Source organism: Parasteatoda tepidariorum, chromosome 10, assembly GCF_982258835.1.
Source record: "Parasteatoda tepidariorum strain Cologne lab strain chromosome 10, Ptep-v5.0, whole genome shotgun sequence".
NCBI classification, from domain to species: domain Eukaryota; kingdom Metazoa; phylum Arthropoda; class Arachnida; order Araneae; family Theridiidae; genus Parasteatoda; species Parasteatoda tepidariorum.
In genome coordinates, this window is record NC_141764.1 from 77,769,516 (window position 1) to 77,891,411 (window position 121,896).

At 28.2% G+C, this 121,896-nt stretch overlaps 3 protein-coding genes and 2 long non-coding RNA genes across 7 annotated transcripts; 2 read left to right on the forward strand and 3 right to left on the reverse strand.

Annotated features, from left to right (window-relative positions):
• Window positions 1–28,271: 28,271 nt before the first annotated feature.
• LOC107436322 (dehydrogenase/reductase SDR family member 7) lies at window positions 28,272–41,791 on the reverse strand. Its single transcript, XM_016047984.5, has 8 exons — window positions 41,451–41,791; window positions 40,235–40,381; window positions 38,378–38,484; window positions 35,786–35,978; window positions 34,654–34,700; window positions 33,449–33,568; window positions 29,939–30,105; window positions 28,272–28,515 (listed from the first exon to the last, which is right to left on the reverse strand). The coding sequence occupies exons 1-8, from the start codon at window positions 41,563–41,565 to the stop codon at window positions 28,455–28,457; spliced, it is 957 nt and encodes a 318-aa protein (XP_015903470.1). The 5' UTR covers window positions 41,566–41,791; the 3' UTR covers window positions 28,272–28,454.
• Window positions 41,792–48,731: 6,940 nt separating this feature from the next.
• LOC107436323 (dehydrogenase/reductase SDR family member 7) lies at window positions 48,732–64,452 on the reverse strand. The gene is made up of 8 exons (XM_087153084.1): window positions 63,960–64,452; window positions 60,064–60,210; window positions 57,811–57,917; window positions 55,326–55,518; window positions 53,353–53,399; window positions 52,273–52,392; window positions 50,578–50,744; window positions 48,732–49,000 (listed from the first exon to the last, which is right to left on the reverse strand). The coding sequence occupies exons 1-8, from the start codon at window positions 64,072–64,074 to the stop codon at window positions 48,940–48,942; spliced, it is 957 nt and encodes a 318-aa protein (XP_087009210.1). The 5' UTR covers window positions 64,075–64,452; the 3' UTR covers window positions 48,732–48,939.
• Window positions 64,453–72,092: 7,640 nt separating this feature from the next.
• Window positions 72,093–100,711, reverse strand: LOC107436316 (26S proteasome regulatory subunit 8). Of its 2 annotated transcripts, none has more exons than XM_043047022.3 (11): window positions 100,362–100,711; window positions 98,436–98,507; window positions 98,289–98,358; window positions 97,329–97,426; window positions 89,162–89,287; window positions 87,547–87,708; window positions 86,405–86,568; window positions 84,479–84,632; window positions 77,485–77,583; window positions 75,607–75,804; window positions 72,093–72,422 (listed from the first exon to the last, which is right to left on the reverse strand). In XM_043047022.3, the coding sequence occupies exons 1-11, from the start codon at window positions 100,422–100,424 to the stop codon at window positions 72,369–72,371; spliced, it is 1,260 nt and encodes a 419-aa protein (XP_042902956.1). In that variant the 5' UTR covers window positions 100,425–100,711; the 3' UTR covers window positions 72,093–72,368. The 2 variants fall into 2 exon arrangements, with proteins under 2 accessions (XP_042902956.1, XP_042902959.1); XM_043047025.3 differs by having other exon boundaries at window positions 100,163–100,443.
• Window positions 100,712–100,835: 124 nt separating this feature from the next.
• Window positions 100,836–105,161, forward strand: LOC147803037 (uncharacterized). Its single transcript, XR_015429660.1, has 2 exons — window positions 100,836–100,951; window positions 102,410–105,161. It is a non-coding gene; the product is annotated as an uncharacterized LOC147803037 (long non-coding RNA).
• A 5,822-nt stretch (window positions 105,162–110,983) lies between these two features.
• On the forward strand, window positions 110,984–116,584 carry LOC147803038 (uncharacterized). Of its 2 annotated transcripts, none has more exons than XR_015429663.1 (3): window positions 110,984–111,118; window positions 112,029–112,173; window positions 114,873–116,584. It is a non-coding gene; the product is annotated as an uncharacterized LOC147803038 (long non-coding RNA). The 2 variants fall into 2 exon arrangements; XR_015429664.1 differs by lacking the exon at window positions 110,984–111,118 and adding an exon at window positions 111,226–111,438 and having other exon boundaries at window positions 114,873–115,073.
• The last annotated feature ends 5,312 nt before the right edge of the window (window positions 116,585–121,896 follow it).

Here is a 121,896-nt window from a genome sequence, read left to right on the forward strand (position 1 = left end):
TTTTATCTTTAAAGCTAAGTATTTATTTTTTATTTCTTATATAAGAATTTGATTAGATTATTGTAAAGATTGAATACTTTCATATTTTACGTAATCATAGCATATAGTAGAATACATAAATATTTCCAAAGAGAAATGGCATGACTTTTGCTTTCTTTTTGTCTAATAATGGACCTAAACGAATTTCAATGTTGAGATGAACCCTTCTTTCTGATTTTTAAACTTTTCATTAAAGTACATTTTTCAATACATGGAAATAATTTTAATAGAAATAATTTTTTTTTTTAATTTAAAAACATGTGCATGAACATTTTACAAATAAATGCATTGTTTCAATATAATAAATCTAAGTATTAAGAATAAATGAAAACAATCAAAAACTAAGGCGCACTTGCTTTGATTTTATTCTATAAAAAAATACTTTCCCTAATCTAATTGAATCAAATCATTTTGATCAAAAAGTAATTTTTGTTATGTGTACTAGTCACAAATTAAACTTTTGGAAGTAAGATATTAATCATTGAACAACAAACATATAAGAACACAATAAAACTGTTAAAGTATATACTATTACATGTTATGAGTCAAAATAAATTTTCATTTGAACGTAGTTTAATTTTCAAAAATAAATAAGTTAATTTAAAAATGAAGAATACATAAAATTTCGTCAAACTGTTTCGATTATAAATCAAACAATGCTCTTATGGACATTCAGTTGAAGCTTAATATGAAAACCAATAATTTACATTCATGTTTTTGAATTAAATTTAATACATAAAAACGGAAACAAAAAACAATTATATTACCATTTTTCTTTGTCGAATAGAGGACCAATCGGATACTATGTTTAAGAAAATTCAATCAAGAGCATCCTATGTATTTAACATTTTGTTTTTTACTTTCTTGCTATGCACGCAATCTATTTTGTTTAAAACACAGTAACAATAATTTTACTATTATTATTATTTCTTTTTTTTTTTTTTTTTTTGAAAAAAAGAAGAAAAAAGACCTTGACTTTAAAGAAGTTTACTAAAATTTAAATCTAAACTTACTTAAAAATAGCATCCAAAGCACGCACAAAAAAAAGTTTTTTGAAAAAAGAGAATTTCAAAACTTTGGAAAAAAACCACAAGTTCGAAGTCTATGAACTCAAATTTTCGGATTGAAAAAATTGACTTGTTTATTTATGCTGCGATTTTATTTTTCTCAAATTTATTTACGGCTCACGATCTCTTAGAATTTATAAATTACACATAAATTTAAGCGCAAGTCACAATAATAAGACTTCCTAGAATGTCAAGCCTGTTCGCTCATCACCTCGTAAACATTACTTAAGCGGATGGATACACCGGAAATTTTCTATATTTCTTCCTGTTTTAAGAAGCTTATTACTGTCAATATTCAGTCACCCATCCATTTGAATGTATTAAAATAATGCGCAAATCCAATTGTTTCTCATTCCTAAGTAAAAAATAAGCAAATCCTATGTTAGTGCGCCAGATCTTGTTGGTAACTTACTGCTTTCTAAATAGAAGATATGACCAGCGGATATCTTTTAACATTTTTTTCAGACACAGTTTTCATTCACTTTAATGCAGTCAAATCAATTCTTTGGTTTTTCAGATTTATGTAATAATTTATCTATTATTTTTCCACTCCCAAGAGAATAAAAGATATTTTTAAAATTTCAAACACAATAAAGTTTCAAACATAATTAAATTAAATAAAAAGTTACTAAAACATATGATTATCTTTTTTAAAAGTACAGTAGAGTCCCGATAATCCGAGCCCCGGTTATCCGAGTTTCCGCTTTAACCGAGCTATCAAATGTTTTAAGGTTTTTTTTTGCTCTAGTTTATTTTTTATTTTTAAAAATACCGCCGAAAAATAAATCTGAATTTTATCTTCCAAACACTCGGGAAAACAAAATCTAACAACTTGATCCCATGAAATGATCATTAAAATCGTCAATAATGAAAATTAACCTAGCGAAGATGATGAAGACAGTGATGATGAAAATCAACATATAAAAATCTCTCACACAGATGAACTTAAAGCTGTCGAAAATGCTACTGAATACATAGAACAACAAAAAGAGGCGACACCAGCCTTCCCGTTATCCCGAAAAAATGGCGAAACATTGCTACAGAAAAGCACCAAAGTTATGTAAAACAAAAAACGATTAAGGACTTTTTTTAAATAATAACTCTTTAATTCTCGCAAAGTATACTTTTTAAGTTTTTTCAGGTAAGCTTTTTAATAATAATAGGAATTGTATGTGGTATACTCGTATAAATTTTATATTTCTTAAATATATTACATTTATACCAACTCTTTCTCTTTCTTTTTTTATACTCTTCGTTTTAACCGAGTTTTTCAGTTATCCGAGTTAGTCGTGGTCCACATTAACTCGGATAATCGGGACTCTACTGTATTATTTAAATTGAGACGTATGACACAGAATAAATTAATATATTCTTAGTACATAAAAAATGAAGTCTGGATTAATTTAATTTAATTTATGAGAAATTAAATGATATCAAAAATCTTTATTTGACCAGAGTATGCCTCAAAATTTATTTTTATGACTTCTAACAGTCACCATTTTAAAAAATATATATTTTAAGCATAACTTTATTACGTATTCTGAATAAAAAATTATCTAATTTACCTCTGACGTAATTAATTCTTATCTTGTTTAAAGTTTTGCAGTTCATTAAAAATTTTAAATTTCATACTCTGTACTCATGCATGCATTTCTTTAACATAAAAATACATTTTGGTTTATCCATTCAAGGAAATTAGTCTCAAATTTATGTAATATCAGGAAAATTATAACAGAAAATTATGCAAAAATTATCTAAGTTTTCTAAAAAAATTTCAATTTATCCACTTCCTTCAATCAAACATTGTTTTAAATACTCTTTATTACTCAATAAATTAATCATGATTAAATACAATTGATTTCTACTAAATATTTAGGAAAAATTCAATTGAATTTCAATTTAATTAAATTAGCAGCTCACAAAAGTTTTTAAAAGCATTATTTACTTAAAAAAATGTACTAAAACATAGGAAGGTTTTATTAATTTAATAACGGATTAATGGATAAACAGACTAACTTTTGAGTAACCAATAAAATTTAATGATTCTTTCTTAATAAAAGCAAATTTGAATATGAAAAGTACACTATAAGAATTTACATTTTGAAATTACGGTAAAATAACCGGCAGCAGTCTGTCCATCCGATTAGTCATAAACTTTATGATTAGGACCATTTCTTTACCTGGCACGGTTAGAAAACCGTGAATACAAAACTATACTGTTCTGTAATCATTTACAACTAGCATAGTTTCAGAATCTTAAAAATGAAATTTAAACGGACATAGGAGTGCTGTGGTGCTGCGTTATTTATGCATGACTGATAGTTTAGTATTCTAATAAACCGAGGTCTCCAATTAAAAAGTGCATGATACTTTATAACCCTTCAGGTGTTTAAGGAATGGATGAAATATTGTGGTATCAACGCTGGGATTCGAACCCCTGTTCAGCTGGTCATAATATTGACAGAATAGCCCTCTTGGCTACAGTTTAAGCCCAGACGCGCGAAACTAAATGGCTTCATAAGGTGGACCTAGTTGGTGTGGATAGAAAACTGGTTGTTAAACCAGTCTTATCATCTTTTTTATGTTTATTTGTCTGTTTTGAATATGGTAAAATAACAATTATATAATTTGCTATTTATCCATTTTTACCAACAGCGTAAATTACCATTAGTATGAGGGGAATTTATAATTTTAAAAAAAGCATCCAGTTATTTATTAAAATATTTCGAGTAATTTAAGTTTAATTGAAAATAAATGCTCCTATTGTAACGAAATATAATTCAATTTCCCTTTTATTTTACCGGAAATCGCATGTTTAATTGAATTTATTTTCATTAGTTTAGCAAAACGTAATTGTTCATACGAAAAAACTTCAATCTCATTCGAAATCAAATTTCAGTTTTCATTTGATTAAATATTTACTGTTTGAGCGAATCAAAAATTTATATATCATGAAAACTGAAAAGAATGAGATTTAGTTCGTAATATTAAAATTATGTTCTAAGCATTGAATCTTTTGCATTTTAAATAAATAGGATGCAATATGTAAACATGTATTCCTAAATCACAAATAATGTTTTTTAAATCATGTTTATTTTATTTTTTTAATCTAAACTTCTATGTAAAACATGAATTGCAATTTTACATATATTATCAACAAATCAACATCCAAATACAAATATGTTTACTTTAAATGATGCATCAGATATGAAAAGAAAATAATTATTTCAAAAATTTTCATCTAAAATTGAAACTATGACATGATGAATAATGAATTTTATTATACTTAAACATATATTTATTTAATAATATTTACTTTACGAAGATAAATTAAGTTTAGATGATTTTATCATTGTTATACCGAAGGAGCAACGATAAACAGTGTGTTTTTGTAAATGTTCACAAAACTTAAAAGAGATAGAAATTGTGAATTCTTAATCAAGTATTGTTTCCTTATTCAACTAAGTTATCTAAATAATTAACAGATAGTAAATTAACCAGATGTATGCAAGATTCTACTCTTCTTTATTTATCAACATTCAAGAATTGATTAATTTTTAGTTCTAATTTAAACTTCTTAACCTCTGGGTTAATTTTTTTTCTTTTATCTAAAAATTAATAATTATTATACTTTCAAAATGCTCTGCCTATAGAAACTAATTTTCATTGTTGTTTAACAAGTGCCACCAATAAAAGCTGATTCAAATTGCTGTTCAAAATGTGATACCTACAGAAGATAATTTTTATTGCTGTTCAAGATGTGCCACCAATAGAAGAAGTTATTTTATATTGCGGTTCAAGATATGCCAATTTTAAATGGCGGTGTTCATTGCTATTCAAGATCTGTCCACTATAAAAATTATGCTGCATTTTTCAAATTGCATACCCTATAAAAAAAATTCATCATGATTCAGGATACGATTCCCCTTTATACTAATTTGCACTTAATATTAAGAGTCTCATATATTTGCAGTTGCAGAAGTGACGGCGATAAAACTTTATTTTCTTCGCAGACCTCAACGAATCACTTAATTTATGAAAAGTTTTTAATTTTTCGTTGTATAATAAATAAGTACAATACAAGTGCTTTCATCCCTTTCAAAACAATTTAACAAAAATTTTAAAAATTATATCACATTAACTGTAATTCATATGATATTGTTAATTTTTCCCTTAACTAAGTAGACTAACAAAAGTTGATGCAAAAGATATGACTAGTATAAATGTTCTTAAATGCTAATTTTATGACATGATGCTAATTTTGCGCTACTTTTCTTTAGAAATGCAAATTTCATTTAAATACTATTGAGACCTATCATTTATTTAACTTTCATGATAAAAGACCATTTAAGTTAAGTTTACTTTAGCACAATTTAAAGTTAAATTTTCATTAATTTTGCACGAGACTTTGTAATTGTTTTTTGCAACTTAAAATTTCAATAACATTTCGAAAATAAAATATAAGAAAAAGTGCATTGTCAATTATTGTATAGTACATAGTCATATAATAGGTATTATACTTGGGTATTATAATAAGTATTATAATAGGTATTTAATAGGTATTATAATAGATATCTAATAGGTATCTAATAGGTATTATACATTGTCATCCATTATAGATTGATATATAATCATGCAGTGAACAAAGGATTTATCTTCAGTGTGCTTCAAGACATTCCACTTAATTTATAATTAATATTATGCTTTTCATTATCGTAATTTATATCTTGTCATATAATGAAGAGATAACTTTTAATTCTTTTCACGAAAATACAACCAATAAAACGTTTATCTTCAGTGGGAGTCAAGACATCATCTTTCACTCTCTATAGATTATACTAGATATTATACTCTTCATTGCTCTCCATTATATACTAATATATAATAAAGAGATAACTTTTACTTCTATACAAGACGTAAAACGGCCAATCGGATATCCTCATTGCGCTACAATGAATTTTACTTCACTTATAACAGATATTATACTATCATTGTCGTCTACTCTATGCTGAAATATAATGTAAACAATTCAACATTTACTTATAGAGTTCAGACACCTCACGTGTTATGCCAAAACACGCTACCTTGAATACAATCTAAAGAGAAATCAGAACAGAAAAGCATAGCAACAGGAAGAAAAGGAAAAAATGCAAACAAATCATTATATGTGCTAAAAGCATTCAACTTGTCTAATATAATTTTTCTGATTCCATTCAGGGTGAGACTCTTGTAAGAATTTTACCATTCAAACAATGTTATCTATATAGAAGGCGTTACGATCAGTAAAAAGCAATTTTCATTACACTTAAAAAAGTGTCATCTAACTTATGGAAGGATAATTTATATTGCCCTTGATATCTAAGTCTCCTGTGAAAAAATCTTTCCTTTTCACTATTTTAAACATTAACCACGTAAATTTGCTGTTTAAGAAGGGCTAATAAAAAAAACACTCTCGTCATTGCTGTTTAAGGTATATTACGCATTTTAAATTATTTTTATTGCCGTTCGATATGCATGTTACCATATTTTACATAATCTTAAAAATTCGATAAAATCAGACACCATGCCAATAAAAAATATTAATTATTAACACACTTTATCATAACAATAAATGAAATAAATGCATACAAATGTTTGGCATCCAAAAAATGAATGACATATATTCTAAAACTTGTAATATGGTAATTTATAGGCATGGCCTTTTATGGAAAGTTTTTTCTTACTATGGACACAATATGGAAGTCTTTAAAGAAAAGACGCACTTAACGCTGTGCAAAGAGAGATTGAAGTCCTACTGCTTTCTTTTATGCTTTACTTTATACGTTATACACATTATAATCCAGGAAATTGTGTTAATTATCAACAAACCTAATCTCGCAAAACATACAATTACTTCAGCCTTAGTGATCTATATAACATATATGTTATGGTTCATTATGCGAAAAAGAGTGAATAAAATTAAAGCTATTTTGCGCATCATTTATGTTAGGTACGGTTTAATTAAGCCTAGAAAATTCAAAAGATGTTGCAGTGTTAATGTCAAGCTGCTTCTTCTTGGCGTTTCAAGTATTTGTACTATATTAGGAATTTTAATATTTAGCTACTTTGAAAGAAGGAGAGTTTTTGTAATGAGTTCCGTAAGTTCACTAACCTCCAAGAATGAATATCAGACTTTAATTCATTTTGGAATAGGTTTCTTACACATTTATGTACTAGGATATCCGTGTATAGTTAGCCTAGTTTTGTGTGAACTATATAATGATTGCAGCGAAATGCTGAAACAATATCGAAATCATTTGCGTAATATCGAGCACAATAAGCCAAGTATTAAATTTTTAAATATATTTTTCTCTATGTTAAAGATTTTAAACAATGTGAATGATATACTATCAGTACCATCTCTTATAATTAGTACCATATTTTTCACTAATATTTGTAATCGTTTGGCTTTAGTACTACTGTTTTCTAAAACTATTATGCCTCCCTTTTTACTTCACGTTGCATTCCATATATCAGTTTCAATTTTTTCTCTTATTTTCTTATTTTTAAGGGCATCGGAAATTCAACTCACAATGCAAAAGCTACAAGGTGACTTTGAAACAATTTATGAAAGTTTAATGCAAGAGAGAAATGCAAACAATAGTTACTTAAGATGCTTAAACAGAGCAATGAAGAAAAAATGCCCCCACATGACAGCAGGGAATATTTTCTATTTTAAAAGGGGACAGTTATTAACTATGTTTGCGGGGTTTTCGACTTACAGCTTGTTTCTTCTAAATTTTTAAATACTAGAGACTAAAAATTAGGAGAAAAAAAATATTCAAAAATTAAGTTTCAGTTTTCAATATATATTTAGTGATTTATTCTGAAAGCTGCTATTACCCGTGCAATTAGCTTGTACAGTGAGCCAAAAAAACGAACCAATCTGAATAACTTTTGATCTAATGATCGGATCTTCACGCTCTAGAAAGCAATCTTAATGATTCTAGAACTCAACCTTAATGGCTTAAATATGCTAATTAATTAGCATAATTGAGGTCGAGAAGTGATCGCAAATATGCTAATTAATAAGTGCAAAGATATTTTAAGATTATTAGATTACGAAATCATATACAAAAGCGTACTTTCTCTGAATAAACATACCATTTGTTCGACGAATTTGGATTTCCTGACTCCCAATAGAAAGGGGACTCTTACCCATGATCGATTTATCTATGGGTATATTTTATGTCAACACTGTGGTTGGTGCGAGCCGGAAGCAGAATTCAAATAGTTCAGCCTCTGCTGGGATTCAAACCTGGGCCACCTCATTAGGAGGTAAACGGTCTAACCCCTGAATCTAAGTGGCTTTACGATTTGACTTCAACTTTTCTATATTTTTCGTGTTCCTGAATTTAGTTTAATGCTAGATGTAAAACTGACGTACAAAATTTGACATGCACTTGCAATTTTTCACACTTATTGAAAAATAAATTTAGATAAGCTTTATTTCTCATAGTTACTACTTACTGTTTTTTTAAAAAATCAGTATGGTTTATTGTTGCTTTTTTGCACATAGTAGAATGTATCATAAAATAGAATTAAGTTATTAAATTGAAATAAATAATCAGGTTCAATAAAAATAAATAAGGAAGACAAAACTGTAAGTTATCTCGTGTTTGCTCTTCAAAAACTTTTTTTTAAATTATAAATAGGGCATACTGTTCTACTGTAACAACAGCGAGAAGTAGAAACGTTGGAAAATTTGTTGCTATGACATCGCAATGAATTGTTAAGTATTATTCGTGTACAGCTCTGGTCTTGTTTCTCCAAATGCATCATTTTAATCCATGCATTAATTTATCACTTCCTAGACCTATATCCATTATGCTTTTCTATTAAATTGCAAAATAAATTATAATTAATGTGATTGATGTAATTAATTTGATTGATGTAATTAATGTCATTGGTGTAATTAATGTGATTGATGTAATAAATGTGATTGATGTAATTAATGTATTATCAAATGATTTTACCTTCTCGATCTTGTGGAATATGTTAGAAGTTTGATCGCACTCAAATATTAATGTATAAAAAAAATTTATAATAAAAATAGTACTCTACGATGTTCAGAGTATATTTCTATTGCAACAATGATCAACAATGCAACATATATATATATTGCAACAATGAAAGATTATTAACAACCACGAGAAAAATCTGGCTTATGCATGGAAAATTACCAAACTCTTCTCATTTTCAAAGCAATTTGATAAAAATTTTCTTGAACAATATTGTTGACAAAATTTCCCTTAACACCATGAGATGTTCCTTTGTAAGTAAATATGTTTATAAAATTTAAAAATTATTTAAAATGCTAGGAAAAAGCCTAAATGCAAAAAAAAAACTAAATCTTGATAGAAACTTCATTTTATAGAAGTTGAGTGGGAGTGTTGTGAAGCATTTGAAAGCTAATTTTCGTATACCACTTACCTGTATATAATATGTTAAGTTTAACATTCATATAAGAAAGTGGCAACAGATTATATATAGAAATAGAATGCTACGCTCGTTGTTTACTATTGTTTATTAAAATGTTTTTTTAGTAACTTCTCGCTTCTTAATTATTTTTCAGTCAATCTAAATTCCTTGTATTTCAACCTTATTTAATATAGCTCAGCTGTTTTTTTTAAAAGAACCTTTCAATTTGTTCATCTTTAAACATCATCATATAGTCATTGTTAAATGAAGGATTGTCAAAGCAGCTATTGTTGAATTAAGAAAAACTAAAGGAAATTTTGCCAGTGAAACATTGAAAATTCATTTTGTGATTAGAGGAACTGAGACTTCCTACCATAAAACCGAAGGAAAATATAACCAAATCATCATTAAAACATCACTCAAATTAAAGACGCTAATCTTTATCTGTCATCGTTATCATTTCCTACTATCCCACTGATTGTAAAGAAACTATTAATTAGTTCTTTTTCCGGTTCTTCGTATTTTAGAACACTTGGAGTAGTAACATATACTTCGAGCAGTCCACTACGAAATTGAGAAATTAATAAGAAATAATTGTTAACTAATAACAAACAGCGGCGTATCTACCACTACGAAAATTAAACATCAATTCACTGGTATATAAGACATGCTAACTTGATTCATTCGTGAGGTACCTTTTGATAAATGTAGGTAGGCATGGTCGATAACACCGCCCCCACATTGGTGACCTCCGGACGTGACTTGAACACGCAGTAACGCCTATTTCGTTGGATGATCCACATTGAACAGTTGACTTGCTAGTTGTGACTGCGAAATAATCAACCTCCTCACGCTGTTGCTACTCAATCTGGTCTCGATTAAACGCAACGTCTGCCTGCATACACTCGACTGCTAATGGCAACTACGACTGTGAAGTTAATACACCTCTCACATTCAGCACTCAAAAACCAGGTGACCTTAAAACCAGCTCTCCCGGTCTTTCACAAGTACAGCACCTAGTGGTATCCGCTCATCGAATTTTATCCCTGATAAAATTCTGGTGGGAAAGTATTGTGGCGTAACTACCATTACGAAAGTCAAACATCAATTCACTGATTTATAAGACATGCTAACTTAATTCAATCACGAGGTACATTTTGATAGATGATGGTTGGCATGGTCGATAACTCCACCCCCATAAAAAAATGTATTGAATAACAAATTTTAATTAGTTTTCAGTTCCAAACCATTTCAATACTGATTTTCCATTCCAAAATTAAGAAGAAAAAAGTTAAAGTCAAAAATGCTCCTCACATATTCAGTATTATCCCTCCTCTCTAAATAAAAGATATTACCCGTTATAGTTCACGAACGTTTTTTTTTAAACTGCAACTTCCAAGCATTTAGCAGCAATCTTATCTGCAATAATGTCTTGAATAGCTTTTTTATAAATGTTTAATAATCGATAGCGAATTTTTACAAATTTTAACCAATCGATAGCAATTTTTCATACATTTTTAGCGATCAATTTTCAGAATCAATAACGAGATTCAAAAATTAACGTAACGAAGCTAATAGTATGACATGAATAAATCAAACGAATGATAACCAAATGTAAATTTTTTTAACTAAAATATTTAAGAAATGTCACAATTGAAAGACATGATGTAAAAAACAAAGCAATAATTAGTAATCAGTGGTAAACAATATTTTGAATAACATATTCGAATTAATTTTCAGCAAGATGATGGATTTTCCATTGCAAAATTAAGAAGAAAAAAACTGTTAGTTAAAAATTCACCACACATAGTCAGTATCCCCCCCCCCTATTCGAAATAAAAGATAGTTCCGCTGTAATTCGAGGGGCATTCTGTTCTTGCAGCAACTTCCGAGCATTTAACAGCGATCTTATCGACATTAATGTCTTGAGTATCTTTTTCATAAATTTTCTCTAAATATATTTTCAATTTTGCCACTCGTAAACGGATTTCTGAAACTGTAAAAATAAAGAAAAATAGGGGAAAACCTGAGGTCACAAAGCAAATAACCTGCCATAAAACCAACTTTTGCCAAAAAAAAACCACATAGCCCAAGTCAAAATAAGATAGATATTTGTGAAAAATATTATGCAAAACAAAATCCAGGGCACAGATAATGCATCATTGACATTTTCTAAGGTTTCAATGATGTTATAAAAAGTTAACATCTTTTTTTTTTGGGGGGGGGGGTATATGGCATTTTAAATCATTCAGCGCAGTCCTGTTTTGTACAAGTATTTCAACACATTTACTGTATAATACATAGAGAGCTAAATTTAACATCGAAGGATATACTGCTGTTATCAATCTACGCCAGAAAAACGGAAAAATCCTATACAAATATGTACGACAATATAATCATCTTTATTATTAGATTCTTTGAGTGAGTATTTTTTAACGAAGATTCTAGGTTTTACCCAAATAAGGACAATGTTTTCCATAATATTCCATGCCGAAATAATAACTTTAATTAAATTTTCCTTGAGAATATTACCGTTTGTTCTTTTTTAAAAAACTTCAATGTTTGTCTCCATATTTAAAATGCTAAATAAGATTTGCTGATTCTGTCTCCTTTTTGTTTTTATTTGAAAACGGAGTTTTATTAGCTTTGTCTTACATAAAACTCTCTTTTTTTATTGATTTGTATTGAAAATTAATTATAGTTTTGGTAGTTTGCGAAATAAAGTCTTTCCTTTCTTTCTACAATTGAAACAGCTATTTTCGATATTTTATCTTTGAGCCAAAGTAGTGCTTATACTTTATTTCTTATACAAGAATTTGATTAACGTAAATATTGAATACTTTCATATTTTACAGGAATATAACACATTGCAAAATAGATAAATTTTTACAATAGAATGATGGCATGACTTTTAATTCTTTTATGTCTAATAATAGACTTGAACGAAATTTAAAGTTGAGATGAACCTTTCTCTCTGATTTTTAAACTTTTCATTTTCGTAAATTTAGCAGCACACGGAAATAATTTTTAATTCTTAATTTTAAAACACATTTGACAAAGAAATGCATCGTTTCAACAAAAATAAATCTCCAAGTTTTGAGAATAAATGAAAACAATCAAGAGTTAAAACACACACGTTTTGACCATGTAATATATTCTAAAAAGCAATAAATTTATCCTAGTTTAATTGAATCGAACTATTTTGTTCAAAAAGTAATTTATGTCATGCAAACTGTACACAAATTCAATTTTTAGAAGCAAAATATTAATCATTAAACTACAACATAAAAGAACACAACAAAACTATCCTTAAATTTTAAAGTATATATTATTACATGTTATGCGTTGAAATAAACTTTTCATTTGAACGTAGTTTAATTTTCAAAAATTAATAGGCTAATTTAAAAATGAAGAATATATGAAATTTTGTCAAACTGTTGCGTTTACAAATCAAACATTGTTTTTACGGACATTCAGTTGAAGTTTAACATGAAAACCAATAATTTACATTCATGTTTTTGAATTAAATTTATTACATAAAAACGGAAACAAAAAACAATTATCTTATCATTTTCATTTACCGAATACAAGACAAAGCGGATACTAATTTTTCTAAAAATCAATCAACAGCATCCTATGCATTTTACATTTTGTTTTTTACTTTCTTGCTATGCACGCAATCTATTTTGTTTAAAATACAGTCTTAATGATTTTTTTTCTAATTAAAAAAAAGACCTTGACTTTAAAGAAGTTTACTAAAATTTAAATCTAAACTTACTTAAAAATATCATGCAAAACACGCACAAAAAATTTTGAAAAAAGAGAATTTTAAAACTTGAAAAAAATTAGAAGTTTGAAGTAGATTGCTTCTGAACTCAAATTTTCTGATTGAAAAATTGACTTCGATAAATAAAAAAAACACTTATCACTCATTGTTCTGCTGTTATCTGTAAAACTCAACTAGAAGAAACGCAAACTAAATGTCTTGTCTTAAATAATGAATGTATTTTAATCAATATATATATATATATATATATATATATATATATATATATATATATATATATATATATATATATATATATATATATATATATATATATATATATATATATATATATATATATATATATATATATATATATATATATATATATATATATATATATACAGTGGGTGATCGGTTAACGAACATAATCCGTTCCAAGATTATGTTCGCTATCCGAATTGTTCGTAAACCGATCATCGATTCACCATAGACTTCTATGTCAAATCGATTAATTCGTTCTGGAAAGCCAAAAAAATTATAATTTCTTAGTAAGTTTTTTAAAAAATAATACATATATATATAGTCTTGCATATTGGTCAGTCCTTTTCATTTTATGCTTATGGGGCGTTGAAGAACATGTCCAATGTCGATTGCTTTTCTCTTTTTTTCAGGATTTTCCGGAAGTAATTAATAGCATTGTCGTTGTAAAGATCCCCAACCCTACTGATATCAGCTTGGTTTGGGTGCCATTCTAAGATCATTGCTCTGACATCCTCCCTCTTTTTCAAAAGATCTTTAATGGCAGATGTCGGCATTGGTCCTCTTTCGTCTTCCTCTTGTTCAGAAGGAGACACATTTCGCTGTGTTTCTTGGTGTTCTTCATTCAAAATTTCTTGGAGTTCTTCTGTCGTCAGTTCATGTCCCATTATGAGCTCTTCCATGTCATCCTCGTTCACCTCCAATTTCAGATCTCTAGCAGTTGTTAAAATTTCAGAGGTGTCTCCCCAATCACCTCCGTGTCCTTGAACGAAGGATGGACACAGCTTCCGCCAAGCAGAAATCAACTGTCGCTGTGTGACTTCTGACCACGCCTTTTGAATGATACGAATAGCTTCAAGAATGTCAAATTTTTCTTTCCGAAACTTTTTTAAAGTCATTGTTGAGGAGAATTGGCTTGCTTCGAAACAGTGCGCGAGTGTACAATTTCTTGAAAACCGTAATAACCTCCTGATCCATCGGCTGAATCAGCGAAGTCGTATTCGGAGGTAAAAACTGAACTGTCAGCCAGGGAAAGTCTGCCAACAAATTATCTTCAAGATCCTTTGGGTGTCCTGGTGCATTGTCCAATAGCAGCAGTGCTTTCAACGGCAAGTCATTGGTATCAAGGTAGTTCTTGATGCTCGGGGCATAAACTAGCCATTCTTTGAAAAGATACTGCGTGACCCATGCCCTCTGATTCGATCTCCACATTACTGGCAGTTTGCTCTTAATTATGGAATTTTTTTTAATGCTCTGGGATTCTGAGAGTGGTAAACGAGAAGTGGTTTAAGCTTCATATCACCACTAGCGTTAGTTCTTAAAAGTAACGTCAATCGGTCTTTCATGCCCAGGAACACTTTTCTCAACTTTCGTGATGTAGGTACAATTCGGCATGCGGTTCCAAAACAAACCAGTTTCATCACAATTAAATATTTGTTGCGGACAATACCCTTCTGTTTCAATGAATTCTTGAAATTTGAGACAGTACTTCTCAGCTGCTTCTTTATCTGCACTAGCAGACTCACCATGCATTAATACATGTCTAATTCCAGACATTCTTTTAAACTTTGTAAACCAGCCAGTGGTAGCCTTGAATTCTAACTCCTCGGATGACGAACCTGGAGTTTGTTCTTTCAATTTCTCAAAAATTTTTCTAGCCTTCTCTTGAATGATAGGCATACTAGTTACATCTCGTTTCATTTCCCGTTCATTTATCCAAACTAAAAGCAACCTTTTCATTTTATCATGGGTGGCACTTCTTTGCTTCGCAGATGTGATTTTTGTTACTCCTTCATTGTACTCCTTCATAATTCATCAATTCTCCATAATTCAAGTTTCATTTTGTAATTATCAATACTAAGCATGCTTTAAACATTTCTCCTTTCAGTGATCTTATTTTGTATGCAAAATGATAACAAATGTTTAATATAAATTTTTTTTCAGGCCAAGAAGTGTTTGTTCGAATTCGTTTTGTTCATTAACCGAATATGTGTTCGTTGTCCGAAAGCAAAAAATCTTTCTTGAAAGTGTTCGTTATCCGAATATGTGTTCGTTATCCGAACACAAAAATCTTTCGTGAAAGTGTTCGTTAACCGATTTGTTCGTTAACCGATCTGTTCGTTAACCGATCACCCACTGTATATATATATATATATATATATATATATATATATATATATATATATATATTATTTAAACATGTTAACTCTTCAACATAGAAACTCAGAATAATTTTTTTTTATTTCACATATATAACAGTTTACATAAATAAAAATTCGAAACAAGACAATTCACAGTGCTATCCCATTATGCGATCAATCTATGTGATAGACACTTATTTTTTTAATAGTTGAGGTTTTTTTTCAGTTTTGCTCTTTTAGTGCCACTTTCCGGTATACATTTGTCCGATATATCCTGCTCTGGTGTAAGGTTAAGTGCCAAGTTTCTTTTGCTTTTTTTTATTTATTTGAGTAAATTCCAAACAGAAAGGAGAATCGTTAAACTGCTAGATTTTAAAATCAGGTGCGGTATACCCTGCACTGAGGTGTTTCTTTTTAATTATTATTATTTTTTTAAAAAAAAGTTTAAGTGTCATTGCCCAGTTTACTCTACCACACTAAACTTAGTAGCACCACCTATTGATCTGTAAAGTAACAGCAAAGTTAGATTGCTATGATGCTACCCAAAAAATAACAAACGATTACCAATATATCCAAATTTTAACTGTCCGGTATGCTGATTTGCAATCCAACGACAATGAACGATTCGCTCTCTTTTTCGGAGATTTTCCACTTGGCTGTAGTTGTTCGCAATTGTAATGCAAGCTTTTATTTATTTTAAAATTTGTTACCTGAACTAAAAAAAAAAGGCAATATTCAAGTTTGTTTGTTTTGTTTTTTATTTATTTGAGAAAACAGAAGAACGGATCGTTTAAAGCTGCTGGATTGTAAAATCACGTCCGGTATAAATTACACTGATGTTTTTTTTTTTTTTAATTGTAAGTGCTAATACTCAATATACTCTACCACACTACACTTAGTAGCACCGCCTATTGATCCATTAAGTAACAACACAGTTAGATCACACATAAGGAAAATACCCAATTCACTCCAAAAACAAATTTTAATGTAAACGTTCTACTACAAAATTTATCATATAGATAGATAACCATACAAAGCTATGCACAGTAGCCGCCGCTATGGGCATGGGCGAAAGCCCTTATATAGCAAGACGGAAAAGAGAAAAACCTGGTACGTAAAACATTTCATTCCAGCATTTTTTTCGAAAAAAATGAAATATCTGTAACTATCAAGATTTCTTTTATAATTCTGGCATACATATAAAACTGCTTCTTTTCCAAGATAAAGTAGATATTGTTGAAAAATTTAAAAAAAGAATAAGTAAACTCCTCCCCAAAACTAGCTATAACTGAAATGATTTTACTACCAGCCTTTCCTCTTTTCCGACTCGCTTTCACCCCTGGCTATGGGTTAAAATTCTTTGTAAAACTTTTTCCAAGTTATTACATCTGATTTATTTTTACGCCTAAGCTTGAAAAAAATGCCATAAAATATTATAATGGTTGCAGTATTTTTACAATATAACGCGTTCTTTCGACTTAACTTTCAACGAAACAAACAACAAACGAATTCGGAAGACTCCGCAACCATGCTACCCAAAAAATAACAAACGGTTATATTTTGCTCAAATATAGCCAAATTTTCACACATAACACTCAAAACATAGCAAATCCTATGCTTTATTTATGCTGTGATTTTAATTTTCTCAAATTTATTTACTGTTCACGATCTTTTAGAATTTATAAATTACCCATAAATTTAAGCGCAAGTCACAGTAATAAAACTTCCTAGAAATTACGGTAAAATAACCGGCAGCAGTCTGCCCATCCGATTAATCATAAAAATTATGGTTAGGAACATTTTTACATTCACGGTTTTGAAAACGTTTACAAATAGTACGGTTTAAAAACCGTGAATACAAAACTAAAAAATTATGTAACCGTTTACAACCAGCATAGTTTCTTAATCATAAAAAAGAAATTTAAGCGGGCATTAGGACACTGTGGAGCTACGCGATTTATGCATGACTGATAGTTTAATATTCTAATAGATCTAATGCGTGACTCTAATGCGTGCAGGTCACTGGTGTTTCACGTGTCACTTCACGTCACTTCAGGTCACTTCACATGTTTAGGGCAAAGAATATATAATGTGAGTATACACTGGTGGACAAAATTAAGAGATTGAAAGCATTGTTCGCACATTCATTCGCCCATGCAAGATACCCGCATACTGCTCCATGTGTTTGACAATGGTTCCGTGAATGCCCAGAGGTACAGGCAGGAGGTCCTAGAGCCCTATGTGTTTCTTTTCAGGGGCGCTGTTGGCCCTAAGTTCATTTTTATGGACGACAATGCGCGACCACATAGAGCTCTCATGATTGATGAGTATCTGGAAAGTGAGGCTATTCAACGAATGGATTGGCCAGCCAAATCCCCTGACCTGAATCCTATTGAACATGCTCGGGATGCTCTTGGGAGAGCTATTGCGATGCGCCAACCTCCGCCCCGAACCATTCTGCAGTTAAAAATTGCTCTGGTGGAAGAATGGAAGGGTCTTCCACAAGTCCTCCTTAACTCCCTTATTAACAGCATGCATTGTCGTTGTGCATGCTGTCTGTCTTTCAGGGTTGACCATACACCATACTAGAGGCAACACACACTGTACAAGCCTCACTTTTATTGTCATCTTTTATCCTTAAGTTCAGACTACATTGGATTTATTGGCAATAGGTCTTTCATTTTTGTTTTGCATACTTTATTATCATGGAATAAGGTGTATCCATACCAAATTTCATTTATTTATATTCAGTATTTTTTGAGATATTTGGGAAAATGTCTTCAATCTCTTAATTTTGTCCACCAGTGTATATTCTTTGTTTAAGGAATAGAAAAAAAGTTGTGAAATCAACGCTGTGATTCGAACCCCTGTTCAGCTGCTCATTGATTGCTCGTTTATTTTCCTCGAGCTTAACAGCTTGAATATCATCTTTTTTATTATTATTTGACTGTTTTGATTGAATATGGTAAAATAACAATTAAAAAATTTGCTATGCAATCATTTTTACCGAGAAACTTTTAACAGTGTAAATTATCGTCACTGTAAAAGGGAGTTTTTGATGGGGGAAAAAATAAAATAAGAAAAGCATCTTGTAATTTATTAAATTATTTATAGTAATTTTAATCTGATTCAGAGTAAATATTCCTGTTGTTACGAAATTCAATTTAATTTCATTTTTTATTTTACCGTAAATCGCATGTTCAGTAGTATTTTATTTTCATTAGTTTTGCGAAACGTAATTGTACACACCAAAAAAGCTACTATCCTATTCGAAATTAAATTTCAGTTTTCATTTGATTAAATATTCATTGTTTGAGCGAATCAAAAATTTATACATCATAAATACTTTTTAAACAATAAATTGAAAAAGAACCAAGATTTAATTTGTAATATTAAAATTGTGTTTTTTGGAAATTTAATCTTTTTCATTTTAAATAAATGGATGCAATATGTAATGTTCCTAAATCAGTAATAATGTTTCTTAAATCATTTTTATTTCGTTTTATTTAATCTCAATTTCTTTGTAAAAAAAGAAGAAAAAAAAGAAAAACTTGTAATTCTACATATTTTATTAACAAACCGTATCCAGTTACAAATATTTCTAATTTAAAAGATACATCAGATATGGAAAGAAAATAATTCTAACAAAAATTTTCATTTAAAAGGGAAACTTTCATATGATATCATGTTTTATACTTTGTAGGCATAACAGAAGAAACAGATATTTCTTTTATAATATTTTTTATCACTTCATGAAGTTAAATTAAGTTTTAGATTATTTTTATCATTGTTCTACCGAAGGAGCAACGATGAACACTGTGCTTTTATAAATTTTTGCAAAACTCAAAAGAGAAAGAAATTTCGAATGTTTAATCAAGTATTGTTTTCTTATTCAAGTAAGGTTTCTTAATTAATAGATAGTAAATTAACAAGAAGTATGCAATTTCTATTCCTCTTTATTTATTGACGTTCAAAAAACGATTAATTTTTAGTTCTAATTTAAGCTTCTTAACCTCTGGGTTAATTTTTTTTCTTTTATCTAAAAATTTATACTTATTATACTTTCCAAACGCACCACTTAACGAAGCTAGTTTTCTCTGCTGTTCAAAATGTGAAAGTAATAAAATCTAAATTTTATTGTTGTTCAAAATCTGCCACCTATAAAAGCTAAATATTATTGCTGTTCAAAATGTGCCATCTATAAAAGATGATTTTCATTACTGTTCAAAATATGCCGCCAATAGAAGTTATTTTACATTGTTAATCAAGATATGCCATTTGTAAATGCTGATTTTCATTGCTATTCAAAATCTATCCACTATAAAAAATTATGCTTCATTGCTATTGAAATTGCACACCCATTAAAAAATTCATCATAATTCAAGTTACCATTAAATCTGATTGCCACTTAAAATTTATGAAGAGTCTTATATAATTGATTTGTTGGCAGTTGCAGAAGTGACGGTGATAAAAGTTTATTTTCTTCGTAGACTTCAACGAAACATTTTATATATGAAAAGTTTTTAACTTTTCGTTGACCTGAAATAAGTGATATTAAAATACAATAATCTCTAGACAATTTAACAAAAACGTTGAAGTTATGGCAGATTATGTAATTTCATATGAGGTTGACACTTTTTCCCATTAAAATAAAAAAAGTTGGTGCAAGAAGTTTGCAGACGATGACGAAAATGAATGTTCTTAAATGCTAATTTTATTTAAAAGCTTTTGAGACTCATCATTTATTTAACTTTCATAATAAAGGACCTTTCAAATTAAGTTTACTTTAGGATAATTTAAAGTTAAAATTTTCCTTTATTTTGCATGGGAGCAGACTTAGTCATTAATTTTTACAATTTAAAACCTGAATGGCATTTTGAAAATAAAATATTAAAAAAAGTTCACGAGCAATTAAACTAGCATGAAACATGTTTCCAAATCTATGAGAAAATAACATTTCTTTTAAACAAAAAATTCTGAATCGTAAGCACATGAGATGAAAATGGCCTACTTGACTGTTATTAAGTACTTCTAAGAAGAGGTAAAAGAAAGTCCTTAAATAAGATGTTTTCAGAGTAAAACTCAATTTTTAAAAATATTTGTTGAACACAAAATGAATATAAAGATTTCAGATTAAAAGAGTACTTTTCTTGAAACCAATTCATTTGTCTCTTAATAACGAATAAACCTTTTAAAAAAATTTAAACATATGATTAACGGAAAACTAAACATTCGCGCATACAACTTATTAAAAGAAGCAATTGACTACCTTCATAAGGAAAGTTAAACTAAACACAAATGGAGTTTTTCATTTCTAACTACAAATAAACTGAATCATCGTTTGTGCTAATTTTAGACTTTCAAGGCATTTTCATTTCTTAATTAAATTCAGTATTCCGGATATCTAATCAGGCATAAACAATTTCTTTGAAATTAATGAATAAAAAATTTAAATAAAGACTTAAAGTAGAAAACAGAAAATTCTTTTATGTGTTGTATTGTGTGCTTTTGTTGGTCAAGACACAATAGATTCATTTCATTGTCTTCAAAGACATGATTTTTAAAAAAAAAATTATTTTATATTTGTTCTTAAAGTAGTGACATGCATAAAAGATAAGATTAATTTCTGTACAAGACGTTACGTTCAATAAAATATTATCTTCAGTGTGCTTTAAGCCATTCCACTACACTTATAATAGGTATTATACTTTTCATTGTCATCCATTATAAGCTTACGTATAAGGAAGAGATTACTTTTATATCTGCTCAAGACGTTACAACCAATAAAGGGCTTATCTTCAGTGTGCTTCAAGACATTCCACTTAACTTATGATTGATGTCATACGTTTCATTACCACCGATTATATCTTATGTAATGAAGAGATAACTTTTATTCCAGTTCATTTTTATTTCTGTTAATGACGTTACAGCCACTAAAATGTTTATCTTCAGTGTACTTCAAGACATCCACCTTCGCTCCTTATAGATAATACTAGATATTATACTTTTCATTGCCTTCTATTATATACTAATATATAATGACAAAAAGCATATCTTCATTGTGTTGCAGAGAATTTCCCTTCACTTATAATAGATATTATACATCGTTGTCGTCCACTCTATGCTGAAATAAAATTTAAGCAATTCAGCATACACTTATTGAGACACTTGACGTGTTATGCCAAAACATACTACCGTGAATACAGCCTAAAGAGACACCAGAAAAGAAAATCATAACAACTGGAATCTGTGGAGAAAATACAAAAAAAAATATTATTTGCTATTCAAAGGTACACTAATGGGAAACATTATTTTCCCATAACTGCGTAAAACATTCAACCTGTGGAATATAATTTTTCTGGTTCCATTCAAGGCGAGACTCTTGTAAGAAATTTGCCATTCAAACAATTTAATTTATATAGAAGGCGTTACGATCAGTAAAAAGCCATCTTCATCACGCTTCAAAAAAATGTCACTTAACTTATAGAAGGATATTTATTATCGCCGTTGATATCTAAGTCACCAGTAAAATAGTCCGTTTCGCTAATTTGTCGTTTAAGTAGGGTTAGTAAAAAAAAACTCTCGCCATTGCTATTTGAGGTATAACAAGCATTTTAAACTTTTTCCATTGCCGTTCTATTTACCTGTTACCATTCTTTACATAATCTAAAAAATTCGATAAAATTAGACAATATTCGATATTAACACCATGTCAATAAAACATATTAATTATTAACACACTTTATCATAACAATAAATAAAATAAATGCATAAAAATGTTTGACATCCGAAAAATGAATGACATATATTCTGAAACTCGTATTATGGTTATTTATAGGCATGGCCTTTTATGGAAAGTTTTTTCTTACTTCGGACACAATATGGAAACCTATAAAGAAAAGAGGTGCTTAACGCTGTGCAAAGAAAGATTGAAGTCCTACTGCTTTCTTTCATGCTTTACTTTATACGTTATACACGTTATAATACTGCAAATTGCGTTAATTATCAAAATGCCTGATCACACAAAATATACAATTACTTCAACCTTAGTGGTCTCTATAACATATATGTTATGGTTTACTATGCGAAAAAGGGTGAATAAAATTAAAGCCATTTTGTATATCATGTACATTCGGTACGGATTAAATAAACCTAGAAAATTAAAAAGATGTTGCAGTGTTAATGTCAAGCTGCTTCTTCTTGGCATTTCAAGTTTTTGTACTATAATAGGAATTCTAATATTTAGCTACTTTGAAAGAAGCAGAGCTTTTGTAGTAAATTTCGTAATTTCATTAACCTCCAAGAAGGAATATCAGATTTTAATTCATTTTGGAATAGGTTTCTTACACATTTATGTAGAGTTTCTATCTGTACTGGGATATCCATGTATAGTTAGAATAGTTTTGTGTGAACTATATAAAGATTGCAGCGAAATGCTTAAAGAATATCGAAGTCAATTACGTAATACCGAACACAATAATCCAAGTATTAAATTTTTAAATATATTTTTCTCTATGTTAAAGATTTTAAACGATGTGAATGAGGTACTATCAGTGCCATCTCTTATAATTAGTACCATATTTTTCACTAATATTTGTAATCGTTTGGCTTTAGTATTACTGCTTTCCAAAACTGCTGGGCCTACATTTATACTTCATAGTGTGTTCCATATATCAGTTTCAGTTTTTTCTCTTATTTTCTTATTTTTAAGTGCATCAGAAATTCAGTTTAAAATGCAAGAACTGCAAGGTGACTTTGAAACAATTTATGAAAGTTTCATGCAAGAGAGAAATGTAAACAATAGTTACTTAAGATGCTTAAACAGAGCAATGAAGAAAAAATGTCCCCACATGACAGCAGGAAATATTTTCTATTTTAAAAGGGGACAATTATTAACCATGTTTGCGGGATTTTCGACTTACAGCTTGTTTCTTCTAAATTTTTAAATACTAGAGACTAAAAATTAGGAAAGAAAATATTCAAAAATTAAGTTTCAGTTTTCGATATACATTTAGTGGTTTATTCTAAAAGCTGCTATTACTGGTGCAATTACCTGGTACAGTGCGTCAAAAAAAAGAACCTCCTTGAATAACTTTCCATCTAATGACTGGATCTTCACGTTCTAGGATTCAATCTTAATGGCTTGAGGGTGTGACCTCAAATTTGTTAACTAATAAGTGCAAATGATGTTTGAATCATTTTAATCATTCAATTCATTGAAGTCAGAGACAAAAACATACTTTCTCTGAATAAACATACCTTTTTTCCGACTTATTCGGTTTTCAGACTCGCGAAATATAGGGGGTAGCCGCAATCTGGGAAATATAGTCCCAATAGTTTGGTCAGAAGTCAGAACATCGATGCAAAGTCTAGACCCCTTAGTGTTAATTTTACTTTTTGAGTATTCGCTATTTTCCACACAATTATAAAATCACGCATTTTGCTATGTAAAATTACATTTTTTAATTGTAAGTCGGTAGGACAAATACCAGTATTGCTAAAACTTACCTTTTTCTATGTACCTTTTTCACTGAAAATATAATATACATGTTTACACTGTGATAACTGTGAATACATAGCTTTGGTATAAATTTTTGAAGAAAAAAAAAACTATGAGCTGAGAACTTTCAATTTTTTTCATCAAATCTTTCCTAGTTCAAAAAGTATTCCTGTTAACACAAAAACATTATCACAGCATACAACTGATATAATCTCAAATGCTATAAGCTGGAATCTGTATCATTTTATTTTAAAAAGCAAACGATAATAAATCTAAATAAAATTGCTATGTTCTATTATCTAAATAAAATATGTTCTCACTTCTATTTTACGTTTAATTTTTTCTTGAAAATATGTCTATCAATATTTTGAATCAAGAATTAAAAGATCATTTAATTAATAGCGATATTTCTCGAGAAGACGCTGTTTTATTTTTAGGTAAGCAAATATACTTGATTGTTCTTATTTTCAAAACACTATTGTTTAGAATACACTTTCCAGTTAAATTAGATATTTTTTAGCGTTTTTAAATAAAATGCTAATCATTTAAATTATTTTTCAAGAGAAATTTAGTAAAATTGAACGTATATAAAGTGGATGATAAAGGAATATTAAAAAAATCTGATTCCCTGCTAGAATCTTTGTCAAAGTATGTGGTAATATATTAAACTAAACTAAACTCAGCAGCGCGACAGCCCAAGAGGGCCAAGGCCTACTGTGCCCATCTCAGTTTTCATGACCTTGGGCTCTGGGGTGCAGGAGCAGATGTTCCGGTCAGGTGGTCAGCCGAACGCGGAACCCCCAGTGTTTAGTTCCCAAGCATGCTTGGTGCTTGGTAATATATTAGATCTGTAAAATTTTTAGAATTTTTTTAGACCTCATACTAAAATTTCAACTTTTTATTTTAATATAATGGATTTATATCTATGTTTCAGTTTTCTTGGTTGTATTAATGTATTTTGGTACAAGAGTTTTTTGGATTATTAATTTCATATCATTCTATACTTTTTTCATGAAAGCTATTTTAGAAATAATCTATAGTTCATATAATCTATACTTGCTGTTTTTTATATTACTTTCCATTAATAAAGTTGACTATCTTTAATTTATGAAAGTTTACATTTGAAAGATTCATCCATTCAAATCTGTATTTTAAGATATTCTATTCTAAATATTTAAAAGCTAATTTTCTTATACCTCTTATCAGCATACAATGTGTTATATATCTGACCAGTTATTTTATTATTAATAATAGGTTCTTTGTACATATATGTGTATATCTGTGGTTTCTATTGAATATGTGGTCCCTGACAGTTCCTTCGAAATTCATCTATGGTCAAACTTGATCTAACATGTATTTCCATATGATAAAATTGATTATTGATCCACTTTAAAAGTGAAAAATGAAGTAACCGAAATACCTAAATGAATACAAAAATAAAGTTTTTCACAATTTCAAATTTTGTTTTATTGCATATTTTAAAATATTAGTTTCTTTATTGTTTAAAAATACTTTCTTTTTATTGAAATGGAACATTTATTGTCGTTTGTCGAAGTTAAAAATTGAAACGTAGCAGTTTAAAATTCATTTTAATTCGTTGAAGTTGACCGAGTGCAAATAAGAAATTTAATGTCATTAAGTAATTTAAAATTGATTGTCTATTTATCCTTTTGGGCGAATTTTTAATTACCAGCACTTTATAATGACTACGGATGTAAACTTCTAGTATGCAACCGGGAAAATAGCAGATCCAATTTTTTATTAATTGTACTCAATTTCCTTTTATTTCATCTGGATCTTAAAACTTCTGGCAAGAAAATATTGGGTTGGCAACTAAGTATTGTCTTTTTTATTTTATTTTAACATTCCGCATGTCATTAAATGTTTTGATGCTTTTTGCGCAATGTTATGGATTTTCATTTTATTTTATAACCGGCGTTGAAACAGTCGATCCAATTTCCGAACAAATTTCGAGTTCTAAGTTCAGGACTAGCAATGCTTAACTCCGTAGCCTTGTGATTCTGAATCTAACCCAGGAGACAAGGGAACTCCTGGATAAAGTATTGGGAGAAACTTGTCTACGTGGAAGGCATTTTGATGGAACTAATCCCGCTTTTGCCTCACATGGAGTAAAAAACTATGAAAACCTCGAACTGTCAACCCGACGGCAAAAGGATTCTAACCTATGATCCGTCTACCACGGAGGGTATTTTATGTCAGCACTGTGGTCGATGCGAACCGGGAACAGAAGTCGTACCAAGCAGCCTCCGCTAATATTCGAACCTTGATCACTTCAGTGGAAGGATAAAGATCTATCCCCTGAGCCACCATGACTCAATGTTTCAGATTGCATTTTATAACCAGCGTTGAACATCTGGGCCGATTCGGAGTTTACGACTATCACTGTAGCGTTGTAATTTTAAAGCCATGCCATCAGACAAGGAAGCTCCTGGATCAAGCATTGGGACAAACTAGCCTAAAATTACGAAAATATAAAAAGTACATTTGTTATGCTTATGATGAAGCCTTGTATATTTTCTTAGCTGATGCTGATCGCTTAAAAATTAAGCAAAGCGAACGATATAGTTCACTCTTTTTTACACTTTGTAAACAGTTAGGTGAAAGAGACGTTATACACCTACAAAGGCTCGCATAATGAGGAATATTTTTTATCTCTTTGTTATGGTGGGTAAAAAAGGTCTATTTTGGAAGCAAAGTCTTAATAATGATCATCTAAACAATGTCTAACGGCATAGCTTTTTGTTTCAATCATCTAAAGTATTTTTAAAGATATTCTAATATTTATTTTATTTTCTAAAATAATTAAAGAGAAAAAAAAATATATTGCTTGCATCAGTAATATTGTTGCAGTATTCAAAAAACGAAATTCACACTGAATTAAATAATTTTTAATGAATTATAAGTTAAATTTTTAGTAATTATGTTGACATTTTAAATAATAAAATAAACAGAGTCACAATGTGAGAAACAAATCTGTAAAATATAAATAAATAATTATAAATTATTTATTTATAAATAAATAAAAATAATTTGACTGTCTCGAAAAAAAAACTAAGAAAAATATATATGCCATATTAGTTTCCCAAAAGAGGCCCTTGAATAAAACATTTTTAATTTTCAAATGATTCTGAACACTCAAGTAAAGTAAGCCCAGGGATTGTTTCAGCTGCAATTCTCTGAATTACAATCCTTGTTTCTGTTCTGTACTGTTATCTACGAATGGAAAAAGAAAAATTCTGGATCTAAAATTTTAACTATAATAAAAAAAAGAAATCTGTATCATATTAGTGTCCCACGAAACAGGCTTTTAAATGAAACATTTTTAATTTTTAAATGGTTCTAAACGCTAAACTGAAACGAATATAACAAATAAGCTCTGAAATTATTGCTTCAGCTGCAATACTTTGAATTACATACCTTATATTTTGTGTTCTGTTCTTATCTACGAATGGATTAAAAAAAACTTGTATCTTAAGATAAAACTATAAAAAAAATCTGGTCCATATTAGATCCCCCAGAAAAGTTCTTAAAAAAAGAATTTTTAATTTCTAAAACTATTCTAAACACTAGAGAAGAATATCACAAGTAAACTTTGAGATCATTATTTCAGCTGCAACACTTTGAGTTATAAAAACTGTTTTTGATCTGTGTTCTTATCTACTAATGGATAGAAAAACTGGATCTAATAATAAAATTATTAAAAAAACCTGCATCCTTATTTTTCCCAGTAAGGCCCTTAAAATGATGATATATGAATTTTTGAAATAAATGAATTTTTTAATGAGTTTAAAAGCTAAATAAGAATATCTTCAATAAGCCCTGAGATTATTGTTTCAGCTACAATTCTCGCTTTTGCTCCTTGTTTTTACTTACGAATGGATAGGGAAAAAAACTTGGATTTAAACATAAAACTATAAAAAAATATGTTTGTATCAGATAAGTTCTATCAAAAAATTCCTTAAATAAAATATTTTTAACTTTTAAATGATTCTGCCTTGAAATGATTCACAAAGAAATTTTTACAGAAAATATATTTATTTAAAAAGAGTGAGAAAGTACAAAAAGATATGTTATAACAAGAGCCAATAGCACCATTAATGAAAAGTATATTAAGAAAAGATTAAAGCATATAAAAATTAATATCAGCAATAACAAAATTCAGCAACTTGATCCATTAACTCAATAGTCAATTCCAAGATTTAACGACCTTGACGCATTTTCATAACACGTTCTTTGCTGAATGCCCTTTTCAAAATGAAACTATAAAAAAAAGAATATTTTATTAATATAGTTTAATTTGCTATAATACATACATTTTATCATTTTGCAGTTATAGGCCTAATGAAGACTAGACTTAAGAAGATAATAAAAGACTAAAATTATAGGATTTTCCTTTTTTCTTGAAAAAGAAACATTTTCAAAATCTGTTTTCAAACATATTCATTTACAAAATGAATTAACCAGTTTTTTTTATGTAAATTGTGAATTTTCAACTTTAAACAGATGATTTCATACAAAGGTTATATTGAATTATACTTTGCAGTGACAAACTCTCGAACCAGGAAAATTATCTAAAATCAATAGTCTCAATATTACTTCATAAATGGAATATTATTGACTAATAACAGCCACGATGGCTCAGTGGTTAAGGCACTGCGAGATCATTGAAAAGAACTGGGATTTGATCCCAATCAATCAGAATTTTCAAGAAAAAAAATCAGAGAAGAATCTGCTTGGTGAAACAAAGCGAATTTAAGATAGAGGGTGCGTTTCTTGTTTTTAAGTGGCACTATTTATGGCAAGAATATATCTTCAGCCACTCACATGTCCCAGCCATTTTAAAGGATGGACCCATTTATTCCGCCATTCATTCATCCTTGGGTTGTAATTTTGAATGAACCCGGTAACAATCAATCTCCAATTCAGTGCCCCCAGAGGTATTGATTTGTTACAGAAACAAGGTAACTTTGTGACTTGACAGATTCAATGTGAATCAATCACCATTAACTACACGGGAGTCTTCGGTTGATGGGGATCAAACGCCCTACCAACCAGGCTATCCCGAACTTCAAGTTTTCTTCCTACATTTATTAAAAAACTTGCCAAATATGACTTAATGCATAATCACATAAATTACAAAAGAGTGCACAAATTTGAAGCAATAATTATTTTCACTCACAATAATTAAAAACTGAATAACTAAGTTCTTTTTTTAAATAAATATTATTTTATACTATATCTTCTGATATCAAAATAAATCATGATGAATTGAAATTTTCTTCTTAAGTTATTCATGCAATAACATCTGATAAGTTTGATTGTATACATCTCAGAAATCAAAATAATTTTTTACTGAAAAATATGCCAAAAAAATATCATGTGCTAAAAACATTTACAAGTAACATGACTTTCTTGAAATTTTCTTCTTAAGTTTTCATGCAATAACACCTGATAAATTTGATTGTATACATCTCAGAAATCAAAATAATTTTTTACTGAAAAATATGCCAAAAAAATATTATGTGCTAAAAACATTTACAAGTAACATGACTTTCTTTAAGTGTTATTATATAACAAAATTAGAAAAATAATTCTTACAAACTATGCATAAAGAGCAAAATTTTATGTGCAATTGATGAATATGTCAAAGCAATGTTTACTGAATTACAGGTCAGCCACCTACTTTCTATAAAAGGACGGAATGTATTGAGCCAAATAGAGCACTACTAACAGAGGTTGAAAAGTAATCCAACATTCATCTAATTTGTTTGCAATTGCTGTGACCATCAACTCACTACAACGTTCCGTTTTCATTTTCTTGTCAGAAGACTGTTGTACATGACCATATACCTAAAATGAGAATATAAATTAAATATTTATGACAAATTTTTTATAAACATTGAATTTAAATAATAAAAAATTGCTTAGTAAATTAAAGATCACCAACATAATAAATAAAATAAATACTGCTTCATAAAAAATAATTAAATAATCATTAGTTTAATAAATCAATTATGCCTCATTGAATAGCATGAGTATTATAGAATAATAAAAAACTTATCCATGTTGTTTATTCTCAAAAATTTAAAATAGAGAATAATTTACATGGTAAATGAATAAATCTTTTAAAATAAATTAAGATAATAAAATATAAAATAAAATAAATAATAAAAATATAAAATAAAATAATTATGGAATAATGACTATTTTATAATATTTTAAAAATTACTTACTAACTAGTTACACTTAGTAAATAATTATAACTTTAGCAATTAAAAACTATTCAATAATTAAAATATTAATTCAGTATTCAATATATAAATTCAGGGCATATTATTCTCCACAGATTAACATGGAAGTAAAGTCAGTTTTTTCTCTTTCATAAACATATTACTTCTATAACATTTTTTGTATAGTTTCATTAATTATATTTTCGTATTAATTAATTAAAGATTGTTAATGAACCAATTTAGAAAAAAGACTTTGCAAGTTCTAAGTTGTTCATCTCTGCTATAAGGATTCTATCTACGCCAAGGCAAAATAAATTGATTTAGCTCATTATAACTTCTAACACAAATAACTAATATCATCTAACTAAAATCATTACACTTTTACAAAAAACTTAAAGAAAATTTATGACATCATAATTAACCTGGGAGTAGATTTTACAGAGTGAATCTGCAGCATTATCTTCACAAATCCAAATTTACATGTGACCTCAATGCAATCAGACAGAAATAATCACTGTAAAAATTTAGCTAAATCTAACAAACATGCAACAAAATTATGCAAATATAAGGTCTTTATAAATTATACAAAAAATAAGGAGTAAAGCCCCCTGCTTGCAGCAGCCCACCAACCCCCCATGATTGCTTTGCAATAATTGTTTTGTTTAGCATAAAACTGTTTTTTCAATGAAAGTTCAAATATTTCGTTTGCAATATATGTAATATCAAGAATTCTGTTTGCTTGTAAACCACTTTCCTCATCCAACATTCATTTCTTTAAATTAAATGTTCATTTTTAGTTAAATTTGACATATAAATAGTATAAAAGATCTTGTATGATTCCCTAACGATCCTATTACAACCTATTAGTGGACATAAATAATTTGGCTTAATAAGCGTTTTTCTTATAAATAACATTCAAAATTAAAGATATATTATTATAACAAATTTGGTGAGTTTCTAAAGGTAATTTAATACTTTCGTTTATCAAACAGGCAGATATATTATATGTTATTTGTGCATATAATACATTGAGCATGAAGCTGATCATTAAGTTCTAAATCATTTAACAAATCTCTTTAACGGTAATTTATAATAGCATATTAATGTAATTTACACCAAAATATAGTAATTATAAAGCGGTTCACAAGTTTAGACATTGATTCAAATAAGTTTGTAGCATAATAAGTTAATATTATAGAAATAGGTTATAATAATAAAGAAGCAACTCTTTTAGTTTTATACTCTAAATTTAGAAATCAATCAAAATCAAAGCACAGTAACAGCAGAGTAAAATAATAAAAAAAATATTACAGGAAAGTATCTTTAAATTTAGGATATAAAAATATTTCACAGAAAAACAATACCTTTATGATTTTAATTAATTTAACGCTGATGACCACCAAAAAAATATGGAACTTAATATGGGAAAAACTGGAATCCACCTATGGGTATAGTGGATGTTGTATGCAGCAATGGCTTTGATTATCGAAGGTATGGTATCATTAACTATTTCTAGATGAATGCTGTGATGTACTTTCTTTTCCAATTTTTCTGGATGACAAATAACTCTGATTTCTAACCATTTACATAGAATTTCCATTTTAAACACCAGTTTTCATTGCTGTATATTTTTTCGCAAAGTTTGGATCCATATTCTCAATTACCCTTTTTAAATTAAATGGAAAAAAAACTTACATTTAAAATGGTTAAATAAGTTAAGCAAGTTCCCTAAATTTTTCATTTAAAATTTAGAAGATTTTAAATCTATTACAGTTTGAGACAAAAAAATTCTGTAACATTTCTACTTGTTATTTCTTTTTTAAATGTAGATAAAATATTGGGATTTTTAGAACTCTGATCCTACCATGTGATGTTTTGACCAATAAAAATTTACCGACAACAGTGGAAAATTCTGATATAATCATTAGATAATTCTATGTAGTTAGAAATTATATGTTGTTTAAATTAATGTTGAATTTCATACAAAAATACTAAAAAATAGAATAAATTCCTATACATTGAAACCTGTAAATGAGAAATAGAAAACATTCATTACGTTTTATTCTTTCGAACCAGATTTTTAATTTTTATTAAAAACAGTTAAGAGATGTTTTAAAAAAGCAGTCTTAGAAATTTTCAATAATTTTTTGCTGTTTTTTTAAAAATAAAAACAAAAACTAAAATGAATAATAATCTGCAGATGCTGTAACAATCTGCATAGCTGCAGTAATATGCACAGCTGCAATAATCTGCACATCAATAATAATCACCATACTCAAAAATATTAGCAAGCTGTTAAAAAAAATCAAAATCTTTAAGTGCATAACATGAAACATACAAATATTAATTTTAAAAATTTATTTATAAAAATTTGAATAAACCTAACATTTAAAACATGGTATATTATTTTTTTAAAAAAAGTGTTTTTCATAGTTATTTGTTTTAATGAAATATGCTTACTGAAACATTAAATGATTAAGCTTGATATTTTTTGAGTATAGCACAATCAAACATATTCCTGTAGAGAAAAACTCAGTAAACATTTATAAAAGAATGTTTTAATCTGCTTTAAAAATTGGTAACATCAACTCTAAAAAAAAAAGTTATACATGTTTCACAAAAAAATGTCATATCCAAAAATATAAATAACCAATGAAAATAAAGTAATAACCATAATTGCTAATTGTATATAATGCAGTTTAATGAATTTTTTTTAAAAAAAAAGCATCTTTAGTTTAATTAAAATAGCTTTTCCCTATTTTAATTATAAATAATAATAAATTTCAAAATTTTGGAACATGTTTCAGCATTGGCGTTTAAATTGCAGATTATCTAGATAAAAAAAAATCTAATCAAAGTCTGTAAAACTAATACAAATTTTATTTATGCATTGTTTATATGTTCCTCAAGAAACATTGCTAAGAACGGAGCAAAAAAGTTTTTTCAAAAGAATCTATTCCTACTTCTCCTACTTTCCCGGTAACACATCTGTCAGTTATACGTGAAAATACAGGCCCAGGACAAGCTATAGTAACCTGTATATTTTCATGAATCAGTTCAGTCCTCAAACATTCAAAATAGCCCTGAAATTATTGAAAAAGAATTTATCAGACATTATAATATATATATAGTTAACATAAATTTAACTTTTCATAATTAAATTTCATATTTCATACTCAGTTTCATTACAATGAAGGAAAACAGAATTAAGATTCAATTTCACTAATTTTCAAACATAATCATTTAACTACAGTAGAACTAAATTATCCAATACCTTCAAGACCCTAGTATGTCACAGAAAATTGAAATAATTGGAGGACCTTTCAATTCAAAATTTAAGTTTATAAGCATTAAATGTGAATGAAGTTACTTGAAATAAGTAGTAGCTGTAATAAAGTTTAAAAAGAAACAACTGAGTTTTATTTTTCTATCATTAAACAAATTAACATAGATATATCCATAAATAAATTGTTAACTGTCATTCATGTAGAAATAAAAATCATTGATACATTTTTGTTTTTCTGAAGCCAATTCCCCAATTCGCCGTTACAAAAGTAAATGGTTAACAACATCTGTAATATCGATGAAACATAGGTCAGAACCCTTTTAATGCAATTCTGAAGGGATATCAGATAACCAGGTGTAGGATGATCAGATTTCAATGGTACTTCATACATTTTACAGGTTTAAAATTTAGAATAAAATACAATACAGTTGAATATCATACTTTTAAAACACTCTGTAAGCATGAATAAATATATTCAGTTTTATGAAAAGATATGTTAAAATCAGGTTCAAATTGAAGCAATAAAATGATTTCATTTTTCCATTAAGTGTATTGATTAAAGATGTACCTCATTTCATTTTAGAAAGGATTTTGAAATGCACATTCATTGCTAAAATATAGTTTTTAAGTTATTCTATAATGTGGAAAAGTTTAAAAAAAAGCTAATATGCATTAAGAAAAGAAACAGAATTTTTTAATACTTTAGCACTAAGGAACAATAGCTTTAAATTTGAAACAAGAATTATATTTACAAAGAAAACTTCTTCAATTAGTTAATAAAATTATTAGTAAACTATAAAGTGTCATTTATAGGCAAAGAAACATAACATGTTCTGATGAATAAATAACACAATTCAAAAACTAAAGTAGAACAATACTTACATGCATTGCATGTTTTGACCCAGTATAAGCAGAAGAATATGGTGCTCCTAAAAAATAAAATTTGTATTTTAATGAAATGGCTTTACACTTTTCAAGATAGACAAAAAAATTTATTATGTAAAGTTACTGTTTTCTAATAAAAACTTTAAATAACATGTATGTTACTTATAAGCTACTGTTGTAAGTCACAGTATATTATTATGAAATATAATACTGAAAACAATTTAAATACATAATATTTCATTCAAAGACCTATAATTAATAATGAGAAAAGAAATGTGAGAACATAAAAAGCTTTATAGAATTTTTTTCTGTAAAAAATCATTTTGTTTGAAAATAAAAATCTCATCTTCACTTTTAAATACTGGTATGTGTAAAACATATTGAAAATTTTTCCTGAATATAAGTAATCTAAAAACAAGAATGTGAATCTCGTAAAAATTTGTTGTTGTTGCTAAACTCGGAATCGTCTAGCAGCACTAGATGACTCCCATGAATCCGAACACCTCCAAAAAGTCCATAAAAAGACTGGAGTCTCGCAGGACCTCATCTTTACCGAACCCCAAACAAGTCAGAATATGTAAAATTTAAAAAATCATTTTAACACATTCCTTAAAAAATATCTAAATGTATAATATTTAAATAAAACATTGCTTTGCAACACTCATCATGTAGCAATATATTTAGCTTCAAAATAATCTTTAAAGATATTTCCCACATTGGTATAGTCTATTTGCTATAACTTGAATTATAATTTACTTGAAGTTCAAGCTGCTTCCTCAGAATACTTTTAATGTTCATCCAGTATTCAATGTAGCAGTATTCAAATTCATCATCCTTCATTAATATTCAGAATAAAAGCAAAAATTGCATATAAAGAGCAAACATGCTAGTCATATGTTAGATTTGCGCTATTTCAGTAAAAAAAAAACTTACAATCATAAAATAGGGTTGGATAATTAAATTAAGTGTTTGATTTTATGATGCCTAACACTGACATAAACAACTTATAAAAAACACTGTCTTTTATTTAAAAGTCACAAATAGTCATGCAAAATGTACAGCTTTTATTTAAATTCGTTTCATAATAAATTAATGTATGGAAACAAAATAAAAAGAAAAATTATCCTACCAATTTTTCCAGCCATACTACTGGTAGCTACTATGTGACCTTTTTTCCGCTCTAAAAAGTGTTTCAGCACTTTTCTTGTGAGATTAACAGCTCCAAAAACATTAACATTGAACAAATTTATATCAACTTCAATGTCAGTAGTTCCAAAGTCTGCTCTTTGAGAAACCCCAGCATTATTAATTAAAATATCAATCTGTAATTAATAAGATTTTAATGTATATTAATAAGTTATTAAATTTGCTACAGAATATATTGAAATTCAACAATTGAACTCTAATGACTTTTAAATAGTCTAATATTTTGAAGTAATTTTTATGAACAACTAGTTCTATATTCTCTTTCAAAACTTATTACACAAATAAAAACAATTGATATTTAATAGATATATATCACAAACAAGGCTATAAAATGGAGAGAATAGTTTATTATTGTCTAAAATTGGGAAAGGACACATAAAAATTGACATAGATGCAGTTTAAAAATCCTAATTAATGTAAGATATTTGCACATATTTATGTCTCATTTAATTTCTATGTTTTCCTAATATTTTCAAATAAGACATGAAATTAGGCATACGATTCCAAGGTTTATGCCACATGCAGCTCAAAAAAGTATATGGATCATTACATAATATTTAACTAGTTATTTCTTGAACATAACTAAACTCTAATAATATTTTTTTTTAAAAAATGCTAGTTTAATTTCAGAATGTAGAGTAGTAAGAATGGAGAATGATAGCTGAGGGAATACATAATGCAATACAAGCGAATTTTTTTTTTTTTTTCCTTGAAAATACAAAATAAAAGGTATAATAGACTGAAAAAAGTACAAACATGTAAAAATTTAACTGCGAAATAATGAGAAATGAGTACTGTGAAATGGCACAGAGCTGAAATATATAGCAAAACAATAATTTCATTATTAACGACCAACTTAAACAACAGGCATTTTCTTATAACATACAAAGCCGGTTTGCCATACTTTAAAAAGATTATAAGTAAAGAATTTTTTTATGAAATCTGGTGCATAATTAATATTTTGGAAAATAAAAATGGAAAGAATATTTTTTCTTGGTCAATAAATCTTTATGTATTTAATATACTTTATATACTTAATAAAACTGAAATTAACTAAATATTATTAAAAAATTATATAATTTGGTAAATTATAAAGAGAAACAAATATATTAAAATTTATTTTGATTAACAAATGAAAGAAATGCTAATATTGTTTACACAAAAAGAATTTTTTTAAAAATGAAATGGTAATTTGCTTTGTACAGATCCTTCAAATAAACAGATACAAGCATAATAGAATAATTAGTACATACAGTTTTAATGGACAAGAATGACATGAAAACTGTATATTTGAAGCTTTAAATAGTAGTAGATTTAAATTATTTGTACATAAAATTATACTAAGATAAGCAAATAGCTATTCATATCAGCATGCTTATTGGATTAACTGTAAAATGATTGAATTTCAGAAAATATGTTACATACAGTGTAACATTTTTTATTACATTAATACATAATAATACAAAGGTCCTTTTTTTTATAATAAATTTGCCTTTGAAAACAGCAAGTACAAATTGGTACGGAAATTAAACAAATTAAAATTGCGTTTTTAAATGATAAAGTAAACTGTTTTAGTGCATGAATTTAACGTGAACATGAATTTAGATTAGATTTCTATAAATTAAATGACACTGATATAAATTAAAAGCATATTTGATATAAATTTTAAAAAAAATTTTAAAAGATCTATTAAAAAAAGGCATACATTTTGCTTATAAAATGTCAACTCACACTAAAACGAGAAAAAAGCACATAAAAATAATCAAAAAAGTACCCTGCAACATTTAAAATTATTATTAATAACCAAATAACAAGTTTTATATGTTATATATTTCAATATCCATATTTATGGTATCCTATATGGTAACATTTCTGGTATTTATCTCATATATCATATACTAATAGTATTTACCACTATTGCCTCATAATTACCATGTGTCAACTTTAATTCCTATTTACATACAACATTCTGTTAAACCAATAAATTTCTCTAATTGATTTGACTTTCATAGGTGCATATTGTCAAAATTCAACAAGTCATAAAAATAAAAAAAATTTCATGCCAGTTACTACTCAATAATGCAAGTTTTAACAAATAGATTTAAACAACAAATACTCTTATGTTTAATCATCTGAGCACATCACCCAAGTTACAAGATTGGTTTTTTAAGAGGATTTCATTTCTGATAAGAAAGTCTGTATAGTATTAAAAAAAAGATATATCAGAATACAATTATAGCTCCAATAAAAATTGTCAAAAAATAAAAAAGAATTTAAACTTTTTAGGGTCTAAAATTTATACATCAATTACCTCCCATTTTCTACTGTGATACTTCTAAAAAATATTAAAAAATGAAATCTACAATAGATTTCCCAGAGAATTTCCAAACTTCCTAAAAATTTAAAGTTAAAATTTCAAATGGCAGAATTGCAAGCCAGTGAGAAATAAATATTGCTCCAAACTTTGAATAGTTTTAGCATTTAACTATAAAATAGTTGGTAAATTATAACTCACTTGACCAAAATGTTCTAGTACTTTTGAAACGCATTCTTCATGTTGTGCAAAATCTTGAATTGAAAATGGAACTAATAAAACATCATCTTCTGAACATTTGGAAAATTCTGAAATGTAACAAACATAAAGAACTGTAAAAAAAATATAAATATGTTGTTTATATATTTCCAATATACTATTTGCTTTATGGTATATAAAGTACTTCTTTACAGTTTGTAAAAAGGTGTTAGATTCCATTTTTTGTTGTATACAGTTTCAAAACAGTACATATAAATAAACATTCCCCAATGGTAGAAACTGTTTAAGATGAAAAATTTATTTAAATCTATTTATTAAATAAATATAATTCATATTATTCAAAACACAATGCATATATATAAATAAAAGTAAGCAATTTCTAATTGTAATATATTGCTTTCTAACAATCAGCAACCATTAATTAACATTCTGCTTCACAATAAACCTTTTGATTAATATGTTTCAGGTATATCCCTTGATTCATTAAAATTGTATCTAAATTCAAGAATATCTAATTAAAGTCATTCAGCACATTTACTCATGACAAAAATAAGCTATTCAGCTCTGTTTTTGTTTGCCAACTGTAGAATATCATAGCATTCTACAGTTGGCAAACAAAAACAAAGCATATTTATTGAAATTTTTTTCTCACTCTAAGAAATTTCTTTTATTAATTTTGACTTCCTGTACAGTTTATAGAGAAGGCGCCTCGTTGTTTCATTTTAAAAAAACTCAGCGAAAAAAAAAGCTTGCATTGATATGGCGTAAGCGACATGTTAGGTTTACCACATTGCATTATCCAACCAAACACTTTCTACTTTTTCTTAAAAGACAGCTGGCAGAAAAGCTCCTCTTTTCCATAGATTGCAACGAGAACCGGGTTTGCATGAGAACTTACTTTTTTAAAAGTATTTTGTGAAACTACCGTTTTCCTAAAGTTGAATTTGTGAAGGTTAGCTGAATTTGTGAAACGGTAGTAAATTTACCCTGGATAGAACCCAGATAACCCACACAAAGATGATTGTGCCTAAATTTTAATTCTCTAATCTAGATCATTCTTTTAAATTTAAAGGACTGTTAGTTTCCAATAACACTGAAAACTATCATTACTATCTAGTAGAACAAGAAAAAAATATGTGTATTATTTGGTGCAAATTAGTCTGAGTACTACCTAAATGCTGAAAACTATAATTGTCAAACAAATTCAGTAGGGAGAAAATTAATGGTTGCAAAAAAAAGGTAATTGAAAAGATTACAATCAAGCTCCGGGGACATTTTAGAAAAAAATTGAGTCTGTTGACAAACTCTTCACGGAATTTATTATCATGAAAAAGAACTCTTCATGAAGTAATTTATCATTAAAACAAAAATTTTATAACAAAAACGGTTCCTTTTACTAAACGGTACTCTACTAATAACAGCTCTAACTCATATTTTTTAAACAAAAACTCTTTGAAAGACATACTTTTTTCCCCAAAACCAAAACCTTATTTTCACTTATTCGCAAAATTATGAATACATTTTTCACAATACGGACCTTTCACAAAATGTTTGAACCCATCACTTGCTTCTAAAATTTTTTTTAAAAATCTGGTTCATATTTTAACAAATTCACAAAAATCATGAGAAGATTTTTCCCAACTTCACGAAAATCGACCGTTCACAAAAGTCTGGAATAAACCCTTAAGTTATTAAGTTATAAAAACTTTTAAGTTTTAACTTTTATGGCAGTTTTAAACTTTTCCATCGTGTTTGATTTTGTCTGAAAGTACAGAAAACTAAAAGATATAACTGTCAATCAATTAATTATAGAAAAAACTATTAAATTATGATATTAACCAAGACAATGTTTTTTCACATTTTGCAGTCTTTCAACATTAACACCAGATAATGCAAGCCTAGCATTTCTCTTCACAAGGCTGTAAGCTAAATACTCCCCTATGCCACTTGAAGCTCCAGTTATCCAGACAACATCCTTCCCAAAATCTAAAAATGACAATTAAATCAAATTTTGTTATAAATTTAACAATTAAGAAAAAAGAAAAACATGATCATAACATAAAGAAACATAGCAACCAGAAACTGTGAATATAAAAGCTAATTTAGGAATAAGTTAGAAGTTACGAATCAGGCAATCAAATAAGATCTGTTGACATTCTAATTTTAAAAAATTTAATTTAAAACGATTCTATGACTATTATGTGATTCAGTACAACTGAATTTCAAAATATAAATGAAATTCTACGCACAAACAGAAAGCTAGTAAAATTATAGCAATTTTCATAAATTTTCAAATGTTAATGAATTACTGGATAGATTATTCCCATTCACTTTAGATAATTTAGGTCAGTAATAATTAATTCATTTTAATAAAACAATTTTATCCTACAGTGAGATTTAGGGGCAAATCATAAAAAATAAGAAGTCTGCAGCTTCTACATGTCTACATTCAGTAGTGTGAAAATTTTTGAACCAAACCTGTATATTAATTAATTTAACCTAAATTTTTAAAGAAAGAAAAAAGTAATTTTGTAATTAAACTTAATTGATACAAAAAAATATGTTAAATGTGTTTCAATGCATCAAAAATTTGGTAAAACATGAACATTTGAAGAAATATATTAAAACTGTGTATGAATAAAAATGTTCAAAAATTCAGTTTTCTATAATTTGATAGGTATGGACATCATAAAATTTAAGAAAAAAAATTCTAGTATGAACATCATAAGAATTTAATAAAGTATTTTTCGAATATTTTCAAAGAGTAACTGAAAAAATGGAATTTCAAAAACTCTTATTTTGCATCATAAAACAAGATGTGCTAAAACTTTTTATTCGATGCATTTAATTCATTAGCGCAATGGACTCTTTCTAATGATGATTACATTACTGTGGTACGTTAGTCAGCATTATTAATGCGTTATTTGTCACGTCTACAGCAAAAAATTATAACCGTACTTTAATAGTAAAATAGTAGCATACTTGTATCAAAAAGAAAACGATATCTTTACTATTAAATTTCTCGTATTAAGGTATAATTTAAAAATGAACAAACCTTTTGGCGAATAAAATGTATGGTAAAATAAAAGAGTTAAATCAGCATCGGCAAAAAGCATAAAAAATGCAAAAAGTAAAATAAATATACAAATTATAATTAATATGATATCCATTTGGCTAACGTTGGAAGTTTCCAAAACCGTTTAAAAAAAAACAGGGTAATTAAAAAAGCCAAGTAAACCTATCATGCTACTAATTAACTGACTGATAAAGTCTATTGTTTATTCACTTCCTGCTACAGGTTATCTTGACAAAATAAATGCTTCAGGCAGACCAAACAAGCAAAGAAAAAAATCATACAACAGCAATTTTATAAACCATTTTGTTGCGACAGGTTTCTAAAATACCACTTTTTTACGCTTAAACCTAAACAGTAAGGACTATTCTTACTGACAGCAATTTTTCACATGTGAAAATATCACATTTGATAATTGAACCAGATTGGTCGAAATTATTTACCCACGAAAAACTTGCCAATCACGTTTTTGTTCGCACGAAAAAAATTTTATTTTTATTTCTCTAATTAGTTTGGTTTTTGGTGAAGTCTCATTTTCTTCGTCAGTTTGTAAGAGCATTCTCAATGCTCATTACATTATTGAAGTGAATTATTTCTCGATATTTTTTACATTTAGGTTCACAATGCTTGAATACGCCCTCTAGCGGGAAAGATATTTTCAGGCTTCTATTTATTAAATTTTCATTTAGTTCTATCAGAATCATAGGTAGAGCAGGACGCTTTTTTTTCAGCAGCAAATAAGAAGCAAAATTTCAATAAGGAAAAGGCAGAAAAAATTTAAAAAAACGACCTTAAACTTTGGTAAATCATTTGAAAACAGAACGCGTATAACATTTGAAGAACAATTTCTCAATAATTTTCTCCTTCATTTTATCAACAAACTTGCAACCGATAACTTTCGATTTCATGAACGCATTTGTTACATATTGAAATTGATAGTGAGATCTTACAGTTACAAAATTTTTTATACTGCATTTCATCTTAAAGTAATGAAGGGATAATCTATGCACACATTATTTTAGAACCAAATTTTCAAACTAAGAACATTTTACTTTGGAATTCTCCCGATTAAACAGGTAAGTGTTAAGATTTTGATAGTAAAAAATTTACTTGTAAATAATTTTTTTTTAATTTGATGATAGTTCTCTACAGAATGATTTTCTACGTCTGATTAAGAACTTTAAGACCAAAAAAACTAGGAAAATTTTTTATTTCAAAATAAGTTATTTTAGGATAGTTTTTTTTTTGTAAGCATTCTTTATTTTACGTTTTTATTTTATAAATAATTATTTCGTATTGAAACTTTAAATTTTTCGAAAAAAAATTTTAATTTTTCGAATTTTTTTTTGCAAAATTAAATGACGTAACATGTTGAGTCTGTGTATATTTTTTGTAATGTTTGAAGTTCTTTGATTCAGAAAAGTATGGAATATTAAGTTTAAATAGACCTTTCATATTAGATCATTTAATTTAGTAGAGCGATTTCACAGGTATTAGGTTTTAACTGTAATACGAAGATAAGATACATATTTTTCCAATGTGTTTGGGATGTACCTTCTCTTTAAAAAAAAGAGATTCCATTTTGTTTCCGCTTGCATAAGAAAGAATACCAAATATTTTTCTTTTTTAAATTTAATAAGTCACAATAGCGATGGAACGTTACCATGCTACACTGAAGAAATTTCTAGTGCAACTGATGTTATTCTGCTAGCAGTCATTTGTCTCAAATAACAATGCCCCCTATAGGTCGCAGCATTCACGAATCGTCAAAAATCTATTTTTAAATTTCCACTGTCGTTAATTTAAGCATTACATTTCATGCGCTTTTGAATTCCATACATAGTCAGTTGAAGACAGAAACTAGCGGTCTTGCAACTCCTATGACTATCCACACACTATTGGTTCTGTTAAAGAGTTCTGCTATGCATCACCTATAGCCCATTTCGATCGCAATATTTTAGAGAATTTTAAACAAAATACAGTGAAAATTAAAAACTTCTGTAACATTTTTACTTGTTATTTTTAAAAAAAATTACGAGAAATGTGAAAATTTTTCTTGTTTCTCTCATCCAATAAACAATTTACCACTACTACTGTTATTGATCATTTTTAATTCAAAACAAAAAGAGGGAAATATCAAACTAACCTTTTAATTTTGATTACCATATAAATTAATAATCAGGTTAAATAATTAGTAATTTCAGAAAAGATGAATTGAAGATAAATGCATCTTAAATATGTTAAGTATATAGGAATTCATTAGTTTTTGAATTTCTAGTTTGTATTTAACGGTCATACATGAACTTAATAATTACTTATTCATAGATATTTTAGGAAAATTCAACGTTATGTACATGCATTTTTGAGATCAGATTATTTAAAATGTTTAGTTAATGTTTTTTTTATAAATTAAGATAACTGTAAAAGCAAAGAAATAATTAAAGTTAATATATAATAGTTGAAAATGATTACAACAAAAATATAATCAGAAAAAGCTTTAATTAAAAACTATTCAAATTCCCCTTTTGATTATTTTTAGAATTTCTTCCTCAAAAGCTTTTATTTCAAAAAACAATTTCAATGAATAATTCCAACTATTGCGGAGAGTTAATGCTCAGGAGGAGAGAAATAAAATCTAAAATAAACAAGAAAACGTTATTTTTGAGTTATCTTATTACTAAGTATAAAAAAAATTCTGAGCGTTATTATTAGTTTAGTGAAAACCATCATCAGTAGAATTATGATATTTAGCAGAATTGAAGATGAATAACATCTTAAATATATTTACGTTTCAGAGGAATCTTGGAGCAATTAAATTGTCAAGTCACACTTTTCCTGAACAAATATCAATCCACTTCAATATCTTGATCTTTTGCGGCTAATTTCTACTCCATCATAGATTGGGAAGTGATGTAAAAAAAATAAGCAGGTAATTCAGATATTAGTAAAAGACTGCAAGCAGAAGGCATAGCTTCAAATATAATTAATATAGATTATAAAAGATATTAAAGTGCAAAATCTGAGGCCAAAAACTAGACCAATCAGAAAGAGTTCAAATCGTTAATTGATCTGTAGTGAACTGGAAAAGAAGTTTTGGGGGTTGTCAAGCAAAAGCAAGCAGGAAGTAAAACCTGTTAATTTTATTAAATTATGCTTTACTTATGTTTGTTTCTAAGTTTTCACTTTCCGGTAAAAATTTATCCAAAACTGCACTTCAAATAATTTTATTTTGTTAAAGATTGACTTATTTGCTGGCTATATGTTAATTTTTTCCTAAATTAACATTTCTCATTACAGGACAAAAACATAAATTCTTTTATTACTTATACATAAATTTGAGCATAAAATTAACAGTAATTATTATGAATATCATATAATACACCTCTCAAAAATATGTGCCTGGATCCAGTGGCGTACGCAGAATTTTTTCAAGGGGGGGGGGGCTCATAATTTTCAGAAATTACTAAAAGAAATTCGAGTATGTAATAAAGCACTATTATTTCTCTAATTTAGACAGCTAGACAATTTTGACTTTTTATTTCGACAACATTGTTTAGTTAAATTTTGTTTTCAGTTTTTAAGTTTAAAAATATAATTTTTTTATAATAAGAGGTAAAATATTTTATTTTTATTAAAAAGTAGGAATAAATTAAGCCAGAAAAAACTACTCATACTGTAACAGCTACCTAAATAATAACCGTATAAATGTGAATATTCCATAGAAAACCAATGAATTTAACCAAAAAATAACTTACCAACAAATAGGGAATTAAACCAGTATACAAACAAGCTAAAAATTTATTGATTTATACAGTAATATCCAAACGACGGGGGTTTTTTGCAAGTTCGTTTAAAATGTCTTCGACAGCTGGGGTAAATTTTCTATGATTGCTTAAGAGCGCCAATCCATTCATTCTATTATTTCCCGTTGAGTTGCGTAAATAAGTCATGAAACAGCGTAAAGTCGAAAAGGATCTTTCGTTTGCACTCGTTGAAACAGGTAGAACGACCAATATTTCTAGGAGTTTGAAAATGTTTGGTGTTATATCTTTATTGCACATTCCAAGAGCATCCGCCACAGTTTTTGGAACACTACCTCCGTCTTCACTAATCCTTTTTAATCTTTTATACCAGAGTTTTAGTTCAGACTTAAGGCTTTCTTTACAGGTATCCAAATCTTGAGCGTAAAATTCCACTTATGCTTCAAAAGCCTTTATGTTTGAAGGTTGGCAAATGAAAGGATCGGCAGGTAGAAGACACTGAAATCCTTTCAAAATATCAAGATGCGATACAAATCTTAAGTCTAATTGTGTTATAAAATTTTCTATAAATGGAATAAAAACACTAACTCTGAAATATGTTTCCGGTGTCGATGAGGGAAAATTATCGCGATTTTTCTGTCTTCCCGTTATTCTAGGGATTTGCATGGAAGTGGAAGATCCAATGCTTGTTAGCATAAGAGAAGAAGAGCTGAATATTTCAGAGAATGTTTCAGTGGCATTTTCACGCATTAATTTTAGATCTTTAATGACATCTTCTGTAAGACTCACTGCTTCTATCAAATCTATGCTTGTTTTTTGTAGGTATCTACAGAGATGGATTGTTATGGTGAAAACTTTGTAAATGCACAAAAGAGATATTACGAACTGGCAATTAGATACTGTGCACAGTAAAGAACTAGCCTGAGTAGCTGATTCCTTATCCTTCCATTCTGATATTTTTTGTGTTGTTTCGGCGATAGGCTCGAAAAGTTCCACCACAGCGGTTACCGAGTCGTATCTTTCTATTCAACGGGTTGCACATAGCTGTTTAATATTCTCCCCCTTAGAGCTGGTTTCCATCTCCTCTATTGCTGAAGATAGGACATGCTGTTTTTTTGACGTATTTAAAAAGTCGTATAATGTTTTAATTGTCCCTAAGCAATTTCTAATGCCAGTTATTTCGCATGCATTTGATACAGCCAAATTGAGGCTATGAGCAGAACAATGTACATAAAGTGCTGATGGGACAATACTTCTTACGTGGGCTTGTACACCATTAATTTTTCCACTCATTGATGCAGCACCATCGTACCCCTGTCCACGTAACTTTTTTATATCAACTTTCATAGACTGTAATTGGTCTAATATTGTTGTTGCTATTGCTTTTCCGGTTAAGTCATGCACCGGAATGAATTGCAAAAACTGTTCGGTGATGTTAAAATTTTCTTTATCGACATGTCGAACGCATAACGATAATTGCTCTATACCTGCAATATCAGTTGTTTCATCTGCAAGAATGGAAAAGCAAGTTGCATCATTAATCTTGCTGACTAGTTTTTGCATGATTAAAATATTGCAAACCTCAATAACTTCGTTTTGAAATCGAGGGCTGGTATACTGAGCATTTTTTCTGCTTGACTCTAAAATGTTCTTAAGAGTCGAATAGTTCTTACTCCGGAAACGAAGCAATGCCCGAAAATTTCCGTCGTTTTCTTCACCTGGTTGCTCAGCAATTATTCCCGAATCCTTATGTCCTCTTAGAGCGAGACCTTGATTTCCACAAAATAGGATGGTTTCAATGATTGGAGTAATGTTTTTTCTATTTTCTAATTTTCTTCTGTTTGCTGCACTGTCAACTTGTTCATCCACAGGTTTCATCTTTCCAAGTAAAATATCATTTAATGTCCCAGCAGTTTCGATCGACTTTTTGTGATAAAGACATTTCTCGTGTTCAGAAAATCGCTCTACAGCATTTTTCCAGTTGTCAAATTTTACATTGCACAGTTGGCCTAAAGGTTGCTTTCCAGAACCGGCACCACTTGGGGCGAAAAGTACACAAAATTATTTGCAAAAAGCACCACCCTTAACCTCTGAATATGCAAGCCATTTCCAGCGATAAAGCCATTTGCACTGAAATTTCAATTTCCTTTTTCAGGAAAAACAAATGCTGGATTAGGTTCCCAAACATTTTTAAGTATATCCAGTTTTTTATCCTCGCATGTATTATCTTCTGAAAAAAGTCCAATGTCGTATGGGTGGGAAGTAACATTTTAAGGGTCGCTTTCACATTCATCAGATTCTGTTACGCTAGAAACATTTTCTTCAACGGAAGTATCACATTTTTGTTCAACAGAAAAACTTACATTGGTACTAGATGCTGTCACCTCACTAATTTCAGGTCGTGATTTTTTCTCAAAGTAATTAAAAATTGTTAAATTCTTGCGTTTTGACATCCTAAAGATCCAAGAACAGCAAAAATATATACATATATATTGGCGCAGAAATATCCGCTAAGCTACTATCTCAAAGTTTCGAGCTGGAATGAATAACTTCAACGAGCACAGTGTCTCCAAAACAAAACCGATTTAGAAACAGGCTCCAAAAGACAAGCAGCAGAGATAACTCTCAGTCTGACTAACTAACTCCACTGTACTCCGTTCCCCCTTTCATATAAATTTTTTTACCGCGTCTACAAAATTCTCGAATTGTCTCAAAGACGACAGAACGTCTAGGATTCCAGACCTCGCGAATACCAGCCAGTCTCGAAAACTACCGCGACTGGCAGGACAGAAAGGAAATAGCGATCAGGGCTCACCCGTAACAGTATCACGTGAATTTGATTTCAAAAGTACAACCCTATTATAGTAAATGTCTTTTCAGTATTCTGAGAAATACCGTGAGAAAAAAAAGTAGGCATAAGGCAAATAAAAATATATAGTCTTAAAAAATAATAAGCCAGCATAATTTCTACTGAAATTTTTGTTTCTGTTTGTATTATTTTGTAAATTCACTTTGTCTGGGCTCAAGGGGGATGTTTAAACCCCTAAACCCCCCCCCCTTGCGTACGCCCCTGCCTGGATCAAACTTCAAATTCATTATATTTGCTAAAGATGAGCATACTGGTCAGTGTATTTTTTTTTTTAAAAAATGCAGTTGATTTTCTACTGCTAAGATGAAAATTTGATGACTCAAGAAAAATTAATACGACTAATAGAGAGCCTCCATAACAGAAAAAAATTAAAAACTAGTTAAAAACTTTAACAGGATTATTGAAAATTTTAAAATTAACCTTCGATCAGCTTTTTTGACAATTAATAAAACTATATCTCTAACCAAAATTCCTAAAATAAAACAATTATAAAGAAAATTAAAATAGTTTATGGGAAAATACAATAAATATCTTGATTCACTCTCTTTTTCGATGCACATTTTTAAAGTTAAAAATTAATAAATATTGAGTCAAAAACAATTATCTTAAATATAGACAAAAATAACTAAGAAATTTTAACATAAAATTTTTTTTTATTCAAAAATAATAACATTTTATTCGTGTGAATAAGTAATATCACATAAAAACAACAAGATTTCACAGGTATATTCTTGGTGGATGGGAAATTAAGTAATCGATTTCAAATGTATAAAAATAAATTGATGTCCAAAAATGAATTAAAATGTTCCCTTTAAGTAAGCTCAACAGTCAGATGCAAAGATTAACGACCTTGAAGAGCTTTCTTAGCTCGTTCTTTAGTCATTACCTTTTTCACTACGATACTAAAATAAAAAATAATAAGAGGAATGAGAATAAAGGAACAATAAAACTGAAAAATTCATCATTTTTGTATAATAAAATTTGTTAATATTAAATTATTTATTTTACATCAAAATAGCTTTAATGATACATATCATTCAAAAAATAAGAAATCTAATTACAAAAATAAAATATGCTTAAAAAACTGTATTTTTAAAGTAGAATAAGAAGGAAAAAAATTGATTCTTGTCTCAATTTGAAAGAAAAATGTAGGACACCTTTCTAATCTGAAACATGGGAGAATTATAAGGGGTAATTGAAGTTTGTCAATAAAGTGTTGAGCCCCACGTGTTTCATTTTAGGTGTGAAAAAATATTTTCTACAATTTAGCTTACTTGAAAAAGGTAAAATTTAAATTAGTTTTTTATTTTATCAATTTCTTAATTTCAATTTTGTGCCTGTTTGAATAACAGAGAAAAGCTGAAAATTTAGAGACGACAAATTATTTAGTGATAAACTCTGCTAAAAGCAATCATGTAATGATTGAAACTTGATTCATCAGAGAGATCCAGTAAAAGTTTGAGCACTCTATCTAGTCAAAATGTGAACAAAATTTCGATTCTAAGATTTGACAAAAGTAAACACAAAAAATTAATTGCTAAAGCTACATAAAAACATTTTTATCCTATTATTTTTACTATAATTTATCTTTTTAAACAAATTTTTAATTTAAAAAAAAAGTACATTTGACAACCAAATTGATACTGAAAAATCTGAAGGAAAAAAAAGAATGAATTGCCCTAAAAAAGATAAAACAGACATATATGACAGAAACTAAAGTATAGCCTTTCTTGATAAAAACAACATTTTATACAAAAAGATATTCAAATTTCTACAAGGATGATTCTTACTAGAATTAGTAAAAGCACTGGTCTGCCTTCAGATAAAAAATAAAAAAAAACAATTTATTAAAAATAATCATTGCATCAATTTAGTAGCAAGATAATATTTTTAAGAAAAATTCTTCAAGTATGTTTCATATGGAGAGATGACAACCTTTTAAATCTACAAACATTCAACACTTTTTTTCTTCAGTGTTATTTCACAATAAGAAAACCTCTGGATGAATAAACTGTTTTGAGTTGTATTTTTCTCTGCATAAAAAAAAACTAGCCTCCCCCATGTTATTAGGTAAGAAAATAGTTTCATAACAGAGAAAAATTATCCCAAATTAGCCTATTTAGAAAAACACCAGATTAAGCTCGTTTGACTGAATTGTACCAAAAAAGGAAATAATTATTCCTTGATCAATGATTTTACAGAGATAACAATCTTATAAATATTAGAAAATTCAGTTTAGCACATTTTCAATCAACTATTGTCTTTGGGACAAATTATGACCCAAAAAGAAAAAAAATCAGAACTTAAGTACTGTGACCTTATTGTAGAAAACTCAGAAAAATCATATTTAAAAAATGTTTGGTTTGCTATATTTTACAAAGCGTTTGTAACTAAATTTAATTATCCTACAAAAAAACTATTTCTAATATTTTATAACAAAAATAGCAAAGTTCGAAATATTATGTATAAATCAACCTACTTTCTGTAAAAGGATGGTATATATTGTGCAATGTAGAGGGATGTTAAAAAAGGTTGGTAGGTTATCCAACATTCATCCACTTTGTTTGCAATTGCTGTAAGCATAAGCTCACTGCAGCGCTCTGTGTCCATTTTTTTGTCGGTAGGCTTTCGCACCTCATGATGTACCTAGAAAAAATAACGCTCAATCACAATCTGAATCAATTCAAAATTTATTTTTGTGAATATGAGTAAAATCAACAAATAACAAAAAGAAAACATACATTTTTACTAAGTATCAGTTCAGAGAGATAATTCAAAACATTTTTTAGCACTGTGATATTAGTTTGATATTAGATCTTGAAGTATTATCAACAATAGGGGAGGAACTAATGAAGGTATACCAAATTGATTAAACAAAATATATTTTCAATTTTAAATGAATTATTAAAATATAAAAACAATAGAATTTCAAAAAAATTACAATTTTCCATGGCAATGTAAAATCTGTCCTTTATGGATTAGAAACATGGCACTGCAATAAAAATAATGTCAAATAACATAACATCAAAAACTTTTGATGGAGGATCTTGAGTGTAAAGAGGTTCAATATAATAAATAACAAAGAAATTCTTAAAACTGCAAAGTAGAAACCAACTTAACCTAAAATTAAGAAATGGAAAAAGATTATTCATGTTCTCCATACATCCGAAAAGTTTAAAGTAAAACAAGTTTAGAATTAGAACACTCCAGGAGGAAAGAAAAAGAGGAAGGCTAAAAATGACTTTGCTACTAATTAGTAAAAGAATTCAAAATATTAAATTCGAAATTGACAAAACTATCTTTGAAAGAAATGTGCCCAAAAGCAGCAGAATTTTCAAAAGAAAGAATAGTTAAAGCAATAAAGAAAACAATGGAAATAAAAATATGACCACCAAATCCGACGTCTTCAGGGGGTACCGACCTCAGAAGCCCTAAAACAAAACCTTTTCTATTGAGAGAGAGGACATATGCCAAAATTAACTCTCTCAGTACCCCGAAGGTTTTGTAGAAGTCCAAGAAAAAATACATGAAATACATAAAACCAAATCAGAAAAGAAATTTCAACAAAATCTTGAGAAAATAAAAACTCACATTAAACCGGTCAAACAGCGATTTCGCAAACAAACTAAATGTAAAGGAAACTCTAAAACAAAAGAAAAGAATAGTAAAAGAAAAGATTACTTTCTTTTCTGATTTGGTTTTATGTATTTCATGTATTTTTTCTTGGACTTCTACAAAACCTTCGGGGTACTGAGAGTTAATTTTGGCATTTGTCCTCTCTCTCTCAAAAGAAAAGGTTTTGTTTTATGGCTTCCGAGGCCAGTACCCCCTGAAGAAGTCTGTTTCGATGGTCATATTTTAATTTCCATTATCTTCTTTATTGCTTTAATTTGAAACTAATAGTACAGTTGCTAACTTTCTATGCTTTTTGAGAAAAATTTCTTTAGTTGTAAAGTTAATGTTTGAATGTATGATTTTTTTGTTTCGTAATTTTGATTTAAAGCTATTTTTCACACCCCCTACATACATGATTTGAAAGTTATAAAAAAATTTAATACATTTTTCACAAAATGAAACATTTCTTACCTTTCCTACTTTTTCAGTAACACATCTCTCAGTCAAACGATATAAAAAAAAATTTATCACACTTTTCACAAAATGAAACATTTCTTACCTTTCCCACTTCTTCAGTAACACGTCTCTCAGCCAGACGTGAAAACACAGGACCGGGACAAGCTAAAGTGACATCTATGTTGTCCTCATGTACTTCTGTCCTTAAAGATTCAAAATATCCCTAAAAATTTATAAATTGCTTTGAATTTATTTCAGATTTCAATCACATTTGCAAAAAAAGAACAATAAATAACACAAATATAAATTCATTATCAGTCAAAAAAGTCAAATTTTATTCGAAAAAAAAGCTATTAAATAATAAAACTATTTAAATCAAGATCTAGAAAAAGCAGTGAAAATTATCATTTTACCATTGTTTTTGGTTATTACTGCTTTTTTTGAAAATAAAAATAATTAATCATGAAAAAATAAATAAAAAACATAAGAAAAAGAATAGGTTTTATTTTACTCCCTTTTTTACATTGAATTGTCTTGTATCAAATTAGTTATTCAATTTTGTGCATTTATATTCTACATACAATAAAATTAAGAGTTTGTGTTTATTCAAACAATTTTGGGGTTCAAAGAAGGATTTTACAAGTATAAAATGCAACATAAGGTAGGTGGTGATCTTAATGACCTAATTATCAGATATTGCCTTCAAATCAGTTCTTGTATCAAAATAGTTATTCAATTTTGTGCATTTATATTCTACATACAATAAAATTAAGAGTTTGTGTTTATTCAAACAATTTTGGGGTTCAAAGAAGGATTTTACAAGTATAAAATGCAACATAAGGTAGGTGGTGATCTTAATGACCTAATCATCAGATATTACCTTCACATCAGTGATGAATTCAATTTAACTAAGGTTTATACCAATATGTAGAGAAGGATTAAGAGGATAGCAAATTCAAAATTATTTTAGCAATTCATTAATTTAAATTGGTATTACTGCATCATTATATGTTACATTAATTTTTATCAGGAACAATGACACTCACATCACTGATGTGTCTACCAAACTAGTTTATTTATTTAAAGAAAAATTGCTGTAAACTTGGCAAAATTTACTTCACCTAAATAATATTATAAAAAATAAACAAAGAAAAATGTCTTTTAATAATAAAAATAAACTTACATGCACTGCATGTTTTGATCCATTGTATGTAGAAGTAAATGGTGTCCCTATTAAGTAAAGTATCAATTTTAATGGCAATGTTTTTCAATTTAAATAAAAATAATAATAATAAAAGAATAAAATTTAAATCCTTAAATGAAAAACCACTTTTGTTAAGTAATTCCAAAAAGAGTTCTGTACAATAGTTTTCAAACAATAATCGAAATATAAATGATGCAGCATTTCAATCAATAAAAACTATTGTACATACTTGAAAATAAGAACTAGTTTTTAAACGAAAGAATGAATTTATTTAAAATAAATAAAAATACATATCACTTATCAAGGCTTATTCATAAGTTTGTTTGTTTTTTACACTTGTTAGAGCTTACACTGCTAAGCTTAATACATAAAACAGTAAAGAAAGTAATAAAAAAAAATTTATCAAGATTTTAAACTTTAAACAAAAATTTCCAATCGATGTTTTATTTTTATAAACTGATATAAAATATTTTCTATTACATGAATAACAATAACTTTATTTATATTGCTTCTTAATAAATGATTATTGATTAAAATCCTCCAATAATAAAACTTGCACTTTTGTTTAATATTTGAATCTAAAATATTTTAATATAAGAAATATTTAACTAAAGAGACATACAAGGGGAAACAAGTGTAAAATTTTTAAAAAACACACTGTCCTATTTTTACAAAATTAGATAATTACTACTACAAATGAAAACTTTATTATAAAAATTTAAGTGTAAAAAAAAAACATCATTGATGCAAGAAAAAAAAAGCTATCATAAAGTTCACATTGATGCAAGAAAAAAAAAGCTATCATAAAGTTCTAAATAAATTTTCTCAAAGCATCATTTTCCTGCTTTCAGATATAATTCAACTAATTCATGTACACATTTCATGTGCTTCCCATTGAACATAGTTTTTTTTAATTGCATTTTAAGATTTTGAAACGTTAAAACTGTAAGTTTAAGGCTTTAGTTTCATTCAATATACTCTCATTTTATAATAAAGTATTACAAAAAAAATAAAAAATTTCAAATTAAATAGAAACTACTTACTAGTTATTTAAGTTGCTTTGTTCAACGAGAATAATTTGGTGTTAAGAATTTTACTGTAATTTTTTGTTGCTAAATATTATAGACATTTTTGCTTTGAAAACATTTTGACACATAAATGGTTTTAAAAGCATGTTTGAAATTATTACTACAATATTATTATAACTAATTTACTACAATATTATTATAACTATCTGTATTAGAATTGACAAAGCCTGAATATGTAGAGCAAAAAAAATTAATAAATTTAAAAATACTTTTTTTAAAAAAAAAATTTAATGATTTATAATTTTTTCAACTTATTCTTTTACACATGTACTTGTAATTACTGAAACATAAAATTAAAAATTTGGGAACTAATATGCAGCCAGAATACCCAGAAAAAAAATCATTTCTAATTTTTTAACAAATCTTTTTGCCCGTGTACTTTACTAAACTAAACTCAGTGGTGTGACAGCCCATAGAGGGTCAAAGCTTACTGTGCCCATCTCAGTTTTCTTGACCTTTGAGCTCCAACGTGCAAGAGCAGATGTTTCGGTTGAGTGGTCAGCCCAACGTGGAACCCCCAGTGTTTAGTTCCCAAGCATGCTTGGTATTAATTTTATCGACAAACTGAAGGGATGAAGTCAACCATGCCCGGCCCATGGATCAAACCAAGGTACTGTGGCACGACAGAGCAAAGCACTACCACTGAGCCACCGGGTGTCCATGTACTTCACTACTGAAATATAAAATTAACATTTTGAAAACGAAACATTTTAAACTTCACTTATTTAAAAAAATCTACAATACTGCTTGTAAAAATTTTAACATATATGCACATAAAATTAATGTTCTTTAAATTATTTTTATAGATATTTAGTACAAATCAAGTAATAAATTACTAGACATAGAAAACAATTATTATCATACCAATTTTACCAGCCATACTACTAGTGTATACTACATGTCCTTTCTTTCGCTCCAAAAAGTGTTTAAGAACCTTTCTTGTGAGATTGACAGTTCCAAATACATTGACATTAAACAAATTCATGTCAACTTTGATGTCAATATCAGCATAACCAGCACTTGAAGAAATCCCAGCATTATTAACTAAGATATCAATCTGAAAAAATTAACATTTATATTAAAATTAACACAATTAATGTGATCTTTAACTGTTTGAGTCCCAAGCAGTGTGGTCACCCCGTTGAGATTTTATGTATAAAAAAAAAAGAAGTACATTTCGAGCATTGTGGACAACTGACGGTAAGTTGCCAATTGTTGAAGTCGCACACTCAGATTTACTGAAGCAAGTGCACCACACAACTCGTTTTAATGTAAATAGTAGATTTTACAATAGGTAGAATAATACTATAACAATGCAATAATACATTACAAAATAAAAATTTCACTGCTAGCACTATCACTATTCACTGAAATACTCGAAATGAGTGTCTTTTGCACTTTACAGGAACAATGTAGTCGTCAATAATATGATCATATGGGTTTGTAATTATGCTCATAGATTTTCCTTTTGATTCATTCCACTTTTTTTGGGGATACACCAAATTTAAAAAAGTTAAACAGTAAATCTAGATTAATTTTTTACTTACTTTTTGAGTTGCTTCATCTAATCATTTTGAAACACACAATTATTAACAATGAGAAATACTTATGCAATAATACATCCGATAACTTTGCAAACTGCAATAAATGTGCAAAATGAGATGAGAAAAAGGCGTGTTACCTATCAAATACAAGAGGCGCTATTGTTCAAATTGGGATTCATCGATGCAAAATAAACAAAGCGCTATCACGCTGCTTGGTATTTCTTGACATAAAAATAAAACAAGTTCTGCCCCGAGGCTTGGTATTTCTCGACATAAAATACAACAAGCGCTATTTGTTATGATTTAGAGAAAGAGCGGTTGCGCAGTTTGGGATTCTTCGACAGTGTTTTCTCAATACTCAAACAGTTAAATGAGTGGTGAAATTATGCAAGCATATCTCTTTAGTTTAAAATCATTAGACCAAGAATTCATATTAAAATAATCAAGAAGTGCTCTCCTAAGGCTTACAGGAACTATTTGTTCTAAATATATGTAATACATTATAATTTGCAAATTTTATAAAACAATTTTTTTATGAAATTATAACATTTTTTTAAGTGTATCATAATTTGTACATTTTATAAAATATCTATAACATTAAAATTTTCTTAGAAATATGTTAATTTTCTTTTTAAAATATTTAATCATCTTTTTTTACATTTTTTTTTTTAAAGTAAGTTGAAATAGTACATGAGCAACATATTCCTAATCCATGTATATAATGAAAAAATATACAAGTTTCCTTTTCTTTACTGAAATCTAGTAGATTTAGAATTAGTAATGATCAAAGAAAAACAGTAAAAACAAAATGATTGCAAAAATAAATCAGATTAAGTAATACTTGAATAATTTATCTAATTTAAAGAAGGAGTTACTTAAAATCACAAGAACTTTTTCAAACTTATTATTTTAAGTAAAAAAAATTGAGTTTCATGCATCAATAAAACATTTTAGGTTTTCGAATCACCTAACATATAATTTTTACATAAAAAAGCACACAAATCTTTTAAAACTACCACGCTTTTTATCACCATTTTTTTATTAAATTACAGTTTCTTATTGCTATATCCAAAGTTTTTTTTTAATGCTAATATTTACAAAAAAAAAGTATATATTTTTTTTAAATTACCATACTTTTTTAACACCAATTTTTAACTAAATTGCTGTTTCCAATAACTCCTACCCAATAACTCCTGTAAGTTGAATTGTATACGTTCCAATTCAACTGTTATTTTAATGTTAATTTAAAAACACATAATTAAAAAAATTTAAACAATTAAACACAATTTAAAAAAAACATAATAAAAAAATACATAAAGAGTACATAATTCTTTTAAAATTACAATACTTTTTTATTACAGATTTTTAATTAAATAACAGTTTCTTATTCCTAAATCCAATGTTGCAAAGAATTTTTTTTCTTCAATTGCTGAATTTTCATTTGCTAAAAATTTTTTTATTTACTTCTTTTTGCTTTAATAATTTACAGATAAAACTAATAAGATGAACATTAGTTAAGTACAACAAAATAATTATAAATTAAAGCAAGAATATTATTTATTTCTGTCATGAAAGTCTTTCTACTTTCTTCAGTGTTATACAATATTGAAACATAACAAGTAATTATAAATTTAGGATCCTTCAGATAAATAAATTAATAAAACCGGATTGGGAAAAAGCTAAAAGTGTCACCTAAAAGTTCGAGCAGCTGAAGAGTACATTATGAGATAAATAATTATCATCACACACTCATGAATAATTTACATAATTAAAAAGTTATAACTTTTAAATAACTAGGCTCTGACCTTCCCAAAATGATCCAGTACTTTTTTAACACATTCATCATGTTCATCAAATTTATCAATTGAAAATGGCACTAACAAAATATCATCTTCAGCACATTTGGACAGTTCTGAAATGTAAATAAGTGCAAATGAATAGATATGTGGAAAATAAAATAGGAAGTTAATTTTTCATAACAGTTAAATTTTTAATCATAGAAGGTTAACTTCCTAAATCTGTTTTCAAATGGAATTGTGGTCATAAAATTTAATTTTAACAGCTGCTAATTTTCAATCATCAACTATTGACTACATAATTTTCTTTATAAGTAAAAATATAATCATTTTTTAATGTGTTATTTAATTTTGGAAGTAATGAGTAAGGAATCCTCCAGTTAAGCAAAATATAATGTAAAACAGTTTTAGCTGCAGTTCAATTAAAAAAAACAATATTAATTTAAATAAATTTAAAAAAATATCAAATTATAATACTAAATACCAAAACGTAGAGAAATTAAATCAAAAATTTAAATACTTTGATAGGTTATTTTTTTTTCCCCTCAAAAGATTTTGCTCAAGCAAAATATGTTTGAAACAAATGTAGTTTAAGGATTTCCTTAACATTTATAGATGTTAGCACATATACAGTTAAATAAGCAATAATACATATTATAAAATTGATTTTTCAACAAAGGAACATGTTTTAATTTTACATTAGTAACATGTTTTAATTTAATTAAATAAAAATAAAATGTGCGATAGTTGAAATGTTTTTTAATTCAAAACTATTAAACACATATTCTTTGTATTAATTTTTAAGAAAAATTGACATTGTTCTGATTATACTAAAGAAAATCATTACATTATCAAGTGAAATAGATGCTAAAATATGGCCCTTTTTCAAGAAAGATTGTGCACCACTAGACTAGATAAAATAGGGAATTCTTTATTTTCAAATCAAATCACTCTTACTAATTTTGCAGTGAGGGCTTAAAAATTTTAAACACTTGTTTTGGATTGGAAATTTAATCTAGATTGAATTATAAATTTGGACATTATTCCTAATAGGTATTAAAATAGTATTGCCCATTAAGAAAAACAAAGAGACTTTATTTGGTTATTAATAAGGTTCACACCAGCAATAAAACTTTTGGGGTCCAATAGGACTACCTATGTATTTACTTTAGAAGTCCAAGAACTAAATATGGAAGACAAACTAGAGAAATAAAATCGAACTTCATAATTACATAATTCATGTTATGGTACACATCAAAAATTATTAATTACCACCTATAACACCTTACAAATAATTAGGTTCATTATCCCATAATGATAAGAGATTACTATTTATCAAAATTAAGTAAAATGATATCAGTAAATAAATTTAACATAAATATTAAAATGCTGAGACCAAATAAATAAATAAGGAAAACAAAAAAAGTAAGAGCTCACAAAATATTATAGTACACGAGTGCTGTCAGTACGCCAATGCAAAGCGTAGCATAACATGGCAATTTGAAATATAAACATTTCAATTTTAAAAAAAATTTCTCAATTATTCCATTTGAATAATATGCATTTGAATTCTGTACCACGAGTAGAATAACAAAATTAGAGCAACAATTTTTTTAAAAATGCCTGGAATTAGATGCAAAAGAAAATGAAACTTTATTTCCTTACTATTTTGTTACTTCTAATAATTAAAAATTTCTTACAAATTTGTTGCTTACGCAGATGATTTTAGCGACATTAGTAGAACAATTGCTGACAATTGTCGCCATAGTGGCGTGAATCCTATTCATTCATTATTATGATAGGAAGCCAGTGTAATGAAGGGTTGATAAATTTTAGCCAAGCCAAAAATTAAGCCAAACTTTTTTTACAACCACTTTAATAAGACCACCAAAATAAAAAAAGCAGACTTTTATAGAATAAAATTTTAAAATCTGCGATAAAATTCCACATATTATTCCACAATAATGCATAATATTCCACAATAACAACAATAGTGTGATAGGATGTTTATAGTAACAATTTTGTCCTTTTAAAACAGTTTGAAACATCAGCCTTTAACTTTAAAATTATTAATAATTTTTTTTTTCAAAATTAAAATGCAATGAAAATTTTATAAACTTTAGTGCTTTCAAAATATTTTTTCAGATATTCTTCCTCATAGTTCTCTAATTACTAAACTGTTATGTTATGACTAATAAAAGAAATGACCTTTTAGAAAATTTTATAGATCAATAAAGATTTATTTGAAGTTTATATATTTACCAAGGCAATGTTTTTTCACATTCTGTAGTCGTTCAACATTTACCCCAGATAAAGCAAGCCTTGCATTTCTTTTAATAAAACCATATGCTAAATATTCTCCTATGCCACTAGAAGCTCCTGTTATCCAGACAACTTCTTTTTTGAAGTCTAAAACATTTGGTGCAATGTGAATAATTAGGAAAAAAAATTACAAACATGAAATAAAAAATTTAATTGTAATTTAATGATGTGACTGCTTTTTAAAGGCAACAACAGTTCATAATATTAAAAATAAATACTTTGAGTGAACAAAAAATTTTCAGCAAGCTAATAATTTAATAATTCTTCAATTTTTGTTTGTAATTTACAATTTTTTTTTTTAAAGCTTGATTAACTGTAATTCTGGGTTAGGGGTGTGATCGAATTTTTCAGCTCTGATATCCATTACAAATTTAGTCGCCCAGTTTATGAAAAGATTATAAACAACACAAAAATTAGTCACTCATTCGTAACTGCAATAAAAAAATCACAACATTATTGTTATAATGATAAAATCAGAGACATTTATTGCTGTAATTATTTCTTCACCATAAATTTAGGGTTAATAATTGTAAAATAACAGAATAAAAATAATTAGCAAGTCATAGTTACAGATTATAAAATTTAAAATATTTATTAATGTACCTTATTATTTACTTCAATTAAATATTGATATTCAGGGATAAGAGTAGTCAGAAAGTAAAAAGAAGGAAATCCAAGAATGAATATACAGTCAAACCCCGCTATAGTGAACCTTCAAGGGACCGAAGTGTCGGTTCACTATAACCGGGAGTTCATTATATCCGTTACGCAGGCAATTTAACTAATGGTTCCTTAACTCCTCCCTTTTATTACACATTATTCAAATAAATGACTGAAAAATATTATGTAGCGGCAAAAATGTGTTATTTTTCATTACTCTTCGTCTTGCATACAAAAAAATTAGTAATCTTTAGCTGATGAGCAATCCTCAACGTCAGATATGGAAACACTTCCCAACTCTCAGATAATTTTTCCTGATTTTCTATTATTCCGGTTTTTAAACCTGTCTAACCTGCCATTCGAGCACATAAAAGAAGTCTCATAAAATCGCTTAGCAAATTCATTGACATTTGCCAGATACTGGAAGATTGCGGCTTCTTCGATTGGTGAACCACTTCAGCAATGTTTCTTCATTATCCTTGTGATCTGCTTTTCTCAACTTTTTTCCACCATCTAAATTTTTTAATGAGCAGAAATTATTCATGGCCTATTTTTCCATAGGGTACAAACAGCAGATTTGGATAGTTTATATTCCCTGCAAATATCAGCTTGATTGTATCCACTTTAAATTTTTCTGATTATGCCTATTTTATCATCAGTGGAGAACGTTTTACGTTTACTGCTAGCCATAGTTAAATTTGAGACTCTTGTCTGCAGGATTTAATTTAACTGAACTGAGAGCAAAAAGGAGTTGAAATGAGGGCCTTATCAACACACATTTGTGTCCAACTCTTTGACCAATAATAAATAATTACTCATTCCCTCTGAAAAAATGCATATTGATTACGCTGACACCTTACAGGTGCATCGTCTGCCTCGGTTGGAAACATCTGCTTGGTTTGTTTAAGGATGGGAAATTGAGAGAAAGGAGCAAACACAAAAAAATGCTTTTAGCTACATTCCCCTCTAGAGATGGTTTTGAAAATCGGTATGTGTACTTAATTTGAATTATTACAAAAAAAATTTTTAAAAAATCAGTCGAAGACAGAAAAAAGTTCACTATATCCAACTTCCTCACTTTTTTGGTTCACTATATCCACAAAAAATAACAATATCCGTGTATAGCAAGGCACGGCACCGAACATTTCGTTCACTATATCCGGGAGTTCACTATAAACCATGTTCACTATAGCGGGGTTTGACTGTATATATATATATATATATATACATACAAATTTGACAAAAAAAGTGCAATTTTTGAAGTTGTAAGCCATGTGATAATAAATCCCGATGATTAATTTTAAAATTGTATGAATATGAATCACATGCATGATTTTAAATTGAGAGAATATGAATCCCGAGATGAAGCTTTTAAATCACGTGAATATGAAACTCTATACAGGGGCGGATCCAGAAATTTTTCCTGGGGGGGGGGGTCATAGACTGATTCCCCCTTATATAAATTTTAAAATATTTTATTTCTTTTGTAAACTATTAAAAAAATTATTATTTTCATTTTATTTTTTTCAATTTGGGGGGGGGGGTCATGAACCCTACGACCCCCCCCCGCTTGCTCCGCCCACTGACTATATCGAATTTTAAAAAATGCGAAAATGCAAATCGTAATGCGTAATTTTTAGATCGCGTAAATACGAATCACGATGCATAATTTTTAAATCACGCGAATACAAATCACAATGTCTATTTTTTAAAGCACTTATAAATACGAAAATCGATGTTTGTTATTACAACCGCGAAAATTTTAAACCCGCTTGAAATTTTAAACTTGGATTTTAAACTCGCGTGAATACGAATCGCGATATTGGATTTTTAAATCTCGTAAATAAGAATCAGAATGTACGATATTTAAATCGCCTGAATAAGAATCGCAACGTTCAACTTTTAAATCAGGTAAATACGAAAATCGATGTTTGATAATAAAATCGTGATTTTAAAAATGCATAAATACAAAACGCGATATTGGATTTTTAAATCTCGTAAATAGGAATCATAATGTATGATGTTTAAATAGCGTAAATAAGAATCACAATCCGCAACTTTTAAATCAGGTAAATACGAAAGTCGATGATTGATATTAAAATCGCGTGAATAAGAATCGAGATATTTGCAGAGTCTGGACTTGGGATTTCTTAAAGGCTTGTCTGTATGGCTTTTGTCTAAACATAATAAATAAAAATTTACAAGATTAATTGAATGAGCAAATAAATATTTTCACTGCGAATCCCCCTCCATTTTTTTATTATTTTTCTTTTCGTTTGCTTTCACGCCAAACAACAGGGTCACGACGTTTGAATTGCGAAAATACGAGCTATCGGGCAGACAAATAAAAATACGGAATATCTTATTTTCTGTGTGTAAAAGCGGAGAAAATAGCTAAAATAAGTAAAAATACGGAAGGGTTAGCAGCTAGGACGTAGTTTGAATTTTCTGTTTATCTTAAGTCGTAAATAAATATAATTATTTCATTTCAACGGCTGAATTTTTTTTAAAGAAAAAGAAAATGCGGGATATTTATAAAAAAACTTAACTTTTAGAGAATCGGAGTTTTTGATAAAAAGGCTGAAATTCGAGTAGCAAAAGCGGAAAAATCTCATCCCTGTATAAAGGTCAATCAGTTTAATCCCAAGGAAATGATTTTTAGAAAAACTTCAAAGGGAGGAATGAGGGCTTCAATACTTTCGCTCGGCGGAAAATTAAATTCCTCATAAAATATTTTAACTTGCTCAAAAAAAAAATTTCCGCGGAAAATAGCGGGAAAAATGGAAAAATCTGAAAAAAAGCGGAAATCCGCGAAAGAATCACATCCCTGGATATTGCAACCCATCTTCTAAAAAATTTATCTAATAAAAATATCATGATACCATTATTTTTCTATTTATTTGAGAAAACTACCATTTTTCACACTTTTTTGTTTAATAATTATAAACAGAAATACATAACATATTACACAATATGCAACAAATTATATCGAACATATTATATAATATGAAATAGAAATAAATATTATATGTTTATAAACAGAAATATATAATATTTTGAAAATTAAAATACACTCAAGTTGTCAGTTAAATTAATCTATTGCTTAAATCGAATTAATTATAACTACCGAAACCTCTCGCCAATGCATAATAAGAATGAATCAATGTTAAACTTACCTTTTGGTGGGTAGAACGCATGATAGAATAATAAAGTTAAATCAGCATCCGCAAAGAAAAAAAATATTGTCAAAAATAGAAGGAAAATACCAATTAAAATCGTTATTAAGTCCATCTCGCAAATTACAAAGAATTACAATAACGTAAAATGAAGATGACTTTTGAAGGCTAAGTACTGAAGAAAAAACAAAATTTTTAATTAATAAGCTGTGAAATATGCGTAATCAAACAGGATTTGAGTGGGAGTGGTTACTGATTATCATAATCAGACCGCCCAAACCTGACTCAGCGGATCGCAGAAAAGTCGCTAAAAATGACCAAAACACAACAAAAACGAAATTTTCCATTTGTTACATCTTTGTTTCTACGCATAATAATTTTTCTCGCTTAACCTACACAACATAAATTAAGAGATATTCCTACTGGCAGGTAAAATTTTCTCGCATGCGAATGAGAGCTTGATTGATGAAATACTTTTACTCGCGAAAAACTCACCAATCAGATTCTCATTCGCATGCCTCTGATCGCATCTCTGGATCACCGTTTAGGAAGAATGCGAAGCTAATTGGTGATATATATTCCGCACAGAAAAACTCACCAATCAAATTCTCCTTCTTTTTTGACGATGATCGTAGTTTGTGAGTCGCATGCAGAGTGAATGGCCCTTAAAATCATAGAGTTTTATTGACATAAAATAAATAAAAATTATTAAAGAAATTCATTTTTATTTCGGGTTCTTTTACTAGCTGTTCCCGACATTTCACACCATTGCACTCCGTGGTCTCAGCAGCAAATGATTGTATCCTGCAACCAATATTGGCGATCGAAGTGGGCTGCTGGTGGCGTAGAGCAGAACTCTTTTCCTATGGAAAGTCATAGAGGAAGGAAGTACGTTAATTTCTCTCTTGATTTTCACATAGATTAAAATTTTTTAACTTGAAAAACTATGTGGAACTGAAAACTACATTAAACATATAGTTCTAAAGAAAAGTATCATAGAAATTTTAAAAAATATTTTTATTAAATAAAAAGGAAAAATATTAAGAAAAGGGAAATTATCGTAGTACATTCCTATACAACTGAAAAGAGGAGGAGAGGGAAGGGAGAAGGGCTAAAGGCATGAAACCGGTCTCTCCCCAGATGGCGTATTCGAGTGTTGCGATCACGAATTGATCTAATTTCTAATCTGTACCAATGATAGAATTAAAGCAACTGAGTTCAGTAATCGCTTCATGAGCCTAGAACCTATGTTAAGGTCTTACTTAATCATATCCCGTAATAATCATCTTGCAAATGCATGTTTTTTTCTAAATTTCGTGAAAGAAAGGGAAAAAATATACATTGTCTTCAAATAATAAATTATAGGAATCGAATCATAAGTAGTATAGTATTAGGGAGAAAAAAACCGTTATTGAAATCAAGCGCTGTTGAAATAATCGAATATTTTATCAATATAGCTAATAAAAATAATCAAATAAGTTTATGCATAAGAGGAAAATAAAACCCCCCCCCCCTTTCGTTGAAAAAATAAACCAATACCATCCTTTATAGGATTGACCTCTAAAGCAATTCATTAGACTTTAGCAGTTTTTTTTTCGAGTTCTCGTAAGGATAAAAATGGGAGTTTATCAAGATTTCGCTACATGGAAATTAAGCAAACCATTTCTGATATTATAGAATGTGTTACTATAACAATCAAATTAAAAACTATGTTTTTAGTAGTTAATGTCCATTTTTTTTAAAAATGTACACTGTAATTCTTACATAATTACGATTTTGGATTTTAAAACGGCATAGTTACTTATACGAGTTCAGTTTCCGCTTGTATAATAGTGGTATATTGATACAAACCTGACTGACAAATGTTGACCGACAAAAAATGACCTGACTGATACAAACCTGACTTCCTAACATTACTCAAGGAGTTTAAGCAACTGTACAAATAAAATAAAAATTATTTTTTTCTCGAATTACTATTTGCAACAACAACAAAAAATTTGGATCGTCAAGCCTCTGACCCAAGGAACAATTCAAGAATGTGCTACACTCTGTGTTATTAGTCAAAATGCCATCCTAAAAAATTAATCAGTTGAGAGAATCTCAGGCCATGACCCTTAAAATTGGAAAAACATCAGTGTTGGGAATAGCGGGTCTGTCTACCAGGTAAATGTCCATACATCCCACCAAGTCCTTATTCCAGTTATTGTTAATAATAATAACCACATTGTTTGGCAAAGGTGAAAAAAAATATATCAATGACATTGTCTAGTATTCCCTGCACTGGTATTCAGTTAAAGTTTTTTTCTCCACTGATTCCCTATGTATTTATATATATAGCACAATAAATAAATACAAAAAGGATAAAAAAAAGAAGAAAATTAATAAATATTATATATATATATATAGGGGAGAGGGGGGCACATGTGAACATGGTATGTTTTACCAGTATGATTTGAAATAAAAATTCTCGAAAAATTTTCAATTGATGGCAGTACTAGTCCTACCTCTCTGAAAAACTTTCAGAACAATGAGACATTTTGTTGATCTATTCTGACAATTTCTTTGTATCAGCTGGTGTTGCATATATTATAATCGCTCGCTTCTTCAAGTGAAAGCATAATATAAATCAACTAATAAACTAAAATTAACTATTGCAGATCATTATATGAACATTCAGGTAAGTTTATGACAATTATTCTTCTTTTTTACTCAATTAAAAGTTCTTTATTTTTCAAGTTAGGTTTAAGAAGGATGATGGGGGCACTTGTGAACAAAACATCTGGGGCAGATATGAACAGTTCACAAGTGCCCCTATATAGTATTAAGATTATTATCCTCATGATATTATAAGTTTAAAAAATATGCATGCATTTAAAATTATCATTATTTAATTTTCCATAATTAATTTATTAATTTTTCCTTCAAAAAAAATTTATTTTTTTTATTAAATGGTTGATCGCGCATCACGCATATTAACTGAGAAGATAGAATTGCTAAAGCTAAAAATGAAAAGATAGAAAAAATGAAAAAAAAAGCATGAAAGAGTATTAGAGAAGAAAGAAAAAGGCCCATTACAACACCCGTGGAACATAAAGTTGCAAAAAACCCAATTACGGAAAAATTATTGTACAGCTGAAAAATTATTTTCTTATTGACAGTACTGTTGTACAATTTAAATTCACATAGTAAGCGACAACCCCCTGAGTATAATGCGTATCTATATCTGTTATATTAAAGATTTATTTTCTTTGAAATATGATGATTGCTTTGTGTTTTTAATCTTGTTCATATGTGCCCCCAATAGGGGCACATGTGAACAATTGAAGTCATTTTTCTAAAATATTATAAAGTAAAGAAATATTTTATTGAAAAATCTCAAAAAATTCCACGAGACAAAGAAAAGACTATTTAAACATATGGACTTTTTTACTATGAAAAATTGATGATATTTTTCGAAAAGTGAAGAAATAAAAAAATTTGTTCACATGTGCCCCCCTCTCCCCTACATAAATTCCCAATGTGGGCAAGAAAAGCTTAAAGAGAAGGGTGTTCTAGCTTTTTAGATGATCAGTAATAATTCATTAACTAATAAGTACTCTTTAAAATAAAAATTTAATTTAGTATTGCAAAGATGTTTATCAATTTTCAAGTAAAAACACTTTTTTTTTTTTGTCAAAAAAATATTCACACTTGAAAGTTAAAGGCGATTTTTTGCTACGTTTTTCAAAATTCTAATTACTCATTTAGTTTTTATAAAATTTTGAAACTTTTAACTCTCTATTCACCATGGACAAAATGTTACAATCAAGGAAGACAAGATTCTTTCACAGTGAAATAAAAAATGGAATCTTTATTTCAAAAATAAATTTAACAGTTTAAAAAATTTTTTTTTTAAATAGTTATTTTAATTTACATCCAACTCAAAATAATTTCTTTTCCTCTGACTTTTTAGTAGGCAATTCTCGGACATTTCTAGATTGATAAAATTTTCTGTTCCATAGCCTCCCTGTGTTAATTAGACTGTAGGGCATTCAAAAAAGATTTAAAATAATTTTAGGTTCGCAATATAATTAACACGCTGCGGCACACTTCAAATTTGATGATCATGCTCAGAAACACATTTTTTTCCTATTGTTTTCACTACCATATAAAATTTAATGTCACTCGTACGTTTGGAAGCGAAAATTATCTCATTTTGTCAGTTTTCCATGAAAACTTTTGATGACTGTAACCATCATTTACTCATCATGGTATTTTGATCCCATACCAAAAAAAAAAAAAAAAAAAAACTACTTATATGCTGTCTTTAATATTACATCTTTTGGTTGATGTATTACTATATAATTAACAAATGAATGAATAAGTATACTTCATACTAATGATATTCATTTTTTTATTACCTAATTCAAAAGTGCAGGATGGTTATAGCTGTTATTTGTCGACATATTAACAAAATTTGATGGCTATAGCCGCTATTTGCGGTAACATGTTAATAAGGTTAGATTACATAAAAATTAAATTAATATGTTCCATTAGCAAATATAAATTATGTGTAATTAGTAAATACATGTTTAATTAGCAAAATTGAAGGAAAAAAATGGGATAGACAGTTTATATTAATATAATATTGAATAAGTTTTCTGGCTAGTTGTCTATAATAACATGCTTAGATTCTAGATATGGGTGTACAACCTTTTTGATTAAAAGGTCCCTTTCCCAGCCTCATGCGTACTGTTGTTCTTGTCGTAAGCCATTTAGGCAATGAATGTGATTGTTCTTGTTTTCCAGTGGTGCCACATTTGCAGGGTTCATACAGAGATCAGAAATCCAAGGAGTCCAAAATTTAAAAATGTTGCGTAAAAGATAACCAGACAGTTTTTTCTTTAAAATCAAAAAGCAGTTACTATAAAGAACTTGCAAAAATGTATATTTTGCATAAGATATTTTTTTCTAGCCTTTCTGAAATAAATTTTGACTTTGTCAAACTTCATCAAGAAAAATAAATAAAGTTATCACTTTCACACATAAATACATTTTCCAGCTTCAAATATTTCAATAAATCTTGTTAAAGCACATAGTACAGATGTTAGAGATTAACATAAAAACCTACCAATCTTATATTTTAAAATTTGAATACATAAAATCTAAGGCATTTATACAAAGAAAAAGAAACAGTAAATCATTAATTAAGTTTGCTTGTAACATGTAAAATTATTTGCTGTTATTTTTTTCTTCTAACTCTTCCAATTCAATTTTTTTTTCTTAAACTATTAGATTTTGACAACTAAGTCATCATTTCATTCCATTGCTTGGACAGCAAATTAATCAGCGTACTTAGTAAGTTCATCTATGCAACACAATAATCTAAGGAATTTCAAAGGACTAATTTGGAAATCTAAGTAGTTCCTAGTACTCCTTGGAGACCTTTTTATTTCCAAGGAGTATAAGGAGTCTGTACGAGCCTTGCACATTTGTTTACAGATCGAATTTTGACCTGAACCAGAGAACGATCAATCTCCAATCCAATACCCCCGAGGTATAATTTGTTATGGGAACACGGATGACTATGTTGAAACTCAAATCATAATTTGCAAAATAAGTTTTGTCTTACTGTTGTAAGCAACTTAAAAATACTATCATTAACATATGCATGGTGCATTGTTTGTAATATGGACAAATAGAAATAAAAAAGCGAGTTCTTTCTAAAGCAACCATGTTGCCTTTTTTCACAATACATCTATAAATAACTAAAACAAATTTTCACTTCAAACTAACCAGAATCAATATCTTAGAAAATGCAGCAGATTTAAGATCAGAAATTATATTATTTATTTCCTTTAATGAAATCAAAACTATCTGTTTGAAAAGCTCGCTTCGCATTTAGTAAGCAGCTGTCTAACCGGAAGTGATGAAGGTAAGGAACTCTAGATTTGTTTTTTCTACATTTGTATTGAAAACACAATCCATATGTATTTGAAACTTGGAGATGAAAACACTCCTGCAAAGCAAGTTCTTTAATGTTAAAGTGAAATGTTTTTTTTCTTCATGATTTTTAAAATTCGTTTTGTGAATCAAATCAGTTATGATTAGGACTGGGCTATAAATCGATATATCGCGACATATCGATTTAACGCCTATATCGGCAAACCGATACAGCAACTTTCATTCCAAGCGATACATGAGAAATCTGATTCAAGCCGTCGAGTGAAGAAGACGATATAACGATATAGCGATACACGCAAGGACTTTCTCTTACGTTCCGATGCCAACTCGCGCTGTGGAAGACGATATTGTTTCGTTATGTTGAGACGGCCTTGACTGATGAGCGGTAGAATCAGAATCACTTTTGAGACCTTATATCGTTATATCACATGTTCGTTTTCGCACCTTCGCGATTTGAAATCGTTTCTTGTAGATTATTTTCAATGGGATTAACTTCGTGATCGCCGTCGTAACCTTGTTCTGAACGCAATTGAAAAGAATTTATAAAGAAAAGTTTCTTCATTAATTAGGTAAGTTTTTTATTTATTTTCTGACAAAGCTTTTTTTATATTTTTAAATGTGAAAATTATCGGAAATCTAATTTAAGGCACCCATAAGGAATTAAATTACAAAGTAAATAAATTTGTTAGGTTATTTTTTTACTTTCTTTTAATTTATTAAAAACCTTTCGGATAAAACTTCTAATAATTTAATGGGCTTCTATTACTGATTTTAAATTTATAAATCTTGAGTTGTTTTTATTTTTAGAAATAAAGTTAAAACAAAACTTATTTTTTGGACATAAGTCAATAAACTTTATTTGTTCAAAAGAATTTGAAAAGTTTGCGAATTTTATTCGTTTCTTTTTTTTTTTTATCAATTACTACTTCGTTTTATTAGAGAGTAAAATCATTATTTTTTTTTAATTTTCGTTTTATATTATTAGTTAATTAGCTAAATATATTACCGAATATCACAATTCTTTTGTTTTTATTTTTAAGAATTTAATTAAGAAACTTTGCCTTACTTTATTTTTCGTTCATAATTCGGTCATTATTTAATTTAATTTAATTATTTATATGAAATAATAATAAAAATAGTGTTTAAGAAGCATTTTTTTTCTAAAATTTATTTAGCTCTTTGTTTTAAGCATACAAATAATTTTTTAACGAACTTATTTTTTAAATTTTGTTCCTATGCTGTTAGGTAAATATATTGATAAATTTCACTTTTATTTATTTTTTTATTTTTAAACTCAGAAATCTTTTGTTATTTGCGTGATCATTTTTAGAAAATATAACAAAACTTGTGTTTACTTCTTCATTAAGAATTTGAACATTACGATCGAACTTAATAATTCTGTAATTATTTACGCATAATAGTACAAGCAAATATTGATTTGTTAAAAAAAGTTTCTTTTTTTTAAAAAAAAATTATTTTTAACATTTTGTTTTAAGTGTATAATGAATTTCTTAACAAACTTTTTTTTTTAATTTTTTAAATTTTCTTTCAATAATTTCAGCTAGATATCTTTATAAAATTCCCTTTTTGTTTTTAAACTGAGAAATCTTTCAGAGAACGAAAATTTTAAGAAATTATTACAAATCTTATGTTTACTTTTTAGTTTAAAATTCGAACATTTTTAATTTTAAACTTCGGCTTTTAGTCAATCTAACTTTTATTTTAATTAAAATATATTTTGAAATTTTAAAATCAGCTTTTGTTTAATAACAATTTTTTTTTCTTCATTAAGGGTGTTTTAGGGGTTAACTTAAATTAAGACTGCTTATACCTTATAAACGATAAAGAAGTGCAAATATTTCATTCTGTATCTACACACATTTTTTCAATAAATATTTTAAGTAAGATTTGTACATCTTAGTCAATTTATTTAATATCTTTCTTTAGCAAAACATATATATTTTTAAATTTATAAATTGATTTAAATCAATATGCGTATGAAGTCTTGATAGAAATCTGACTTTCTGTGCCTTAAAGTAAATGAAATTCAAAAATACTATATCGCGATACATCGCTATATCGCGATGCAAAACTGACGATATATCACGATATATAATTTCTAATATCGCCCAGTCCTAGTTATGATATAAATGCCTCATATTAACACATCTGAATAATGAGCAACAAAACTAAAAGAAATATAGAATTACTTTATTAAACATATTTTTAAGAGTTCATTCATTCCCAAGTATTAGAAAACAATGTATGGAAAAAGTAACTTAGTTTTAACTAACCACTAATATACAATGAAGCAAAAAAGTACATTGTTATCACTAAAATAAATACAACATAGCAGCAATGATACTGTCATACACAAGTGAACTGTTCATGAACTGCACAATATTTGTAGTTTCGTTTAATGATGAGCTTTTAAGTAACAGAAAATACAGTACACAATGCAAATATTTATTTCCACAGCTTTTTGATGGACATATTTTTCTCAGCATCCTTTTGCATGACCTGAAACAAAGAAAAAATATATAAACGAAAATGTTGAGATTATCTTACAGAAATATTGAGTCAACTTTGCTAAATTTTTAAACAGACTTTTTTTTAATGATAGATGAGTGACTTGATTCTCATTTGTGTAAATTTCTACAAGTGAAATTTGACATTAACTGTAAAACTTTCAAAAAAAAAAAAACTATTTCAACTTCTATAACAATTTTAATTCCTATTCAACTGGCTATTTGCAGAAGGCTACATTTAATAATAAATACTTCAAAACAATTCGTCAACAAAATTACTGAAGGTTAGGCAAATATCTTTCCTTTGTTACATGAGGAACACATACTTTGAACATAGAACTTTAGTTGATGGTGAAAATTTCAAAAAGATTTTATGTATTAATCTTTTCGCCATGCTCAAAAGAAAGACAAAACTCTTAACTCTCTCAATTGGCTAATCTTTAATTTTTGATAAAATATTTGGTTCTTTGACGCACTTTTGAAAAGCTAATGGCCTTTGAATCAAAAAAATATCAATGATTACATATGAAGGTTACTGGACAAGGCTGTTTTACTCTTTATAGAAAAGCAAAATGAAACTTACTCAAATAAAAAAAAAATGGCACAGGGTAGTAGTTTGCAACATTGAATTACATGATGATAAATACCAAATGATTTTATTTAAATTTAATCCTTTGTTCTGCTGAATAAAATATAGAATATAAATGTAGCTGATTACTTATCATTTTTAGTCTAAAATCATAATTATAGCATTTTTGTATTTACTAATTTTGGTAAACTATTTACATTTTAAAATTTTTTAACTAAAAATTTAGAGACCAAATAAAATGTTTTAAAATAATAATTTAATAAAAATTTCTTATTACTACACGAAATATTTCATGATATTCTATATTCAATTGCCTGAAACTTTTTTTTCATGTATATATTCACTTAGTGAAATCAATCACTAAATGATTGAATAATATTTTATTAAAAGTAAATACCACTTTAACTTTAGTAATTTCAAACATAAAATTACTAATTATTAGGTTGGAAAATATTGGTTGGAAAATATTTTAGATTTTTCAGGGTCAAACAAAATTTAATTTTTTCTAAACAAAAAATAAACTTTAACAAATCAGATATCTCTTATTCTGTTTGATTACCTTTTACTATCTTTCTGGTAACTTCATGATTCTATGCCCATAGAACTTTTGGCCCTAATCAGCAAAAAACTAGACCGAATGCAATTTGAGGTCATTGTTACAATGCAAATTTTTTTCCTTTTAAAAAGTCTAGTAAATTTTAAAATAAATGCTTATAAGACGATGCAAGGGGCTATATAGGGGATCATAAATGGTAAAGGAATCTTTTAAGGATCATAAATCGTAAAAGAATTGTTTCTGATAAGTAAGGACCAAAAATTCTATGAGTGCAAGATCATGAAGTTAACAGAAAGATAGCAAAAGATCACCACACAGAATGGAAGATATTTGACTGATTAAACTTATTTTTTTGTGTCAAAAAAATTGTGATTTATTTCACTCTAAAGAAACTAAAATTACTTTCTTGTAAAGTCAATATAATTCATAAAGATATATACATAAAGAAAGAAAAAATACAGAGTTAATGACAGTTTTTGTCAATTTTGTAATCCACTGTAGGGAAAAGTTTGGTTATAGATATAATTGTTTCCACCACAATTATTTAAGCTTAAATACTAGTATTTTCAATTAATAGTTTAAATACAATTATTCAGTTATTAATTCCAAACAAAAGCACATTTAAAAAAAAAATTTAATCATTGGTTTGAATCAATTGATTATTAAAATAGCTCAATGATTAACAGCAAAATTATTTTTATTTAGTATAATTTTTAAACGGTATATTTTATAGAGTATTTTATGTGTAATCTTAAGATGTAGATTTTTTTTAAAAATAAATAAATAAAATGCCTGATGTCAATTATAATGGCGATGTTATACCCATCTAGTTTTATTTCTATTCAAATGCAACAGCTTTTATAGCTTATTAAACTTATCATTATCTATAAATAACGAAAAATAGTATGAATTTTTTCCAATATTTTCTGATGTCATTAGTTTATATCTAATTTAGTAATTGGATCTTATTTGTTCAGTAATTAGTTCTTATTAATTGAACACTTTCACAAAGGAATAATATATTGCAACATGAATATTCAAGAAAAACTTAAACGAAGTAAGATAGTAATAAAAAAACATTTCATTTCTTAAAAAATACTTTTTTATAACAGAAAAGATTAAATCAGGACATAATTTTTTATGTAACACTAACTACTCAAAATGTATAAATGAGAAACTAAATTAGAAACACAACTGTCAAGTCAACTATTATTAATATTTGCAACAAGCAGCAAGACATCAGATAAGAAAATGAGAATATTGGTGAAGAAAGAGTACTAAAATAATCTTGAAGACTTGAAAATTAAAAATCATAAGTATCAATATGAATATAAAATCATTATCAGTCTTATATACTACCTGAGTATGTTATATGTTATAGTTCATCCACATATCAAATCATATATAAAACAAACTCTTAGGTTTAAATAACCACTAACATTTTGTAGAATACATGAGAGACCGTTTATTATTAACCACTACAAACTTTGAAAAAATTTTAAAAACTCATACTAATAAATCAAAATTGTCATTACATTTTAATAATATCAGTCAAAACTTACAGTAAATAAAAGCTTTTCCAATTTAAAATTGTTGTACCAGCAGAAATGGCAAAATTAGTAATCATGTAAGAAGAGTTAAAGTAAAAAATTAAAACTTATTATTCCTGGTTTAGAACTTTTTTAGTCAGATTTTTAGTAAATTTTGGTTATTTTCTAAGAGGTTTTTAATCTGAATTACAAATCTCTTGATATTTCATATATTATATTGTGTAAAGGGAAAAATATACCCTACCTAACACCATAAACCTAATAGGAATTGAAAATGTCAGGTTAAAATCTTGTAGACAACTTTTCGGACAGAAATTTCATTTATGGTGTTATGGCCAAAGAAAATCTAATTGTTGCCATTTGTCACCATTAAGGTAGTCTTCTAACAATAAATTACATTTAATTGTACACAGTATTAGTACACACACAGACTAATCTGCACTATTACATTCAATTCAAATGAATAATAAAAACTAAGTACCTTAGCAACTGCCATTTCAAAGTCTTCCTGTGTAACATGCACCCTTCTTTCTCTAAGAGCATACATTCCAGCTTCTGTACAAACACCTTTAACTTCTGCCCCAGATGCTCCTGGCATCATTTCAGCTATTTTACGGAGATTAATGCCCCTGGTCAAATTCATCTTTCGAGAGTGAATCTTCAAGATGTCCAATCGAGCCTGAAAAATATTAAAGATTACATGAATTATATAACTCAAGAACAAAAATAAAACAGATAAGTGATTGCAGATAAAATAAATTATCTGAATTTTTTTTCTCAACGTGTATATAATGAATACTAAATATACTAAAATATATATATATGTATGTCTAAACGTCGCATGGATTTAGCCCGAATCGAGCATGTCAAAAAGTAATTACTGAAGAATGTGATTCGAATTTCCTGTTTCTTAATAATATTGCGTGAAAATATCGGGTTTAAAAAAAAACATATAATAATCAGTAGCAATAACTGTGAAAAAGTCAATCGAAAAAGTTATATTGTTGCGTCAAAAAGTAACTAATAAATGCACAAATTGAATTTTGCCTGTCATAACAATGGATAAAAAAATATGGGGATTAAAAAAAAAAAAAAAAAATTGTAGTTGATGAAATATTGAAACACTGCATGGATTTTCGATGGTATCCAACACATAAAAAAGTGACTACTCAAATGTGCGATTCAAATTTTGAGTGGCATAATATTGGAAGTTTAAAAACCATGAGAAAATCAATTGCATTAACTGCAAAACTATCAAAACTCGGATTTATTAATGGTATCGAGCGTGTTAAAATGAAATTGATTTGAAATTTCCATTAATCATATAATTCATCTGTTAGAAATCAGAATTTGCTACTAGGGATGTACTAAATAGTGATTTAGCTGAATATTCAGACAAAACAATAGCCGTTGGCTGACTAATAAAAAATTTTTTAAAAATCATTAATTAATTTTTTTTTTTTTTTTATATAGAATATATAGAAATAAGTTTAGTCGCAATTGAAAAATAATCAAAACTCAGCTGTATATTTTTTAAGAATTTTTTCCCACTATCAGTTTTACAAAATTTATGCGTAGTTGTGCTTCTCTCAATCAATTCTGCTTAAAAAATAAGTAAATAAATAAAAGGAGCTAATGTGCGTAAATAAGAACTTGGGAAGAAAAAAAAAAAAGATGATGCTTTTAGGGCGTAATAAATATCTCGTTAAGAAGAAGTTGCATACACAACGAAATTTAAATTATAGATTAGCTGCAAGAAAATTTTGTCAGAATATAAGTTATTGATTAGCGGAAGTCCTTGAATCAACAGTCTTGAGATTCGTGGAAATTTGCGAATCAGCGACAGAATCACATGCCTGATAATAAATTCATTAACATTAAAGCAATTAGCATATTTTTTCATTTTATTCTATATGTAAAATTTCTTTACAAACTGCTTAGTGGGTAAAAAATTTGTATTGCATGCATATCAAATTTAAAAACATTCTGAAAACTAGGTTTGCATAAAAACAAATGGTTTAATTTAAAAACTATTAACAGAAGAAATGCATTGTTACAAAATTTAATTAAATTTGATCATCCTCTTAAATTAGTCACCCTCAGAAAAGATTTATAAAAAAATTTAAAACACATAATTAATTTTTAAAGTGCTTTTAAATTTTTAATAGGTATTATAATTATAAACAGAAGAAAACCTTTTTAAAATCAAGATGTGTTTAAGCACTTGCAGGTAATATTCTTGGAGAAGTTTAATTTTTCAGCAAGATAACTGTTATAATTCTAATATTTAATTTTAAATATTGTTTTTATAACTGACAGAAGTAACACATTTTCCCTGTAGATTATCAAAAGAAGTTACCTCTTCATTCGGAGGAGGAAATTCAATTTTTCTGTCGATACGTCCTGGTCTAAGAAGAGCAGGATCAAGTATATCAATCCTATTTGTGGCCATGATAACCTGCAATATTAAATGAGTTATAGAGCATCTACTTTTAAAATAGGCATACAATTCCGGCATTAATGATTATATATTAAATACACAATAAAGAGACGAAAGAATAAAGAAAAGAGATTAACAAAGAAATTTAAGAATAAATAATAAGTTTTATTTACAGTGCATAAGCTGCAAATACATGGAACCCATACCTGCCAACATTGGAGAAATAAAATAACGGAGATTTTGCTAGTGATACTTTTTAGACTACGAGTAAAGTTTTGATACATCATATATAATCATGTAAGCTAGGGGTGCTCAACCTGCGGCCCGCGGGCCAAATGCGGCCCGCCAACCCTCGATGTGCGGCCCGCGGCAGCAATCTGAACAAAATGAAGAGAAAAAAATTAAATATTTGTTTTTGAAAAATAATAAAAAAAATTCGGTAATTTAAATTTACACTTTTAAGTTTTTGACGCACCCAATCTCAATCAGTGTAGTTTTTCGATGGTTAACGGTACGGATTTCAGCATAGTTTTAAAAATCGCAATATTTTTAATACATCATTATTACGATTTACGAATTTTAATTACCACTTTTGACGCTTTTCGTATGTGCCGATTCCAATGACTTTTCGGTAATTATTGCTACCCATTTTCAAGTAGTGTCTGAAATAGCGATTTTTGTGCAAACTTCATGGAAAATCTAAATGATTTTAGAGCCTTTCTTCAACAGTTATTGCTGCACATTTCCCCTTGGTTTTTAAAACTTCGATATTTTAGCACGATATTATTACGAATCGCGAATAAAGAATCGCTCATTTAGATAACCATTTTTTGACATGGTTTTTTGTAACGATTTTATCGCAAATCAAATTATTTTTCAATCGTTATTTTAGAAATTATTCCTACACATTTCTACAAGGTTTTGAAAGTACCGATATTTTTTATACGCTATTGCGACATTTTAATTTTAAATTCCGCATTTAAATTACATAAAATTTTGATGGACTTTATTTACTCCAATTTCATCTGAAATATTAAAGTAATTTGGTTATTGTTTTAGTAGTTATTACGTTTTCCCCGTGATTTAAAAAGATTATGATATTTTTAATACTATGGTTTGACAGCAAGCGAGTTTTGAATCGCGCATTAAAATAATTATTTTTTACGTGCTCTGTTTGTGCCGATTTTATCATTTGCAGGGATGCTACTCGCAAAATATCAAATTGTCTCACCAGAAATTGCATTTCGTCTCAGTTAAAATCTCTTTTTGGCTCAGTTTGTCTCAGCTAAAATTATTTTTTTCACTCAGTTTATCTCAGCTAAAATGATTATTAATCAGGATAACAATATAAAGATAATTTTCAGGATCCATAAAACCATTAATAGCATACTAGGAGTACTACAATTATACATACATTCACTATTGCTAGGATTTTAAAAAACCTGCATATGATTGATTATAAGAGTCCACAAAATTGTTTTATGGACTCTGTTGTTTTCATATATATTGCATTTATCATTTATGCCAATGAATAGTATCTGTTCCAGAATTTTACAAAGTAAATTTTAACTTTCTTATTTTTTAAAATATAATGGTGTTAACTTTCTAAAAAGAAATATCTATTTAGTTTCAGTAATTCAAAAGGGAAAATACCCATTTTATTTTGAGCTCAAATTTCATCTCAAAATATATAACTATTCAGTTACAATGAAAGGTCTACAGATTTCAATAATTAAAAGAGAAATTCAGTAATTAAATAATGAGAGTTTAAGAAAATGCAAATAACACAAAAAAAACACTCTTTGATAGAATTCAGGAGGTGCAGTGAAATTTTGAAATATTTTAGGTCGGAATTTTTCAAGAAAATTTTAGGGAGCACTTAATAGCCAAAAATTAGCATATATACATTTTTATATCAAAACAGAAATATTTAAAAACTATTATAAACAATTTAAAAAGACACATATAAATATAATTTTCTTTCTAAAATGACTTGCATCCTTTATTAAGTATAAAAGTAAACTTTTTAGTTTATTGGCATTGACTAGTAGATTGTACTTTCTTGCATTCACAAGATTAGTTAGTTGACTATGTTCTTTTAATTTGTATAGCTAAATATACAATCATAAAATGTGATTATGAATGCACTTAGTAATTGTTTAAATGCAACAACTGTAGAAAAATATATCACATCTTTACAGTAACTAATTCAAGAAAAAACTTAATTCTACTTCTTTCTAGAATCGTGCAACTGGATTTTAAAATTGCGTGAATATGAATCGCGATATTGAATTACAAAATCGTGTGAATATGAATCACGATATTGGATTTTAAAATAGCGTGAATATGAATCGCGAATTTTGGATTTTAAAATCGCGTGAATATGAATCGCGATATTGGATTTCAAAATCGCGTGAATATGAATCACGATATTGGATTTTAAAATCGAATGAACATGAATCGCGATTTTTGATTTTAAAATCAAGTGAATATGAATCACGATATCGGATTTTAAAATCACGTGAATATGAATCGTGCGGTTGGATTTTAAAATCGCGTGAATATGAATCGCGATTTTGGATTATAAAATCATGTGAATATGAATCACGCTGTTGGATTTTAAAAACACGAAAATGCAAATCACGATATTGGATTTTAAAATCGCGTGAATATGAATCACTTGAATATGAATCGCGCAGCTGGATTTAAAAAACACAAATCACGATATTGGATTTTAAAATCGCGTCAATATGAATCACTATTTCGGATTTTAAAATCGCGTGAATATGAATCACGATTTTAAATTTTAAAATCACGTGAATAAGAATAGCGCTGTTGGATTTTAAAAACGCGAAAATACAAATAGCGATATTGAATTTTTAAATTGCGTAAATAAGAATCACGATGAATAATTTTTAGATCACGTGAATACGAATCGCAATGAGTAATTTTTAAATAGCGTACAAATACGAAAAACGGGATCTGATATTACAACTGCGTGATAACGAATCGCAATATTGGATTTAAAAATGCGTGAATACGAATCGCGACGTTGGATTTTAAACTCGCGGGAATACAGATCGCGATATTGAATTTTTAAATTGAGTGAATAGGAATTGCTAGTACGATTTTTAAACAGCGTAAAAAAAGTCGCAACACATAAGTTTTAAATAAGTTAAATACGAAAATCGATGATTGATATTAAAATCGTCTGATTAAAAATCGCGATTTTAGCATATTCCAGCGCAATTCCTAATATTTAAAATTCCGAAAATCAGCCAAACGAAAAAAAAAAATCATATATCGGTGGTCGAAACGAAACACTTAGACTCCTTTCCACTCTATAGCGGAAGTCGCGGGAATCCGACTATCGTTCCGGCGGCTTGGGTTTCTCTAATTGGACTCCCTAAAAATTTTAGTTTTTGGAACATGGTCGAAAATTTTAAAAATTGGGAGAAAAAAGCGCTTTTTCGTGGAAGTCTTTCATCCCTTGGAGACGTGAACGGCAAAATGATCTCCAATGACTCACGGCAATGCATTAATATTTGAAACTGAATTCAGGTTTGCCAAATTTTGGACGTTTTGTCTCAGAATGGCGCAGCTTTGGCAGAAACTGAGCTGAATGTCGCAAAATGGCGCAGTTATGCCGTTTTGTCTCAGTTTGTCGCAAATGGTGCAGGCGTAGCATCCCTGCATTTGCGTTGTACCGATTTTAACACGAATTTTTTAAGAGGTTTTTTGAACGTGATTTTTCTTCTTTCCCGTTATTGCTGCATTTTTATTTGTGATTTAGAATATACCTGATATTTTCACACAATAATACAACTCGTGAAATTCGATTCAGTTTTAATTTTTTTTCGTTACTTAAAAAGTAATTAACGTATCTTAACCAAATCAACACCTTCCCAGGAAAAAAAAACGAGATGTGTTTATATTAAAAGCGGTCTGTTTTGCAAAAAAAATAATTCAAAACACGGCATAATTCTTTAGTCCCATGAACACGTGCAAGTTTAACAACACATATCGAACCTATTCTTTTTGTTGTCACATGTAATTTAAAAGTCGTACATCGTAATTTGTATTTACGCTATCTGAAAATTGCGCATCGCATTAACGAGATTTAAAAATAATCCATCGCGTTTCGTATTTACGGGATTTAAAATCACATATCGCGATTCGTGTTCTGGTGTTTAAAATATCATCCGTTGCTACTTTTCTCGCAATTCATATGCAAGCGTTTTAAAAACCATATATCGCAATTCATATTCATGCATTTTAAAAATCAAGTGTTGTGAGTAGTCCTTTCGCAATTTAAAAGCCACACGATTCGTATTCACGCGATTTGAAAAACAAGCATCGAGTTTTTTATTTGCGCAATTTAAAAATCACCCGTGGAAATTCGTATTCAAGCAATTAAAAAATAACACATAGCAATTCGTATTCAAGCAATTAAAAAATAACACATCGCTATTTGTATTTCCGCGATTTAAAAACCCAGAAGGGAAGAACACCATCTAGGACAAATTCCAAAACTGATTATGTTATTTGCTCTAAGTTTATTACTACCCACAACAGCCTCTGTCGAAAGACTGTTTTCCAGAATAAATTTGGCCTGTTCAAAATTACAGAGTTGTCTTTAAATACAATCATTACATTTTCATTTAATGGCTCAAAAAATATCACATGATCAAGTAGATAAAATTATCACAATATTCAAAAATTTTGCAAATTACAGTATAACCATTAAGAAATTTTTTAAACCATTTTCTACCTTCTTGGAGCATTTTATATCATTTATGATTATATGCTGGGAAATGATTTGTATATCATTAAATTTTAACTGTATAAAAAATTTTATCAAGATAAGTTTCGCAAAGTAATGTAAATTTTATTGATTGTTAATTGATTGTGTATTAATTGTAAATAGTAAGGGTCATGTTAAAAATATATTCGTCATAAAAAGTTGCAAACAAGTATCTTAATAGTTTTTTTATTATTAAGGAATATAGTTCCTTAAAATTTAATGTGTTTTCTTTCCTTCTTTTTCTTCCCTCTCAGCCTCTTATTATTAATTTAAAATAAAAATGTCTGAAAGTTAAAGTACATTCCCTAATAAATGCTAAATTTTATTTTCCACTTAAGGGGTTTTGTTTTAGTTTTAATCATTTTTAACCCTATAAACTTTCTTTAAATCAAAGTATTTAACTTGAATTTATATTAATAACTAGAATATTTATTTATTTGAAATTTAATTCTATGAAAAAAAATTTAACGTTAAAATTTATGTTTAAATGGTTTTTTGTTTTTTGTAATGTGATATAAAAAAGTCAATTTTTCCATAGTTTTTTAATTATTTCAATTTATCTAAATTTTTTCTGATAAATTGATTCTGATTTTCGAATTCTGTTTTCCTTCTTAAGTAATCAGTTTTGCATTTTCTAATTTTAAACGTTTTAAAGTATTGTATTTTCTGCAAAGAGATTACAAGGTTAACTGACAAAAAGAATTTAGTGTTATAAAAACAATGATGTTTATATAACAATCACAACCAACAATTGCTTTCAATATGTCGGTCTAAACACTTTGGCATGCGGCCCTTCATTGGTCAATCTGCTATGCATGTGGCCCTTCACTGAAAAAGGTTGTGCACCCCTAATGTAAGCCAAAAAGAGAAATTCAAAATTGGAAATAATATAAGCCATTTGGCAAAGTAAAAAATATGTATAGGTATCTTAATCTAAAAAGTATTTTTTTAAACCATTATTTATAATTACTTAAACTATTAACACTCAATAGACTGCAGTGCTTGCTATAGCACTATCTGTTGAGAAATAAGGGAAGATTTCTTTTTAAATTTCACTAAATACGGAGAAATTTGAGAATATATGGGAAAACAGGAGATAGTGGTAAAATACAGGAGTTTTCGTTAAAAAACAGGAGACTTGGAAGGCATGGGAACCCATAAAATAAGTTAAAAATAGAAATAAAACACAGAAAAAAATATAATTTTAAAGAAAAGAAAAATGATTCATAAATGAAATGCTTTTAAAAATATTTAAACAGGATTACGACTCAATTTCAGAAGAAAAAAAATTCCCATAATTTTTCCAGGTTTCCCAAGAAAATATCAATACAATTCTAGGTAATATTCTTTCAAACACACTAATTTCTCAAAATGCCATATTTTCCTTTTTTTTTAATATAATTTTTTTTAAGGTTATTGAGCATATTTTTAAAAAAAAAAATTTTTAAATCAATAAAACTAATTTGTAGAAAATTGATATAAATTTCTTTCTTCCTTTTTTACATATTCTAATATTTACTTAACTAATTTTTCATAAGAAATAAATGCAACTAATATTAGTTTGAACCCCACAGGCAAACGGCCAGTTCAAAATTGATCTTTTCTAGAGATATTAAAGGATGTTTTGGGATTTTAAAAAGAAAAAAAGTTATTTAGACACATTTTTTTTCTCCTGCCAAAATCAAATTTCCAGGCAAATATAAGTTTTCTTTGAGTGGAAATTCTGAAATAAAGAGTTAAATATTTTTTTAAATTCTTCAATTAATTAATAATGTTTGGTTACATAGTTTTCATACTTCAAATAAATTTTTTTAAACTTAGGATTTTTAATTATCCAGAGTCAAGCCGTTTTTGTTGACTCGTCTTCAGTCAATATTTATTACATTTTTGGTCATACCAGAGCCATAACCCTGATGGTAGCAATCAAGGCTTATAAGTTGTATAAATAGATCCTGCATTAAACGTATTTCAAAATCTCAGTTAAAGAAACAATAGTCTTATGAAAGTAGTTCTAAAGGATTTACGCGAGTCATTTTATTTTCTCGCACTTTTCAAACACTAAAACATCAAATAAAAAACATTCAGGTAATATTAGAAAAGAAAACTAACTTTAATATTTTTAGTTGCTTCGAATCCATCTAGCTGGTTTAAAAGTTCAAGCATTGTTCTCTGAACTTCACTGTCCCCACCAGAACCAGCGTCAATTCTTGATGATCCTATTGAATCAATTTCATCCATAAAAATAATAGATGGTGCATGCTCTCTAAAAACGAGACAAAATGTTAAAGAAAAACATCATAATAAATTACAATAATATTTAACATAAAGATGCAGCATATGTATCAATGCACGGTTATGTTATTTACATAATAAAACATTTTACTATGATTAACAGCAAAAACAAATATATGTTACTACCAAGGAGCAGAAATCAGTCGAAAGATTATTTAACTAATTCACAGATCAAATAGGGCAGTGGTTCCTGAACTTTTTTGTCTTCTAGACCCCTTGCCATGTTTTTCGGTTTTGATATTGATTTTTTGTAAATTCATCAACTTCAAATGTATTTTTGACAGCTGGTATAGCGCTATTCACTGTGAAAGATTTAAATTTCTAACTGCAGTGAAGTGTAGTGTAGTGTGAAAAACTTAAGAAAAAAACATGTTAATTTTATACATTTATTAATTAAATTCAAACTAATTTAATTTAATTAATATGTAAATGAAATAAAATAGTACACTATAAAACCTGTACTCCGCTACTAATATTATAATTGCGGAAATAAGCTTGTATACAAAACCATAGTAGAGTAGTGAATTGTTGGTCAGTTTATTACGTTTTCACGTAAAAACTGAGCAACAAATCTCTGCGATCTTCTGCGCAGATAAAATTGGAGGTCTAGCTAGCTACAGAGTTGAGACAGGCTAGGCTACAATTTACCGCTGAAAAATACAATTTTGTTAAAAAATAAAACCTTACATGCAGAGAAAATAAAAATGTATGTGGGCGGAGCTGCAGGCAACTGCTAGTTTATAATAATTCACTTTCATATATCAAAAAATAATCCTAATAACTTACATTTTAATAAAATTTTTACTTCATAGCTACTTCTATAAATTATGTAGAATGTAGATAGATATGTCTTTATATTATTATATTATAAGGTAGCATAATGTAAGTAAATTGGTATCATCAGTGTATGTTGATTATTCCATTCATGAAATGCCAAAATTAAAAGTCACGATCTGCTTATATGAGATCAACTATCGTTGACTCCAAATTTCATGGACTCCAAATCCCCCCCCCCACTTAACATGGACCCCTTGCAGGTTGTCGTCGACCCCTGGGGGTCTATATAGACCACTTTGGGAATTACTGAACTAGGGTAATACTTTATAGTGCCAAAAATTGTTTTTAATTACTCCAATTTTTAGGTCATCTAACTAGTTAGATAATCTGCACATTACCCATTAAGAACTCATCGAAGAAAAATAAATTCTTTACTGGAATAACAGTGATGCTTCTGTGTACTTAAATTAACATAATGTTATTTATTTTTGATATATCATGTTATTTATTTTTGATATATAAAACTATCTCCATTACAATCATTAAATAAGTTTGTAGAATCAATCACTCTAAAAACTATAATACCAAGAATCCAATAGTTTAAAATATTACTATAGTCAAAGAAATTAACATGACATTTCGTTTATTTATTTTTTGATATTTAAATTAATTTAACAGAACAAATCAGTTAATTTGAAGATTAGCTAGGTAATGTGCACATTAACGGCTTTCGACTATTATAAATAGCAACATACATATCACAAGCAGTGACATATATTTTAAATATAATTTTTTAAACCTTTTTCGGTGTTTAACTAAGTTAAATTTCGTGAGTTTTTAACCAGGAACTTTTTTTTTTACAACATAATTAAGTAATAGAAGATATTGATATCAAAAGAAAACCATTAAACAATGTGTAAAAGTACATAAACTCAACATAAAAACTTATTTTTAGTATAAACTTACCTTGCCATAACGAAAAGTTCTCTGACCATTCTTGACCCTTCACCAATGAACTTTTGTACTAACTCAGATCCAGAAACTCTAATAAATGTGCAGTCTGTATGGTGAGCAACAGCCCTGGCAAGCAATGTTTTTCCTGTACCAGGAGGTCCATATAACAACACACCCTGGAAACATGAAATTAAACACACTATTTATCCACCTTATGACTCTAATAATTATTTTTATTACAATATATTTTCAATTATAAAAAAACATTAATTCTTTCGCAAAGTATATCAGGGTGAGTAGCCAAATCTTTGAATCAAAAATAAGCACTTTTTAAAAACTTTTCAAGCACTTTACAAAAATTTTCAAGCACTCAAAAAATTCATATTCAATCAATGATATTATTGAAAAACAAAAACTTCTTATAAAGAGTTTTAACGTTAAAAAAACCCCCAAAAAGAAACGGACGTAAATCAAAACAATCAGTACTTTCCCACATCACCGAGTGAATTCAACTTCACCCTGAACTCAGAACAAAAGTATCCTTACCCCCTACGTCAAAAAAGTGTTAGAAGTAAAATAAAATAAACAAGAATAAAATTAAATTAAAAAGAAAAACATTTCATAAGGATCTGATATTCTCGATCCGAATTGGAGCACTCGGGTTTCGGTATTAAGTGTGCGCGCATGCGCAAGTCATAACGTGGGTACGACATGAAGTCCGCGTGAATGATTACGTAGCAAACACCCCATTTTTCGTGAAATGCATGGGATCCACCAGATATCACTGAAGAAAAAAAAATTTGGTGGAAAAAAAAGCACTTTTTAAAAACACCAGCTGAAAAAAGCACCTTTAAAAGCTTTTAAAAACGAAATCCCCCAAAAAGCACCTTTAAGCACTTTTTACAAACGCTACGCACCCTGTATATACAGAGATTTTTTTATAATATACAAAATAAATTTTTAAGGTAAGGTTATTAACTATAACACATAGCTTTACTTAATAAAGGTCAAGGGTTATGAAAGATCAACATTTAAAATGTTTTAATTTTAAATACTTCAGCGAAAAAAAAACAATTAAAATGTAACTAACAAATTACACATCATCTTACTAATTAAAAAATTTACTAATACACAACATAGTGAGACAAACCTACTTTAGGTTGAGCAATTCCAAGCGCTTCAAAAAGCTCTGGATGTTTGACGGGAAGCTCAATGACCTCTTTAATTTCTTTTATTTGTTTATCCAGACCTCCAACCATTTCATATGTAGAGTCAGGAACTTTTTCAACCATCATTAAACTAACCAAAGGATCCACCTAAAAAAATATTAAAGCTATTGTATTTCAAATTAAAATAAACACATGATCTGCATTCAGAGGGATATGTTATAAGCTTTCGAGCACAGCATACAAGCTATTGAAGTAAAATAATTAGCTTATTTAAAAAAAAAAAGTGCTGATATGTTTCATTTTATTAGAGCATAACAACCCTCCTCCCAATTTAAAATACTTTTATTACTAGACGGCTTGTTCTTATTCACCAATCCTGGTAAATAGGTTATTTCAGAGTGGTCACTCTCCAGATAACTCACTTTCCTGATAATTCCAGAGTTAAATTCAAAAAGAAAAGAAAAAAAGAAAAATTTCTGTAATTTAAATAAGAAAAATATTTCAAATTTTTTTTTATATTTCTATATGCATTGTAATGAATTAATATGCATTTAAGAGAAAATTTTAAAACTTACATTGTTTATTTTTTTCTTAAAAATTCAGTTTATTTTACAAAAAACAAAAATGTGTACAGCTTACAGTTCTGATTAATAATAATAAGAAATACATTAACGTTACAAAATTTATGTTATGGTACACATCAAAAATTATTAATTGTCATCTATAACACACTATAACTAATTGGGTTCATTAAAGATTAATATTTACAAAAATTAAATGGAAAAAAAGCTAAAATAATGTTAGTAAATAGATTCAACATAGAACTAACAAAATATATTAAAAATCAATTATCTAAAAATATAACATTTTAAATTAAGTCAATTCTAATAGAATAAAAAATATTTTATTGATGAACAATTATGCCAGTACATGAATGCAAAGCACAATACAGCTTGTAAAGTTGAAATTACAACATTTAAATTTAAAATTATTTCTCCATTTGAATTCCATACCACACATAGAATAATATAATTAGTATAACAAATTTTCTTAAATTCATGGAATTCAATGCAAAAAAAATATCTTTCCTTATTATTTTGTAAATTCAAAACATACATGTTTCAATGTGAAAATTTAGTACTCGATGCATTTGATTTCAGTTACATTTCCAGAACATATGGCGGCAATCATCGCAGAGTCTCTATACTAGCCTGAACACTAATTATTTATAACACTATTTTAAATCTATTACTATAGTTTATAACTAGTGGGGGCATACAGACAAAAAATTGCTGCATAAAATTAATTCAGAGCAAAAATAAGCTATGTTTTCAATAGCACTAAATTGATTGCAACTGTTTTAATACATTCGGTTCAAATCTTTCATGATTCAAAGCAGCTTTGTTGTGGAATTTCCATATAAAATATACAATTCTTTTAAACATAACAGTATGATACACTGTAATAATTATTAAAAATAATACAAATACACAAAAATAATTTTCACACTGAATCTAATAGAATAGCAGATATTGCACTGAGATCCTGTATAATATTTAGACATCTTATTAAGAATAATAATTTACGGAAGTCACTTTACCTTGTTTGGGAGAATTTTATGCAAAGTGTAACTGTCGTTTCTTAGAGCAACTCTGCTGTTAGGTGTAACATCATTAATATCAATATTTTTATCAATATCAACAACAAATTTGCCTTCAGGATGAACCTAGTGAAATAAAAAAAATTTTAAAAAATGTTTTATACATTTTCTTAAGTTTACAATTTTAACAGAAAGTTATACAATTTGCATAATATACTAGCTCCATGCAAATAATTATAACAAATAATGTAAAAAGCTATGCATAAAATGAATCAAAGCGAAAAAATGAGTTAGCATTTAAGTCCTCATTTTTTTTAATCAATAACACATCAGTTGGGATATTATAAAGAACTAGCCAATGTAATGTTTATACACAGGTAATTTTATAAAAAGATTTTGAAAACCCCTTAACTGCCGCAGGCGTATATACACGTCTCGGCCAGACGATGCGTTAACTGCCGCAGGCGTATATATACGCTTTCCCGAAGTACGATGGTTTGCATTGCGCTGCTATAAATAGAACTACACCCCCTTCTTCAGAATGCAGTAAAATGGCCTTGAAAGTGTTTGCTTTGCGAATGTATTGCTAATTTCGGAGGAGGGAGAAAAGGATGTTATGTAAAAGTGATATCGTATTAATCGCTTGTGTGTATTTATTTGAGTAAGGTCGGGTTTATTCTTTTTTCGCTTTTGTTTCCCGTATGTATTTGGTGCCTTTTATTCTTTCCATCAACGTCTTCAAAGAAAAATGCATCGCGAAAATGTGCTGCTTGTTCACGAAAAAAAATTCGTCGTGAATCCTGCTATCAGTGCGATGAATGTGATGTTGGTTTATGTGTCCAACCATGTTTCAGGATTTATCATACAACAGCTAAGTTTTAACATCTTTTATATTGTATTTTTATTATTTAATTTAAATTTTGTATTTTCTTTCTTTCCTTTTTCTTGTAAAATTAAACTGTTTTTAAATTGCAAAGCGTTCATCATTTTTCCCACTCCAAACACCGTGTAAGAAAGTGCAGGGTTCATTCTAAGCGGGGTTTACGGGGCGGCCCGCCCCGTATGCCCTTTTGATATAAAATATCCGCCCTATTTCCCTTTACTCCTTTTATCCTGCCCTGATATAATTAAATGCGCCCTGTTGTGTCCCCTCCAAAAAGATACCACTTTCCTGTAAGAAAGGATTTTTTTGTCCTGTCTCCCCCCCCCCCCCCCGCGCTTAGTAATACTTTTCTTGAAATCAACTTGTCTTCCCTCTAGCTCAAAAGCTATGGGTAAATGAGATTCCGAAAAGCTCCCCCCCCCTCTTTACTATTTCCTCTTGAAGTTAGTAGCTTAAATAAGAGATCTTTCAAGAAGTTCCTCGGGGAATGCAACCCCTCCTGCAGCTGTGTGGGTTCCTATTTTCTCTTTTTAGAAAAATTTCTTTTTCTTAGAAATGGACGTATTGCTTATTTTAAGAAACCATACTGCTATGATGACGGTCAGTAGGCCTGGCAAGAGTTTTCCTGGAAAGAATTTTTTAAGGGAAGAAATCTTGTTCACAAGGCCTGTAGACAATTTTAGGGGTCAGACTAGGTCATATAGATAAAAGATACATTCTCATGTAGCTTCTGGACCCCTCTGTCCAGCTTTATTCTTTTGAAGGAAGAAAGAAATTTTTACTTTTGATTTCAAAAGTGAAGGGACTTAGACAATTAACTACGAAATAAAAAAGCTTTTTTATTCAAAAAAAAAAGAAAAAAAATTCTAATTTTAAAATAAACTTCTTTTTTACAATGACGCAATACAATTCTTACAATAATAAGTTTCAAGTTATGTTACATTACAAGTTATTTTAAGATATTAGCAAACGATAATTTTTATTCCGTTTGTTTTTTTTTTTTCTTTAAATATTTTTCTCATTCTTCGTTGGCACGCTGCCAGGAGTATAAACATATCCGTTCTTTTTTCTTTTACTCTTTTAAAATATTGTTTAGCGCTATAAAACCTCTAACTTTCTCGTTTTCATTAGAATTTATCCTAGCAGTTGATCTTTTTATTAATTTGTTTATTTATGTTATTACTAGTGTGTGCAATGGTATGACTGCTCCTCATAAAAGTTGAATCAAGCACGCAATTTATTTGTAGATGAAGCATATTTAATTCAATTAATCGTTTTTTTCCCCCTTTCATACATTTAGAATTTTTTCTAAATTTTTTACTCATAACTGAACAGACATTACGAGTGATGTAATTATATCGGCAAATTTAAATACGTAACTTTCCTTTATTTAAAAGTATTAAATTTATTTATAGCTGTATGCTTGTACCTCAAAAATATTAAAAAAGGAAATTTATTTGAAGATACAACATGTGTTATTCGCAAATTTTTTCTTCTTCTTTTTCTGAATGATCACAATGCAGCTTTAATTTGGCCGCCCATTTTAAATAGAACTAAATAAATTGATAAATTAAGAAATGGTTTTCTTTCTTTAATAGTAACTCGTTTGTTTGACGATATTTTTCAAATGAGGTGTTTGATTCGACACTATCACAATTACCAAGCCGATCGATAACTCTATGTTGTATTTTCCATATATTTAAATATGACACTTCTATACTGTTACTTAAATTATTTTTTTCTCGTTATTATAGAAATTTGGTCTTTATTTTTGCGCTTATTGCAATTTCGGCTATGATCTATATCACATACCATGATTTGACAACGCATTGTAATATTACATAGATTCATTTAAATACCAAACTTTTTTCATTTAATATTTCTCAGCTTTTTATTTATTTATTAATTTATTTTTAATATCAATGTTATCGCTTTTCTAACTCTGCGTTTGTAAGATCGTGCGTCGTAAATATTGTAAATTGAATTTATTTTAATATAATGAGCAAATTTTTATTTTGATTCTTCTTAAAACTTAAAATGTTAATTTAAATACAATAAAAAGTGCTGCGGTCGCAAATGAATCCTTTTTAATAACTTATTTATTTACTTTATAATAATTTGAAACCCTTTAATTGTTTTATTTTATTTCTCTTAATCACAGGGTCCGTACGCGCCAGACTTGATAAGTCATGGAATTGTCATAGAAAAACGTAATTTTACTTGTAACGTACTTGTACGTTTTTGATAACGTAATTTGCGACATTTCCCCTTTCGAAATTGAAATTTAAGAAGGAAAAAAAAGTTTTTTTCCACACCGATCTTTATTAGGTGCATCCATACCCAGATAAAAAAAAATCTGAATTGGCAAAATCAGTGGTAAGTCTCCACTCAGGGGGCGTCGCCTTTAGGCAGGGCATAATTAGTACAGTGACAGTGATTTATAATAGAGAATCACTTAGGCTGTTCCATGGTCATTCAATGGTTAAGAAAATTGAACAGTGCGAGCGTTAGTTTCTTACACTTCAGATAAGTTATATACATTTCTTTTTTTTTTTTTTAATATATAGTATTACTTTTTGTGCTGATTTAGTATTTATCATGAAAGCAATTTTCTTTTTTTTAGTTATTTATTATTTTCGTTTCTTTAACATCTTAATTTATACTTCTTTTTTTATCTATTTATCCATCTTATTTATAATAATTTTTTTTTGTAACAGAAAATCTTGACTAAGTGCATTTTTTTAATTTTTTTTTCCTTCTCTTCTTGCAAAAGTTCATGAATTGATGAAGTACGATTTTACTTCGCTTCAATGCAGATTATTGGGTAGTATTTTTATTAAATTTTTACAGAATGACTTAGTTTTTGAGAAGTTTTTTTATTTATTAGTTTGTTTATTTTTTATTGATAATTTCTCCATTTATTTTCCGTTGTCTTGCAGCTTTGTTTCATATTTTAGGATAATTTATTTTATTTTTTAGCAGACAAAAATATGCGATTTTATCTTTTATTTTTTTTGCTTGTACTTTGATTTGTTAGTTTCTTTTTAGGGTGATTTGATATTAAAAATATGCCTTTTTTAATGTTTTTTTTTGTGCATAATTTATTTCTATTGTAACACTTTATTGCAATCTTATTTTCCTATAATTAATATTTTAATTGATGCTCATGTATTGGATATTTTAACTGTTTATTGCATTTTTGTGTTAAAAAGCAACGGTAGCGTTTCTAGCTTTCGGTAGCGCTTTTGTGCTCAAAAATGTTCTTACATTAATTTGGATTTAATTTTGATTTCACACAGATTTATTTGTATAAATTTTTTAAACAGCTTCGTAACTATAAAAAAGTTTATTTTCTATTATTTTTTTATTGTTGCTCTGTAAATTCCTTTAGTCTTATTTACCCTTCCCTTCCAATTAATTATCATAGGGGGGCATAACCTGCGGCCCGCCTATTACTGTAGTGCGGCCCGTGAGAGCTACTGATCACAATAAAAAATTTTAATCGCACTTTTGAGTCATCGCGTTTTGACACGTTCAATTTTAATAGATTCAATAGTAAACGTATGTTTAATGCGCTTTCTTTAATTCGAATTCATCGTAAATATAAATTATTTTGTTAAACACTTATTTCCACATTGTAACGTGATTTCGAAAATCCTGAATTTTTTATTAATTTCAATTAACACTTTTTGGTGCAATTTATTTGTGACAATTTAATCTTAAATCTAAGTAATTTTTTTCCTTCTTTTTTTTGCTTTTCTTTCTTCTTTTAAGCTTTTTTTTTTCGGTAGTTATTGCTATGCATTCCCACGTACTATAAAAAATTCCTATAATTTCATTACGACACGCGAATTTTAAATCTCACATTCGACAAACTTTATTCTTGCTGAGTTCAGCATAAATTTAAGTAATTATTATTAATATATATTTTTTTTTTTTGAATTGCCATACTTTTCCACGTGATTTTGTAACTACGATGTTATTACAACACGCAAAAAGGAATTTTTTTCTTCATTTTTTTTTTTAAAGAAAAGTTTATTAATAACGTTCATTGAAAAAAATGCTGTGTCATAATAAAAATGCCTATAAAAAAAAAGTTAATAAAAAAGAAAAACAGAAAAAACAAATTGTTCTTGGTTCCTAAAACAAACTTTTAACACTGAAAATCAGTTTTCTATATTTCCAGTTATATATATAACAGTACAGGGAAAGAGTGATAATAAATTAATAGTATGAGACGTTCTGTTAAAATGCTGAGTTATAATAAAAGCAGCAGAAAAAGTCAAGAAAAAAGAACTAAGTCAACAGAAATGCTCTGAAACAGAATAGAAAAAAAGCAAAAATGGAAAAAAAAAAAAAAATCTTTCTCAATTCTCAGAATTAGAAGTATCGAAAAAATAACGAAATAGATTTGTCTGGCAAGTTAAAGCAGTAATTCAAAAACTTGTGGTTCAGAATAAAGTAATCTTGTTTTCCAACTTTCTTTTTTCCCTTAGTCTTCTAGAAGATAAATTTGCAAGCCATGTGCAGAAACATGGATTTTAAAATTTTTGAAATTTATGTTAAAACTATTTCTTATAATAAACAATACTATAATATAGTCAAAATACAATTTTACATTTTTTATCATATCTATACAAATTCAAAAGAAGAAAGAAAAAAAACTCAGAAAAATATATTTTTAAAGAAATATTCTGAGGAATATTTGACTGCTCATTTAACCAACTGAATTTTTGACTAAAGTGCCAAATGCTCATTAAATCCTTAATTTAAATGCAATATGATAGCAACCTGAGAAATTTATAAGTGGTGGAAAACGTGCATTTTTAAACTGCTCACTGTTTGTTGCTTAAGTAATCATTTTCGATTAAAAAAAAATCTATGAATTAATAAAATGAAATAATAAAGTACATTACCAAATAAGTATTGAATTTTATTTTGAACTATAAGTTTTGTTTTTATTTTAGGTTTTTGTTGAAAACTTATAAGTTTTCTTCAATTAAAATATTTAATTTGAATTTATATTACTTAATTCAACACAAATTTTTTTCTTACTTTCATTCTGCGAGCACTGAAGTTTTTTTTTAATTAGAATTTATCTTTAAAAGGAATTTTTGTATTGCATGATTTGATAAAAATGGCATTTTTTCTTTTTCTAAAAGTATTAGTTTTTTTTATTTTCAAATGAATTCTAATAATTGAACGACTTTAATTTTCAACAAATATATTATTAGGTTTATTGATAAAAAAAAACTAGAACACTAATGTTAAAAGAAATATTACTACATTTGCCATTAACGTGTAAGTTTGATATTATTGCTGCGACTGAATTCAAGTATAAAACTTCCAGTATTTTTTATTTAAAATGACTGGAAGTATGAATTTTATTTTGCAATTTTTTTTGTAAATATTGTTTTTTATGTATATACTTCAGAACTTCGTTTTCAACAGTTAAGCTTAAAAACGCAGTTTATTTTATTTTTTTATAAGGGAGAGCCAGATACATAATAAGTTCATTTTCAAGATTAATATTCATATTTTATCTGAAAATAGTTATTCTAATCATCAACTCGAGAAAGAAAAACATATCTGAAAAATTTCAGTTGTTTCCCCAGGTCTTTCAAAGGTATGTGTAAAATTTTAAATATATTTTTAGTGAACTAAGAAATATTGAGATAAAGAAAAAAAACCTCGTTTGAATTTTTTTTAAAATTTTTCAATTCAAACTGTAGCCTTTTTTCCTTGGAAAATTGTAGTTATACATTTGATAATTATAATTGTAATTAGTGATAAAAGTAAACTTATATATAATTATTCATTTTAACTATGCAAAGAAGGGTAAGATATTTGCCCTTTTTATAAAATACAATGTCCTTTTTTAAACTTGCTGCCCTTTTTTTTAAAAGTATAGTGCCCTTTTCAATTTTTAGCACCCTGCCCTTTTTTTAGTCTAGAATGAACCCTGAGAAAGTGCACTTGAGCGAAAAACGGTGGCACTGGGGAGTGAATCGCGTTCATTTCACTCGGCAGTTAAGGGGTTAATAGCATATGCACTTTTACTAAATGCGAGTTTTAACCACCTGAGCTGACAGGAGATTTACATGGGTGTGTGACAACAGGGTATAGGGGTAAAATTTACACAACTAACAATGAGGCGTTAAATGTTTAAAGCATTAGAAAAAATCAGATCTCTTTTTATTTCTTTGATATGAGTGTCTCTTTAATTAACGTGAGCAGATGCAAAAGCATCTTAATGTGTGAAACATGTATTTCTAGTGTTAATTGTTAAAATAGAAAAATCAAGAAATCTTACACTAAAAAAAAAAAATAAATAAATAAAATAGATAAATAAATAAATAAAAAGCATATACGTTGAATAAAAATTTGCGGGTCAGAAATATTTTTAAAAAATTTGTATATTTTCTACAATTTCATTAGCTTTAACATGACCCAGCATCAAAACTTTTAGTCAATTGTGAAATTGCAAGAAAACTTTTCTCAGGTATGAAAAAATATTTTATTTTCACTTTAGAAGCAAATGACTTCAAAAGTGAACATAAAATATTTTTTCATTATTAGAGCAGATAAATTATCTACAAGATCTTTCTCGCAATGTCAAATTTATCTTTGCTAAGTTTAACTAAGTTAAAAAAAAATATCTATTGCTAAGTTTAAAAAAATATCAATTAAATCACAGGATTTTTAGAATAGATTTGTGCATTTAATAATAAATTAAATAAACTTATAAAAATACATCAAGAATAATGTATTTTACCATATTTGATACACAAATACTACAATAGAATTTTAATTTTCCTACTTGCAACCAAACATAATGGTGGAAGTTGTGTTTTATAAAACTTCTTTCATATATCATGATTTTTCAATCAAAAAGTTAGTTAATTAGTTCAAAAAGTTAGTTTCAATCAAAAGTTCTATTTCAGTTAATTATTTTGTAATATCTTTCAATGTGCCAGATCTATTGTTAACTCTAGATAGGTACAAAATAAGTTTATCGAATAGCTTACTTAAAGATATTATCAACCAATTTTTAACCATTTTAATTGTCCAATGTTTTAATACACTGAAAAAATGTAACTGTAACCTGACTGTAACTGTAAACCTGATTTTAATTTTCGAAAATACCCCTGCTTGGATGCAGGACAATCGGTGTTCAGCAGTATGCAAGTTTGCATAATTAACCCTAAAAGCAAAATATTTCTCCCATATTTTATTTTGAAGAATATAAGAAAATCTATGACAACTAATATAATTAAAACTCACTTTAACAAGTACTTTCTTCTTGTCCATAGGTTTAACAACTTCACCAACATAAGATCCTTGTTCTTGTAATAACTGTAACTCCTCACGCAACATCCGAACTATAAAAGATATGAATTAATTTAATAAACATTATATAATGCTTGAATGCTATGAATTAGAATACTATAAGGTGGAAATCCATTAATTTAGAGATCATTAAGTCCTAGATTAGATTGCTTGGAATATTTTACTATGTTTTCATAAAATAACAGAGAAGATCCATTTATAATGCTTAGACACATAATGAAAAGAAATATATGCTACTGCCATGCAAAATGGTGAAAATTTCTAAATTACTCAGAGACTCAAATACCAAATGAATCATTAGGTTAAATTTATAGTAAAAAATTAATCAAATGTTCAATTCAATAGTCAGCAAGACTGACTAAGTTTCAATTTGTTCCATAAGCTGAATAATTTAATGAATAGTATAAAAAACTCTTACAGCTCCAGTGCCAGGTCCAACTTTTCTTGTTTTTTTTTAACATTTTTAAGAAAAAATTAAATATATCAAGCCATATAAATTACAATTTAAATATAAATCTCAGATTAAAATAATGAGAAAAAAGTATATTTGAGGGCTAATAGTAAAAAAAAAATTATTATATAATGCCTGATACGTAAAGAATTATTTCAAATGAGAGGTGTAGCATAGTAAGTGCCAAAGCATAAAAAGTATAGAATTTATGATATATTTACAACCAATTATTTTTTTAACTGCAACAAATATTTTTGTCACACTACTAAATGAAATCTCAATAATTACTTATCAGTTATTTGTATTTCTTTTTTGAAGAAAAAATTCCTGTTTCAGCTGTATAAAAGTATCTTAGTACACTGGCAAGATTTATATAATAATATTAATATCATAAGTTTTAAATAAAAACTAATAAGCTATTTTAAATAAAAAAAAAAAAGTACCTTTAGCATTAAGCTCATTCCTTTGAGCCTGAAGACGCCTTAAATTTTGAGTTTTTTCCGAGACAATAAGCTATAAAGAAAAATGAAGTGTTATAAAAAAAGCAAAACATCGAAGCATTAAGTTTACTGTAGTAAAAATTTACTTACTTGCAATTCTTCAATCTTTGTAATGTAATATTGTTTAAGGCCATCTCCTTTGGCATTTTCATCCACTTCCATCTAATAATACACATATATATTAATAAGTTAAACAGACAATATCAAACAGAGCATAAAACAAAACAAAACAAAAAAAAACTAGGAAACTAGCAAAAACTTGGAATTCAAAATTTGATTTTCAAATTTAAATGTGAAAGTTTTAAATACTGAATCAGAAAGAAAAACAGAAATCTTTTACAGAACTTTTAAACCAGATATTTCACTTATGTGCTATAACATGTCATATATGCCAAAAATCATAGAGGGGAGAGAGAAAAATAAAATGAGCTATGACAAGTCTCCTGGAATGCATAATTCTCAAGCACTGAAAAAAGTAACCATGCTGGGAAATTAATGTCATGTAATTATTTAATACTATAATCAAACTAATAATATTAATTATAACTAATCTTTAAGTACATGCATATGCATAAAAAAAATATTTTTTTTTTATTTACAGCTGAAAGAGAAAATTGGAATAACTCTGAGTATCATGTTACATTGTTGCTGAGTATTATGTTACGATCTTCTATTTTGCCTATCAATATACAATAATAGAATACTTATAAATATTAACATAGGAATAAAGAGGCAGATATTTTAAATTGGGTACCAAAAAGGACTCAAAATTATGGAAATCCTACGTCCTAAAGATATATAGTTTCTAAAGTCTAGTGGCATCACTATAGAGTTTCTAATTTTGTTTTAAGGACTGGAATGTTAATAATAAGCTTTAAATCAAAATAATGCTAAAATTGTTATAGCCGATACTAACAAATGACAGCTAGATTTGATCCATTTACCCTAATAATAAATCAAAATCTAAAAGGAAATATGATAAACACAGAAACCAAACAATCAAGAATATGCACAAGAAGTCAAAGACCCTCTGCACAAGATACAAGTTACGTAACCTCTTCTATCTGATTCAAAAGACATGCCTTAAAATGACTACAAAATAGTCTAGAGGTAACTATTTGAAATGTAAGTAGTTTCAAGGAGATATTTCTATATAAGTTCTTTTTGATACATTAAAAAAAGATAGGTTGTGATTTGCCCACAAGAAGCTTTGAGTTTTAACCTTATGAGCTGGGCCCCTTGAATGAAATTTATCTACAATTGTGGCACATGTACAAAATAACAAAATCCAGAAATCTTCTCAATTTTTAGGCTGAGTAATATTAATTCAATATTGATCTTTAATTCGGTAATCACATCAATATGAATCAATAAATTATGCTTAAAATTTACTTCATAAGCAGTAAAATAATCTAAATAATTTATTATTAACAATTTAATAGAAAAAATATCTCAGTCAAACAGTATTTATTGAACTAAGTAATTTTACAAACGTAAACTGAGAAGCAGGTCATATAAATTACATAAATGAACAATTAAAAGAATTCTGGACAAAGGCGGACGAACACATTCCATATCAACTACAAAAAAAATTCACGTAATCAACAATTTGATGGGGAAATTTGATTATCAGTACGTATTTCAAATCTCAAAAAGTTATATTATTAGTGACAGTAACTTAGTTCAATAAAAATGTGATTTAACATATATTCCGGTCAATGTTTACATTCTTAATTTGTAAATCTGAATTAGGGGGTATATTCACAGATTAAAACATTAATTAATATAGTTACTCTTTAAATAACAATATCCTATACCTTTCTTTACGTAAAATTACTATCAGGACAAATATATTTTTATATCAAAGCAGCTGAATAGTTTGACATCAATAGGGGATGGAGGTGACCATATACGAATACACTGAATCTTTTTATTACGAAGTCATGCAATACAAACCAAACTCTTTATTCATATTAGATTTTCAAATTACTATAAATACATTAGTATATAAATTACCTGATCTTTTTCTATTTTTAATTCAACCATATTACCCTTTGATTTTGATACTTGCAGTTTCATGTTCTAATGTATGTAAGTTAAAGTTAATATTCTACTTTTCTTTTGACTCTAAATAAACGGTAAGAATTTATTCTTTTTAAAGCGTGATCGCACAAACGCAACCAAAATTTTTATAACTTGACAAAGCACCAATCAGATTTACGGTGTGGCGCTAGTAGTAGCTAAAGTCCATCTTCGGTATGATTTTGCATTTTTTACAAAGTAATCGCAGACTCTTTGATATTTGGTCAATTTAGGAATTGGTAACTGGGCGGAGTGAGCTTGACGCTAGCTTTTATCCATCAATCTTCTTATAACCCTATATTGATTGTGGAGTTTCATAGATATAAGGAACCCGTAAGAGGAAGTGAAGGTCCTATCTTCCCGGTGGCAACGAAAAATGGGTTACTTTTTTCAATCATCGTGGCGACTTTTTCTATCTGTTAAATCGCCACATCGCCAGTGTTCGTGTGCATATTTGTTGTGATGGCTTGTTAATTTCACGTGTAGAAATTTTGCTGCATGGGATAGATAACTAATCTGTTGTGGTAAATAAAAATTATTAATATATTAATTTTATGTAATCATTTTATTTATTATTAGCTAATTAAATGTGAAAACATTGCATAAATGTTTATATATTACGTTCTATAATGCGTGAACATCATTCTCGTGTTATTTTTCAATGAGAATGAATTTTATAATGCATTTATAACTCTACTCTACTAGAAAATTATTTTTATATGCTTAGCATTAATTGATTGAGTGGTTATTGTTTAAAAAATTCGTTAAATAATTTTTGCTGAGGAAAATTTCTGATAACCTAAATATGTTTTCATATTGGAATATTTATTCTAACGAATGTTTTGATCATTAAAAATGTTTTAGTAAAATCAGCGTTAATATAGCGAATAATAATTTTAAGAAATTATATAGTTTGTTATTTATGTATAATAATAAATGAACTTATAGTTATATGGAGATAAATGCTTGTGTTTTGTGCTGTTTGTCATTAGAATACAAACAGCACATACTAAATTTTATTATACGATACTAAATTTTATATTATGAATAGTTTATAATAAGGAATATTAAAATATGAAGGTTGTATTTAGCTATATTAAGAAAAGGTGGTGATTAAAGTAACGAGTATTTTAGATCTACAATTCATCTTTATATATTTCTAAATTTCCTAGCAACTATCATAGGAATTGTATGCCTTGCATTCAAAATTGATAGATGAGATTAATGTATTTAAAATAAATTAGTTAACTCTAAAAAAGAGTAACAACATATTGGGATTTTTTGTCACTGTGACAAATTTATCTCTTTTGACGTTGTAATTTTTTAATACAAGTCAGTGTTTTCATCATAGAAAAAAAATGGGTGAGAAGTTCTCACCCTTTCTCAAAAACAGGGTGAGATTTCAGAAAGTTAAGTGAGATTTCTAAAAACTGAAAAAATACAAATAGACTTGAAAAAAAAATTTCTTTCATTATAATACATTTTTAACGTCTTCTATTTTTTAAAGCATTGAATATTCTTGCTGCATCATCATAGAAGATTTTGCCTTTACTAGGTATTTGTCCATCTTACATTAGTGCATAAAAAATTTGAACGTCTTACATGAAAAAACCTTACCTTCGGTAAACACGTGGTTGCAGAGAAATGTGTTCTGAAAGGGGTTCCATGGCTTGGAGGGGTTGTGTTCTGTTGTTCGAAAAAGTTCTGAACAATACTGGTAAATAGAGAAGCTAGATAACGGGGCAAATGTTGAAAATAATGAAAGATCCTGGAAGAAAAGTGAAATGATTTTATTCTAATAGACGTAATTCGAAGCTTTTTCCAAAATGCGAGAAATTCGCGAATTTTGAAATTGATTTATCGAATGCGCGAATTTCTCGCGGTAATCATTTTTTAATGTGAGAAAAGAAAAAAATATGCGAGATTCTCGCGCTGTAGTGAAAACACTGCAAGTATTGTTAATGTTACTTTTTTTTCTCTAGTGGTTCATGATTTGATTCATATATAGGAATGACTGGAAGCACGTCTGTGTACCACATACAGTTGGCTGATCGTGGAGAAGATAAACTTGGTGAAACAATAGCTAGAGAACTGCCTATTTGGATAGTTTATTAAACTTTCTATATAGATATTTTTAAAATGGTTTTCTTTTTATTGTTTTTTCCAAGTTCAGCATAACAACTAAAGCTCACTTGCAAACTTAACTAGATGTTAATTACTTTCTAGGGTATGTCATTCATTAACATTTTCAAGTACTTAAAAGTTTAAGAATGCTGACTTTACTATATTATGTACCTCTTACTGCAATTAATATTGCATTGATGACATCAATAAAAGTTAAGTGACACTGACATTTTTATAGACTCCCGAAACTGGTAAGTTCCCATTTTTCGGTTAAACATTGCAGTTTTATCAAAATATTTTTTGTTTAATTTTGATCTTTAAAGATATTAAAGTTTTCCGTTATGCATATATGATCAACTTAACTTCTAGAAATTTTATAATATTTATATTGCCAATTATTTATAATTTGCCCTTTATATGGATATGTTTATGAACATTTGGAGTTTTCATTATTCTCCCTTTGTTAGTTGTGTGCATATAATCATATGAAATGTAATTCGAAGTTCTGATTTTCGCAATTATTAAAAATTTAATTTGCAGTTTGGGAGTAATGTTATGGTTATTGTTTCTAATAAAAATTTAAGTATTGTTTTTAAAATTGTGCATGATTAAATGATCAAGTTATTGATGATAATTTAACTCTTGTAATGCACATTCATGCATTGTTTCTCTGGTTCATTTTAAATTAAAGCTGGAAATACAATTCTGTTAAAATTGGTTAAATAGTAATTTACAATTCTATTATAAATTATAGTAAAATGTAGTTCATTAGTCAAATAAAGTTATTGTGGAGTAAAAGTACAGTTTGTTAAAAGTGAGATTAATTTTGTGTATGAAATGAAAAAAGCACATATAATGTATCAAACAAATGCATGATCTTATTTCACAGCGTACATGTAAACTCCTCTCATCTAGCATTTTTATATGGTATCATTTTTGTGTAATGAGCCTTAGTAATGGGATAAAAGTTATATATATTGTGTTTTATGAATGTTTTTAATTGTGTAAAAGCTAGTTATTGGGACATCCAGGGGCATAACTTTTTTTCTTCTAAAATGTTCAGAATTTTCTTTTTAAATAAATTAATAAAATCTTTTAAATATCTTTGATTGATTAAATGCCTATTAATATTGAAAATTATGAGTAAACATAACACATAATATTTCGAGTATGTTGTCAATTTTAACTGGAGAATATTGCAATTTTTCTATTTTGATAACTAGAAAAATCTCTAAAATTCCCTTTGTGTGAAATATTTAGTACATTCTGCTACAATTATCATAAAATTTATATTATTTCATAAAATCTACTGGATTTTTTCATATCTATGTTGTCAGCTATGATTTCGCAATTTTTCAGAGGAGAGTTTCGTCAATTTGAAATATAGTTATTAAGGTTTATACTTATGTGTATGAAACATTTTTTTTCTTCGTATGCTGGAAATTTATTTAAAGAGGAAAATCTATGCAATGAAATTCTATAAACCACATTAACTGTTACAGGTGTAAGCAATAAATATTTCAGTTAAAATTTCTGCAATAAAGCAAGAATAATGGGCATTTTTCATAATTTGTCTAATTATTTAGGCAATTTAGTTCAGAACTATATTTAAGTAAATGTATTTCCTTAAATATCTTTCTATTTTTAAGTCTACTCTACTTGGTTAAGCAAACTGAAGTTGATAAATTTATTGTGTTATGTTAGTTGTAATGTTCTCGAAAGTTTTAAAAAAAAAATTCTGTTAATGCTTAAGCACATATTTATGTGTCTAAATATTTGAATCTTAAAATTATATTAAGCATTTTATATCTTGTCTTTCTCAGACTAATATTACTGTCATGCTTAGTAGGTAAGTTTGAAGATAAGTCCAATGTTCTGTATGACACAAAATTCTATAAAATGCAAAGACACATGTTTTAAGTTTTTTTTTTTTTAAGATATTGTTTTAATAAACTTTGAAAAAGTTACTATTAATCCTATAAGTAATATTTTAGAGTGTTGAACGCCTAATTAAAATTATTCATAGGCTTTAAATGAATGGCAAATATTATTCTGAATTTTTGTTTTATTTTCAATTGCACATTATTTGTGAAAAAAAATTCTTTTTTTTTTTCTTTTGAAAACCCAGACAGAATTTAATAATTTTCTCTTCTAAACTAGTTTCTTTAAGCACGTAAAATATAACGTTAAAAATTAATAAAATAGATTTTCATATAGAATTATTGGGTGAATTATGTTAAACTTCCATTTTTAAATTAGATGTTTATTGTAAATGGCAGTTTCTTGGATTGGGTAGATTTACATAATAAGTTTTTTCTAGCCTGACAAGAGCTTACTGGTACTATTTGAATGTAATGTTTGAAGAAGCTACCACTAATTAATAATTTTTAAAGCCGTCCTATCAAGGAAAGAATCCTTATGTGCAAAATTCTTATTTATATTTGTTATTTGTATCTAAAACTATTTTTTGTATGCTTATTAATACATTTATTTGAGATTATGCATTTAGGTGAAGTGTATTTAAGTTGTGATGTCTGTCTGCTGAAATTTCAGAAAAATGAAAAACTGTGCAACTATTTTATTAAATAAAGTTTTAAATTGTTCATATAACCAGTAGTAATTTTGACTTCTTTCATTTATTATAGCTTCGTACTTAAAAAAAATTTATTGAAGTAAAAATTCATACCCAATGCAGCTACGAGAAGTTGATTACAGTATCTTTGTACAATAAATAAATAAAATTAGTAAAGATATTTTATATATATATATATATTTTTTGTAAATAATGCTTAAAATATTTAATTCAAAAAATCTGCTGAGATGTTTTGAGTTATCACTTTTGAAATATGAAAACAGTGTGTAAATGTCAATTTGCGATATCTACCAACTTAAAATTCTACACTTTTAAATTTTATTAATTTTTATTACAATTTTTCAGATAAATTTTCTATCCTATTTCCTTTATCAATATTAGTGCATTTAAGCGTTTGATCTTCAGGTAATGAAGTAATTTGGGAAATTCTATACAAAATGCAATCAGATCCATTAAAATGGAACAATTGCTCAGTAATAACTCTACTTGGGACAATTTCTCTGCTTCTTAGCAAAAATTTAACACCTAGAACACTTTTCAGAAGAATACAAAATACTTATAAAAAAAAAAGCATAATACACTCTGAAAATAAAGGTTTTACTTTTTTCTTATGGCACATTTCAATAAAATTATTTTTTCTCTTGTGAAATAATGGATGTGGAATTTTTTAAAATAGCCTTGAAATATTTGAAGTATTTTGTATGCAATTTTTCTTTAATTTATTAAAAGTAATTAATTATGATGTTCTAAAATAAATTCAGGAAACATTTACAAGTTCAGACCATATATATATATACAGCTGATTTTTATAACCATTTTGAGTGTAAAAGGGGTTCTCTAAATCTTGTTTTTAATTTATAATTTTAGAATTGTTTTCAAAAATAAAGCCAGAATTAACATTAGCGGTCGCAGATTACTTTTCAAACAAGGAAGAAAATAAGCTTTTTGAAATCTGGTGAATCATCATTGAGGAAAGCAGGATTAAATTTAAACGTGATATTCAAACATTTGCCTTTCACATCCTCCCGGTTTTCTTAAGCAAGTTACCAGATTTTATTGTTTTAAAATTTCGTATTAATGATTTTTCAGATTTTCATAACGTTTCTGCGTTAGTTTTGTTGAACTTTATTCATGAGTTTTCATTTAATTTTGCGCATCCTAAAAAAGAATATTAAAAACTGTGGTATCAGAGCTTCTTATATATGAGCTTATCAAAATATATGATAGCATATATATAAAAACTTTAGCTCAAATAATTAAGTAAGATTACAAAGAGTTTTAAAATTTCGTTAAATATTCTTCCCCAAACCATTGAAACAAATAAATTTTCTAAAAATGTTACTATTCCGTTCTCACCTTTTACCTGATGCGTGTAGAAGATTCGCATCATAATATATATTTGTAATTATTAGATTTAAGATATCAATAAAAACTAAGAAAATACTTAATTATGGATCGCATTTTTCTATCATCCTTTGTATTTTGAAGCATTTTGCAATCTGATCCTTTCTACATACGCTGCTTCTCCAAATTATTTGACGGTCTAATAAAGTATTTTAGAATACATTCGATGCAAATGTGTCAAAAAATTTCACGCGACGTATAAAATTAACCAGTAAATAAATATAAAAAAGATATTTTGTTTCATATTAACTTTATTTCATCAATGGTTAAAAAATATAATAAACGCAGCGGGAACAATTTTTTAAAGAGACATTTTTTTTTTTTAGAAACTAGTTAATTTTAGATAAATAATCTCTTTGTCGAGAACAATCAAAATGTAAAAAAGCTAAATACAGTTTTTTTTTTTCATTCATAACTTATTTCCAAACAGTTTTGAGAAAAATAAAGACATTTCATCTCATACATTTATTATTTAACCGTGTAATTTTTAGATATGGAATGTCCTTAAAAGCTAAAAGAGTAAAATTGCATAATCTGCCACTTAATATTGTTATGCATTTGACGCAATCCGGTCTTATAAAGTCGAAACGAAATTTTTTTAAAGTTATTTGATAATGAAATAAAATAGTTTTCAACACCAGCCTTTGCTGAAATTTTAAAAAAAAAAATCATACGCCATATTTCACACTAATTAGTAGTAAAAGAAGGATACATCGTGTGAAATGGAAATTATTAGTTAAAAATTCTAAGAACATTTATCATAGGCTATCAAGTTTTATCAAGAAATTAATCCTTGAAACAAATCAGAATGTAAATTTTGAATTCGATGATGCTGTAAGTAATTTAAAATTATAAAAGAAAAAAAATCAATATTGAACTTTTGATTTCAACAAAGGTGTCTTTAAAAATTATTTCTCTGTATTAATGGAAAATAAAGGTAATTAAAAGAAAATTTATCTTTCGTAAATAGCAACTAACTCCAATTATAAACTAAATAAATGCAACATTTAAATACAACAATTAACAATGATGCATAAATTTTGTAGCATTATTAAATTTAAACTTTTATTTTGCTAAATTACATATGAATTATATAATTTTTAATTCATAAAAATATTATTTTATGGATTTAAAGAAATCAAAAGTTTTGAAAAATTTTGGGATTATGGCGCGTGTTTCCTTAGGTCCCTTCCCTAGGAATTAATGATCCTAACAAATCAGAAAATAAATTTCGAATTCCAAATCATCCTGCCAGTTTCGTAGATAATTTGAATACTATGAGACAAAATTTATTTATATTACCGTGAATTAAAGAAATTGGTGGTTGTTAACTTCCAACGGTGAATGTTGACAATAACATAATCGCTTTGGTGAATGTCCGAATTATATACTTGCTCTGGTTAAGTGCAACTACCCGACATACATTTGCCCGGTATGCCCTATATCATTGTATTTTAAAGGTTCGGTGCCACTGCCCGGTATGTCCTACATCGATGTTTTTTTAAGGTCAAGTGCCACTGCCCAATATGCATTAAATCGGTTCTCCGAACACTGTTGTTTCACCCAATCTATCCCAAGATATTAAAATAGCGAATAAATTAAATAATATCAACGAATAAAGTAATATCAAATCGGATATAACAAATATTTCGGACATTCACCAAAGCCACTATGTGATTGTTGGCATTCACCGGTGAAAATCGACATTCTCTTGATTTCAGTCATTTACGGTAACAATTATGCTGTAAAATATTTGTCAGAAAAAAAACGTAGTTATGAAAAGTATATATATATATATTAAGTATATAAGTTAAGAATTACCAATAATACTTAGATTTTGTTTTGTTTCGCTAAAAAATTGTATTTGAATTAGTATGCATTTTTTAAAAAAAATCTTTAAATGATACTTTCACGAATTGATAACACTTACATGAATGTGATAATCGTTAAATTAAAAACCATCTAAACTTTTTAAATTGTTAATAAAAAATTATCTTTTAGGGTGAAAAAAATTACTTTGAAAAATTACATGCTTACTACGCCTATGCTTAAACGAAAAAGAAGAAGAAAGAAAAAGAAAACAAAAAAAAAAAAAACAAGATCATTATTAAACTCTGATAATTTAATTTCTGTCACGTATAGCATGTATGTAATCAAAATCATAAAAGACCAGTTAGTATGCCATAGACTAAATAGGGAACTAAGGATATTATTTGGATTACTAGATTTATTAGTTTGACTAATTGAATTATTACTATTTTTCTAATTAATTATGAATCCATTTATGCTGTGATTATCCTCAACAGTGACTCCTAAGATTTTGATAAAATTCTGACTGAGACATTTACAGACATTTGCGACACCAAAACATGAAGTTTTTAATCAAATTGCGACTTCATGTGCCACAAGCATTTTTAAAATATGTGAACAGAGTGTTCCGTTTCCTCGTTCTTAATATAAATTGTTTAAATATTTATTAAGAATTTAATCTAAATAGTACGCAATTAATTACGTACTATTTAGATTAAATTCTTAATAAAATAACCTATAATTATAGGTTATTTTATTAAGAATAATTATAGGTTAACCTATAATTATAGGCGACCGATAATTATAGCAAAGAATATAGAGGAGTTCTATAATATTCTTTGATTATAGGTCGTAGGCTAATATTCGAGGAAGTAACAAAAAGATAGTTGGAAACTATCGAGTCCCTAAAGAAGAAAATATGAAAAAATGGCAAAACCAATTTGATTGCCTAATGATTCTTAGATATAGTTCTAACGATCTCCTTTCAATTTTTTTCTGTTTCACATGAAAATCAAATATGTGTCGTTATTTACCCCAACTGGGATTCGCTGGTTTTCGCAGATAATGTTTTGTTCTCGCTTAAATTTTAATATGCATGAAATTTATTTGCATCCTCTGTCCATAGTTTCTTTTAAGTATAATTTTGACTATAATTCATTTTCCTTCTTCAGAAGAAGTTAAAAAGCTGAAGCGTCAAAACAACGAATTTTCGAAGGACCATTCTTTTTCAGAAAAGGCTAACATTACACACAAGATAATTTTTAAAGCTATAGATTAAGAATTAGAAAAATGTTTTTCCCTCCCCCATTTGTTTAAATTTAAATATCTAAATCCAAAAACCAACTCATCATGTATATGTGACCAATATGTTTCGTTATTTTCACAGAATTGTAAATGCATGTGAATAATGCTTCTTCGAAGAATGTTTAGGGCATTTTCAGCGTGGGCGGAAAAGAAAATCTTGGATGTCAAGTTTTGTGCTCTCGAAATGGTGTTCAAGCACAGTAAAAACAACATAAACTACAATTCAATTCGTAATCAGTCCCGCAGTGGACTGATCGTTAAGACACGGTTCCCAGCAGATCACCGAAGTCAAGCATCACCGGCTACGGTCAGTGTGCGGGTGGGTGACCACTTGGATCAGTCTGCGTAGGGACTGAGGGTGTGCGGTATTGGTCCTCGTTACACTGTGCTACCGTAAAGTGCTCGACTTCGCGCGCAGGTCGTCGGGCTACCGAAGCGGGAGTGCCATCCCCTCCGCAGAGGATCAAAATTGTGATGGCCTGTCTTCGGATCATCCTCCGGGATGCTTCCCAGACCGTCGCCAATAGCCCATTGTGCAGCTCTAGTGCAACGTAAATTAACAACAACAACAACAATTCGGAATCAAATACTTTTAAAGGTAAGTGTAAAGCGAAATGTCAACATAACATCAAAGAATTTTTTCATACAAATTAAACTATTTTACAAAAATTATAATTGTTTTAAGTTTTATGAAAGAAAGAAAAAACATTATTTAAATTATAAAAGTTTCATTTTCTTCAATAGTCTTTTCTATTTCGGAAAGATTTGCTGGTCCGAATATATTAGCAATTGTTTCCTCACTTTAAAACATAGTCAGTAAATTCTTCTTTTAAAATGTAAAAAAATTTTAAACGACTTATTTTTCAAGGGAAAAAAAAAATATTCATCCCTCCCAAAATTAAATTTTCTTTTTTGTACACTCCTTTCTATTTTCATTTCATTGCTATAGAGATTTACTAATTCCATCACTAGATGGCGGCTCTGCATTTAGAATTGTAAAATTAAATTATCAAATTAATTATTAATAAGCAATTAACTAAGTTAATACATATTTCTAAATCGAGTTAAAAGCTTTATTAACTTTGAAAGTAAAAATACAATTTATTGTCCATTTTCTGTATTTTATTATATTGTTATATTCTAAATCAGAACTAGTACAACTAAACACTCAACAAAAAAAAAAATGGTAGTAAATTTTTTTTAAGCGCCAATAATAAGATAAACCACAAAAATAAGGTAACCCTAAAAACTAGTTTTTCGTTGCCATCGGAAAGATAGGACCTTCACTTCCTTTTACGGGTTCCTTATATCTACGGCACTAATTGATTGTGTGACCAAACTTTTTCGCCAAAGCAATTGGCGTTGTTTAAACAAAAGCTATTGTTAGAGGAAGCCATTTTCTGTATTTGGCTGCGCGGGATTTCATGTTTTATCACCATGAAAGTTTTAATTACAGGTAATTCTTATTAATTAAAGATTTATAATATTAGTGTACGTTTCATAGCAGTATATAAAAAATTTACATGAAATTTTTAAAAAGATTAATGAATTTTATTAAATATCTGTGAATACCACGCGTTAGATTTTAAAGTAAATAGTTTGTAAAATGTATGTATTTTAAGAAAATCGTTATAAAAATTCATTTATCAAAGTTTTTCTCTGCTTCCTTAGAAATCCTTTGTTTGATCTGCCGAAATTGTGTGAAGCAGTTTAGTAATGAAATTTCATTTAGTTGAATTACTTGATTTATGTTTATTTTAGTGACATAATACAGAGGTATCTTTTTTTTCTATGAAATATATTGCTAATTAAAATTTATTATATATAGAAAGATTATTATTGAATTTTCTTAAAAATAGTGAAGAGGGTTTTGATCATGTCTAAAATAATTTGTTTCAATTTTATTGTAAACTAATCTAAAAAAAAATTCTGAGAGAAATGGAACAAATTTAGATAATATTTATCATTTTCATTCACAGTTACTGCATTCATTATTATTCTTTTAGGTTGTCTTAACTATTGAATAAATTATGAGCATGCATACTTTCAAAAAAAAATTTTATTCTATAGGTGTATCACAATTATGTGCAAAACAATTTGTACTCAATAATTTGTTTTATTTAAAATACATAATACAAATACTATAATAAATTAGAAGATAATTCAGATTAGCAAGTTATCTTAAATTTAAGTTATCTTTATTGGATATTAATATGAAATTGAATTTTTTCAATTATTTAACTTCTCAAACTATATCTATAATTGTATTTTTTTCATTACCCTAAGATTTTTGACAGTTTACGTGGACAATGAAAAGCAAACTTTTCATATTTCTTCTTTCTCTTCATAAAATACTATTTTACTAGGTGATTCCTTGGAGAAGTATTTGGCTAATTACTTAAATGCTGAATGAAAATGGGATATCGATGTTTGCACACCCTGGAATCGGTGTGGACAAATTAAGTGTGCAGTTGTGAAGGGACGATTGTGTTTTTGTCTTAATTCATGTTGGTAAGTTGAAATGTAATTTATTTACATATTTAATGATCATGTATCTAAACCATTTGTTGGCATTGTTAGTATCTTGTGTAACTATTCTAATTCAGATACTTATTTATTTTTTTATTAATATTACTTATGGTTGTGCTATAAAATAATAATTTATTTTGCTTTTCTTAAAAATAAAGGAACTAATGATGTGCAATTGGATACAATGCCCAACTTTAAAAAACTGGCTTGTGTGGTTAATAAAATTTGTGGGGTTATTGGGGAGATTTTGTTTGGTTATCTGTGGAAGAATAATTCTGGGTAGCCAGCCGCCAGGAACTAATAAAAAGAAAAGGGAACTCAGAAGGTATAACTCGTAACCACTCCCGGACAACTATCTACATGTGTTTTTTTTTTTTTTTATTAAATTTGCAAGTTTAAAATCTGTTTAGCACCTTGGCGATTGTAGTTGGCACGGCAGATCACAATACAGAAATATTTCTGAGTTGTTTTTCTCGAACGAAGAGTTTAGAAATTTCTCTTGCTGAAAGATCAGCTTATGCATCAACACTTTGTTAATCTTGAAAACGTCACTATAAAGCGATTCAATGAAGTAATTAAAACTTTGTGAATTTTACTTGGGCTAATGTTCTGTGAATCAGCTTTATCTGTGGATGAATGTATTGGTTAAGATCACATACATTTAAACTGCCAGGGCCATATTCAACTGGCAAACATCTTTGAAGAATGCATAGCAAAGTTGCTAAAAAAAAAGAAGTGTATTTATACACAACTTTATATACTAATAATATAAAAATATTGTAATCTTGTCTTGACATCTAGCCAGATAACCAGAACTCATCCCATACAAATAAGAAAGAGTAGTCACAGTCAGATATCTGTTTAGAAGAGATTTGGGTCCGTTAACGAACTATTCGCAAAATATCTTTTCATAAAAACGGACATTTCACAAAATAATTTATCCTTTACTCAGACCCTTCACAAATTCGTTTATCTTCATTATTGTTTTGTTAATCGAATAAGCTTGAGTAATTGTTTTGTTAATTTTCGTATTTACCTGATTTAAAAGTTGAACGTTGCGATTCTTATTCAGGCGATTTAAATATTGTACAGTGCGATTCTTACTTACGAGATTTAAAAAACAATATCGCGATTTGTATTTACGAGCTTTTAAAGCCCTATGTAGCAATTCGTATTCACGTGAGCTCAAAATCCAATATCGTGATTCGTTTTTGTGGTTGTAATATCGTGCGATTTAAAAATTATGCATTGTGATCAAAAAATTTAAAAATCATGATTTGTATTTTCGCATTTTTTAAATTCGATGTAGAGTTTCATATTTACGTGAATTAAAAGTCTCATATCGGAATTTATATTCACATGGTTTACAAGTTTAAAAATCGCACTTTTTTGTCAAATTTTTGTTTATATATATATATTTTTTTTTTTCTTCTTTTTATTTTCTTTTTTGTTTTGTTTTTTGGATTTCCTCTTTTTTACTTTCTGACTACTCTCATCCCTGCTTAAAGGACAGAGGGAAGATTGTTTAGAGCATTGTACCTGAATTATAAATACTCTTCCACTTTAAATGCCTTTGGTAAAATATGCTAAATGAAAAATGCTAATAACGCTAATGAATAATGCCAATTGCTATTTCTAAATAGCAATGGATATATGTTCAACACTAAAAGAGATTATAAAAAATTTTGATTGCACGGAGATTGATCTAATTCTATTCTTTGTTAGCTTAAATGAGATCTAGACTTAACAGAAGCTAATATGAGTGTCTCAGTTAGTATCTTTCTCTTTTATTACTATAATGTTTTGATTATTCGGAGAATTGTATATTTTTAACAGTGGCATTATACCTTAATCGTTGTGAGTTTTTTTTCCCCAACTGTATTGTTATAGTATGGATTGTTTACTGTTAGTACAGCACTGTTTATAAATTATTACAGTATTAATAAAATAATTAAAGTCAGAATAATTAAATGATCTTTTAATGTTTATCAGTATTTGTCTTTAATCACACCGTGGTTAAGGAAAAGTCAGTGCCCTACCAGTTAGTATATTCCTCTTTTATTAATAATATATTCTTTTACTTTGATTATTTCAAAAATATTTATTACTTTTGTTTTTATCAGTGGCATTTATTGCATTCTAAATAAAAACTAATTTAATGTTTGATCTAGATACTAATAAGTTTAGAAAATTAATTTATGATTTTATTTTTTATTCTTGTAAAAGGTTTAGAAAATAATATTCATTAAGGAACTGGTGATGTCGACAGAATTTAGATGATTAGATACTAAAAAACTGGGAACAGTGCAATCAAACCTGAACAATGGACAAACACATCAACATGTACTGGCTCATCATTAAAAGTCAGCGTGGGGATAACACAACATGCACATTCCATGATCCATCATGGACTCGTGCCTTTAAGAAGCCTACGTGGCTGTCTCTAGGGTAAACGGTGACTCAACAGTGCACACACCAACTGAACAATTGGCTGTGGGGTCATTTATGTTGTGTAAAGAAAATATAATAAAATCTGTGCTGTGACTAACTATTAAATGCTGTGATGTAATGTCCTGTGATTGTCTTGTTCTTAAAGCCATTAGTCTTTATATGTAAACCCTGATTGATGTTGCAATAGATATATTAAATAATATTAATCAGACACTTTCCCTCTCTTTCAGATGTAAGTAACCTGACTAAATTGGGGATCTGCAAAAAGAAAAAATCGAGCAACAAAGCTAATGTTGCAATAATTTACACTCCTTTTTTATGTCTTGATTTTAAAGTGACAGATGTGTCAAATCCCCGAGTATGAGTTTGAGTGATGCTTCCTCCCAAAAGAGTTGTGAGACCACTCTGAAAGTGTCGCAAGTATGCCATATGCGTGGAAAAAGATGGAAATGCCAGATTTAATAATAATAAAAAAATTTCTGTTAATCTGTGCTTATAACTTAAAACTTATACTTCTGTGCTAAAAGTTCTTTCATTCTGTAATTCAAATTGATTCAAACTAATGTATGCAATCCTTTATTAGATTCACAATTTGAAGAGTTGTGCTTTTATCTATATACTTAACCATTGGTTGAAATCTTAACAAGGTATCTTGATTACAATATTAATTTGAAGCAACTTGTTCTCTTCTAGCTTTTGCCTGGATTCTGCTGATGATTCATGTTTGTCCCGGGGAATGGTCTCACAGCATTGTCTGCTTAAAGCTTTTCTGTGAGATATATTTACCAGGACTTGATTTTCTACAATGGTTTATGCAGAGTCTCATTTAGTTTGAAGAATATCTCTGTACCGTAACAAGATAACATTTCAGTCATTGATTTTGCTATATGTATTAAATATAATTGTATATTTTTTAAATTCATAAAAATAATTAAGCTCTTTATTTTCCGGCACGGTTGTCAGTTATTAATATAACTGAAGTCTTTGATTGGATTCTGATCCACTGTAGAATTTTAAAGTAACATGATTTCTATTTTTTTATCTAGAAAAATGCTTTTATTTTACAGCTGACTAAGCAGACAATAGCATTAGCTGCCAACTGTTCAGAATTTTTCGGATTTGTTCCTAATTTTTAAATCCAATCTGATATTTTTATAAAAATTCTGAATTTTCATAAAATTTTTGATTTTAAACCAATCCTTTTTTCTGATTGCCACAAGCATGCATCCTGTGATTATTGTGCTAAAGTAATTTTTAGTAGCTTTTTATTGGAAAATATTATTCCAATAGCTGTCTGTTGCTGATTATTTCAGTAAATTATTATTTTTGGAAATTTTTTTTTTGTAGTATTTAAACACTTGCATCAGAAATATTTGTTTATGATGTAGATTATTATTTACCAGTGTTTTATAATTTGGAGATAAATAATTATATATTAATAGGTAATGTTTGTTTTTAATATATTATACCGGTATTCCTAATTATAAAACATTAATATTATAAGTTTCCCACAAAAGATAGTGTTTATAGTTTTGTTTTACTAATTTACATATTTAAATGTATGTCTATTAATGTTATGATTTAATAATTAAATTTTTATCTTACTCTCGTAATTAGTGCGTATAATTTTGTCGCATATAGTGTTCCTCATTTTTGATTCATAAGGTTGGCAGCTATGCAATAGTTATAAAGAAAGACTTAGCTGCTCTTTTTCTCAGGATGATGCCACTGATAGTGGTCATAGACCTTATATCATTGCATCTGCAAGCACCTTCATAGAGTCAAGCTAGCTACCATATTCTGTCTATTGTGTAAGAACAAAAACAAATATACGTGCTTCAAATTCTCAGATCCAACTTGAATAATTTTTTTTTCTTCCTTTTTTATACTTTTTACATATGCTGTACTCTTACCACTAAAAATAAATATATTCAAAAGAAAATTTATCTCATTTATTTATTCTTTCTTGAAGATGTATATCAAGAGAAAGATACTATTTTATAGTACATATGTATCCAAGGTGCTACTACTATAACACTGCAACTATTTCAGTTTAAATGAATCTCAAGTGAGAATTTAATGCTACTATATTTAATTAAAATTTTGAAAATACGTCCAATAGTACGTTTAGAAGTTATTTGACTAAAATATTGATAAGTATTGTACAAGGGCTAGCTCTTGACCTGAGAAAAAAACAAGAGTTTCGGGAAACGAAAAGCGTTAGTTAACTTATTTTTAACGAACTGTAATTCAACTTTTTTTTATTTTCAACTAGCTAAATATCCACTCTTCGAACAGGATTAATAAAATCAAAAAAACAATAACTCGGTACTGAACAACCCAATGAAATCGTGGACAAAACTGAACGGTATATACTGACAAAATTAATAAGCAAAAGCATAACAAAACCTGTTTTTTGTTGTTCAGCCCATTAAAATTGAGATTAACTGTATTCAACATTACTAGGCATAATATCGAAATTAACCATTAACTTGGAATTTTTGTAAATAAGTAATTTTTTTAATTTATATAATAGGAATTACCCATATTAATTAAGCATCATTGGCGACAATAATAGTATGGCGCTTGTTTACGATTAATCTATACGAATAAGTACCTGAACTCCATAAATGTTGCTTTTTGTAACATAATGGCTTACTTTTTAGTATTTCAATATGCATCTATTACATTACTTAAATGAACTGAGCGTCAGCATTAACACTTTGACTCAGAATTTTCATTAAATATATTTTTTTTCATTATTTCTTTGTATTTATTCATGTCAGGATAGGTGAGAAATAAATTTAGAAGTTTAATAATATTTGGTGAGATGAAATATAACGTGAAACACCATGTCTTTTCCTGCATAAAAAGTCAAATATTTCAAACGCGGTTCACTTCCAAACAATTTAACTAATATGCAGTTATTTAAATCTTAGCGAAACAGTTATTTATAATTGAAACTTCTTTAATTTACAAAATCATTAATACATTTTTGAATATGAATCAAAAAAAGATTTTTTCAAACTAATTATTTTGAATTTTATATTTCAGTAAAATATATAATTCCGTAATCTAACAAATATTTTTTATCAGCTGTTTGACTTTTTATTTTTAAAGAGAGAATACCAAAAAAATATATATATTCTTACTAGGAATTAAAAGGCCAGAGAAAAAGAAAAGAGGGACAGCTGTTAATAAAACTGAAGTAATTTTCTACGTTTTTCCTAAGCAAATTAGTACCACTTTCCCATTAATTTTGCCTTTCATTGCAAAAGAATTTTTTTTTAATTTTAATTACCGCTGTTTTTAAATTATTTACTTATACCGAAACACATTTTGACAGACGTGACAAATTAAATACGTGATTTCAGATAACTTCAGAGATAATTTGGTGACATAGTGCTACCACGTAAATTTTTTTTTCTCATTGTTGTTGTTTACGTCGCACTAAAGCTGTTCAATGGGCTATTGGTAACGGTCTGGTAAACATTCCTGACAATCATCTGAAGACATGCCATCACAATTTTGAACTCTGCCGAGGTGAGGCTCCCTTCGCTTCGATAGACCGACGACATGCGCGTGAAGTCAAGTACTTACGTATAACATTTTAACGAGAAACAGTACCTCACACCCTCGGTCCCTTCACAGATTGATCCAAGTAGTTTTTCACCCGCACGCTGACAGCAGCCAGTTATGCTCGACTTCGGTGATCTGCTGAGAACGTGTCAACAATCAGTCAATTGCGGAACTGTTGTTGAAATTATGACGTAGCGAGAAAAAAAAACTAAATAAAGTACAAGCAATAACTCTTTTTTATTGTTATTAAATAGAGCTATAAAGTATCAATGATGTTATCTTTAAGATTTTTGAGGAAACAACGGCTAAGGCTTAACCAGTCAACCCCGCTTAAAGGAATATCATCACAGTTCCAGCCAAATCTATGCAATTGAGCGGGTTATTCGATTAAAAGGATAGTGCAATATTCTATCCTAAATTTCTGCGAAATTTTATTTTTAATGGTATTTAATGCAAATTATAGTGTTTTGATTAAATAAACTTAGTTTTATGATCAATAAACAATTTTGATTAATAGTATCTGTGTTAGTATCATAAAATATAAATGTCATTTAAAGTTATATAAAAATAAATCAATATTAGTGAATAGTATAATATATAGGTACTAAAATATTATTTGATCCCTTCCGAAAAAATCTATAATTGAAGACTATTTTTATACCCGTTTAATTCGTCAATTTATCAAAATTAGATTTTCCCTTTCAGTTTCTATTAAGACTTTCATGAATAATTGCGTATTCCTCTCAAACGTATAGTCAGATTATTTATTTTAAATTTTTTTTTTCTAACCTCGTCTTGAGAATATCCAAATTAATGAGCTGTTTTAGTTTGGAATTTTTTTTAATATATCGTTTCCCAGATTCATTGCCCCCCCCTCTATTAATTCAAATCCATCCTTTTCTTGCTGAACTTGCAATCATTCTCAGAGTTATTCTCTGGATTAAGCAATAATTATTCTTACTTAAGAGAAAGACACACTGTATACTGATTTGTTACGTTTTTGAAATTTTTTCTTATGAAAGCTAATAGCGCACCAGGAGGGGACCACAAATCTTGACTACAAAACAAATCACTCTGTACCTTTTTAAAATTCTAAATGATGTGTAAGTAAGTACAATTTGTCTAAAGTAAGAACTCCCCTATTCGTCTGGACCTGTGGGCGTGACTATGGTAACAAGGTATAACTATTTCAAATAGGGGTGTGGGTCACTATTTAGGATATATTTTGTCTCGGGTGGGGGAGAGAAAGGGAATCATTTTTCTTCATATTGCCCTAAAGCAGTGTTTCCCAAATTGTGGTACGCGTACCCCCAGTGGTACGGGAACAGTTTAGCGAGGGTACGCGTCTTTATGCAAAATATCTTGCAATAAACGAAAATTTCAAACAAACTTATTTAAAAACAAAGCTAGCCATGAAAATTTACGATTACGTATTTTTCTATTTGCTATTTTTTGCGGAGTTTGCAGTTAATAATTAGTGGTGTCAACAGCCAGTTGTGATTTTTAACTTTTGTGCAATTTTTTTTATAGTAAAAAATACACTCATTTTTTTATTAGTGGTACACAGCATTACGAAAAATTTAGAAAGGGTACACAAAAGTCATAAGTTTGGGAAACACTGCCCTAAAGTAAAGAGAAGCTACCCTCCCTGAAATTCGCTATTCTTGTTTCCTTAGCAGCAGACGGTCTCAGATTTAGTGGCGGGGGGAGTTCTTACCGTAAACAAACTATAATTCAAAGAGGGGTAAAACACTCGTCGCTCACTTCAATGTATAACTAGCAGCAAGATTAGATTTTTTTTTTTCAATTTTACCCCTAACACTTGTTTAGACCAACTAATGAACAGGACCCTTTTGAAGTGACCACCTATTGTATCCTTATCTTAACTGAAAAACGAAAATTTCATTTTAGTTAGTGAAGCATTTCTCCAAAATAAACAAATTTTTTTCATTTCAGTACCTCTTCTTCATGCAATTAGGCGGGGACAAAAAATAAAGAATGTCAGTTTAAACGGGGAAGTTTAACATTAGTTGCATACAAAATGATTTGGTTCCATTCGTGTAAGCTTGTTATTCGATTATCCGACATGTAATTAAGTGGACATGACGCAAGAAAGTTCCAATCCGTTTTTCGCTCGAACGGTTTGTAATATAATGTTTTAATGCGAACAGTAACCTTCGTGCGACGAACTATTAGTATGCCAAATTTCATTGCTCTCTGTCGGATGGTTTAGTCCAGGGGTGGCAAACCTTTATGTCTCAACGTGCAATTTTTTCTAAAAAAATGTTTAATGAACTAGTTAATGTATAGTTTGTCTAAAGTAAAAACTCGCCTAACCATTTGTCAAGACCCTTGGCGGTGACTATGGTAACGAGGTCTAACTATTTCAAGGGATGTGGGGTCATTGCTTAGGACAGATTTTGGCTAAGATTCAGCGAGAGTAAGAGGACTTTTTTTCCAGTCTATTGTGTTAGCCCTAGAGTGAAGAGAAGCTACCTTCCCTCCCCCCCAATGCCCTCCTGTGTTAACATTGTTCGTCAATTCGGACATTAACAGGGCAGATTTGTTGGCCTCTCTTACAAGGGCACCATATTAGGTGGGCCAACGTTGCTCCCACAGTAAGGACAGATAGTACAGAGAAGAAAAGAACATCCATGCCTTGCCCGGGATTCGATCCCAGAACCTTTCTGGTGCAAAGGCAGTTCCCTAACCCCTCCACAGGCCGGTCGGCTAGCTACGGCTCAGACGGCCTCAGACCATGTGGCGGGGGGAGTTCTTAGCTTAGACAAACTATAAATACTCTGTTAAATTCTGCATCCATTTATAATTACATTCATGTTTTTAAAATATAGGAAAAAACAAGTGAGTGCGAGCGAAAAGGACACATAGCCTCTAACATAATTGGATATAAATAGGAGAACAGATTTTAAATTATCTTAAGTTAAAGCTAGACGCCCGGTGGCTGAGTGGTAGTGCTTTGCGCTCCCGTGCCACCGGTCCTGGGTTCGATCCTCAGGCCGGGCAAGGTTGACTCAGCCTTTCATCCCTTAAGTGGGTAGACAAATGAGTACCAAGCATGCTTGGGAACTAAACACTTGGGGTTCCGCGTTCGGCTGACCACCTAACTGGAACATCTGCTCCTGTACCCCAGAGCCCAATGTCAAGAAAACTGAGATGGGCCCAGTAGGCCTTGGCCCCCTAGGGGCTGTCGCGCCACTGAGTTTAGTTTAAGTTAAAGCTACATTTTTTTCCTTCGGCGTAATTTAGTTAAGCTAAGATTATAAGAAGTAAAATTATGACCGCGGCAGTACCTATAGAGTGGGGGGAGTCTCTCCCCCCTCCCTATATATATATGTGTGTGTGTAACATAAAGCGCTTCAACTAATCTTTTTATGTTATTCCTTTGTCGAAGTCTTTTTCTTAATTTACTATTCTAAACTAAACGCTCTTGCACTTTAATATTCACATCCTGTCTTGTAATCTACTTTTGGTTACTCGAGTAACAGTTTTGATTTTTCCCCTTATTTGAACTGTGAGAAAGACTTTTTCACTCGCCTTATTTAAAATATAGATTTTGTTTTATAACCATCGTTGAACAGCCGACCCAATTTTAGGTTTACGACTCCTAATGTTCAACTCTGTAACCTTGTAATTTTGAACAAATTCAGAAGACAA

Bases quoted from the DNA above. Each gene is read 5' to 3' on its own strand.
- LOC107436322 (XM_016047984.5), bottom strand. From the start codon at position 41,565: ATGGATATCATATTAATTATAATTTGTATATTTATTTTACTTTTTGCA. The intron at 40,382-41,450 runs GTTTGTTCATTT...TGTCATTTTTAG, and splicing joins TACATTTTATTCGCCAAAAG to ATTTTGGGAAGGATGTTGTC. The intron at 38,485-40,234 runs GTTAATATCATA...GTTACATTTCAG, and splicing joins TGTGAAAAAACATTGTCTTG to AATTTTCCAAATGTTCAGAA.
- LOC107436323 (XM_087153084.1), bottom strand. From the start codon at position 64,074: ATGGACTTAATAACGATTTTAATTGGTATTTTCCTTCTATTTTTGACA. The intron at 57,918-60,063 runs GTAAATATATAA...TTTACATTTCAG, and splicing joins TGTGAAAAAACATTGCCTTG to AACTGTCCAAATGTGCTGAA. The intron at 52,393-53,352 runs GTAAGTTTATTT...ATAAATTTTTAG, and splicing joins GATCAAAACATGCAGTGCAT to GGATATTTTGAATCTTTAAG.
- LOC107436316 (XM_043047022.3), bottom strand. From the start codon at position 100,424: ATGAAACTGCAAGTATCAAAATCAAAGGGTAATATGGTTGAATTAAAA. The intron at 89,288-97,328 runs GTGAGTTTTAAT...TTATTTCACTAG, and splicing joins AGAAGAAAGTACTTGTTAAA to GTTCATCCTGAAGGCAAATT. The intron at 84,633-86,404 runs GTAAGTTTATAC...TCTCGTTTTTAG, and splicing joins GAACTTTTCGTTATGGCAAG to AGAGCATGCACCATCTATTA.